Source organism: Carya illinoinensis, chromosome 1 (genome assembly GCF_018687715.1).
Source record: "Carya illinoinensis cultivar Pawnee chromosome 1, C.illinoinensisPawnee_v1, whole genome shotgun sequence".
NCBI classification, from domain to species: Eukaryota; Viridiplantae; Streptophyta; class Magnoliopsida; order Fagales; family Juglandaceae; genus Carya; species Carya illinoinensis.
In genome coordinates this window covers 34,356,894-34,469,777 of record NC_056752.1, presented here as the reverse complement: position 1 = coordinate 34,469,777, position 112,884 = coordinate 34,356,894, and the positions used below count along the sequence as shown (strand labels likewise).

The 112,884-nt window shown below is 36.2% G+C and overlaps 5 protein-coding genes across 16 annotated transcripts; 1 reads left to right on the top strand and 4 right to left on the bottom strand.

Annotated features, from left to right (window-relative positions):
• Positions 1-18,451: 18,451 nt before the first annotated feature.
• Positions 18,452-19,754, bottom strand: LOC122292255 (protein FAR1-RELATED SEQUENCE 5-like). Its single transcript, XM_043100530.1, has 2 exons — positions 19,421-19,754; positions 18,452-19,323 (listed from the first exon to the last, which is right to left on the bottom strand). The coding sequence occupies exons 1-2, from the start codon at positions 19,752-19,754 to the stop codon at positions 18,452-18,454; spliced, it is 1,206 nt and encodes a 401-aa protein (XP_042956464.1).
• A 2,853-nt stretch (positions 19,755-22,607) lies between these two features.
• Positions 22,608-27,331, top strand: LOC122315918. The gene is made up of 5 exons (XM_043132252.1): positions 22,608-23,013; positions 23,898-24,110; positions 25,290-25,438; positions 25,520-25,588; positions 25,679-27,331. The coding sequence occupies exons 1-5, from the start codon at positions 22,825-22,827 to the stop codon at positions 27,054-27,056; spliced, it is 1,998 nt and encodes a 665-aa protein (XP_042988186.1). The 5' UTR covers positions 22,608-22,824; the 3' UTR covers positions 27,057-27,331.
• An 11,382-nt stretch (positions 27,332-38,713) lies between these two features.
• LOC122315909 (DNA gyrase subunit A, chloroplastic/mitochondrial) lies at positions 38,714-89,257 on the bottom strand. Of its 2 annotated transcripts, none has more exons than XM_043132230.1 (27): positions 88,746-89,257; positions 87,421-87,490; positions 87,237-87,302; positions 79,273-79,374; positions 76,476-76,520; positions 76,287-76,385; positions 76,100-76,186; positions 75,865-75,935; positions 75,193-75,301; positions 75,018-75,080; positions 71,832-71,897; positions 71,660-71,748; positions 64,390-64,438; positions 63,508-63,594; positions 62,972-63,065; positions 59,414-59,484; positions 58,872-58,961; positions 55,709-55,834; positions 55,453-55,610; positions 50,183-50,264; positions 49,900-50,064; positions 49,706-49,807; positions 41,016-41,152; positions 40,084-40,204; positions 39,929-39,983; positions 39,728-39,827; positions 38,714-39,081 (listed from the first exon to the last, which is right to left on the bottom strand). In XM_043132230.1, the coding sequence occupies exons 1-27, from the start codon at positions 89,189-89,191 to the stop codon at positions 38,937-38,939; spliced, it is 2,895 nt and encodes a 964-aa protein (XP_042988164.1). In that variant the 5' UTR covers positions 89,192-89,257; the 3' UTR covers positions 38,714-38,936. The 2 variants fall into 2 exon arrangements, with proteins under 2 accessions (XP_042988164.1, XP_042988173.1); XM_043132239.1 differs by having other exon boundaries at positions 40,084-40,201.
• Positions 89,258-94,418: 5,161 nt separating this feature from the next.
• On the bottom strand, positions 94,419-107,801 carry LOC122315867 (zinc finger CCCH domain-containing protein 13-like). 11 transcript variants are annotated; one of them, XM_043132174.1, is made up of 4 exons: positions 105,979-107,801; positions 103,872-104,933; positions 103,702-103,763; positions 94,419-97,512 (listed from the first exon to the last, which is right to left on the bottom strand). In XM_043132174.1, exon 1 carries the CDS (start codon positions 107,418-107,420, stop codon positions 106,107-106,109), a length of 1,314 nt encoding a protein of 437 aa, XP_042988108.1. In that variant the 5' UTR covers positions 107,421-107,801; the 3' UTR covers positions 94,419-97,512; positions 103,702-103,763; positions 103,872-104,933; positions 105,979-106,106. The 11 variants fall into 11 exon arrangements, with proteins under 11 accessions (XP_042988108.1, XP_042988065.1, XP_042988093.1 ...); XM_043132131.1 differs by having other exon boundaries at positions 94,419-96,464; positions 97,282-104,933; XM_043132159.1 differs by having other exon boundaries at positions 97,653-104,933.
• LOC122292174 lies at positions 100,455-101,492 on the bottom strand. The gene has a single exon (XM_043100437.1). It carries the CDS (start codon positions 101,490-101,492, stop codon positions 100,455-100,457), a length of 1,038 nt encoding a protein of 345 aa, XP_042956371.1.
• Positions 107,802-112,884: the final 5,083 nt, after the last annotated feature.

Here is a 112,884-nt window from a genome sequence, read left to right as displayed (position 1 = left end):
GAGACTAATAACATAGTTTATGCGTTGACACAAAATGCATTGCATGTGTTACGATGTAATTGTTGATATGGAGGATTGTCCTTCGTATATTCTTTTCTTGCTCTAAAAGATTTGATGAATAAAATATTTTTCATCTACATAAAAGTTAATTTCCTTATGCTTTAGTTCTCCTCTTTTTTTTTATAATAAAAATGATTTTTAACATCAGAATGAATAGAAAGTAGTCCATGTTAAGGATATACGCTCCAAACCATTATTATAAAAATATTAGATTTATAAGAAAATTTTAAATTAGATTCTCTTGTAAATCAAATCGAGCCATTCAATATTCTTCTCCACACTAAATAAAATTTTTTCATGGATCTTAATGTCAATATGTGAATTAGGGGTGAATTCAATCTGGTCTGGAAGGGGGTTTTGAGACCAAACCGAACCCCTTCGGTTCAAGATTTTTTTACCCTGAATTTGATCAAACACCCATAGGAACCGGACTAGACTGTACTGGTAACTATCAGTTTTGTCCAGCCATTCAGTTTGGCCAAATTATTTTGTTTCATCTTTTTTTTTTTAAATAATTTATTTAAATTAATAAAATTAAAATTAAATGAATTATTAATATGGATTATATAAATAACTCATTACAAAAAAATATTTAACTATAATTATATTTATGATGTTAATAGTCACTACTTACTAACTGTAGAAAAAAAAAAGTTACTACTTATTGACTAAAAATTTACTCTTTAGTATGCATAATTATTAATAATGTCATACATTTTATATATGATTAATATATATAAAAAAATTTTATTGTACGTAGATTAATCATGCTTGCTTGCAACTTAAGTATTTTAAAAAAAAATTACCTAATTACTTTAATTAAGTGTAAATAGTAGAATATGTATGAATATATTATATATCTACATATATTATCATATGATTTATGATATATTATTAATTGATAGCATATATTATTTAACATTTTATATGGTCAATGATGGTAATAAATTAGATGAAAATTAAATAATTAACTCATACAACTACCATATAAAATAATATATTATATATAATATATATTTTAAAAAATACATATACTAATTCGGTCGGTTTCGATTCAGTCCAGTCCAAAAACCACAGACGTTGGGACTAGACCAAACCCCTTCGGTCCCCCAAATGGTGGACCGAAACCAACCAAACACATTTTCGGTTGAGTCCAATTCGTACCGAATGGTTCGATCCATTCGATTTTTCTGGTCCAGACTAAAAATTCTTCTGCCTTAATGTGAAAGGATCAAAAAGGAAAATATAGGATTTAATCAATTGAACTGAGCATATCGAACGTTTGGAAAATCTAAAGAATAAAAATAACATCTAATTCACTAGCTCCTTGTCCTTATATATCTCATCATAATTTCCTATTTTTACACCGAAAAATAGTTTTCATTTATAGTTTACCTAGAAAGTTTTAAGAAAATAAAAAGAAAAAGAAAAATATTGTTTCATTCTAAAACAAAGGATTTCAAGAACAATTCTTCTACATACCCCCGGGTTGTGTCCCCGGTGCGTCCCTGGCTGACGTGGCATATGCCACGTCTACTGACTTATTTTATTAAAAAAAAAAAAGACAGAAAGAGGAGGGAAACGATTTTGAGCGGCATTTTTGAGCATTTTGGACCGGAGGATAAATATAGGCAAAGAGGAGATCTGAGCATTTTGTGGGTTCGGTCACCTTCGTCAGCCGTCTTTGTTCGCCGTCGCTCATTCCGTACACGCCATCCCAGCTTCCAGATCTCTCTGAGTCACGTAAGTAGCTTAGTCGTTCATTTTGTACTCTCGGGCTTCTCTCTTTTGGGTTGTCGGTGGCATCTGTGCTTGTCGTTGGTTTGTTTTGGTGATTTTATTTTGCTTTCATGTCACTTTTGTTATAGTGCTAAGTTGTTTAGCTATGATGACCAGTAGAGTGCTGCAGACTCACTTCATGTCGTCTGTAGAGTGATAGGTTTATTATGAATAGATTGAAAGAATTCGAATTCTAATTTGGGATCTTTTATGGATGGTGGATGGGTCAGTTTGTGGTTTTGGAGGCTGCCTGAGTTTAAGGTGCTTGTGGAATCATGTGGGACACTAATTTATCAGTGCTATTTACTGGGTTGGATTATTGTGTTTATTGGGTTGGATTATTGTGTTTGAGTTAAGTGTGAATATTCTAAAATAAGAGTTTGAGTTCAGGCTCATACAAGAGTTGGGGACTCGAAAACTCAGCTTGAGCTTCAATTGATTTGTTGAGAATTTAACCACGAACTCAGCTCAAAGCTCGACTCAACTTAATTGAATTAATTTTTTTTTAATCTTCTTTTTTTTCTCATTTTAGAAAATAAATAAAAATCTTTATATCATATGTAATGAGATAATAAATATAAATTAAATAAATTATACTAATACAATATACAAATTGTATTTATTTTATATTTATTACTTTTATAAATTACCCATATGTTAATGTCCAAGTTTTTCACATGTACTGATATTTCATATCTAATATCTTGTATGCATATAATATTTACATGTATATAACATATTTTTATTAATATATGTGTATTACAATTTTTAACTTGTATTACAATTTATACAAATTGTATTTTTAATTGTATAATTTATTATTAAGGAATAAATTATACAAGCCATATATAGCAGTGTTGGAGGAATAATTAGAAATGATCTAATGGTGTTTTCTTAATTTGCTCATTTTTCATTACATTAGGTTTGGGATGTAATTAATATGGGGCACAACTTGATCAGGCTATTTGGATGGTTTGAGACATTGTATCAACTTCAATAACTACAAATATGATTCTTAGCTAGGTACTTATTGTCTGGTTGAATGTGATAGAAAGTTGAGTTTAGAGCTAGCTTATTCCGGTATGGTAGGAAATCATGGAGGTGCTAATTAAGTAGCTTAGCTGCTCATTTTGGTCATGTCTTTAGGAAGGTTAATGATTTTGCAAATTTAGCTGATTGTGCATACTTAAGATGTAAATGAGATATTATTTTAGACTTTGAATGTATAGATACTCTTATTCTATCGTAAGAGATATATTGATAATGCATTTGTCTTCTTTTCAGCATGGGAAACGGGAATGAACAACCATCTACGTTAACACTAGGTAGCTCAAACACCTCATTTCCAGCATATATCAATAACATTGGAATTTGTTGAGTTTTTATTTATTTTCAAAATACATCAATAACAAGCTCCTGGGTTCATATGTTAGAGCATACCATCAACTAGTCCAAACATCCCAAATTACATGCCTGGTTATTATGGACCAATGCATGCGTGGTCACTGACTTTTCTACCATATTCAGTTGGCAACCAATACCCATTTCAACATGGCCCTCCGACTCCTCATATCAGTACAAGCTCTACAACAAATAACTATAAAGGTACAGAGGATAATAGACCTGATGGTGGGGAAACTGAAGCGTTATATACATCTCCAAGAGTTGAAGAAAGTACTGAGGATAGATGAAATACACGAGAAACAGAGGATGGTAGTGCCGGGGGACATCTCAGAATGTGGTAATGGATGATGATAATATGGTTGAGAAGCCAACCAAGGGGATGGAGAGTTCATTTGAAGATTTATTGAGTTATTATAAGCAATATGGTAAAAAATGTGGCTTTGAGGTGATGACGAAAAGGACTGAGAGGGGAGAAGATGAGGCTGTTAGAAATGTCACCCTTGCTTGTGCCCAGGGTGGGAAGGCTCGGAATAGGATTTTGAATGTTGCCAACGCACGTCCGACAGGGAAGACGGAATGTACGGCAAAAATTAATGCCTTAAGAATTGATGAAAAACTTCGGTTGACTACAGTTCATAATATCCATAACCATGGCTTCAGTCCAAAGAAATCTCGTTTCTTTCGATGTAATAGAGAAGTGAGTGGCTTGGTAAAAAGAATTCTAGATACAAATGACTTGGCTGGCATCCGAATGAATAAGAGCTTCGGATCTCTTATTGTTGGCGCGGGTGGATTCGAGAACCTTCTATTTTTGGAAAATGATTGTCGTAATTATATCGATAAGGCAAGACATCTACGACTTGGCGCAGGTGGTGCTAGAGCACTTAGAGAATACTTTTTACGGATGTAGTATAGAAATCCTGAGTTCTTTACATTGATGAATTTAGATGATGACGGGAGGTTAAAAAATGTCTTCTGGGCAGACTCTCGTAGTAGAGCAACCTACCAATATTCCTGTGATATGGTCACATTCGACACCACTTACCTAATGAATAGATATAGGATGCCCTTTGCATCATTTGTTGGTGTAAACCACCATGGACAATCAATTTTGTAAGGAGCAGGCTTGATTTCCAGTGAGGATACTGAGACTTTTGTATGGTTATTCCAGATCTGATTGCAGTGTATGGATGGTATAGCTCTGAAAGCTATTATCACTGATCAAGATAGAGCAATGAAAAATGCAATTGCTATTGTTTTTCCAGAAACCAAACATAGATTTTGCCTATGACATATACTAAAGAAAGTTTCAAAGAAACTTGGCTCATATGGTTCGTACAAAACTGGGATAAAAATGAATTAATGAAATGTGTGTATAACACCCAATGTATTGAAGAGTTTGAGAAGTGTTGGGATCAATTAATTACCACTTACAACTTGCAAGAGAATGCGTGGTTGAAAAGCCTATACATTTACTGTAGCATTGGGTACCGGCATTTTTGAAAGAGTCTTTTTGGGCTAGAATGAATACGACGCAGCGGAGTGAGAGCATGAATGCATTTTTTGACAGTTACGTTCATATTAAGACAAACCTCAAAGAGATTGTCGACCAGTTTGATAATGCATTGAAAAAAAATTGAGAATGAAAATGCCGCAGACTTCCACTCTTTAATGTCACAATTCCCTGCATATTTAGATCACCGATTGAGAAGAGGTTCCAAGAGTTGTACACGAATGCTAAATTCAAGGAAATTCAAAAACAAGTTACTGGCATGATCGATTTGAATCCAAAGTTACATAAGAGTGATGGTGCATTAAAGACCTATGTGGTTCAAGATGAAATTCGTTTGGAAGATTTCACTAAGCCGATTACACATTTTGTGGATTTTAGTGAGGTAGATGCAATTGCAATGTGTTCTTGTAGATTATTTGAGATGAGGGCAATATTGTGTTGGCAAATTTTTGCCATTTTCAGATGTGACGAGATTAAAGTTTTGCCAGATAAATACATTTTAGATCGATAAAGGAAGAATATTAAAAGACGATATACATTAATCCATAGTAGCTATGATGCAGGGGAAAAGTGGGCAGATTCTAATAGATATTCAACATTATTGAATATATGTTACTAGATGATTACTCATGCAGCGGGTACTAGAAAGCATACTGAGGATGTAAAAAGTAAGTTATGTGCAATGATTGAGTTGTATGATGCCAACCAAGAACTCCCATCGATGACCCAAACGAGTTTCAATGTCAGTTGTATGGCAAATGACACAACTATGGGAGGTGATTCTGGTCAAGTACGCAGTCCTCATGTTGTGCGAGGGAAAGGCAAACCCTCATATTTGAAGAGAGCATCAAGGATGGAGATAGACATGTGAAAAGCTAAGACGAAGACAAAGAAAGCACCATCAAAAGGGAAACGTAAAGAGGTATAGATATTTAGAATGACATTTTTATTTATATTTTACTCTAAAATATTAATTAATATATTCTTACTTGTTACTTGATTATTAGAGAGATGGAGGAGATACATCAGTTGTAGACACTTGCAGGAATTTATTTGTCAATACTGACATGGATATGCCCAATGTTGAAATTATTATATCCCAACTCCGAGAAACAGTGATTCAGAGTTAAGAAGATGTAAGTGGATGAATTTATTTTTTCCGAGACTTTGAATGTATTTATTGACACAACGTTAATATTTAGATTTTTATTCTTTATAGATGCAGTTTGGGTTGGATGGATTAAAACCGTGGTAGTATGGGATGTATGGAAATTTCATGGATGGATCACAAGGCAGGCAATGATTTTTGGGGATTTTAATATATTTTTTGTGGACTTTAATGTATTATTTGTGGACTTTAATTGAGCTAGTAGATTTTGGTAAATTGAATGTAATTCATGGCATTTTTTTGAAAATTTAGAAGATTTTTGTGGATCTAATGTATTTTGTGGCTTGATGAGAGAATTAGATGCTTATTTTGTGATTTAATAGATTTTGGTAGATTGAATGTAAATTCAGGGCATTATTTTTGTGAATTTAGTTGATATGGTTGTGGATTTAGATAGAGTATTTTGTAGCTTGATGAGAGAATTAGATGCTTATTTTGTGAATTTATTAAATTTTTGTGAATTTAATAGATTTTTATAGATTGAATATAAATTTAGGGCATTATTTTTGTGAATTTAGTTGAAATGGTTGTGTTATTAGAGTATTTTGTGGCTTGATGAGAGATTCAGGGCATTATTTTGTGAATTTATGAAATTTTTGTGAGTTTAATAGATTTTTGTAAATTGAATATAATTCAGGGCATTTTTTTGTGAATTTAGAAGATTCTTGTGGAAAACCATGTATTTTGTCGCTTGAATGTAAATTAGAAAATTATTTTGTAATATGGTTGATATAAAGTTACAGAGAATCTACCTGGAGGGGGAGGAAATATGATGGGGAAAAAAGCCAGTAGAATATGGATACCTTGAAAGTATTCTATCTACAATTCTTCTATGTGCACAACCTGAAGAACATAATTGATTTTTCGGTTGCATAACAAGTCTTGAAAAGTTGCAAGAAATGACTGAATATTGAATGCATTTTTCCTGCCTTTATACAAAATATTTCACACAAGGATTCAACGCCAAAATGTCTACAAAACAGGGTTCAAAACCTTTGCAATAGACATTCAGTACCACTGCAAAGTGTTAATCTCGAGTCTGTAACTTGGCTCATATAGTTGTTTATAATTGCATCCAAAATAGAACATCTAATACAAACAATGAGTTCAATGAATTTGGAGGGCGAATTATACATCATCTAGTCACATAATTGGCATACAGTTTGTAGTCCAATACAAAGAGACTACAAACACTTCATATCACGTGAGTGGCATGTCCAATACAAATGCAAAGTCTAGTAAAAAATAAAAGTCCACTACAAAAGCAAAGAACTACAAACACTAGAATGATGATTACTTGGATACTACAAGGTAAAATGCAACAAAAAATGCAAATGCCCAAAAATGTTAGATGATTCAGTTCATTATTAATCATTGTAAAATATATATATATATATATATTTATATATATATTATGTAGAAATTTACTTGTCATTACCTGTGTATTGTACTTTGGACACCCTAAGAAGGGTCGTCCTCGATTTCTTGCAGTATTTGCATATCTCATAGTGGCTTCAACCTCACAGTAACATTTAGTAGAGGATGAGGAAGAAATTGATGATGATGACATTCTAAAATCCCCCAAAATCACAAAGTAGTTAACTTGGAGAGAGTTTTGAGTAACTTAAATTATTATTATTATTATTATTATTATTATTATTATTTTGCAAATTAAATTGTCTTCTTTTGCAAGCTTCATATAGCTTGTTTTGGCATTTCTAACATTCTTGAATCCCTTTCTGTGCATGTACTTGTCAGTGAGTATATGTTGAGAGAAACGCAAAAAAACATAAGAAATGAATTAGAAGATAAATCTAGAATCCCAAAAAATCGTTTCATAAACCAGAACCAAATATAATTGGATAGAAAAAGAAGCCAAAATTCCAATCTCCCAATCATATGTTGCTCTAATAATATCTACTTCCCAATTCAATAAGTGATGGTTTTATACTGCTATTCAAATATGTTTCACAAATTATCAATCAATTGATCTAAAAACTAAGGCCATAGATCACATGGCATAGATAGAGAAATGTCAAATTCTTTTTGGATATTCCTTTTATTTTTGTGTGCTTAAGCTGCAACACCTCACTTACCATGGCATTGATCTCATTACAAATTGGTTTGACAGTAGTCTAAGCCACTGTTAAATGTTTGAACCATGAACAAAAAAAACATGTATAAAAACCAGAAGTATGCCATACAATTCTAATGCGTTGACAGTTGCACAGTCCAATCAAATTCATAGGACATCCACACATGTTCTCCTGCATCTACATTTCCAATATCTCCTTCTTCAACACTTTTGTTATACCTTGATTCCCTAATTTAATATATTTGTAAATAAAAGCACCATCTAACCCATTTAATGGTCAAACGAAGAAAAATAAACCTAGAAATTCAAAAATATTAGCATGGAGCACACGTAATTCATACATCTCTTCACATACTAGAACCAAATCAAACCCATAGATATACTAGCATCGCAGGTCACATGCAAACTTAGCACAAGTAATAAAACTAATGAAATACTCTGTAATAGTAATGTTACCTTGCACTAACTTGTTCTTAGCCAGTAATGGATTTGTGTTTGTCGCTTGCGCCTACTTTGAGAATACGAAGATGAAGGAGATTTTAGATCTGGGTAAAGAAGACGAAGGGGCTTCATGGATACAAGTGTTTGTCGAAGGGGGTTTCGTCAAGAAGACAAAGGGGCTTCGGGGGTGTTCTAGGGTTCGTGGATGTTATGGGTGGAGAAGACGAAGGGGCTTTGTGGAGAACACAAACGCTGACTGTGGAGAAGACGAAGGGACTTTGTTGGATGTGGCTTTGTGAGACGATGACTTCAATAGAGAAGACGAATACGATGTGAGAAGACAAAGAAGAATGGGGGTTCCGATGGGGAGAAGATCGTGACAATGAGATGGGGGTTTTGCTTGGCTGACCACGACAACCAAGATGAGTGCTCAAAGATGATGGGGTGAAGGGAAGACGATGGCTTCGGTGTCAGGATGGGGTTTTGAAGGGTCGAAAAAGAATAGGGGTTTCGATGGGGAGTAGATCGTGACAATGGGATGGGGGTTTTGCTTGGCTGACTACGACGACGAAGTTGATGGCTCAAAGATGATGGGGCAGAGGGAAGATGATGGCTTCTGTTTCGAGATGGGGTTTCGAAGGGTCAAAGGAAGACAAAGGACAAACTGCATTCTGATTTCATCCCCATCGTATTCCCTCCCTTCATTCGTTTTCTGTGTTTTGAGTTTTTTTTTTTTAAATGATATTGGCTAACGACATGGCATAAAGCCACGTCAGTCGAGGCCGCGGTGGGGCCCCAGGCAGATTGGCCATAGCGTTTTTCTTTCAAGAACCCTAAAAGGAATCGAAAAGATTTCAAAACTATTTTTTATTTGGAAAATGGGTTAAAAAATAGTTTAATTTATTTTTTAGAATGGAAAATAGAGAAAAAAACAGAAAAATATTTTTATTTTTTTATATGTTCACTTGTCAGTTGTCAAAAGCTATATTGTAATTGAAAAAAATAGTATATGAAAATGGAAACATATTAACTGTTTCATAATTTTGGCACTATTTTGTTTTGAAATTGAAAAATGCTTCTTGCAAGCGCATGGTGTAAGCGTCCTGTAATTGGCGCCATTTAATAAAACTTTTCACTCTCTCTCTCTCTCTCTCTCTCTCTCTCTCTCTCTCTCTCTCTCTCTCTCTCTCTCTCTCTCTCTCTCTCTCTCTCTCTCTCTCTCTCTCCATTTCATTCCCTCTTAACCGTTTCATAGGTCTCTCATTTACCTTGTCACCTTCTCCCTCATAGCATCCATCATCTGGTTGGCTTTCTCTTAAACATTGAAGAATCAAAAAATCAACAAAAGATAGTGCCAATAAATTCCTTGTAGGGCCACCATCTTTGAAAAAAATACCAGTCCTAAAGTTGTTGCAACAACCCACATTATTTATGGAGGTTTCGTGAATGGTGCAAACTGCATGGCTTTTTGGTTGAAGAGCTTCTCTTAAGCCATATTTCATTGACATTATCAAGTCTACCCAAATTAAGAAAATTGCCTAAGCTCTGTACAGGGTATGAGTAGGTGAGAATTCAAAGTTTTGAATTTTGTTCCAATGACCGTTTTGGTTGATGTACTGGAACGAAATATTTCGATATTAGTATATTTTGGTGTACCGTTTCAAGATAAATATTATATGAATAAATTATATATAAAAACTATATTCCAAAATAATATCAATAAAATGATAAGCAGTGGAAAACACAATAACAAGAAAAATAGTAACGGTAAACACAACAATGGGTAAAGTAGCAATGCGTCAATATTCTTTGCAAAAGCTTTCCCCTCATGGGTTATAGTATTTTTTTTTTCAATGACTAGATCATGATCTACAAGTAAATAGATAGTAATAAATTTTATATTTTCTACTTTTTTTTACTTTTCAAAAATTTTAGATTTCGACGGTTAAAGCCTTTCAAAAGGGATTTTTACAGCGCGAAAGTCTGGCAGATCCTGCACAGACTATTTAAGTTGAAGATACTATTGGCGTGAGGGAGAGCAAATGATTCTTTTTCTTTCTTAATGAGGTAGAATGATTTATTGGGAATCAAGACGGAAATGGAAAGTGCCAAAGTGAGTGTGCAGTGGTGATTTATTTTCAATATTTCTATTCCCTTTTCACAAAATTACCATTTTGTCTCCAATTTTTAATTTATTTTCAAAACTGCCATTAAGTTTAATTTTGGACTAGAATCCTACCAGAAGTGACCGAAATTAGCTGGAACGGCTGGAATTTGAGTCAAAATGGAATAGGTACCTACTCTATGCCGGTTACTATTCCAGCACGAAAAATTCTGGCCATTCCAACCGGAACGGAATGAATTTAAAAAATTTAGGTGAGATCCTCTAACATTCGAATGGGGAGATGTAAATCCATGTGATGAAATTTTAAAATTACTTTTTTTGAAGAAGTTATGTCTGTATCCAACTCAACATCATCGACTGGATAATATTTATAAATCCAAAATTTGCAAACAAATCGACAATACTCTAGATCACCCTCATATAGTTAGGATTTAGATTCTACCATTGCTGCATTGTCATCTGATCCTGGTTTGAATTGGAAGCCAACAATGGTGGCTACAATAGTAGCCGAGGTGATGCATCGGAGGCCTGATTTCTTCATTTTCTTCTTCCATTTCTTTTCTCTTTATCCGTAGTTTACTTTCTTTATTTTTTTCTTTATGCTTTTGTCTTTTTTTTTTTATTCCCTTTACATACAATCCGATTACACCCTGCTTGCATATCTCGACTATACCTAGCAAAATTGTTTTAAATTTGGATAATAGAATTGAGTCTTTGAACCAAAAACTGAAATTATTAAATAAATTATAACATGCATGTTTAGAAAAAGTACTTTCTTCTATAAATTATTATAATTTTAAAAGGGGCAGTGCTATGGCACTAGAGGTGTCCCGACGGTGCCCACCAATAAGTGCATTTTGTATTTTTTAAAATATTTTTTTAATTCAATTCAATCATTTTTTTAAATGACAAACTCATTAAAAATACTTCCTTAATAATTAAGTAAAAAAAAAAAGAGTCAAAATCGGAAGAATTCATCTAAAAAATCTCTCGATGGCTTTAGCTTTTTTCTTTTAAAAGTAATAGAGAATAACACTACTTAGGTTGCATTTGGATGTTGAGTTGAATTGAGATTAATTGAGTTCTTTATGAATAATAGTTAATTGAGATGATTGAATGAGTTTTATGGGGCTCACATAAAATGAGTTTAGAAGTATTTGAATGTTAATATGAATTTATATGTATTTATAAAAAGTTAAAAAAGATTGTAAATCTTGCATGTAAATAGATGTTGAGTTAAAAAAAAGGTTATAGATTCTACGTTTAAAGAGATTTTGAGTTGAATGATATTTTATAATTTAAGAATTGTGTGTTTAGATATTGGACTAAGCTTAAATTTGATCTCAGCTCAAATAAGCTCATCTACCTCCATGTTACAACTCAAATGTTGGTAGTAGTGTGGATACCAAGTGTTCCGCTTGGTTTCACGGTCCTCTTAAATTGTGGTGTTCATATACAGTTGTGATCATTCTCTTTAGTTATGAACAAGATGATGTAGGAGCTGTTGCCCCTTAATTAATATTTGGAAAAGAGAAATGCCATATGTTATTTTCCATTCTTTTAATCATCTCTTGTTATGTTTTAAATTATTTATTATTTTCATTTTATCTAAAAACTATCTTGAGAAAGAAAAATACTTTAGTCATAAAAAAATTATACTAAAGTAAATCTATAAATTGATGTAGTTTGATGCAGTACGTTAGATTATAAAGTCACTTTTATTATAAAGTAGATCTAAAGAATTCTATGAAACCATATCAATTTATGGGTTTATGTTGTGAAATTTCTGTCTGTAGCAATTCTTTTTGATAAAATGTTGAATGACATTATTTTTTTCTTTATGACATTGTGCAAGTATCGTATTCTCTCTTTAGAAAAAGTGGGGCACACCGTTAGAAAGTTGATTATTTATTTGAAACTCAAACTTATTCATTTTTTTAAAAGAGAATGACATGAGACTTGCATATTTTAAAACTGTATAAATTATATCCCTCGTGTAATAGAGTAATGCTAGATTATAAATAATGGGCAATGCTACACCCAACGAGAATTCTCACCCAACGTGTAAAATTTGTTTTTTGTTTTTTTGCTTGTTTTCAAACATTTTTTTTTAAATCATAAAGTCATTATAAAATAATTTCTTAACTATTAAATAAAAAAATAAAAAAAAATCATTTCGGTAGACAGTACAACTCTAGTTGAGAGTGGCATTTTCCATAAATAATATGCTTATAATATGGATAATTATCTTTAGAAAAATGAAAAAAAAAAATCACTTGTGCAAATTAAGATATTGGAAATGCTAGTATTCTTCTTGAGTTTGTCTCTTTATTTTGACCATTTATATATTTAATTTTTTTTTAATTTTTTTCTTTACGTAATGATTAAAGAAATAAATTTTAATGTATTAGTGCATTTTTTTATTTTTTTAAAATATTTAAATATAATAAAAAATATAAAAAAAGAAGAAGAGAAAAATGATAATGGGCACACATAGTTAAGCTTCTTTCACTTATGTCAGTATGTGTAGCAAAGTCCCCAACGAAATCACACGTGCAACTCACACGCACAACAATGGTGACACAGCCCCTAACGGCTAGTAATTATAAAACGGTAAGTCTTTTCAATTTCTTTCTCTCACCCTCTCTCTCTTGCCTTTCAACATTTCGCATCACTTTCTCTCATCACCAAAAATGCTATTTGCACATGGCGTGGCGTACCTTCGCGTACACGAGTCCACGTGGCTTAGTTAATGAAACGGTGCGTTGCACACCGCATCGAGGATTCCCCCGGGCCTTATCGTTCTGCCTCCCCTCTTCCTTCAGGTACAGAGGCTGGATGAAATTAGGGCTCGACGACGGCTGCCTCCACACTTCTCTCGTCGTCGATTCCAGAAATTTCCAGGTAAACGATTGTTCAGCGAAACCCATTTGGAAACCAAGTCGTGCAAAACCCATTTCAAAACCAGAAATTTCACCATTGAAGCCAGGTCGTGCGAAACCCATTTCAAAACCAGAAATTTCAAAATTTCTACCAGGTCGTGCAAAACCCATTTCAAAACCAGAAATTTCACCATTGAAACCAGGTCGTGCGAAACCCATTTCAAAACCAGAAATTTCCTGCACCTCCACGCTGCAGAAAACACCCATTTGAAACCAGGTCGTGCGAAACTGATTGTTCAGCGAGGGAAGAAATTTCCCTCACCTTCGCACTTCTCTCGTCGTCGATTCCAGAAGCTTTGCGTCCATTGTTGAGGTACACGTTTAGAACTTCCTCTTCCTACTGTTTAGAAGTTCATCTTCTTTTGCATTTCGAGAATCCCAGTAGATTGTTGTAGGTGCAGGGTTCCAAAAATGTTGAACTCAGGAAACGATTTGAGTGTGGTCTGTATTGTCTACATTATTCTGGAAATCACCCGATCTTGTCCCAAGAAAAAGAATTTGGGCCTAGTTGAAGCATTATATTGCTTGGCTGAAGAGGTCACAAAAACAATTTGCTATATGGTTTGCCCGTGATTAGTAGGTTTGGCTTTATTAGAAGAATAATAATCTTGTTGAATGCCTTGTTAGAACTTATCAACTTCAGAATTTTGATGACACAAAGTCAAGTTGTCCTTGAATCCTAGCCTGATGGTTTGGATGATTTTAAGATTTGGGGTAGATTTGGGTACACATTATATTACAAGAGCACAAGAAATGTGTCAGGCTATATGTGAAATTTCAACTTGATTGAGCTTTTCAAAAACTTCTTCTTCTTTTTTTATAAGTACTTTTCAAAAACTTCTTGCACTATCGAGAGTGAGATTAGAATTTTACTTGCAATAAAGGTTATAAAGTTGGGGGACAGAGCCTTCATAGTTAACAATAGAAATAGTTGCTATTTTTTTAGTAAAAGCTTTTGGGCCTAGTTTATGAAGCATTATATTGCTTGGTTGAAGAGGTCAAAAAAATAATTTGCTATATGGTTTGCCCGTGATTAGTAAGTTTGGCTTTATTGGAAGAAGAATAATCTTGTTGAATGCCTTGTTAGAACTTTTCAACTTCAGAATTTTGATGACACAAAGTCAAGTTATCCTTGAATCCTAGTCTGATGGCTTGGATGATTTTAAGATTTGGGGTAGATTTGGGTACACATTATATTACAAGAGCACAAGAAATGTGTCAAGCTATATGTGAAATTTCAACTTGATTGAGCTTTTCAAAAACTTCTTCTTCCTTTTTTATAAGTACTTTTCAAAAACTTCTTGCACTATCGAGAGTGAGATTAGAATTTTACTTGCAATAGAGGTTATAAAGTTGGGGGACGGAGCCTAAATTTTTATTATGTGATTCCTGAATCTGTGATTTGGCTTGGGCGATCATTCCCTGTAACTTTGAACAATTCAAGCATTTCATTTATGGGTTAAAAGGGTCAAAACAAAAAACACATATTTTTTGTGTACTAGATTGGAAGAAATTCATGTGTCCTTTAAACGTGTAAGAAGTATGCATTTCCATCATAAGTTTAACAAAATGATAGACTGACCGAGAGAAATTTTTAAAAAATATTATAGGGAAATGAGTTTATGATGAGCTAATTTTAAACCCATTTCAAAACCGCACCTTCACGCTGCAGAAAACACCCATTTGAAACCAGGTCGTGTGAAACTAATTTATTTCGCCACCATTTTTTAAGCATTCATCAGTCCATACTTGGTTAGAGATTATGTATAAAGAATATTTACTGTGATGCTCTTGAGCTTAGTTTCTCCCACCATGTCCGTCGACCTTCCGAAGGCCTTAGTTTATGAAGCTTTGCCTTTGTCTCCCGTAACCTAATTTTGTATTCTTTTTTCCATGCCTCAAAACTGAGCCCCTGCTTTTCGAAGTTCATAATCAGGATTTACAATAGAAGCTGGCTGCCCTGATTTGATCTCTACTAGAGCTCTGGCATCATTGTTAAAAGTCTGAGAATATTTCATCATCGACGACAACGTCTTCTTCCTCTTTTGCCAAACAAAAGAGGGGTCATCCATTATGCTTCTGTGAGATTGAAGTCCAACTGAGATACTCAAATACTCAAAATAATCCAGGACGACCCTTCTTAAGTTGTCCAAAGTACAACAAAGAGGTAACTAAATTCATATTTAGTTAAATTATTTTTTTGATGTTTATCTAACATTTTTTGCTTCAAATGTGTATAAAATCACAGGGATTACTATATTGTAAGTATTTCAAATGGGTAGATGGCCATGAATACCCATTGTCGGACCCAAGTGAAACTCACACTGAATTTTCCAACAAGGAGAAGGAGCTGAAGAAAAAACTGGTCGATATTGAAAAGATCATTATTGATTTGCGTAAAAGAGTAGACGAATTCGAGTTCATACTATCCAATAGAAATGAGAAGTTACTGAAGGAGTTGGTGGCTGTTGTACGTGAAGCAGAAATAAGACGTTCACGCACATTAGTTCGTGGGTTTTGGGCTTTAGCATTTGTTCTAGCATATTACTTGGTGGTGCATAAGTAATTTCATATTAGTGTTAGAATTTAGTTGCTTCTGTATATATAATGTTCTCTATATATTAGTGAAACTTGTGAACCATGTTTCCCACTGCAGCTGAAACGGAAACTCTTACCACGCGCATGCATTTTTTGTCATCCATTTCTTGTTGGAATGAAAATGATTCATGGGATGGATGTTTTAGTTATGTCAAAACTGAAATTATTTTGTATTACTGAATGACTTTGCATGGAAATGATTCATGCGGCCAGTGGGAATTTAATATCAAAACATGTAATATTTTGCATTTAGTTTTGGTAAATTATATGGCCTCAAAACGCCAACTTGTATTTTATTACAAGTTAATTGCATCCTGCGTATAAGAAGCCTGTAAATAACTTCTATTATGTCTTGCCTTATTGTGCAATATCCTGTAAATAAGAAGCCTGCTAGCACAAGATAGAAATCCAAAGAATTTAAATCATCTAACTGTTAGAATAGGAGGAAACGGGTCAGCAACTGTATTGTCTTTACACCCAAATAATCAGCCCACATTTTATCATTCATTTAGTTAGTGAAAGACCTTCCGAAGGCAGAAGCACAACTTGTGCAGCCTGCATTACAAAATAGCCCACACGATACTCAAAACCTTTGACTGACTCAAATTCATCCCGACCTGGTGATGGAACACTAAATACAACTTCACCATGTGCAATACCCGTACGCACTCAATTGATTCACTGCACGACTTGGGCTAATCACGTACAATCCAACCCGTGCCCCTTCAATATACTTTCTATTAGGAGACATTCGGATTATATGCTGTAGAATGCTTGGATCCAGGGGTCAGCATGCTAAAGTATTCATTAATGAGTACCTACACAACACAATCCGAATTTTGAGTTAGATAAATTACAAAAATAAATTGTTCAAATATTGCTCATATTTACTGGAAATTTCGCGTTGGTGATATAATTCCTGCCTATAGTATGTATAATTTAATTTAAATTAAATCCATTAGTGCATTCATTCATAGGTCCTGTAGCTCTACAACTAATTAGGCCAAGCAACTTCAATGACTATTACTAATAATTCAAATACTCTAATACCAAGACTAGCAAAGTATCAATCCATTCAAATACTCAAAATAACCACATTACCAATAATAAACTTAAAAGTCACTGACCATCTACGGGTTGTGATCCTACAATTGGTTGTGATCCATTCAACCCAAAGAACATCTGCAAGGAGTAATAGCAGTTTCTTAGTGTAATGTCAATATTACAGTTCTCGCTAAAAAAGCAATAGAATATTACTGTTTCTTGACTCGCGATCATTGATTCTTGGCATTGCCTTCGACATTTTTCAACTATTGAGTTGTCTTCAACAAGCTGGTCATAACATAACAAACGCAAAAATATAATACAACCCAAAGATCATTTTTCTCGCAAATAAGCTAGCAACCCAAAAAAAAAAAAAAAAAAAAAAAACACTTTCTAAAGTTAATATACCTGCGACAATCCAACTTCACACATCTTTTTTAGACGGGCCAAATAAATTCCTGCTCGTATCCGGCAATGGTGTATCTCCTCCATCCCTCTAAAATAAAACAAGTAATCCGTGCATGTTATAGATGGAATGCGTTAATAACATATAAAACCAATTATATATGTGTATATTTGGACTGTAAGTATCATAGTGAAGTACCTGTTTCTGTTTTCCCTTTACTGTTGCATTCTTCGCCTTCGCTTTAACTTTCCGCATCTCTTTTTCCATTATCGATGCTCTCTTCAGAGATGGTGGTTTGCCTTTCCCTCTTACTACTAGCGGACTAAGTACTTTCTGTGAACCCGCACATGTAGCTGTCTCCGGTATCGAAGGAATAATATTGGAACCCATGCATGTTCTTGATGGAGGTTCTTGGTTCTCACTATATAACTCAATCATTGAATACAACTTTTGTGTTGCATTCTCGGTATGTTTTTTTGAACCCGCAGCGTAAGTAATCATCTTATAACAGATATTCAACAGAGTAGAATATCTGTTAGCATCTGCTCGTTGAGCCCCTACGTCATAGCTGTTGTCAATTAACGTGTACCTCCTTTTAATGTCATTCCTCCATCTGTCCAAAATATACTGATTTGGCAAATCTTTTATACCATTAGACTTAAATAAAACCAAAATATACCTGCACAATATGCCCCTCATCTGAAATAGCCCACACAAACACTTTGCAACTGTATCCACCTCACTAAAGTCCACTGAATATGTAACTAGCTTAGTGAAGTCTTCCACATGAACTTCATCTTCTACATGATATGTCTTTACACCACCATCTCTCTTAAGTAACTCTGGGGCCAAATCTATAAGACATTGCAGTTCTCGCTAAACTTCCCTGAATTTTGCATTCATGTATAATTCTTGAAATTTCTTCTCGATCGGAGATCTAGATATGCATGGAATTGTGAAGCTAAATGAGTGAAAGTCAGCGTTATTTTCATTCTCAATTTTCTTCTTCAAAGCGTCGACAAACTGGTCGACAAACTCTTTCAAGTTTGTCTTCGTGTGAACATAACCATCAAAAAAAGCATTTGGGCTCTCGCTCCGCTGCGTTGTACTCATCCCTGCCCAGAAAGAATCTTTCAAGAATGTCGGTACCCAATGTTGACGCTCAGTGTATAAACTTTTCAGCCAACTATTCTCCTCCAATTTGTAAGTGGTGATTAACTGCTCCCAAGCGCTTTCAAACTCTTGAACATTTTGGGTGTCATACACGCATTTCATCACAGCATTTTTCATCCCACTTTTGTAGGCAGAATAGGAGGAAAGCTTTTCAGGGACTTTTTTCAAGATATTCCACAAACAAAATCGATGTCGATTTTGTGGAAAGACAAGAGTAATAGCATTCTTCATTGCTCTATCCTGATCAGTAATAATAGCTCTAGGAGCTATACCATCCATACACTGTAACCAGGTCTTGAATAACCACACAAACGTTGCCGTATCCTCACTGGATATCAATCCAACTCCCAAAAGAATTGACTGGCCGTGGTGGTTTACACTTACAAATGGTGCGAATGGCATCCCATATCTATTCGTCAGATATGTGGTGTCAAATGTAACCACATCACTGAAATCTTCATAGGCTGCCCTACTACTGGGGTCTGCCCAGAAGACATTCTTTAACCTCCCGTCGTCATCTAAATCCATGGACGCAAGAATCCAGGATTCTTGTATTGCATCCGCAAAAAATATTCCTGAAGCGCTCCAGCACCACTAGCCCCAAGTCATAAATGTCGGGCCTTATCGATGTAATTCCGACAATCCTTTTCCAAAACGGGCGGTTTTCAAAACCTCCCACGCCAACGACAAGAGATCCGAAGCTCTTATTCATTCGGATACCAGCCAGATCATTTGTATCTAAGACTCTTTTTACAGAGTCAGAAACTTCTCTATTACATTGAAAGAAGCGGGATTTTTTTGGACTGAGGCCGTGGTTATGAATGTTATTAACTGTTGTCAACTCATACTTTCCGTCAACTTTTAAGACATTAATCTTCGCCTTACACTCTATTTTTCCTGTTGGACATGGCCTGACAACATTCAATGTCCTATTACGGGCTTTCCCACCACGGGGACACCCGAGGGTGGCATATCTGACAGTCCCATCATCTCCCTTCTCAGTCATTCTTGTCATCACTCCAAACCCAATATTCTTAGCATACTACTTGTAATAAGTCATTACTTCTTCAAAAGAATTAAACCCCATCTTCGACTTGGGCTCCTCAATCGTGTCACCACCAACTCCATCATCTAATTGAGCTGTCTCGGCAACGACATCCTCAGTTTTCATACCATCTGCTCTATCTTTTCCGCTTTCTTCAACTTCAGCGGAGGTAAATGGGATATCAGTTTCGGGAGACAAGTCTTCTATATCACCTCTTTCGTTTGCGGCAAATCCAGTAGTCATAACAGAAGTTGGGTAACCAGCATCGTACTAAAAGAAAAGGGAGCATTTTTTTAATAACATATAACATTAATATTAAAAGTGAAACTAAAAATTTACAAAAGTTCAAGAATACAATTGTATCACCTCTTGAATATTGCATGGATATTGGTAGCCATCTGGCTGTTGCATTAGACCTGGTGACCACGTAGGAAGTTCTCCATAGTAACCGTGCATGTGCATGTAATTTCTGAATGTTAGAGAAGTTGACGGTATGCCCTAACATGTTATTACACAAGTTATTCATGTACAAAATCCATGGATATCAACCCAACATAGTCCAACAAATTAACTAAAAATATAACACCCCGTGGTTGGGAGATCTGAGCTAGATGGTGTTAGGGGAGATGAGTGCTCTTCCCCTTTTTCCATGATGAGAAGAGATGAACTGTAAAATTCCACAAAAGTAGATAAAATATGCCTTACAAGTAGTACATCTTTAATGAAAAACTTGGAAATAAACACAACTGAACTTGGAGCCGAAATTTAGTGATACTTAACTTAATTGGTCTAAAAAGTGAATGAAAATAATGTCATAAGTTTTCCAAATTAATACCAAATTGACCCTTTGATTTCAATTAACAATATCAAAATCGATTCAGCCATAACATTGTAAGTATTGAAATTTTTGTCTAGATTTCTACCTTCATCAAATTTGAATGAAACTTCAAATTTTTGTTTCTAACATAAATAAACGTCACTACCATGTATATAAATAAGCTCTGATTTTAGCTTTCCATTAAAATGGAGATAGATATGAAGCCAACGACAACACTTGAAATTACCAGTAATTTGAAGTTTTAATTCGAATTTAAAATAGCAAAAACTATTGAATTCAATTAAACTATTTATTTATTTTGGTACATTTTCCATAAACCAGCATGAAGTGAAAATGCAAAGATACTTATCCTTAAAAAAAATGCTGAACAGTTTAGCACCAGGAAATTTCTTACAGACCCGGATTTTCAAGTTGATGACTGATTATCAAGATCATCAACATGCCGCCAAAAGGTTAAGCAAAAGTTGATGAATCATTTAGTTCCATAAAACCCAAGTGAAGACGATGAGTTAGATCTTATTTTATTTTGTTGATTCAACTCATTGTTGTTTTATTATACAGATTCTATGGCATCTTTATGATAAAGATATTATACATGAAGAAGCTGTGCTAAAGTGTGATGATGAGAATCTTTCAAATATGCTGATGATTCAGATAAAGTTTTGGTTAAACAGTCAGAAAAATTCATTCAAGTAAGTATTATTATTAACCTTTTGGCATTTTTTTTTTAAAAACAAAAGGGGAAACATATACTAACTTAACTTAAATTAGTTGTTCAAGATATGTTAACGACTTTGTAATTTCATTTCTTTCACAATGACTCTTCTTACTTAGTCAACAGATGAATATTTCCCATTCATTTTCTCCTCTTACCTCTTAGCCTACAGATGAATTTCCTAGTAATTTTCATTCATCAAACTTAAAATACCATCTCTCCCAGATTGTTCAACCAGAGATAAGGCTAGCACAACCCGAAAATCAATGGCCATCGTTGGAGCCATGCAAATACACAAGCAGTAAGTTTTTAAGTTCGAAATTACGTCAACTAACTACACATTCTATACAGAGGATTTTCAACATGAAATAAAATTTGACCCAAACGTGAGACCCACTAGATTTTGTACAGAGACCCAAACGCAAATATTGTGATTTCTAGAATAATGTGGACAATACAGACCACACCACACTCAAATCATTTCCCGAGTTCAACATTTTCGGAACCCTGCAACGACAACAATCTACTGGGATTCTCGAAATGCATAAAGTATATGAAGTTCTAAACAGTAGGAAGAGGAAGTTCTAAACGCGTACCTCAACAATGGACGCAAAGCCTCTGCAGCGTGAAACAATGGACGCAAAGCTTCTGCAGCGTGAAGGTGCGGCTTTGAAATGGGTCTTCAAATGGGTGTTTTCTGCAGCGTGAAGGTGTGGTTTTGAAATGGGTTTCGCACGAACTGGTTTCAATTTTTTTTTTTTAAATATATTGGCTAATGTGGCATTAGGTTCCGCAACGGGTACCCAGCGGCGGGTACCTGCAGCAGTATTATAATATGCTTATAATATGGATAATTATCTTTAGAAAAATGAAAAAAAAAAATCACTTGTGCAAATTAAGATATTGGAAATGCTAGTATTCTTCTTGAGTTTGTCTCTTTATTTTGACTATTTATATATTTAATTTTTTTTATTTTTTTCTTTACATAATGATTAAAGAAATAAATTTTAATGTATTAGTGCATTTTTTATTTTTTAAAAATATTTAAAAATAATAAAAAATATGAAAAAAGAAGAAGAGAAAAATGAAAATGGGCACACATAGTTAAGCTTTCTTCACTTATGTCAGTATGTGTACCAAAGTCCCCAGCGAAATCGCACGTGCAACTCACACGCACAACAATGGTGACACAGCCCCTAACGGCTAGTAATTATAAAACGGTAAGTCTTTTCAATTTCTTTCTCTCACCCTCTCTCTCTTGCCTTTCAACGTTTCGCATCACTTTCTCTCATCACTCGGTCCTTCTCTCTCAAAATTTTCTCACTCTTTCACGCTTTCCTAGATGACCCAAATAGAAATTTTACCGCAAGAAAGTTAAGTGGTCTCCTTACCACAAGAAAACTATAAGTTGTCTCCTATAATAAACAAACGGGTTCAAAGATTTTCCTGAGAGTCGAGTTGTACTCGGAGAAAAGGCAATGTGGAGCAACGGCAAGAATTTCCCCGCGAGGGGGTTCTCGACTCCGCCACCTGTACGGAAGCCTAGGCCGATGATGCCGCTGTCAGAGAGGAAGAGATCGTCGCCTGTAAATAATGGTGATCTCTTCCATGTTATACATAAAGTGCCTGCTGGTGATTCTCCCTATGTAAGGGCCAAACATGTTCAGGCGAGTGATTCTTGATGCTTTGGCATGGTTTAGGCTAATGGGGTTTAATATGTGTTTTGCTGTGTTTGATTTGAATGCTCGTTCATGTCGCTTTAGTTCTCGTGTATAAAGAAACTTTATCTTGGATTTTGTTATTTCGTCTCTTGTGTTGCAATCCATGATTCTTGAATGTTACTTTTACTGGTTATTCTTGATTTTTATGGACATCTAGTGTTCAAAGTCTGCATAATTTGAATGCCTGCCTTGGTAGCTTTATCGGGGCCCAGGTTTTTCTTGTAACTGGGGTAGAAAATATTTTCCATTGTAGAGGTTTGGATTAGGTTTAATTTGATGCTCATGCTCATTTGGTTATTTTACAAGACCCATTATTTATTTATTTGTTTCTTCTCGGAATTCTTGGTATTTGAAGCTTGTTGATTTGTATGCTTTTAGATGTATAACCTTTTTTTTTTTCAATTTTGCTGAATTTTATTTTTATTTCATATGGTCCCATTTGTTTATGAAGAAATATTATATGGAATTTTAACTGAAAATATTTTTGAGGAAAGAAAAGTGGATGACCCAATGAATAACCTTGGGCATGGGTATGCTACTCCAATCTAAGGTTCAAATCTCCTTTGGTGCAGACAATATCTAGGGGCCATTGGTGGATTTTCTTCTTAAATTACCAAAAGCGCACTTGTGGGAAACTCCTAAGGCCTATGCAACCCCGAGATTAGTTAGGACATAGTTCCCGGACACTCAGTGCCAATAAAAAAAAACCAAGTATTTAGAATGGCAAAATTATGTATATGAAGTGTGCTGATCACTGTTTGTAGAGATCCTGACTAGATTCATTCCCTTTTTGTCTTTGCTTTATTAAATATTGGTTTTTTTAATTACAGTTGATAGACAAGGATCCGAACAGGGCAATTTCCATGTTCTGGGCTGCCATAAATGCCGGGGACAGAGTTGATAGTGCCTTGAAAGACATGTCAATTGTGATGAAACAATTGGATCGATCTGATGAGGCAATCGAAGCTATCAAATCTTTCCGTCATCTCTGCCCATATGATTCTCAGGAATCTCTCGACAATGTGTTAGTCGAGCTCTACAAGGTAAAAGAACCGTTCCCAAGTAAATAGTTACTTCATATATTCACTTGCCCATTGTTTATCATTTTCTGTTTTAGCCAGTTAGTTTTGAAACTATTAGCTAGTTGTAAAAAGTGAGAAGATATCTTCAGGATGCATCTATACTTTGATAAGTGAATTCTTCTTATGAATCTCTCATTTTCATCCCCTTAGAAAGATTAGTAAGTTGTAACGTTTGTAACAATCTATGGAGAGCTAGGTTACCAGTCTACGCCTTACATAATGGTCCTTCTCTTTATCACCTATTGTTTGCTGATGACTTAGTCTTACTTGGAAAATAAAGCCTCTGTAGTTGTTGTGCCATTAGTCATGTTCATTAAAGTATCTGTGCAGCTGCTTGTGAACAGCTTTTCAACCGTAATAAGTCTAAGCTTGTGTTCTCCTAGAATGTTAATCGAGGGCTCTCTGGTATGATCTGAATGTCATACAAATACTTCTTGCAGTAGGAATAGGAATTTTGATGTAAGATCCCACCTTTTACCCTCTTTAGTTTACTCCCCAATAATACCTTGCAGAAGTGATCCAAGAAAAATGTAAAGACCATTACATTCAAATAGTATGAAAAACAAGGAAATACTGAAGTAAATATGTAAGTAAAGTAGGTGATGACAATCAATGAATGCGTTATACATATCAATTGTACCATTTTAGCAAGAAATTAGGAGTGACAGTCTATGCTTGATAATGTGTTCTCCATGGAGACATCTCAGAATTGATGGAAAGAATATCTTAGTACCATGATTTATGTACCATTTGAAAGAAATTTATCACACTTACAAGAGGTTCATTGTGTTCCATATCTGGGGTTCGAGGGTAAAAACTAAAAATTACATTTTATCACACATGCTGTATTTCTGATGGATGCTTCATCTACTATGTTAGTTTCTTATTCCAATTTTGGGGTTGGGATTAAAATTTGGGAATGCAAAATGCAAGCTCTGATGTTTGCCCTAATAAGTGACTTCGCATTTATGTTTATTTAGTTTGACTTCCTATATATGTTAATGGATTTTGGTTACATTACTTTGAAGACAAACTTACTTGCCATTAGCCTCCCAAACTTATGTATTGTTCTCTTGATTTGATGAGCAAGCACGGATGTAATTTGCATAAATTGTTTGTGCACTTATTATATTTTTGCAGAGATCTGGAAGGATTGAAGAAGAGATTCAGATGCTTCAGCTCAAACTGAAGCGCATTGAAGATGGTATAGCTTTTGGTGGAAGAAGGACAAAGACAGCTAGATCTCAAGGAAAGAAGGTTCAGATAACTATTGAACAGGAAGTATCAAGGTGGATGATGCATCTATTATTTTTCTTTTCACATTATATTTTCCGACAAACTTACATGACTTTGATACTCTTTTAATGCAGGATACTAGGCAACTTGGCCTGGGCTTACTTGCAGCAAAGTAATTATAAAGCTGCTGAAGAACATTACAGGTAAGTTTTTCACACTCTAATCATATCTACATGTGTAACATCTCATTTGTTTCAGACAAATGTCATTTCTATTATTTGGAATCTGTTCAGGAAAGCTTTATCTCTGGAACCGGATAAGAATAAGCAGTGCAACTTGGCCATCTGTTTGATGCACATGAACAGGATTGCAGAAGCAGCATCTCTGGTTCATGACGTAAGAGTTTCATCTGGAAATAGACAGATGGATGAGTCTTATGCCAAGTCCTATGAACGTGCTCTTCAAATGTTGACTGACCTGGAGTCACAGCCAGGGCCATCAAATGAAAACTGTAGAGGTTCCTTTGGTCAGAACCAAACTGAGGACAAGGACAATTTCTTTTGGCATGGCAATGAGACTCGACAATGCAAATCATTTGGACAAAGAATTAGTTTACAGTCCTCTCCTCAAACATCTGCTGATAAATGCGTGAAAGGTCCTCACTTCGAATACTCTGGTGACAGGATGTCAGGGTTTTCCAACAGACTGAAGGAAAATGGGGTTGGTTCAACTGGAACAGAAGCAACACCTACTTGCAAAACTGCATATTCTTTCCCTTCTTCCACTGGAAGGAACCTGAATGTTTTATTTACACAACCAAGAAGACCGCCATGGGGGTTTGACAATGATTATCAAAGCAGGAAAATATTGGGAAATTATGCAGTTCGCAGTTCAAGTCGCAAACTTACATTTGAGCCATCTGTAACCACTGAAAATGTGCAAGCTGACTCAATTCAAGATGTTAATGGGGACTGGAGGAGGTCATGCAGAGATCTAGCTAGATTGAAAGATGAATCAGTGATAAAATCTATGTCAATGAATTATGCAAGAACATCAGAATCTTCCGTTGATCGAGGTTGGGATCAGAGTTCTGGAATTACCATTTCAGGTCATGAGAAACCAATTGCAAGTGAAGAATCTTTCAGAAAGGGCAGCCCTGGTGTGCCAGATGGTCTTCATCAACCCTCCACGGAAATTCTGCAGTCATCACACGATAATAATAAGAAAAGTTGGGCAGATATGGTCGAGGAAGAAGAACAAGAATTACTAAGTGGAAGCATGTTAAACAAGTATTATGATGGTTGGAATGTCGAGGAATATAATGATGAAAATATGAATACCAACATAATGTGTCAAAGTCCTTACCCAGAGAGTCAGATTAAAAATATAAGCTACAAGTATGAATCATTTGATGTTAAAGACCTAAACGGTACATCTGGGGCTGGAGTTTTATCAAGGAACCTAGCAGTGCAGCGTTCTATGAATTTCAATCAGCAGCAGAAGCCAGAGTCAACAGATTACTTTTACTCCTCACCAATGCCAAAGATGGACTTGAACTTTGAGGGCCGTGGATCTGAGAAGGCAAATGGAAGGGATTATTCTATGTCTGAGGAGAAGGAAAAACTAATGAGGAGAAACAGATTACAGGTTTTCCGAGACATAACTCCTTAACCAGAAAGTCCAGGCAGAGCTTGTATACGAACCAGTTCTAGATGCCACAGTTGTCCATAGTCCGTACTGCAATTTTAAGTGTTCTTTTATTTTAATTTGATATTTGGGTGTTAAATAGCATTGGTGGGTCTGTGTGATTCATTCTCTTTATTCTTTTTTTCCTGCTCATTGTTTCATTTTACCTTTAGCTTTGTATATCTGCTATTCATCTGTCTACTGTATGAAGTTTTCTTTCTAATTGAAGTATACAGCACTGTTTGATGGATTTGTCCTCATTCTTTGTTCCCTGATTCCATCAAGCTTCATGTATCTGCTTTACCATTCATTGGTTTTTGGATGATTTGAAAAAAATTGTAACCGCCAAGGAATTCAAAGATCATGGTACTCATTCGCCATAAGTGAGGATTCATTAATAAATTACGGGATACAGTCCTCTTTCTTTTTTTTTTTTTTTTTTTTTTTTTTTAAAGAACACTTCATATATCTCCACGTCCATGGCGTTTCTTGTGTAATTCATTAGATATGTATGCCGAGACCTAATTACCTATGAAGATCTATTAGCAGTACTTCATCTTCCTGGTCATCATTCCAGATTTTGATAAATATTGGGTACAACTTCATAAAATCCCTACTATTAAAAATATTGTTCACAATACAACAACATTTTTTATTTTATTTTGTAGGCCAAAGGATTGGATGAACATTTCAACAACACGTAAAGTTTAAAAAATATTACCAATTAGATGAACATTTTGTTGTCCAACCTATTAGATGTCAAATATAAGCGTGAATTTTAACTTTGCATTGTTACATGCACACACAAATATAATAAATGGGTCAAAGTAAGAACTGGGCGATAGGTAACCTAAACCCAATTCATTCCTTTCCACTCGCCCTCTATAAAATGTTTGGATAACCTATCATTTAATGTCACATTATGAGATGATAAATAGAATTTTTATTAAATTTACATATAAAAAGTGATACTAGGTTGCCCTCCAAATATGTTTTTTCAAAAGTGCCTCTTATGTATTTTGATTTTTTTTTTCTTTTTGTTTTTCTAATTTCTTTAAACATTTAAAAAAAATACAAAATAGACACTTTTGGAAGCATATTTAGAGGGCACCCAAGCATTTTTCATATAAAAATCTTAATCACTCATATACAAATAGAGTCTTTCCTTTACTCTTTCCCCTCTCCTTTCTTCTTCTTCTTCTTCTCGCCCTCTAGTGTCCCTCATTGTAGATTTATTATATTTTGGTTTTAGTGAAATAAGTTTACACTTGTTCTCACGACCTTGTTTCATGTAATTCCAAATATCATTAATAATATTCAAGATATATCTACAACTATTTTACAACTCGTTTTAAATCAACCAATGTAATTGTAACACTTCATTAAAAACTAATTTCGATTTTACATAGTGACCCTTCATTTTAAGTAGAGTAATAAAATAGTTGTAGATTTATCATGTGACTTTATTATCATTGTTTGAGTGCCAGCCGATTTTAGTTGAGGTTTTTTGCTAAACTCATTTAACTTTTAGCTCTCAATTGATATGTTTCATTAAGGGGTATGCATTCTTCCCAAGTGAATAATTAGTTTTTCAAAGTACAAGTTTGGTGGAAAAAATCTTGGACAAGTTTTGTGCACAAAAATTTTCTTACAACAGTTGGAAAATTCTACTCATCCGCCTTTACATCGCAAACTCTGACAATGAATCCCACTCATCTTTCTATTTTTATTTCAAGAGCCGTCTATATCTTCACTTTTTGGTTGCTTTGCATCTTCACTTTTTGCTGACAACGTATCCCACTTCCCTTTTAACTTCCTTTAATTTATTTTATTTCTATAGCCAACTACATCATCACTTTTTTGGTTGGTCTACATGGTTAAAAATTAAGAAGTTATGAATAGTAAATTAAGATGAGATAAAAATAAAAAATTTAAAAATTGAATAAAATATTGTTAGAATATAATTTTTTAATATTATTTTTATTTTAAAAATTTGAAAAAATTAAATTCTTTATTATATTTTATTTGAAAACTTGAAAATTTTAATGATTAGATGAGATGAATTGAGATCAACTATGAATCTAAACAGACCCTTAGGTGCAGTTTGAATAGTAAGTTGAAATGAGATAAGTTTGGAAGAAAGTTGAATAAAATATTGTTAGAATCTTATTTTAATATTATTATTATTTTAGAATTTGAAAAAATTTAATTGTTTATTATATTTTGTATAGGAATTTGAGAAAATTGTATGATTAAATGAAATGAATTGAGATGGATTTTGTATCCAAACATGGCCTTAATCTTCTTCACTTTTTGGTTGGTCTTCTTGCGACTGTAGAAATAAAATAAATTGATGGGTACCAAAATTGACTTAGTCTTAAAGATCATTTGTAAGTTCCAGATGAGCTAATTATTAGGTCAAGAGTTAAGAAGATCAATGATGAGTGCAAATCATTTGGGATGAAGCTAGCAAGACTCCACATATAATATGGGTTTCAAGGAAGGAGAACCAGTTTTGATTCATTTGATGCAAGTTATAGAAGAGTGCAACATGACTTAGGATTTAATTTATTATTTGGGCCATATTATCTGCATGTTTATGTGATTGAAGGTCTTTGACTTGTTTATTTAATTAAAATGACTTATTTTATTAGTTATAGAAATTAGTCTAGAATAATTGGGTTTGAGGATGCTTGACCCACATATATTTTATTTTGATGAATTAGGGTTTTTAGGAATTATTATTACATTTAATAAGGGGGCGGCCACTAGGGGTCTTTGGGTAATTATATTTCCAGAATTAGGGTTTATTCTTAGAAGCACTGGAGGGGGGCACCCAAGGGTATTTTGGAAAAGATTCTTAAATTTTTAGCTAAGATTTCTAGTGGGAAGGTCATGTGTTTCGCCCAAATGTATTTTTGGAAAGAATGGCCTTATTTTAGTAGGGTTATTTAAACTTCTTGTAGACTCATTTTAAGAAATTTTATAAAATTTGATAAATTTTAGTCATTGTGAATTGAGTTTATCTCATCTTGTTCTTGAATGAACTTATAAATTTATCAAAGGTAAATCATAACCTTCGTGGCATTACTTTTTTGTAATTTGGGTTCTTGAGACAGGTTCTTCAACGAGTCTAAATTTTTATATAATCAAGGTTCTTGAAACGAGTTCTTCAACGGATCTTGGTTTTTCCATTAACTTGATTTTGGTTTTCTTGGGTAAGTTTTCAAATTGATTGTGGGTTCAAGAGAGTCCATTTCTGCGAGTTCATATTATTTGGTATTTAGAACAAGATTTCCAATCAAGTCTGATTCTATCTTTTAATTATTGCATTACTTATCAAAAAACAAAACAAAGGACTACTGGAATTCACTTAGGGTTTATTTGTGTGGCTGTCAAAATTCTTAGGGTTTCTTTGTGTTGGTTGCTGTGTTTCATCCTAGTGTTGCCAAATGATTTGTCATTAAGGTCTGTTAGGGTGGTTGAATTCCATCTAGTGTCTCTTGCATCTCTAAGTTTGTCAATTGTTTAGAGTATCATTTCATTGATTTTCTTCTAATTCATTGTCAATTCTTGTGTATTTGAGTTCATTGTTATTGTTTGTGATTGAATTGGTGAGAAAAGAGAAGCCGAAAAAAAAAAAAAGAGAGAGAGAAAGAAAAAAGTTGCTACATAGTTACAACAAAAGAGAAAGAAAGAAATTTGTTGATTGGACCCTATCTTCAAATGGGCCGAATTGGTCTTGTTACATCATTCTAATTGTTATCTTATTTTGTAATTACTCTTTTCCTTGTATAAATTCCTTGACTCTCGTATCATTTTATTCCTTCATTGTTTCTTATTCTTATTTCTTGGATTTAATTACTGGTTGGAATAATATAAGGTTAATTGTCTTAATTTAGTTCAACTAGTTTTTTAAAGAACTTGAGCGGGAAAACTATTGAGGTAAAATACAAGAGAGTGTGATATTATTATCGGAAAAAAGTCAATTAAGAGTAAAACACCAGTAGAATGCCACTATTTGAGTATAAACACGTAAAAGAGTGTATGATGTTTTTACTACTAACATTCTTTTATGCAGCACATTACGATATTTCATAATAGTGACTTAACACCGAAAAGAGTAGCAAACAATTCATTCTTTGTGTTATAGTCCATACAACAAAAGTTTAAGTGGTTGAATTTGGTGTGGGGGGAAGTGAGGGATATGATGGATCAATGAGGTGCAATGATTAGAAATCTGCAAGGTGTGAGAGATAAGAGGAGACATAAGCTCAGTATTGAGAATGGATATGAGTATGAAGAGTATGGTAAGTGTCTTGTTGCCAAGCGTACTCTTAATACACAAATTAAGATGGATGACATAGCGCAGCATAGAAAGAACACTTTTCATACTAGATGTCACATCAACTACAAATTATGTAGTATGATTATTGATAGGAGGAGTTGTACTAATTTGACTAGCACTACTTTAGTTGAGAACTTGAATTTAACTACCTTAAAACACCATAAATCATACAAGTTGCAGTGGTTGAATGATTATAGGGGAGGTTAGAGTAAATAAGCAAGTGTTAGTTTCTTTTTCAATTGAAAAGTACAAAGATGAGGTGCTTTGTAATGTAATGTCTATGCATGCTGACCATATTTTGTATGAGAGGTCATGTCAGTGTGATAGGAGAGTGATCCATGATGGATTAAGAAACATGTACAATTTTAAAAATGATGGAAAAACAATCAAACTTGTTCCTTTAACTCCAACATAGGTCCATGAGGACTAACCGAAGATGAAAAGTGAGATTGAGCTAAAAAGTAAGAGTGAAAGTGAGATTGAGAAAAAAAGAAATAGACCAAAAAGGGGGGAGAGAGGGAGAGAGAGGGAGAGATGAGCAAGAAAAAAGATGAGGTTGAGGCTGAGAACCTAAGAAAATGAGAGAATGAGTTGAAAAACAATTATGAGGCCAAGAGTTCGAAAAAAGATGATAAAAAAAAGAGTGAAAGGGAAAGCGAGAGTGAAAAGCAAAAAAAGAGTAAAAGAAAAAAAGAGAGTGAAAAGAAAAAAGAGAGTGAAAAGAAAAGAGAGAGTGAAGAAAATGAGATAAAAACAAAGAGAAAAGTGAGTTTTTATACTAAAGCAAGTTTTAATATTTTAACAAATTTTTGCCTAATGTTGTTGTCTCTTTGTTGCAGGGATATAAGGTCGTGTTTCCTCGCAATGTATTTAGTGGATTGCCAATTATTAGAGAAATAGATCATCAACTTAAATTTGTGCCAGGTGGAGCAATTCCTAACCGACTGACTATAAGGATAATTTGGAAGAGACAGCATTGGAGACTTAGCAACATTACCTTTGACCAAAAGCATTTGTCATAGATACCGAATATGAGTCTTTGAAGCACTTAAAGGAATAAGGTAAGTTGAATAGAATGTATGCCCTGACAATTCCTAATCGACCGACTATACGAATAATTTGGAAGAGACAGCGTTGGAGACTTAGCAACATTACCTTTGACCAACAACATTTGTCATAGATACTGAATATAAGTCCTTAAAGCACTTAAAGGAATAAGGTAAGTTGAATCGAATGTATGCCAAGTGGGTGAGATTCATTGAGACATTTTCTCATATAATCAAATACACACAAGATAAGGAAAATCTTGTGGTTGATGCATTAGCAAGAATATATTTTCTTATCTTTATTTTAAATACAAAATTATTGAGATTTGAATATGATAAGAAATTATATGCTAATAATAAAGATTTTGCTAATGTGTATGGAGCGTATAAGAATGTATCGTTTGGTAAGTTCTATAAATTAAATGGGTACTTGTTTAGAAAAAATAGATTTTGTGTACCTAATAGTTCTATGTGTGAGTTGCATGGGCATGAAGCACATAAAGGTGGTTTGATTGACCATTTTGGTGTAAGGAAGACTTTAAACGTGTTGCATGAACGATTGTAGGAGTATCATTTGTCATTCATTGACGTATTGTTTGAACGTTTGTGGAAATATTATTTGCTATTCATTGAGGTTGCATATAATTAGAGTGTTCATTCTATTACTAATTTTTCACCTTGTGAAATTGTTTATGGCTCTAATCAACTTATGCCTTTAGATTTAATGCATTTACATATTGATGGTAGGAGTAGCTTAGATGGACAGAAGAAAGCGGAGTTAAAAGTGAATTTTTCATGTGAGTATAATATTTTTGTTACTTTCAATGTTTTTTATCGTTCTCCTTGTGACGTAGGTGAAGATTCGAGATCAAATCATTCTGAGGAGAGAGAGAATAATGGGCACTGAGATGGACCTAGTTTTAAAGATCCTTTGCAAGTTCTAGATGATCCAATTATAAGATCAAGAGCTAAAAAGATCAAGAAAACTATGTAAGGATGGGTGCAAGCCACATGAGACGAAACTAGCGAGACGAAACTAGCAAGACTTCAACATATAAGATGGGCTTGAAGGTAGGAGAATCAGTTTGATCCATTTGATGCAAGTTATGGAAAAGTGCAACATGACTTAAGATTTATTATTTGGGCCCTATTATTATGTTTATGTGATTGAAGATGTGATGACCCACTTTTGAGCGTATTTTCGCTGAAATAATTGTTTTTATTTTAATTAATATATAGTTTAATTATTTTAATTTAATTGCGTTTTTTAAAATTAGTTTTTAATTTATTTGATGTTGTGTTTTATTTCTTTAAGTTGTTTTGTGGTTTTTAATCTTTTTGGCGGTTTAGTTTCGTTTCCCGGAATGAGGATTGGACCTCATTTCTTTTTACATATTTTTCCTTTTTCTCTTTTTTCCTTTTTTCTTTTCCCCTTCTTTTCTTTATCCTTTCTTTTTCTTTTTTTCATTTCTTTTTCTTTTTTCTTCTTTTTCTTTTTTTCCTTCCTGCTCCCGCGTCGTCCCCCCCGATCTCTCTCTCTCTCTCTCTTCTCTCTCCTCACCCACGGCCGGAAACTTCAACAGCCCAGACCGCCGCCGTCCGGCCACCGTTTGGCCCACCGCCGGTCTCGTTCGAACCCCCTCCCTCCGGTGCACCTTCCCACCAAATATCTTCCCCTGCCGGCAGGCCGTTTGGCCGGAAAAGCCATTTGAAGCCCCACGGTTTTTCCTCCGTACCGCCGCCGTCGCTCCACCTCCGGTCACCATTTCTTCACCACTTCATCACCGGTCCCTTGCCGTCCTAACCCACCCATTTTCGGCCTCCAACGACCACCGGAACAGCTCCTACGAGCTTAGTTTCCGATTTGCGTTTTCCGGCCATTTCCGGCGATTCCGCCGCCACCCACGGCCGTTCATCACTTCCAATAGCTTCACAACCATCCCTAAACCATTCCCTATCAATTTCATGTCCTAGTTTATCCCCGTTCAAAAGTGGGTTTTTCAAACCCACGGCCGCAGTGAATTTTCACTGTAACGTTGCTTTTCCGCCGTCGTTTGCTACGCCGCTTGTTTTCTAAAATTGCCATATAGCGCTGTAAGTATTTTCCAAACCCTATTTTCAGATTTAAATATATATTGCTCTTTCAATAATTTATTGCTGCTGGTTGGTTGATTCCGGACTGAGTCCGAGGAGTTCGGGGGTCGGATGGATGAAGGACGGAGTTACTTGTTTTATTGATTTATGTTGGTTGGTTATTTTATTATGCATTGATATGGCATTACATGGTGCATGCACGTGTGTTTTTGTGTATGTGTGAAAAGCCTGTGTGTTGGCGTAAGTGGTCTTACGGGTGCGTGTGTATCACGACCCCAAGCCGGGATGGGGTATTATCCCGGTGGAGCTCCTCTGGTCACTCGGGAGCGGAATAAACTGAGTGATGTCCCTTGAGTTGTCGCTAGACGACGGGAGCGGAGGCTAGGGGTTGCTTGGCTACGAACGCGCCGGGCGCGGAACCGAGCATCGCTCTACGCACCGACTCCGTGGCCCTTCGCTGGTGAGGGCTAGAGGATGCTTGGCTACGAACGTGCGGGGCATGGAACTGGGCATCGCTCGTTAGGTGTCACATGCGTGGTGGTACTCTGCGGTGTGGCACTGGAGCCAGGGTGTGCGGATGACCCCTAGGGGAGGTCATGGTGCATACGGATAAAAAATGTGATTTTGGCGTGTGTGGAAAACTGTGTCTTTGGGTTTTGTGCATTGGGCATGGTTCATGCATATTGTTTGAGTTCTATATGTGTTATTATCTGGTAGTGTTTGGGTTTTACTTACCTGCGGTACCATTTTTGGTTCCGCAGCTTTTGGTGCAGGAGATGAGGATGAGGAGGAGGAGGCTGAGCCCGAGGATGCGGCTCCGCCTGGTTGCTGATGTTATGCTTTTCTTTATGGTTTTAAAACTGTATTTGTGTTTTGTAATATTTTATCTATGTACGTTTTAAACAGCTTGTATTACGTTAAGAAAAATTCTGGTACTTAGTTATGACTTTTGTTATCCGCTGCGTGTTCTTTGTACACATATGTTGCCTCGCACACAATCGGCACCCGTCGATAGGATGGTGACCCGGGTTGTCACCATCCGGACGTCTCGATTTCCCCGTGTTCGGGCGTGGGGATTTGGGGACGTCACAGAAGATTTTTGACTTGTTTATTTAATTAAAATGACTTATTTTATTAGTTATAGAAATTAGTTTAGAATCATTAGGCTTGAGGATGTGTGGCCTACATATATTTTATTTTGATGAATTAGGGTTTTTAGGAATTATTATTACATGTAACAAGGGGGCAGCCACTAAGGGGTCTTTGGGTAATTATATTTTAAAAATTCAGGTTTATTCATAGAGGCGCTAGAGGGGGCACCTAATTGTATTTTTGAAAAGATTCTTAAATTTTTAGTTAGGGTTTTTAGTGGGAAGGCCATGTATTTAGCCCAAATGTATCTTTGGAAAGAATGAGCCTTATTTTAGCTAGGTAATTTAAACCTCTTATAGCCTTATTTTAAGAAATTTTATGAAACTTGATTAATTTTATTCATTATGAGTTGAGTTTATCCCTTATTGTTCTTGAATGAACTTATAAACTTATCAAAGGTAAATCGTAATTTTTGTGACATTACTTCTTTGTAATTTAGATTCTGGAGACAGGTTCTTCAACGAGTCTAGATTTTTATATAATTTAAGTTTTTTAAATAAGTTCTTCAATAAGTTGGATAAAGCCATTTTGCCGCCCGGGCGGTACTGCTCAAGTGTACTGCTCGGGAAAAAAATAATATATATATATATATATATTTTACTTACTGATTAAGAAATAGATTTTAAGTGTATTGGTGTATTTTTTTTTTTTACTTAATGATTAAGAAAATGATTAAAAAATTGTGAAAATAAAATTAAAAAAAAAAAATTTGCACTGGGCAGTACGTCCAGCAGTACATTTGGGGCGGCATAATAGCTAGACCCCAATAAGTTTAGATTTTTCTATTGACTTGATTTTAATTTTTTTGGATAAATTTTCAAGTTGATTGTGACTTTTAAGAATCTTATTCCTGCAAATTCATATCATAAATTAAATGAAATTAACAGATGAATGGATCCATTGTCACGGTGTGCGGTGTAAAGGCAGACAACTAGAATTTTCCAACCGTTAGCAGAAAGTGAAGAAGACAAAAAAGTGAAAATGCATGCGGCTGTTGAAATAAAAATGGAAAAATATACACAGCAGCCTCACACTTTTTCACACTATTAAAAAATATGAATTTACTATTTTACCCTCTTTTATTTTACACTTTAAAAATAATAGTATATTGAATGTGAGGCTGCTGTATAGCCATTCTCAATAAAAATAGAAAGATGAGTGGGACCTATTATTAGAGTGTGCGGTGTAAAGGTGGAAGAGTAGCAATATATTTGACGTGACTGACATAAAGTAATGGTCAATTGGGATTTTATGTAGTACTTAAAAAAATAAAAAGAATTTAAACTACAATAGAAATTATGTTCTCACAGTCAATGAAATATTAATTATAGTTTAATTTTATGATTGAATTGGATGGTCTAGAGAAAGATAAACAAGACATTAAATGCTTAGGTATGATTTGAATGATTAAATTCGAAGAAAAATAAACATAACATTATTTGCTGATGTGGAATCCATATTGTCCAATAATTCTATCCCGAAAACATTAAGGGCATGCTTGAATAATAAGATAAGATGAGAATTCTATAAATAATAGTAAAATTATTAAAATAATTTGTGAATAATAATAAAATAATTTAAATTAGTTTTATTGAATTTAAAAAGAAAAATGATAATATACCCCATAAATTTGCCCCTCATTTTGACTACTCATATTTTTTTTTTTTTAAGTTTTTGTTTTTACGTAACAATTAAAGAAGTAACTTTTAGTGTATTTGTATATTTTTTATTTTTTAAAATGGTTAAAAATGTGAAAAAGAAAAGAAGAAAAAATTAAAATATGAAATTTATACTAGTGAGAGGGCCTAGCGGTCAAAGTTGGGTAGCACACTATTAACACCATTTTACGAAATGGGAGAGAAAAAATAAAAATAAAAATATTATAAAATTCAAATATTATTTGATTTTTTTTTTTTTTGAAACTTGAAATAATTGTATTATTTTTTCGTTTTGTTTATAAGTTTAGAAAAATTGTAATCATTAGATGAAAATGTTAAAGATTTAAAATTAAAAATTATTTTATATTTTAATGATATTTGAAAAGAAAATTATGAAAAATTTTAAAACAAGATGATCATCTCATCTCATCTAAGTGTCCAGACATGGCGTAAATGCACTAACATGAGGGTCTCTTACTCTCAAGAATTGAACCATCCAATTCAATCACTATCACTAAAATTTTAAACTAAGAGAGAAACTCAATGGAAAAGAGTTGGTAAATCCTTTGAACTATCACTAAACTTTTACATCCGGTAATCACGATCTTTAGACCCAATTGTTTTTTTTTTTTTTTTTAATGGAGAACTATCTAAGCCAAAGGATAAAATTCTTTCTACAAGTCACCCATGCTCTCTCCTATTAATTATCATCTCACCATTCTCATAGTTGCTGTCAGATTCACTGACTGTTATTTTGTTTCTCAATTCATTCTCACGCTGATAAGTTAAAATTGTTCTTTACATGGGAAGCCTAGCAATTAAACTCTTACTCTGTCCTTAATGGGTATGCGTTTATAGAAAAACGATAGTTGTAGTCGTAAGTGCATAAGCGCCGTCCAATCACTTTGAAACAAGTGAACAAACACGAAATTCACATGAAAAGAAATAAATTTTTTAATAATAAACTCTGCTATTTTTTAAAGCAACTGCACGATGCTTGTGCATTTCACGCCTGTATATAACATTACTCGTGTTTATAAGACTACGCAAAATAAGATGCCTAAGGCATGCAGCCTCAATTCTTTTGTACAAATCTTAGCATTCCATTCCGGCTCAGTTAAAGAAAGCCGAGAGGAAAATGAAACATGGAGTGTCCGAACGTCTAGATGTTTTCTTAAAAACACACTTCCATAAATGCTAAGCAATCCTATTAAAATTTTGCGAAGAAACTTAAAAAGGTAAACAAAAAGGTCAGGCAAGAATGTGAACTAATTATCACAAGCAGGGGAGTAATTTAACGGCAAAACTTTTGTCAGTAAAAGAAAGAGCTTCTCCAACTTGACGTATTGAAAAACATCTTTTTCATCAATGGAAATGGTTCGAAAAATTACAAACTGTACAGAGCAGTCCTACTTTAACTAATGCTACAGCTACATGAACAAAAGATTTCACTATCATGATCAGTCACTTACATGAGATGGAATAGGATGAAGATCCTCCTCGGCTGGCACAGTACCTGTTGATACATATTTAAATTATATTGAAAGCTTTGTAGCAGCCCTTGGAACTATGCAGATGCTCCCAGTGAAACTTGGCCATGTACTGCAGCAGCTTCAGAAGCTGTTTCTTCCTCAGGGTCAGTATCTGTTGCTGAGATTAGAGATGCAGACTGAATCTTTCCAGTGTGATCTAGCCGCATCAAGATAACTCCCCTGCAGTAATATTTATTGGAGACGACTACATCAGAATAATATAAATGAACTACTAAAAGTTACAATAAGGATGTTGACAATACATCCTGAGGGGTCGCATCATAGTATTTACATTATAATACATAAATAATAAACAAGAGAGATAAAGCTTCTCAACCATTATCACACTTGTTTTAAACAAATCTCAGAACTTGGATATGCTGCAAGCAGTTGAAAACTGGAAAATTCCAAATCTCAAGTAAACAGGCAGACAGAGAGGAGCCTGATAAGGCCATGTGCTACCCCTGATCTGGACCATTTTGGTGTTTGAAGATGTTTTTCTTGTTAACAATGAATGTTTTCTACTAATCAAAAAACGAGGAATGTTCTGTAAATCCTAACTTGCCACACGGAATGTTGGTGCACCATTACAAATATATTGGGTTGAGCTTAAAAGTTGAAAATCCTTGACCAGGAATATAGGGAAAACGAAAACTATTAGTTTCTGCATAAAGCGGAGCTGCTATGTTCACGCCTTCAAGCTATATCTTTATTTTTGATAAGTTCATGCCTTCAAGCTATATCATTGGCTAAAACCACAAAACAAGTAAATACAGGCAATTCTAATTACATTTCAGTAAACAAATAAACCATAGAAAATATGTACCTTGCATAGCGAGACTGTATTGAAACATCCCGAACCTTAATTCTGTTAGCCGTACCACTTTGGCTAACAAGAACCACTTGTTCATCACTTTCACCATCTTCTGTAAATTCATATTAAGGAATATATAAATTATAAATCTGCACGAGAACAAATAACTATAGGTATCAGACCATCAGCTTCAAGTAATACCCATAATATTACCCGCTAATGAAAACCCAACCACAAACACTGCAGCCAAGCGATCCTCTGCTGAAAACTGAAAATAGGGCAGCAGAAAAGAATAAGAAAAGCTACTATGTCATACAAATCACAAGTCGTGGATCTGGATGGGGAAGTTTACATGATATTCAAGATACCTTGTATCCAATCAAACCAACTCTGTTCAAAGGTGAAGCACGGAAGCTGCTCAACGGCACCCGCTTTCCAAAACCACTTTCGGACAGAAACAACAGCCATGGGCCACTGAGGCGTTTACTGCTGTGGATATAAGTATAAGATAAAATGTTCAATTGTCATGGACAAAATTGCCAAATTAAAATAAACAGCTAATTAACATAATGCTCATCATAGATAAAAGGACTAGTAAATATTATATTAAAAAAAGGAATGCCAAAAGGCAACCTCTCTCTCACAAACATAAACCGCTGATAGCTGATATGACCGCAACAAGGAGAGGGGAGAAGAATCGAAGTAATTTACTCTGTTCATCCAATAAAAGGTTCAATCCAGAACAGATAACTGTATTGCAATGGGCTCTGAATTTATTTATTTATTTTATTTTTTTTTAATTCCTCTGGTGAATTATCCAAGTATTTCAATACCACTGCCAGACAAACATTACTAATCTCAAAACCAGAGAGGAAACACATACTTTACTTCCAAACAACAATACTTGGCAGAACCTAGAGATCGAAAACTGAAGAAAAAAGTTCAGATTCTCTAGCGTTAAAGCATGTCTATAGATTTTCCAAGAATGTCCTCACTATGGCTGGTAATTAATCATACTCTGGATGCCCAAAATTGTCACACCAAAACCAGACTTATACCAAGTCACCAAGCCAACAACCATACCAAATACATTAAAATATCAAATTCTAAGTTGACGAAGTGCCAGATGCCAAGAGTAACAACCCCCAAACAATTTAAACACGCTGATTCCGATAAGGTTAATGGGTCAGGGTAACAAATTGCAATTATTACTAACCAACCAAACCATAATCTTATATGATGCCCAGCCCAATCAAGTAATAACAAAACTTGAACATCAAGAATGATGGAAAATAATTGCCTGCTTGGGTTAGCTTCTGTCACCATTTCCAAGTCTTTCCGTATAGCTGCTGGTATAATGTCCATGCTTGCTATCTTATCCTCTCCTTTTAGTCTCATGGCCACTGCACCCCTAGTATTTCGGCCTTGTGCTCGAATCTGAGCAACAAAAACAACAGCGAGAACGATATCAGATACTGAATTAGCTCAAGAATCATGATCTGCATTATAGGACGATTTAAAGAGATTTTAAATGAAAAATGGTGAAGATTCTTTTTCTATTATTATGATTATTATTATGTAGTGGAGTTTCTGTGGGTTGTCCATAAATTTTATTAAAAAATAACATTATGAAAACATAACACAGCAAGTTCTCCACCATAATGAGAAGAAGCAGGAGAATCCCAAAGCAATTCAAGATCCAGAAGGCTTGGTAATCCAAAAAGAAGGGACAAAGTCATTTCTATAAGCGATGGGAATGTTCCAATCTTTAAAAAATCATGCCACTTTTAATGAGCTTGCACAACACAGCAAGTTCTCTCCCAAAATGAGAAGCAGCTGAAGCACACCAAAATAAATCCCAGAAGGCTCACTAGTCCAGAAATAAGCGAGAAATTTCTTTCTGTAAGCTACGGGAAAGATCCAAGTCTTTTAAAAATCATCACATTTATTGAGCTTACATGGTTAGACTCTTTTATTTTATCACCGGGTGTCCGAGAATAGTGTCCCGACTAATCCTGGGGTGCACAATTACGTGGTTAGATTAAAATGAATTTCTATGTTTTAGATTAAAATGGATTTCTATGTTTTTTTAATCAGGATTCATGTGTTTTAAAGAAAAATGTAATCCAATAACATTGGAGCACATCTCCATGGACTGAAAAAGAAGAAAGCTCAATCACAAAGGACTTTGATTTGCTTTACACAGATAAAATCCTGGAAACCATTTCCTCGGGAAAAATGGATTTATATGTGATCAATGGACATGATTGCAGTGTTGCTATTGGCTATTACAGGAGGCTTTTAAGAATCATTATGTGCTGTTTATTCCTACTTATCTTTGGATAAGTTAAGCTTTAGTGAAAATAAAAAGGATGTTTCCAGGAACACACGGAGTATACAAATATACACCTAATTAAAAAAAGAAAATAGTAAAAAATCATCAAAACTACAAATAAATAATCAAGATTGGACAGCCATCGAAGAGAAAAGGGTAAAACATTCTTCACTTCTGCCACCATCTTCTTGCATTTATCAAAACTCAGGTCACTCCTTTCCTTCCATATGCACCACATAACCCAAGACAGAATCAGCTTCCATAAAGTAGCACTCTTGAAAACCTACCTCTCCAACACGCCAATAGAAATACTTCTTCTTTTTTTCTGATCAGTAAATAGGAATTTTATTAAAATTAGGCAAAACTAAGTACCCGAGACATATTGATCGAGATGCAAGACAAGCTATTCGTAATGCCACTAGGAAGGCTAGGCGTGCCGAGGTTAGAAGAGTTGCATTGGGTTGCATGCATGGCTCGGGTGGTGAGGCAATGGGCGTCCAAGACAAGTGCAACTAGAGGAGATTCATGACGAGATGACAAGTTCCTAAAAAATAGGGGTGGAGGCGCCATTCATGGTGGTGGCCGGCCATGATCATTTTATTAAGGAATTTATTTATTTTTAATATGTTTTGTTATTTCCTAGTTTATTTTCTAGTTAATTTCCTTTATTTTAGGCATTAGATGTTGTTTCTTTAAACTTAAGATTCCTAAAACTTAGGAGTGGATCAAGAGTGAGATCCAGACGAAGATCGAAGTTAAGGAAAGAGAGGGGAAGGCATGTGGCGCCAACCCTAGGGGGGATTTTCTATTTATATTGCTTTGCATTGTTATTTCAATCAATTATTGTAATGTTATTCAATGAATGAGAATTCTCTTCAATACTTTTGAGAGTTAAGTGCTAGCCCGAGCTAGTATTGATTTTCGCCAACAAATCAATTTGTTTGTGTTGCCTTGAAGTAACCCTAGATCTAGCCAACCAACAAGCAAAAAACCCTAGATCTAATCACCCAACACGCCAATTACAAGTGAGTGAGAGTGAGGCTTCCATCACATATATAAGAACCACACCTATGCATGACTGTCTAAAGATACAAGAAAATCATGTACGTTCATACCATTAAAGTCTATTACAATCAACCAATTGAATAATATATAAAGAAAAAAAGTTATAATCTCATTCATTGTCTATCCATGATCCTCAAATTGCGACCATTCCTCTCCATCCATATGCACCACCATAGGCAGATTGGTATCATCTTCCACATCGCTGCAATTTGAGAATCACCAAAAATGCCTTGCCAGCTGGCCAAAAAGTCAACAACCCTTCTTGGCATTATTACCCAAACGAGTCCCACTCAGCAACGATATCATTCCATAAGCTCATGGCTACATCACAATGCAATATTAGGTGATCCACATACTCCCCACTTTTCTTACACATATAGCACCAATCTAATACAATCAATCGACGTTTTCTTAGATTATTTAAGACAAGAATCTTCCCTAGTGAAGTCATCCATACAAGAAAAGAAGCTTTTAGGGGGTCCTTAGTCTTCCATATGTTCTTCCATGGGAATGTTCTTGTAGAGTTTGTCACGAGGGACTTGTAGCATGACTATACAATAAATTCCCCTTCTTGGATTGTGGCCACTTAATCTTCTCCAGTCGCTCTACATGTATACACAAGGTTGAAGAAATTTGTAAATGTATCAATTTTCCAATCTTGGACAGCTCTAAGGAATGTGTTATTCCACTGAGGAGAGCCACTAGAGAGATCCATGAGCTCTGCTACGGAAGCCTCCTTTCTTTAGGCGATGCCATATGGTGTTGGGTAGGCTTCTTTGAGGAATCTATCTCCACACCATAGGTCATTCCAAAATTTAATTCTGGAACCATCGTCAACTGCAAAACGTGCGTATCGATGAAGATTGGTCCAGCCTCTTATTTGTTTCCAAAACCCCACCCCATGTGATCCGCTCACCTCATTCAAGCATCATCCGCCCCACAGTCCACCACATTTTAATTCTATAATTACCCTCCATAACAAGCTCCCTCTCTTCGTGATATCTCCACAACCATTTACCCAATAAAGCCTTGTTGAAAACCAACAAGTTCTGAATACCCAGCCCGCCTTCTCATATAGGGTTACAAATCAACGTAATAAAGCCTTGTTAAAAACCAACAAGTTCTGAATTCCCAGCCCGCCTTCTCATATAGGGGTACAAATCAACGTAATAAAGCCTTGTTAAAAACCAACAAGTTCTGAATTCCCAGCCCGCCTTCTCATATAGGGGTACAAATCATAGCCCAATTCACCAAATGAAATAAGAATTCTTCGTTTATTCCCCCCATAGGAAATCTATTTGCAATTTCTCTATCCGGTGAGCCACTTTGCATAGTATTGGAAATAAAGATAAGTAAGTCGGCAAGTTGGATAGAGTACTTTTTATCAATGCAATTCTACCACATTTGGACAAATAAATCCTCTTCCAACTCACCAGTTTACACCCCATTTTTTCCAACACTCTATCCCAAATAGATTGCCAGTTAAAGGAGGCACCTAGTGGAAGACCCTTCATTGGCAAGGTGGAGACTTTGCATCCCAGAATGTTAGCCAAGCTCAAAACACTTGGAACATTTCCAGTTGGAACTAATTCTGACTTAGCAAGATTCACTTTCAAACTTGAAGCCACTTCAAAGCAACGTAAAAGAGCCCGCAAAGCTTGAATATGATTATGCTAGCCCCATGAAAGACAAGAGTATCATCTACAAATAAGAGGTGAGTCCTCTCGAGTGTGCCGATTCTTGCATCCCCTACAACAAACCAAATTCAGATAGAAATCCACCTTCCACAAGACCTACGATCATTTTCCTAAAAGCTTCCATTATGAAAACAAAGAGTAATGGAGATAGAGGATCACCTTGCCTCAAACCCCTCCTTGAACTTCCGAAGAAACCCAATGGGCTACCATTCACCAATATCGAGAAACGTAAAGTAGAGATGCAAAATTTGATCCAAGAGCACCATCTCACTCCAAGTCCACACCTCTCAAGCGTAACAAAAAATTTCAGTTTACACGATCATATGTCTTCTCCAGGTCAAGTTTGCATAATAACCCGAGTTCACCCGACTTGATACGACTCTCCAAGAATTCATTGGAAATGAAAACCGAGTCAAGGATTTGCCAACCTCGTATGAATGCATTTTGGGGCTTGGATATGATCTTCTCCAATACTGTACTCAATTTAAGAGCCAAAACCTTCGAAAGGACTTTGCACATTCCACTCACCAAGCTAATAGGACGAAAGTCCTTAATCTCCACCACCCCAAGCTTCTTTGGGATAAGAGTAATGAAAGTGGCATTTAGGCATTTTTTAAAAATACCTCGTTCATGAAACTCATGGAAGAAGCTCATGATGTCATCTTTAACTATCTCCCAACATGCCACATGCCTTAAAGAAGGCCATAGTGAACCCATCAGGACCCAAAGCTTTGTCACATGCCATACTTCTCACCACCTTGCGAATCTCCACCTCCTCGAAAGGTGCCTCTAGCCAAATTGCTTCTTGCTGATCAATCAACCCAAAAACAAGCCCATCCAAACAAGGTCCTCCAAGAAAATTGTTCCAAGAGTAGTTGTGCATAGTAGTTGGTAATGTGATCCAATGATCTCAGGCAGATTCGATGTAATCCTCCCATCTACCAACAAGGACTCAATGACATTGTGTCTTCTATGCAAACTAGCCATGCGATTGAGAACTTGGTGCATTTATCCACTTCTTTTAGCCATAAAGCCCTTGATTTTTGTCTCTATGAGATCTCTTCCATTAATGCCATTCCACTTGGTGCCCATGCATGAGGAATTTTGGCTAGTATCGACAAGAGGCAATGATGAAGAAGAGAGAGATAGGGAAACTCGGCCAAGGCAAGAGGATGCCACTTGGCATCCATGCGTGAGATGGCTTGTGGACCTTTTGAACTTCTGAAACAGAATAATGAAGGGAGAGAAAATGTGGGAAATCAAGATGGGTATTTAAACCTTAGCCATCAATAGTCAGTGGGTTACGATTACACCCTAGAGGAGAAAACAAAGAGTCATTTTCAACACTCCTCCATTCCTTCCAGCCCCTCCCTTTCATGCACATCTCCAAAAGAGATTCAACCATTTTCCTTCAATTCAAACACCATTCACGCACCACCAAGTGAAGGAATTGGATAGCACTCAAAGAGACTTCAGCTTGCTCACTCATTTGACACTCTAAACAAAAAGTTTGCAAGTTAACCTCTAACCCAATCTTGGATAATGTGTTCAAGTTTTCATGTAAACGCTGCATACGTACCATTTGTGTTTATCTAAAAATGCTAAAGTTCTTGTTATGCTTTATCACATGCTCGGATTCTTGCCATGTTGAATCATGTGTGCTCGGTTCGTCATGCTATGTCCGAACCTTGTGAATATTTGGAATCATGCCTACATGACATGTTTGATTGGCAAATCATGCTTAAGTGTTATGTTGGATCATTATAAGTTGTGCTCATATGGTATGTCCAAATGAAAGGCCATGATCACATGATATGTTCTCATTGTCATGTTGCCATGTTACATGCATTTCACATGCCACGCTATGATTATGTGTTACTATTTCATGTCATGCAATGTTTTATGGGTTGTGCATTAAAGTAAGTTTTGACACGATTCCAATGCTAGGTTGAGGGAATATCCTAGTGGAACTCTCCTGTCCACTATGGAGTAACTAAAGATAGAATGGTAACCCCTGTGTTGACAAAGTACAATCAATAGGCTTCGAATGGGATCACAAGGTTTCCAGAGCAAAGTCGTGGCACCTAACACTAGTTGATGCGAAAATATGGTAAGTACCGTGAAGGTGTTACGAACTGCCGTATTGATTGTGAACTTTTGGTGAAGGCGTGTCAATCTGCAAAGAGTTTAAGAGAACTCATGGTAAAGGCATGTCAATCTGCCTGAGTGTCTCTCCTACAACGTATTCACAGTTGGTCAAAAGGCCTATGATGTTGTGCGGTAACTAGCAGGTGCACGCACTTCTTAGGGGAAACTGTGAGGTATCCGTAATTGTTTATATTGAATAAGAGTATATGTGATTGACTAATAAATGGTAAGTTTGTGCAAAGAGTTACATCGTTACAAGTTCAAATGTTTTTTAAAAAGAAGTCTAAATGAAAAATACAATTTATGAAATTGCATGTTCATGCTTATGCATCCATTTTCATGTTTACCTTATGCACATTTGTGTTATCTTTGTGTATGTTTTTTGCATAACTTGCTGAGATTTCTCAAAATATCACTATGGTAGTTGTGACAGGCTTAGAAGATAGCTAGCGTAATAGATCTCTTGCCTGATATGATAGACGATGAGTATACCCTCCAAGCTTGTTTTGAAGAAATCAAGTTCTATATGGAAATCATGATGCAATTATTAGAGGACCTTAAGGGGATCCTGGAGGGAAATCGTAAGCCCTGTTGTTCATTAGTAGTTGAAGAAAGTCTTGCATTCGAGAATCGCCTCAAGGCAATTGATAAATTTATAGAGACCATTTTGAAACTAATAACCAAGATCTAGGAGATCTTAGGAAACAAAGGATAATATTTCTAACTATGTATCTCAAGACAATATTTGGTGGACATGAAGGGGGAATGTTTTGGGACAAACTTTATATATATATATATAGCAAGGACCCTACTTTTGTAAGGATGTTAAAACATGATATTTTCAGATTAATAGATTATGTTAAGATACCGTGATGTATTGCTCAAGCCCTTGTTATATTTTATTTCCTGCTGCGATTTTTACATACTAATATAAACATGTTAGGTGCATTGCATGTTAATTGTCATGAATGAGAAGTATGTAACTCAATGTTGATGTCCCGACAATTCAATCACTACCAAATTGGGGGCGTCACAATCAACATCAATAGCCTAATGTTTCTTTAGGATAAGAACATAAAACGTTGCATTCGTACTTATGAAAAACTTGCCTTTAGCATGGAAATAAAGAAACACCTCCACAACACTTCTTTTATAACCCACCAACAGGTTTGGAGAAATGTCAAAGGAAAAACTATTGGAGCCTGTGCACCCATTGTTCCCATCCTCATCAAGAGAATCAAATGAAGTGCACCCAGCTTGGCTCTCCTGTTGTACTGTTCTGTATACATGCTCTTGACAAAACACACAATATGATCACTTATCTCAGAATGATTAGAGGAGATTGTGCTACTCACATCTGAATAAAACATTTAAGTTAATCTCAATTTGAATTGGCCATAAGGTGAAAAAACTTGCAGCACTTGTCACCCACTCTTAACACCAACGCCCTTGATTTTTGTCTCCAAAAGTGTGATCCACCCCCACTCCTTACTAGCAATAATCTCTCAATTTATCCTCTGCACTTAATGCTCACCCTTCTAGATTACCATGATCCGTCACGTCATTTGGAATAAGTATATCTCTAAATTTACAAACACCTCCTCATTTCAAATTCCAAGATCAGCTTTCAATGCCTTAAGCATGCACTCAAACAAGAAACTTGGTGAACCTTAAAAGTATTAGAAGTCTGTGAACCCATTGGCTATTAGCAACATATTCACAAACCAGAATTATTTTTTACCGCCAAAGCTCTAACCACAATCCAACATGATAGGGATGTGATCCGAACATATCCTAGGCAATCTCCATTGGGTAACTTCAAGAAACCATCCTTACCAATCAAGGGTAAAAATGAAAACCAATCAATCTTGGACCAGGAAGGAATATCTATTGTTAGACCAAGTAAAATTATCAGCAGCCAATGGAGGAATAATGAGATTTTACTAGAATACAGATTCCAAAAAAGCTGTCATTTTTGGACAAACCTCACTCAATCTTCATTGGGAAAATGAGTTACATTAAAATCTCCACCAATACATCGGGGCAAATTCCAGTCGCTCATGAACCCAATCCTCTTCTGAAAACTAGCCACAATCAATTTCTGAAACATTTCCTAACCCCACTACATTGGTACCATCTGAATTAGAACCATCAATAATACCGTGTGAATGAACTTCCAGATAGCAAATTCGGAGTAAAATGATAATTGGCAGTAGACTTCTCAGATTCTACAACCCATTCAATCCAGTCTCTCTCCATTGAGAGACTCAGAAAGGGTTCTTAGATAGCAGCACCAGAAACTAACAACTCAGGTTGAAATGCCCCCCGATCAAGGAAGTCCTGATATGGCAACACCACCATCAATCCCAATTTTTCAATATTGTCTTGGCTGACCAAGCTATCATAATGTGATGAAAATTATGACAGAGCTCCGACAAGTTACAGACCCCATGAGCACCATTCTCAAATCTGCTACCGATCGAGAAGCAGCCCTGACCTGAGCTTTTGCTACCCACTTAAAACTTGGGCATTATGTTGGGCTAGGTTTTTACAAGGGATGTCAATGGGCCCTTTCTTTAAAGTAAAATGAATAGACCAAATTCTATAAACAAAAATAAATGATACACAATGGCACAATGCTATGCCCATGCCACATCTGCTATTAAAGGCCTTTCCCATCTATACGCTCACAAATGTGATAAAGATTGGAATAGCATTAAGATAGCAATATGATATATAACATACAGTCTCACAGGAGGTTAGAGTGACCATTCCATTCTGTGAAGCCATGGCCACAAGGTCATCATTCGTACAACAACGGACCCACTTTAACTCATCCCCGGGAACCTGTCAAGTTAATGTATGAGGCCTGGAAATAAAATTACATAAGCAGTTGTTGATCAAAATGCAAGAATAAAGCATAAAAGAAGAGAACAGACCAGCTGAATTGCAATGATTCCAGTCGACCTGATGGATGAGAAAGAACTCAAAGATACTTTCTTGACATAGCCATTCATGGTGAGCATCAATAAAAACTGATCTCCAGCAAAATCACTCACAGGAATAACAGATGTTATTCTCTCACCATCAGTTAAAGATAAGATCTGCACCCAGAATGGGGAAAAAAATTGAAATTAGATTAAGCAACTAAAAAATAGACAACTTCAGCTATTACCAGAAAGAATCACTAGAAAATGTAGATTAAAGTCGGAAACACAACACCTGAATGAGTGGTGTGCCAGCAGCAGTCCGAGTGCATTCTGGAATTTTATATGCACGAGCAGAGTACACTATTCCCTTATCGCTACAATGAAAAGGAATTCATGTACACTTTTGACATTTAAAAATAACCAAATGAAATACAAAACAAAGATTCACAGTCCCAATGGAGCATGTAACAACATTGTGGGGCAAAGATCAGGATCAGAAATCTGGAATAAGATGAGAACTCTAAAACTAGAAATATGATGAATAGCAAGTTGTCAAACTGGACGTTGGAAATCCCGTCAATCAGGATCGATGTGAATGTGAAGAGGTAATAACTATAAGGTAGGAATCAAGTGAGTACTATTAAGCTTTTTTGATAAGGTAAATTCTATTCAAAGCGTAGAGGAGCGTGACCCAAGTACACAAGATGTATAATTTCATCAAGGGGCTTCATTGCAATTGGCCGTCAAGAAGCAATGAAACATTTTTTGATAGGTAATCACCAATTTTTATTCATAAGAAAAGGAGGCATAGCCCAAGTACATATGATGCATACATGAGAAGTACCTAATTCGGGTTTACAACCGAAAGTAGAAAATCATGGACATTAGTCCATTAAAAGCAATGATCCTCGCCCATAAGAACAAGGCTTTAAAGATGAAAACTTTAAGCTCATCCATTGTCCTCTCACGATCCTTGAAGCTTCTATCATTTCTCTCCCACCAAATGCATGAACACATGCATATAAGGGTCATCTTCCATATTGCCGCCACTTGTGGATTGCCTTGGAGTCCTCTCCAGCTTGCTAGAAGATCCACCAGCTAGCAAGGTATGGCCCATGACAATCTTATTCCTGCAAAAAAATATCCCACATGGTCCTAGCCATCTCACAATGTAAAAGCAAATGGTCTGCTTATTCCCCAGTCTTCTTACACAAGCAACACCAATCCAACACCATTACATGATATTTCTTCGGATTGTCTGTAGTAAGAATCTTGTCTAGGTAAACTGTCCAAACAAAAAAAAGCTGCTTTTGGAGGAGCTTTCATCTTCCATATATTCCTCAACAGAAAAGTGGTCATGCCCTGTCTACTTAGAACTTGGTAGAACAATCTAATTGTGAATCTACCTTTCTTGGAGGGGTTCCAACTGATCTTATCTATGGTGCCCTCAGTCACCTTGACGGAATAAAGTAAGGCAAAGAACTTGATAACAACCTCCAACTCCCAATCTTGTGCTAACCTAACGAAATCTACATTCCATTGAGGGGAACCACAAGAGAAGATTAAGAGATCAGTTACTGAAGTATTCTTCGCCTATACAAGCTAAAAAATGTCAGGGAATGTTTCTTTGAGCCTTTGTTTGCCGCTCCATTTTTCATGCCAAAATTTGACTCCATAACGATCACCTACCTCAATACATGCATTGCTTAGGAAAGTCTACCAATTTCTTATGTGTTTCCACAAACCCATCCCATATGGTCCACATACCTCATTTGAGCATTATCCTCCCCAAGACTCCCCAAACTTCAAATCTATAACTGACTTCCATAGGCCCTCCTCTCTTGTTGGTCTCACGACAACCATTTACCCAAAATAGTCTGATTGGTGTGCAAACAATTGACTAGTTCACCATATGGAATTTGAAGTCGTCCCCCATCCCACTCAACAAGAAATCCCGTTGTAGCTTCTCAATACAATTGGCTACCTTTGTCGGGAGCAGGAACAAGGATAGAAAATAGGTTAGTAGATTAGAAAGGGTACTTTTGATTAGACTAAGCCCCACCCCCCCCCCCCCCCCCCCCCCCCCCCCCCCCCCCCTTTTTTAGACAAGTATAACATATTCCAAGAAGGCAATCTACGTTCCACCATTTCAATCACAGCATTCCAAATCCCCTATGATTTGAAGGAAACACCCAACGGTAGGCCAACATACTTCATAGGTATAGAAGATACCTTACCTCCCAGGAGGTTAGCTAGATTCACTGCATTTTGTACAATCCCCACAAGCACCAATTCAGACTTTGAAAGATTCACTCTCAAATTGGAGATAGCTTCAAAACAAATGAGAGATCTCAAAAATTGATTGTGCCCATGATTTGCTCCACAAAAGATGAGAGTATCATGGGAAAAAAGCAAATGAGAAATATCATTAGAGCCATAATAACCGTTCCCCACCGAGAAGCCATAGAGAAAGCCACCTTCCACCAGGCCCAAAATCATCTTATGAAAAGATTCCACGACAGTAATGAAAATTAATGGAGATAGCGGATCCCTATGTCTCAAACCATGGGAGGAGTCAAAAAAACTCATTGGCGAACCATTCACCAAGATAGAAAAGTGAACAGTAAGTAGATAAAGCACACCATTTCACCCCAAAACCACTAAATGCAAAATGCTACCCAAGCACAACATTTCACCCCAAAACCACTTCTTGCAAGTAGATAAAGCATGAAGTTCTAGTTAACATGATTGCAAGCTTTCTCCATGTCTAGTTTGCATAGTAATCCAAGTTCTTTAGATTTGAGTCGTCTGTCCAAGACTTCACTTGCAATTAATGTTGAGTCGAGAATTTTTCTACGACAAATGCATTTTGAGGCTTTGATATTAGCTTCTCTATCAGCATACTCAATCTATTTGCTAAAACTTTAGAAAGGATCTTGTACACCCATTCACAAGGCAAATAGGGCGGTAGTCTCTAACATCATTCATTAGCATGAAACCCTTGAAACACCCTAATGAGATCATCCTTGATCACTTCCGAACAAACTTGGAAGAAACCCATGCTTAAACCATTAAGGCATAGAGCCTTGTCACTAGCCATGCTATAGATCACTTTGCACACTTCATCTTATTCGAATGGCCTCTCAAGCCACTCTGAACCCTGTTCGTCTAATGATTCAAAAGTTAATCCATCCACTTTCAATCTCCATGCGTATTGTTATTAGAGAAGTGCTCGTAGTACCATATGATGTCGTTCTTGATGACTAATTGGTCTAAGCACTGCTCTCCCTCCTCTAGCCATAGTGCCCTTGATTTTTGTCTCCAAGAGATCTCTTCCATCAATGTTGCTCTTTTAAGTCTTGTGACTACCTAACCCTTGCAAATTCTCTCGGCTTCAAAGAGAGTTCTTGCCTCCTCCTCTCCCTCTAGACCTTATAGGTCCTCCAAGAGAGAGCATATCTGGTGGGCCACATTTTCAAAAACTTGTTCATTCCATTGCTTCAAACCATTCTTCAGCACTTCTAGCTTTCTTGCCATTAAGAAACTTGGGAAACCTTGGAAGCAGTAAAACGACCAACATTGTCTAATCCTGTCTACAAAACCTTCAGTTTTAAGCCACATATTCTCAAATTTAAAATACCTTCTGCCCTCTTGGATGCTTCACCATCTAAAATGATAGGAAAATAATATGAGCATAACCTAGGCAGTCTCTTTTGAATTACATCATGAAAATGTATCTCCCAATTAGAAGTTATAAAAAAACCTACCAATCCTCGACCATGATTGGTGTTCACGGCTGTTGGACCATGTGAACGTGCCTCCAACTAAAGAAATATCCATAAGCTATGTTTGAAAATGAAGTCAGAATAATCCCTCGTGGCAGGGTTGATGTGAGATGCACCCAATCTTTCACTTGGAAAGCAAGTGACATTAAAGCCCCCCACTATACAGTTTGGTATCTCCCACCAACTAGGAATCCCTGCCAATTCTTCCCATAATAGCTTTCTTTCCGAATCAAGATTAGGGCCATATACTCGAGTAAATGCCTACAAGAATCTGTCTTCTATATTCTTAAAGGAGCAAGCCACAATACACCCTCCTACACATTCATCTGTTCTCTCCACCACCCTTTTATCATACAGAACTAAAACACCCCCAGATGCCCCTTTAGATGGCAAGTACGACAAGCCAACATGTTGACATCTCCATAGACTTCGAACTAATTCTCTAAATATAAATTCCAGCTTGGTCACCCGTAAACAAATTATATCACCCTTAAATTGACAGAGTAAGTTTCTAATTAGGAGTCGCTTGTTACTCTCATTCAGCCCTTTTACATTGAATGAATAATTTTTGGTTTCAAAAAGAGACCATCTTTGCCCTTCCCTTGAGACGCCCCCAGTTAGAGCTCCCTCCCTCCTACGTTATCATTCATTGCCCATGTAAGCCTCTTGAGTTCTCTCGCTCTTTTTTTGGCTGAAATGTGAGATGGGTCAGAGCTAGGAATACTTCTGCCTTCAATTTAGTTTCTTGAAAACATAGGAAGAATTTAATCATAAAGTAATTACAATTGGGATAGTCTGGTCAATCTCCTAGCATTTTGACAAGGGTAGTTTGGTAGCCGTCAGTGTATGCTTTTGAGGAAAATGATTGTCTTGTTTATTTTTTTTTATAAGTTGATTATGTCTTGTTTATTCTGGTGTATTTGAGCACCTTCCATTTTTTTTTTCTTTTTTTATGACAAGGAATCCTGGAGACTATGCAAACGCAACATGTCTTTTACCCAGAAACTCCTGACCCGTCTAACACGTCCCGATCACATGGATTAGGTAAACCATTGGCTTTTCACCAATGGGACGTGGCCCCTAGAAATTATTTGCACCTAAGCATTTAAACCTTAGACCTAGAGGAAGCATACCACTAAGACCAAGGCGCTTACCACATGAGCCAACCCCTAGGGTTTGTTGCCTATTTGAATAAAATAAATGAGCATAGTTGCAAGGATTGTGAAAATTTGGTGATGGAGATCAAGTTGTACATTCTCAATACCATTTATCATTGGTTAGTGGGCCACAATTGTTCAACTTTTGATATTTCTATTTTTAGGAAATTTTTAAACCATTTTCCCTTTTATACTTAGGTGGGTCTTTGGAATCCTTCCTATGTATTGGGGAACAATCTTCTTTGTCTTAATAAAATGTCTCATCTATCAAAAAACAATCATACATGACAACTCTCAAGCTACACATAGCATACGGAAAATGTTCATAATGATAAAATATCAGTAACAACACAAACATTTGGAATAATTTTTTTTTTAAATAAATCTAAAAAAATCTACAAATAAAAAATATTTTCTCTGGTCCAGTGTGTGTATATATATATATATAATAAGGTAAGTACAGTAAATATCCCTTCAGGTTCTCTTAAGTGACAATTTAGACTCAGAATATCGGCATCATTTCAACAATAATATAAGTGACATGTTCTGGTAAAACCATTTCGCTCATTTCCAGTCACCAGATCAAGTCATTTAAGCAGGACAAGAAAAGTTATAATTACCTGAAATACAGGATATGGTCATGTGCTCGACAAACAATAAAGTCTGACATGGCATCATTTACTCTCAGCTTTCCAATGGATTTACCAATTGTTCCACGATTTTGAAGATTAAAGGTGTTAGGCTTCATCCGCTTAACATAACCTTTTTCACTAAGCACCTTAAAATTATTAAAAAAACGATATGTGAATTTGATGTTCTAAAAAAAGTAAAGGCCAAAAAAGGAATTCCATTCATGAAACTAGTGGCCTCATGTACCAATAGCATTTCTTCATTTGGAATAACATCAATGTCCTCGAGTTGTCCACTATCAGAGTCCTCCAACATTGAACGCCTAGGACTGGAAAACTTGTTTTTAAGCTCAATTGCTTCTTGCTCTATTACCTATAATCAAGGAAGAAGGTCAGCAGTCAGCAAGTATTTCAAAATGGGTCAACTTTATGGTAATAAGATTATTAGTTGTGCCATGAATAGGAAGTACATTTGCAACATGTGATTTGACAATAACCAAAAAACAATTATACATAAGAAAAACATCACTAAGCTATCTATTCATTCTATTCATTCAATACCTAATAAACTGGACCACCATGATCCTGGTGTAATTCACGATTTCAACCAATATCTATCCATTCAATATAACTTGCAGTTGAAGCTAATAATTCAATAAAACTTGCATTGATTTAAGGAAGAGCATTGCTGCTGGTCAAAACATGCATAGTGAAATTTTAATTAAAATACTAACCAAATTTCATAAATTCAAGCATAAAAGCAAAGAGCTTGCACAGAAGCAAGGAGAAAGGAGGGAAGAGAGAGAAATTTGATACATTAAAAATTTATTGGCGATCAAGAAGAGGTTCCCCGAGTATATAGGGTTTCAAAGAATAAACCCTTAAACCCAACCCATCTTCTCTCTATCCTCAAAGCTTTGGTCATTTCTCTCTCTCCATATACACTAAAAAAACCCGAGATCATCTCCATGAGTAAACCTCCCTTTCCAACATGCCAAAAGATCCACCACACTGCAAGGCACAATCTAATCTTAACCAGAATGCCATTCCAAAGAGTACTGTCCACCTCACAGTGCAATTATATATGCTCTATCAACTGCTACACATGCAAAACCAACCCATCAGTATAATACTCCCCTCCCTTAAATTGCCCAAGGTAAAGATCTTCCCCAAGGCATCTTTACATCCAAAAAGGTCACTCTTAAAGGTACCTCTTTTTGACAAATAGTCTTTCAAGGGAATGGATTAATGCCATGTGGATATCGTGTAGATTTTACATCAAACACCCTGTGGTTCAAGGGGTTCAAGATATCTCATCCATACCACCCATTCTAAGGCACAATGAATACAGACAATCTAAGAACGAAGTACCTCCCTCTCCCAATCTTGTGCTACTCCGATAAAATCCACACCTCATTTAAAACCAGCGTGTTTTTTTAATAGCAAATTCCACTTCCCAATCTTTGGGAAACTGCACTTTCCAATCTGAAGATATAAGAAGTCTGTCAATACGGGACCATGAAAGAGTATCTTGATTATTAGACAAAGTGAACCTGCCTCCAGCTAAAGGAAGATGGACGAGGTTCTGCTCAAAGATAAAATATGAAAATTCCGACATGGATGGATTGAAATTAGCTTCACTATATCTTTCATTGAGAAATAGAATTTCATTAAAATCACCACCAATACACCAAGGCAAATTTCACCAGTTTACCAAACCTGCCAGTTCCCATAAAAACCTCCTAACATGATCAGAATTAGGACCACATACGCTGCAAACGCTCAATCATAATGATCTTCTACATGCTGAAAGAGCAAGCAACAATACATTCTTCCACACAAAAAGATTCCATTCACACCCCCTTCTATCCCACATAAGCAAGATCCCTCAGAAGCTCTAGAAGCCAAACAATACCAATCAACATGTTGAAAACTCCATAAACCACGTACAATAACAATGTGATATTTATACTATATCTATGTTCCATTCCTTGAGCAAGATCTTTACCCTCTCAATGGTCTTTCCATTTCATTCAGGCCCTTAACTCCCAAGAAACTATCTTTGGCTTCATTATAAGCAATTGAAATCCCTCCCCTTAGTTCTGCCCGCCTAGAACCTCCACATTTGCAATCATAATTAATGGAGCAGGATAAAGGCTTCAGTTCTCCACTGCACTTAATACCAGATGTGTAAGACAAGCCCAAATCATTTGCAAAGCAACCAGGTTCAACGGCCATGAAAAAAAGCTATCAGCTCGTGTTCTAACCCATCACAAGAGAACCCAACAAAATGACAAACTCCTCACTTTCTTCAAAACCCAGTCAGATGCTGTAATCCCAACAGCTCCAAACTTAATTGGTGGACACGCTTGAGAGGGGCTTTAATATTACCACAGGGGATTCAGCCCTTGATTGTAACAGACCAGCCAGAGCCACCACATACAACCACCAGCCTCCCTTATTGACTCACTTATCTTGATCATCTCCGATGCATGACACCCCCATCCCCCCAAAAAAGTAGCATGTGGTGAGAGAATCAACAAGGTTCCGCTCTGTTCTCCATAACAATAAAAAAGTGAAAAGGGGTCATCACCATGCATAATTCTCAGGAAAACCCATTCCATCCTTTCATCCCCCACAAACCAAGGCTTCCATTATAACCAACATCCACCAAGAATGATTCTTCCCATAAAAAGATTTCGGCTAACCCTCTACCACCCTCAGAAATACAAACTACAGAATACCATCGTCACCAAGAAAACACAGGATTTTAGGCTTTTGTAAAACAATGTTTTGATTTCTTTGTTTTTTTACTTTTCACAAAAAATCTAGGCAAATGATTGGATGAAATTTATTTTGAAGAAATAGAAAATGTTTTCAGATTTAAAAAAAAAAAAAAATTGTGGAAAAACATGCAGTTAATACTGTAAGGAGCCATTGCAGTGGGAGAAGTTAATGAAAAGAATATGCTTGTGCGAGTTTTCCAAACAAAAAATTATAGACAACAGATTCTTAACATCCAAACGCTCATAAAAAGGTGCTGTTGTTCCCAGTTCAAAGAAAGGAAACATAAAATTTAAGGACATATAAATAGGAAGAGTCAATTTCTACATTAAAGAACTGGCCATAAAAAATTTACACGGTATTTAATCATTGCAAATAGAGTTAAAATGATTTTAAAACTTGTGAATAGTAATGTTAGAGCTTACAGACAGTTAAGTTTGAAGCTTGTTAACAAGAAATCCACAAAGTAGCACAGAGGAAACTGACCAGTGTCAGACCCAAAAAAGAATGAGATGAAATTGAAAACCAATAATTTGATGAGATTGATAACCAATAATATGAGAGATCATTTCTCAATAACCTAGTGCCCACATTTTATACACTCTATACTCCTTTACAATATCTACCTGTAATATGTGCTTCTTGCTTGATAAAAGTTCCTCTAACTTAGATATTTGTTCCATCAACGATTTACTTTCGTCAACAAACTTTTTTCTCTGCACAATAAAGAGAATAAAATCTGTAATGATTCCAAGTAATAATAAGAACAACAATAGGACAAGGAGTTTTAACAATTATGATACTAATAAACTACATAAACCCTTTGAGAAAAAATGGTAATTTCATACATTTTATGGGGAAAAAAAGCACAAAAAGATGCAGACCCCTAATATACGGGTGGTACACAGGAGGTACACACAAAGCAATAGGTAAAACCTTAGACTTCTAAAATGTAGAAGTCTAAACAATTTGAGCATATTAAATGAGAGAGAATAGGCAGCAAACAATCAGCCATGAATAAATATGATGAAACTCTAAAATGCCAATAGATTAGGATGTATCAAAACCACCATGCATTCTCTTGTATACATCCTGTATACCTGGGCTATGCCTTTTGTTTTTTTCAAAAACATTTTTGATTACTTATGAAGAAAAAACCACAATGCACCTCAAGAAGGGTGAGTCTTCTAAGGTTCATGTCCAGTATAGCTTCAGCTTGTTTTTCTGAAAGATTATACTCTGCACCAAGACCATAAAGGAGACAATATGAATAATTAGCAGAAACCAAGAACAAAGAAAATAGCATGGAGGATAAACTGAGGGATAGTGTTCAATACAGAATACAATTGACAGTAGTTACAAAGGTTTATTAAAATGCTATTGATATTTGTCCACTCAAACTGTCATGCTTGGTATCTATCACCAATTTCCATAAAGCCTCCCTCTCTGCCCTAAAACGCCATAACCATTAACCCAATAATGCTTGATTAAATTTAATCAAAACTTTCACCCTAAACCACCAGATTTTATCGGAATAAAAATACTAGCCCAGTAATGAACCTAAAATTCATCACCGATTCCCTTCATAAGAAGTCTCTGAAATTTTTCAAGTCTATTAGCCACTCCTACAGGAATGGGAAACAAAACAATATGTTGGCAACTTAGAAACAGGGCTTTTTTTTTTTTTTTTTTTCAAAGTCAATCACATGCCCTTAGACAAATAAAGCCTTCTCAAACTAGCCAATAGTTGCACATTTTATTAAGAATGCCATTCAATAATATATATATGTATAGCCTTATAAGACACATCCAAAGGAAAAACCAAATACTCCATTGGTAAAAAAGAAACTTCACAGCCAAGAATACGGGCCAAGCTTTCCATTTCACCAATAGCAGCAATCGTGATTTTGCCAAATTGATCTTCAACCCCAAAATCAACTCAAAATAGAAGAAAAGTCAACACAAGTATCAGAGTTGTTTAGCGTTTGCTTCACAGAAAATCAGTGTCATTGGCAAGTAACAGATGGGACACTAACATCTCTTCATGATCACTCAACCCCAACAAAAAAATACAACATACTCCTATCAGCTGTAGAATTCATCATCTTACTTAATGCCTCCACAACAACCACTAACAACAATGGCAAATTGTTCAAATCCTATTGGGTGCAAACAATTTCTAGGGGCCATCAGACTCTGGGAATTTCCCCTTAAATTACCCAAGGTGCAATTGTAGAAGACTCCTTGCCAAGGACCTATGCACTCCCAAGATTAGTCGGGATTTTGTACTCATATACCCAGTGCCAATAAAAGAAAAAATTAATAAGAATGGAAAACTGCACAGTATAAATACAATTTAAAATCCAATTCCTGCATATCTCCCTGAAGTCGCATATCTTTTTTCTACATGTACCGAATCCTAAAGCCACATTTTCAACAAATATGGCCAAAAAACCCCAATTTAGATGATCATATGCTTTCTCCAAGTCCAATCAACACAACAAACCAGGTATAAAATCTCTAATCTGACTATCTAAGCATTCATTGGCAATCAAAAAATATAAGAACTATACAAGAGAGAGACAAGCAGAGAAAGGAAAGAGAAGAAGAAAATCCAGAAAATTAGATACAGAGAAAAAAAAAAAAAAATCTTTAAGCTCTTTCACATATTTCTCACAATCATTTTACACCACATTAAAGAAGACACTGCCAACTCAGAAATTCACGATGATTACTTCCAAATTGCCATTTTCAACACAGCAGGAGATCCACCACTCTCCAAGGCAAGACAGTCCAAAATAGAGTAGAGATAAAATTTTGCAAAACACTGGCAAACACACAATGAAGCAACAGATGGTTAACAGATTGATTTCCAAATTGCCATTTCCAACACACCAGGAGATCCACCACTCTCCAAGGCAAGACAGTCCAAATAGAGTAGAGAGAATTTCGCAAAACACTAGCAAACACAAAATGAAGCAACAGATGGTTAACAGTTGACTGTTTAAGAACTATTAAAATGATATACAAGCAAATGGAAATAGAAGAAGAAAATCCTGGAATTTAGATAGAAGCAAAAATATAAACAGCCACCAATCGTTAAAAGGTTTTGTGTAAAAAATCCTAGGGGTGGGCAGCGGGGGCCCGCCCCCCGCTACCCCAACCCCGTCCACCCCGCCTCCGCATGGGCGGACAAGGTACCCCGCACCGCACATGCCGGGGCGGGGTCCCCCGCCCCGCATGCAATACACTAAGCGGGGGCGGGGGGCAGGCAGGGCTCAACCCCACCCCGCACTTTATTTTATATTTATAAATATATATTTATATTTTACAAATTGTATATATATAAATATATATTACAATTTGTTAGACTTGTTCACAAGAGTCACAAGTTCACAAGAGTCACAAGAGAGTGAGACCTGTTCACAAGATTGCAAATGGTATGGACACCCTAGGCCACCTTATATAGAACTTCAATGCCATACAAAAGTCTCACTTGATTGCAGATGGGGTGTTCGCCCCGGCCCCCCGGCATTGGGGCCGGGGGCGGGGTGCGGGATGGAATTTCCATCCCCCCCGCATATGCGGGGAAGGGGTGCCCCCGCCCCCGCATATGCAGGTAGCACCCCTAAAAAATCCTTAAGCTCCCACATATTTCTCACAATCTTAATATTCCCGATAATTTCTCAACCTCCAAATACACCACATTAAAGAAGACAGTGCCAATTTCCACAAAACAAATTCACAATGATGGCTACCAAAATGTAATTTCCAACATGCCAAGAGATCCACCATTCTCTTGAGGCAAGACAGTCCAAATAAAGTAGAGATAGAATTTTGCAAAACACCAGCAAATTGACAATGAAGCAATATATACGATACAAATCAATCACCGAAATATCTCTCTTACTTAGAACATCCAAAGTGATAATTTTGTTTAGAGCAGCAGTCCAAACAAAAAGCACACCGTGAGGGGCCTTAGTCTGCCAAATACTCTTCTAAAGAGAAGAAATGGTAGCATAGGGATGTATAGCATCACAGAAGTATCTGACTCCAAAAACATCTTAGCTAAAAGGGGTCCACAAATCTTATCATCATCAGCCCCTCACAACAAGAAGGAATATAATCAATCATAAAGAAAAATGAAAAGATCCAATACGAATCAAGCACTGCCCTCGTGAACGTGACATTCCATAGGTGAGAGTCACTAAAGAATTGTAAGCTATTGGCTACAGACGCATCCTCAGAACAGAATGTGAAATAACATTGAGAAAGGTTCGGCAAGAGATAGATATTCACACCATACTAATGACAACACACTAAAGAAATAATGACATGGGCTTCATGAACAAGGTGCTAGTTGAAGAAAACATCTCAAGGTCAGTAGAAACTAGAAACCATTAAGCTGATAGATAAAGTGGCAGCAAGAAAGTTTATGGAAATATTTTTAGATTTTTCAACTAAAAACGTCAAGAAATTTAAGTATAGTGGCCCTTTTTTCTTTTGTTCTTGTCAGTGATACAATAAGAGCAGATCAACTCTGGAGAATGCATCAATATTAATAAAAAAAAAAAAAGCATAAACTGAAACATCAAGATTAATAAATGAAGCATACTGTTTTTCATTATACATCATATTGTGATCACAAACAGGGGAGAAAAATAAAGCTAAAATCAGCAGGCAACATAAAGAGAGGAAAAAGAAGAAAAATTAAAGCCAAGCTCACCATTCCTTAAACCAGCTGATGCAGCTGCATTGCTTGAAGCTTCCCTTACTATACGAATTACTCCATCAATATTATCAAGCCCGACAACAATACCCTGAGTATGGACAGAACAAATATTAATAACTTACAAGGTTAAGGACAGGCACAGGCATTAATAAAAGTAACTTAATGTTCTAAGCATAAATAATTGACCCCAATCAATTTTGGATAACTTGAGTTTGAAGAACCATATGATCGTATGAAGCAGTTCCAAGACAAAATGCAAATGGAAAAAAGAACTTTTGTGCAGTAAAAATACTGAATGAGCTTGTCTCAAGTTCTCAACTGTTTTTAAGGCACACTCAAATACATACACAAATTAATTGGTAAATAGAACCATTGAATAGAACAAAGGATTCACTCAGATTCACAATATATAAATAATGAGGAAGTTCATTTCAAAACCAGTGTGAAAAAACCAAGTCATACCGTCAGCTCCTCCCTATAATTTGAGAGCAAGTAATAAGTTGCCATGTGTTAACGTAAGTCCAACATACCTCAACTATATGCCTTCTTTCCTGTGCTTGAGAAAGCTTAAACCTAGCACGTCTCTCAATGACGGAGCATCTAAAATCTAAGAATGCCTGCACACAGTTGAAACATAAAAACAATAACTCTTGGAGTTCTCGAGTTACTCCAAGACATTTTATACCTCTGCTTTGTGTGGAACAGAATGTATGGTGTCCTTGTGGCGTGTCCCAAGAGATTAGAAAATTATATACAGTCAAAGATTATTTTCAAAAAATAAAGTTTGAAAAAAAAAAACATTTGTTTTGATTGTTATGCCGTACATGCAATCAGTGGGTCTTTGAACCCATGGCTCTAACCTCCACCCGTTTTAATAAAGGGAGAAGTGACATTTGCACCTCCATCTTCATATAACAAGAAGGCATCTATGGTCTTTTTTATGCCCATGTACATAAATACAAAACACCCTAAAACCATTCCAGAACTATAAGATTACATTAGGTCCGTTTGGCAGGAAGAAAAGGAATGGATGCAATGGGGAAGAAAAATGGGGAGGAAACGAGACTGGGAAGGTTCTTATATGGGAAGGAAAAGAGTAGTGAGGATGAGGAAAGACATGTTTTTACATATTTAGTTCACATTCCCTTGATAGAGAATTATCACTTTATTCATGAAGGGTACTATGGTAAAATAAAAGGTAAAAAAACTCTTTCATCCTTCCTGCCAAATGGACCTAAGAAAATCCAAATAAGAGCAAACCTCCAATGCCAAACCAATACCTAAAACCGGGGGACGAAGAGCAAAGACTTGCATTCCGAGAAGTGAAAAAATGCTACTAACCAGGAGAGAGAGAGAGAGAGAGAGAGAGAGAGAGAGAGAGAGAGAGAGAGAGAGAGAGAGAGAGAGAGAACCTGTAGTAGTTCCCTCAGACCCATCAGCTTAGGTTGTCCATCAAGAATTCTGTGAAAATTTTAAGCATACAACGAATCCAAAAAACATACCATTATTGTGCATCATTTGAGCAAAAAGGCACAATAAACAGAAAAAAGTACAAATAAATGAAAAAATATTAGTAAGCAGCAATCTAATAATCATTTATACAGAGACAAATTTAACCAATTATGTAGTTTAACATAACAATTAGGATCCTTGTTTTTTTAACTTTATACCAGACCTGACTCTTTCCACAGGCCTTTCATTGGCACCACTTAGTTTGTATTGCATTAGCTCATTTTAGATCACCTTCTTTCAAAAAAAAATATCCAACAGAAGATCCGCCGTAAACTTTTTTTTTTTATAAGTAAAAGAAGTTTTATTCAGTGAATGTAATGGGCAAAGCCCATGTACACATGAAGTATACAAAAGAAGCACCTAAATACATTCTAAGAGAGGGAAAGAGAAGATAGAAAAGTATGAGTATAAGCTCCATCAAGTCCTAAAGTAGAAGACCATTGCAATTAAAAAAATACAAAAAATTTCCAGATTTCCTCCAAAGAGCGCTCCTTATTATTAAAGCATTGCTCATTCCTTTCCCACCAAATACACCACATGAGACACAACGGAACCATCACCGTAAACTTATTCCCCCTTTTATAAGAAATTGCCACCTGACAAAACGGTTTCTTTAAAAAATGGTTTCTTTCATATATAAAAAGAAACCATGTCAATTGACATGCCCTGGCTCATAACCATCTTAAAGAGGACAAGATATCCACATCTCTCTGTCATAGCTCACGCTACAATCCATACTACAAGTTTATTTACTTTTTCATCGTATGACACCAATTCACCACAATGATGTTCCACTTCCTGAAGTTATCTAACATCAATATCTTTCCTAGTGCCACCATCCACACAAAAAGAGTCACTCTCATAGAAGCCTTCACTCTTCAAATGCTCTTCCAAGGAAACAAAGAACCCCAAGGGCAATGCTAATCCTTATACTGACTTCACTTCAACCATGTCTCCCGGGTGGAAAGCAGTAGATACAATCAGCACCTCATTGTCTAACTCAATATTTTTTTTTTTTTTTTATAAGTAATAGGTTATTTTACTGATGGATGGGCATAGCCCAGGTACATTGGAAGTATACATGTGCATACACCCATTTAAGAGCTCGAGAGAGTTACAAGGAAATCATGGAAGCCGAGGCCATTAAAATCTAAGGCACTGGCCCACAAGAACAAAGACTTACAAAAAAAACCGAAACTCTTCCAAGAAACGTTCATGATCCTCAAACAATCTCTCATTACCTTCACTCCAAATACACCAAAAAATACATATTGGAGCCATCTTCCACACCGCTGCAATCTCTGGTGTCCCATTGATCCCTCTCCGGCTTGCTAGAAGATCAACCACCCTACCCGGCATCACCCATGCTATTCCCATTCTGCTAAAGAAGTAATTCCATATCTCACTAGCAAACTCGCAATGTAGGAGTAAATGGTCCATTGTGTCACCATTGTTTCTGCACAAACAGCACTAGTCTATAATTATTAAACCACGTCTTCTAAGATTATCAATAGTCAGAATCTTCCCTAGAGCTGTTGTCCATACAAAGAATGCGGCCTTGGTGGGTGCTTTTCTTCTCTAAATATTCTTCCAAGGAAAATTATGCCTTTGTTGCATGGTAATAACTTCATAAAAAGAGCGTACCGAGAATTTCCCTTTTCTAGAAGGACTCCATACCATCACATCTTTAGTTGTGGCAACAATAGGAATATTATACAGCAAGTTAAAAAAATTCACCAAAGCATTCACTCCCCAATCATGTGCATCCCTAATAAGGCTAAGATTCCACTCTTGTGAGCCTTGATTGATTTCCCTTAAATCAGCCACAGTAGCTTCTTTTTCCCGTGCAGTACTAAAAATTGTAGGATAAGCATCTTTTAAAGTCATGTCACCCACCCACCTATCCATCCAACCAGGTCTAACTCAATATTATACATATCCAAAAGAAGAAAAACCAAAAACAATCTTGAACAGGTTTAGTAAAAAGAATATCCCATTGAATACTTCCATTTCGCATTTGCATATTCTCTGCCACTTGTGCATCCTTACAACGAGCAATATTATACCATCATCCACAACAAATTTAATAAATTTAGACGAGGAATCCCACCCCTTCTTACCTATAAAAAAACTCAAAAAAAAAGAATCCCACCTGTAACACCCCATCCCCCTAGGGTTAAGAACAACTTAAATTTTGGAAAATAGAGAGACCAATGGTTAGTACTTTAGAATTTTCTTCTTAATATGAAGCAGCATGTATAAGAGATTCCATAACATAAAACAATGTCATTGCTTATCAAAATACTTCAAATATATAAAAGAGTCTATGGAAGCACTTATTGTAAATCATCTCATTCTTAATTGTTATTACATCCTTATTTAAATGAGTTGCGGTTAAATAAATAAATGGACCAAACTTTACATATATATTCAAATATATAAAGAGTTTTGGGTTTAAGCCTAATTTTGGTCAGGACCAAACTTTACATATAAGCACATATATATACATTTATAAATAAATATATATATGCATGTATATATACATCTTGAAATATATGTAAAATGCATCTAATAAAAAAAAATTCGAAGCCACAAAATGCATTCATCAAAGCTAGACAAATTCTTGACTCAGTATCAATTGCAAATGAAGTCTTGGACGGACGGACAACTCAAATCTAAAGAACCTAGATTACTTTGCAAACTAGACATGGAGAAAGCTTACAATCATGTCAACTGGAACTTCTTGCTTTATCTACTTGCAAGAAGTGGTTTTGGGGTGAATTGCTTGGGTAGCATATTGCATTTCTACAGTTCTCTTTTCAATCTTGGTGAATGGTTCACCAGTGGGTTTTTGTTACTCCTCCTGTGGTTAGAGACAGGGGGATCCACTCTCTCCATTACTTTTCATTATCGTCATGGAAGCTCTTAATAAGATGATTTTGGGCCTTGTGGAAGGTGGCTTTCTCTATGGCTTCTCTCGGTGGGCAATGGTGATTATGGCTCTATTGATATTTCTCATTTGCTCTTTGCCAATGATACTCTCATCTTGTGTGGAACAAATCATGGGCACATTCAATCTTTGAGGTCTCTCCTCCTTTGTTTTGGAGTTGTCTCCGATTTGAGAGTGAATATTTCAAAGTCTATATTGGTGCCGACGGGATTGGTCCCCAATGTGGTGAATCTAGCTCACCTCCTAGGATGTAAGGTATCTTCTTTGTACCTTTGAAGTATCTTGTTCTATCATTGGGTGCTTCCTTCAAATCAAGGCTGATTCAAAACGCTGTGATTGAAAAGGTGGAACGCGGTTGGCTTCTTGGAAGAGGCTATGCTTATCTAAAGGGGGTAGGCTCACTCTAAACAAAAGTACCCTTTCTATTCTACCAACCTATTTTCTGTCCTTGTTACCCCTCCCTACAAAGGTAGTCAATCGTATTGAGGTTGGTGATGGTTCATTGCCTTACTTTATTCCATCAGGGTGATAGAGAGCACCATAGATAAGATCAGTTGGAACCCGTCCAAGAAAGGTAGATTCACAATTAGACTGTTCTACCAAGTTCAAGTAGCCAGAGAATGACCACTTTTTTGTGGAGGAATATATGGAAGGCGAAAGCTCCAGCTTTTTTTTTTTTTTTTTTTGGGGACAACTTCCCTGGACAAGATTCTTGCTACAGACAATCTGAGGAAACATCATTTAATGGTGTTGGACTGGTGTAGCATGTGTAAGAAGAATGGAGAATTAGTAGATCACCTATCTTTACATTGTGAGGTGGCTAGGACCATGCGGGATGATTTTTTTGCAGGAATAGGATTATCATGGGCCATGCCTTGTACGCTAGTGGATTTTCTAGCAAGCTGGAGAGGACTCCAAGGCAATCTACAAGTGGCAGCGATATGGAAGATGGCTCCTATATGTATGTGTTCATGCATCTGGCGGCAGAGAAATGATAGAAGCTTCGAGCATCCCGAGGACAATGGATGAGCTTAAAGTTTTCATCTTCAAAACCTTGTTCTTATGGGAGGGGGTCATTGATTTTAATGGACTAAATGTCCATGATTTTCTACTTTTGGCTGTAAACCCCAGTTAGGTACTTCTCATGAATACATCCTATATATTTAGGCTATCCATCCTTTTCTTATGAATAAAAATTCTTGATTACCTATTAAAAAGTATTATAAAATGCATATTAAAATATATTTTTTTTATAAGCATATTAAAATATATATTATAAAATATATGTATACTATTTTCTCTAAAAAATAAATGGGAGGGCGAAAGAGGGGGGGGGGGGGGGGGGGGGCATTGCCCAGCCTGGCCCTCTAATTCCATCTCTACACAAGGCTAAGCAACTTGTCCCAGAGAGGTCTTCCTTCAATATGCACTTGTGCAAATGACTAATCAGTGGGAAATTCTATGGCAGTTAGGGATAAAGGGTTCAATAAGATGTTTTCCCTTTTTCAGAAAAAGGGAAATTCTTTGTCTGCTCATTCATGGAGGCTAATACTAGTCCGCACCATAATCTTTTTTCTTAGAGGAGTATTCGGAGGAGTAAGGCACCTTTTAAGGCTGCTTTCTTCATTTGGACAGCTTCCTTAGGGAAGATTTGGACCATGAACAACCTAAAGAATCGACAGATCATAGTAATTGACTGGTCATGCAAGTGTAGGAGAAGTGGGGAGACAGTAGATCACTTGCTTCTTCACCTTAAGGTGGCTAGGGACCTGTGCAATCACATCTTTCGTATAGTCAGTCTAGCATGGGTTATTCTGCCTAGGGGGTAGTCTACTATGCCCCCTCAATTTGCTCACTTGGTGTGCCCCGTAGTGCAAATTGCACTTGTTTTTTATTATTATTATTTCAAACATTTTTTTAAAAAAAATACCAATACACTAATAGTCAATTCCTTAATCAGTAAGCAAAAAAAATTAAAAATTAAAAATGCATGAGCAGTCAAAATGAGGGGCAAAATGAAGGGACATACTAGCATTATTCTTATGCCTAGGAGGGCAGTCAAACCTCTTTGCCAATTGGAGAGGTATACATGGCAACCAGCAAATTGCAGCAATATGGATGATCGTACCAATATGTCTTCTGTGGTGCATATCGAAGGAAAGGAATGACCAAAAGTTTCAAGACAATAAACATTCACTAGATGAACTAAACACTTTTTCAAAACCTTGTTATCATGGGAAGTTACCATAGATTTCAAAAGACAACGTCCAAGATTTTCTTGTGCCTATTTCTAGTTCTTGACTATGTGTACCATAGATTTCAAAAGACAACTTCCAAGATTTTCTTGTGTCTATTTCTAGTTCTTTACTATGTGTCTTCTCTTTTATATGTCCTGTGTACCTGGGTTACTCCTATTTCCAATCTTATTAATAAATTTTCTTCTACAATTAAAAAAACGCCTATTCAAAATTATCAATATCATTTCCAAAGGAACATGCTACTAAATAGTTTCCTATTGTAACGCCCCAATGAAAGACCCAAACCACATGGCCTATACTCCAAAAAGACTAGTCAATGATATAATTGGAGCCCCATTAGAAGCTTATAAAGAGTAAGACTTTCTCATTCCCAAGCAATGTAGGATGGCATACACCACCTACCCTTATCCTTATTATATGGGGTATCACAATCTACTCCTCTTAAATTCCTAACGTCCTCATTAGCTTGTCCGTTGTAGGTGGCACAGCTTAAGTCCTATATTTTCGGTTGAAATAGGCTCTGATACCATTTGTAACGCCTTAATGAAAAGCCCAAACCACATTACCTATAGTCCAAAAGGACTAGTCAATGATACAATTGGAGCCTCATTGGAAGCTTATAAAGAACAAGAACTTTTCCTTCCCAAGCAATGTAGGATCTCATACACCACCTACTCTTATTCTTATCATATGGGGTATCACACCTACACAATCCTCGATATTCCCCACTCTCCTATTTCACATTAACAAAATCCCTCATGACGCTCCTTTCGACTCCAAATAAATCCAATTCAAGTAATGGAACTACATAAACTACAAATCGATTCACAAGAATTATAATATCTTCATCTCGTGCAAGCAAACAATATCTATCTCTAAGAAGACACGTTATTCACAATCTTTTAACTTTCTCATTCAGTCCTCTTACATTCCAAACCACTATTTTTGGTTTCATAAAGAAATATTAGATCCCCTTCCCTCTCATTTTGCCATGTTAAAATATGCTTCCCCAAGTCAAAATTAACTAAACATTTCAATATATTGAGCCTATGAATTCCTCAATAGGGCAAGTTTGGGGCCTCATTTGAGACACAAAATTCTCATCTAATATCATCTCATCTTATTCACAAACATAATTTAAATAAAAATTTTCAAACTAATCATTACAACTTTCAAACTTTCAAATAAAAAAAAAAAAAAAACAATTTCAACTATTTCAAATCCCCAAACTTTTTCAAATAAAAAATAAAAAACGAAAATAATATTATTAAACTATATTCTTACAATATTTTAACTTTATAATATTTTTTATTCAAACTTTTTCTCTCTCATTTCCCAAAACTCAAAACCCAAAAAAGACTCAACTCAAACTATCTCACTACCTTTCACAAACTATCTTACTACTATTTACAAAATTCTCATCTTATCTCACTCCCAAACAACCTCCCCTCAATGTCCTAAATCGATGATCTGGAACAGAAACCAAGCTATTCTTCTACCCACTTCAATTGTGGAAAATAGGGCAATTGTTTACTCATCCATATACATTCATAAAAGAACAGGCAAAATTGCTCTTAAGCAATTTTTTTTATTATACATCTTGTCCGTGCAATTCTATGATCAATTGCAAAACAAATACTTGCACTTTTCAGTATAAACATAGATACCAAAACAAACTCTAATATATGCTGTTTGGGGTTATGAAGTCATAATACCCATATTCCCAGCCAATCTAGTGAATCTTTGAAAGCTCACACTACATCAATTACCCATTCCAACTCAGAAATAAGTTACTTGTGCAGTAGAGGAAAAAAATTGATGAAATTAAAAACAATACATATTAAAGTAAACAAATATCAAGTTTAAAAGAAAATACCAGCAAACTCTAACTTATGTTTTTAGATGAAATGCAACATCTTTAATTTATGTCAAAAAATTGTAGTGAAGGGTGAAAATACTCACCCAACCATGTTGCAGCTGAAACCAGACTGAAGAGATGTGAGGCGGTAAAGATTATTCAGGACAATCAATGGGTCTGATCCCCGCTTTAGCTGAAAAAGAACACTGCTAAGTCAATGAGTTGGTAGAAAAAATGGTCCTTAACAACTTATACCAGACAGTATAATTCAACCACCTCAATGACAATACGCATTCCAGATCGATCACTTTCATCCCGAATATCACTTATTCCATCTAAGCTCTGTTAAAACAAGAAAATCAACAACAACCAAAAACATATTAAACTTATTGCTGCAGTAAACCATATGACTCAACCAGAACCTTCTTTTTGACAAGTATTTCAAGCAGGAACTAATTTAATTTCTTATGAGATAACTGCAGGCAGGTGAGATACCCAATTAAGAAATGCAAGAAATCAGCAGACACTAAGAGGTTATTTGGACAGTGAGATGAGATGAGATGGTTTTAAATGAGTTGAAAGTTCAATAAAAGAGTAGTGCTACATATACTTACAATTTTACTTACACTTTTACTTACACTTTTACTTACAAGACTCATTTTTTTAGTTTTCTTTTGAAATTCAACTTTTGAATTTCAAATTTCATGATTTTCAACATATCAATTATTGACATGTGGAAAAGTAAATTTTTGTAAGTATTTCTTAAGTACATTTAGCATTTTCCTCAATAAAATATTATTACAATATTATTTTTTAATATTATTATTGTTTTAGGATTTGAAAAAATTGAATTGTTTATTATATTTTGTGTGAGAATTTAGGAAAGTTGTAATAATGAAATGAGATTGGTTGAGAGTGTTTCTCAATCCAAACGGCCCCTAACACTTTCATATGTGGAATACTAAAGGCAATTGGAGATGAATTATGATCAATAATGCATTTAGTCAAAAATTTGGACTAGCTAAGCACAAAATTCCAATGGCAGCGTTACATTTCTTTCTAGTAGATGCTGCTAACTCTCCCTGCATGATTGAGCCCACAAATTCACTCTCCATAGAAAATTTAAGATGCGTGGGGATACCCTAAGACCGTTCAAAAATGATTTTCTTTATAAAGATTTTTTGATATGAAAAAAAAAAAGTGACAACTAGTACACAGGAAGTATACAAAATAGACACCTGGGCCCTAACTGCTAAAAGAAAAGATATTAAGAAAATTTAGGAAACTAAAGCTAGAAGAGAGACAAGAATGTAAAGTCATCCAGTGATACTAAGTTTTGAGAAAGAAAGTCCTACGAAACACCATAGTTTTGTCACAATCTTCGAAACAACAATCATTTCCTTCTCATCAAATGCACCATAGTAAGCATATAGTATCATTTTCCACTTTGATGGATACCAAATGGTCCCTTCCAACATCCCAAGAATTCTACAACATTTGAGGCATGACCCAATCTAGTTCAAAACCACCAAGGATAGAATTCCATAGGGCACTAACAACTTTACAATGAAGGAAAAGATGTTTCACCGAGTCCTCATTCCTCTTGCACAAGCAACATCAATCAAATGAAATTACTCATGACTTTCTAATTATCAAAGGAGAGGATCTTCCCCAAAGCGGCAGTCCACACAAAGGATGCCTCTGAGAAAAAGTCTTTACTTCACCACGTATTTTTTCATGGAAAGGAGGAGCTATTGTTTGGGGCTAAAGCATTGTAGAACAATCCAACTTCTAATACACCTCTTGTGGAAGGGAACCATTGTAACTTGTTTTCACCACTCTGTCTCAATCGGTAGCTAGTCGAAAATGGAAGCAAAAAGTTCGCCTCCCAATCATGTGCCGATAGAGAGTCAAACAACATACTGAAGGTGATCTATCCTTGGCACGTGCAATATTATAAAACTTCAAGAAGGTTACCTTAAGAGACTAACCTCCACACCATACATTGCACTAGAACCTTATTGTGAAACCATCTCCCACTTCATATAATGAACTGGAAGACCTCCTCCACCCTCCTCATTAGAGATTCTTCACTGATCAACCTCAAACATCTGATTAATCTTATCAGAACATCAACCGTCCCAAGAATTTCCATATTTTACATATTTATCAAAAAAAAAAAAAAATCCATATTTTACATCCACCACCAACCTCTAAAGGCTACTCTCATTGAAATAAACATCTCCCAAAAAATCTCAATTTGCATACGATTAGCTTTCATTAAGTCTAACCGTGCTCCCTCCAAAAAAGTACAACCACTACCAGCCAGTTAAACGATACTTTATTTTGTCCAAAAATTCTACCCTATCAATTTAACCTTTAAAGGAGCTCCCAAAAGAAGACCAAGATATGCCTTAGATAGTGTCAATTTAACCTTGAGTACTTGTGAAATATAGGCCCAAATGTGCCTTGGACCTTCCTTGAGTCATCACATGGGACAAATATGTTTGGGAAGTGTAATGCTCTATAAGTGTTTGGTTGCTAAGAAGTTCTGGGAAAGGAGGAATTATTTATTTATTTCCTGTTCGGTTTTCAGACTCGCAAATTATCTATTTTTTCTTTATTTCCTGTTTGGTTCTCAAACTCAAGAATTTTCTGTTTGTTCTCCAGGAAAACAAAAGAAATTGATAGAAACATTAGGAAACACCAATATACATGTCAACAATCCCACAAACTACGAACTACACCCAAAAACATAAACTCCAATCTAGTTTCCTAAAGACAAATGATGTCTGCCTTCACTCTTTTGCAAGTTTTGAACCTTGACGTGTTTATCTTCCTCTTTCAACCCTCTTACATCAAAAGCTCTTATAGGGAAATAAAAATGCCTCTCCCCTTTTACTCTTCCACGACTAGAACTACTGCCTTTCCTTTGGTACCTAGTCTATGTGTCCTTGGGTCTAGTTCGGAATTGAGAACCAAGTATCTTAGGTGACGGGTAGTTTCAATAGCTATAAACAGCGCCATGGGATCGTCTTGGGATCCCTCTCAAGATAACCTCACACAATGGCTCAAATGATAAACTCTAGATATCATGCAAAACATAAGTTTATCAACACTAAACAAAACCCAATGACTATTAAAGAATTATTCTTATCCAAAAAGGCATCAACTGGAACATGTAAAGATGTGGTCAGGTAAATTATTCAAACAGAGTTGAAATAATATTTAAAGTGGAACAGGAAACGTCAAACAAGTGCAGAACTTTCCGTATCCAACTAGGGCATGAAAGTTACCAAAGACCAAGAAAAGCCAAGTGGAGTCTAGAATAATCGAAAACTAGACAATAATTGCCAATCATCTTAAAAGTAAAGAATGAAAATTCCCCAATCACAACCTGTGTTTAAAAAAATCATTGACATTTTCCTAACAACATTTTCAATTTTCAACAGCAACCAATACCTTATTTTCCACAAGTTCAGCTATCTTCTCCACGAGGGCAGATTTGTTGGTCTGATAAGGAATCTGTTTCATTCAAAATGGGCAATGAAAGACCAATTTAACTTTTTTAATGACAATATGACCTTGAATGTGCATATTCACTGTAAAATCCTAGAAAGTGGACCAAGATCGTGACCTCTTTTATGATAATAGCAGCTCGTTTTGTTCTAGAATCAAGCACTTCAACATCAGTTTTCCCTCTGACTGTAACACGTCCACGCCCAGTTCGATAAGCCTCTAAGATGCTGGACAAAAATGAACAGATCAGATCATTCACTGCAAATAACCGCTACATACAATTGAAAAGCCAAACAAAGGTTTGCCACTGCCTCAAACAAGGTATAATCTATATTTTATATACATATTATTGTTTACACAAAAAGCAGGCAATGTGTTTCATACGTCATAAGGCATAAATGTGTATCAGTGTAATGTACTTTCATGTGCTCATTCACTTACACATGCAAACATAGGGAAAGTGGAGATACCATCATAACAGTAGTAGGTAATCATATCCAAAATATTCCTTAGACTTGCTATAAAACTCCCTTCATGTACACTATAAATTAATACATAAATCACACACCAGGTAACAGCACCCAAAATATGCAGCACCCCAATGCACCGTCAATTGTAATTCATCCTCAAATTACAAAAGTCGGCAGAAAATATGAACATTAGGGAAAAAAAGAGAAGGGTGAACAATACCCAGTAAAGTTTGTAGGGCAGAAAACCAGAGGTAAATATTATCTTAACTTCTCAGAATGATGCTTGTGTTTGAACAGAGGAACAATAGAATCATGCATACCCAATGTTTCCCATAATCAGTCCCCCAGTTGGAAAATCAGGCCCAGGCATGTATTCCAGCAATTCTTGCAGCTAACACACATAAAAAAATTATAGAACTCAAGTTAATGAACCGATCCTACCTTTAATATCAATTCTAACTTAACCAAAGCAATGATGACAACTCAAGACTTTTGAAAATTAGTCATGTATTCTAACATATTACAAAGAAGGGGAACGAAAGTTTGTGTACTTACTGTAGCTTCAGGATTATGAATCAATGCACAGAGAACATCTACCAACTCCCCAAGATTATGAGGGGGAATGTTGGTTGCCATGCCAACCTGAAAATGATTATCACAGTTGAGCAGAAAAAATATACTAACAAATCCGAAGCATAAATAGACATTTAAATAATAATAAAAAATGAACAGAAGAAGTCACCGCAATCCCAGAAGAACCATTCAACAACAAAGTTGGAAGCCGAGCAGGTAGAAGTGATGGTTCCTTCTGTGAATTATCAAAGTTTGGCACAAAATCAACCTGCAAACAATGAAGCAAATTACACAAAATCATATTGATGAAAGAAACTGAAGTATGATGATGAAAAAATATATAAAGAAAGGCACTAACTGTATCTTGTTCTAAATCTGCCAATAACATTGCTTCTGTGAGTGCCTGAAACAAAATGAGGTAAATAGTTACCCTCTAAGATAGCTGCTTTCTGTACAACACAATAAATCATGAAAAGGGACATGATCATGCACCATAGAACACTTTCGTACACCTGCCCCAGACCAACACCATTAATGCTAATTTTGCACTTAAGTAATCAAGGAATTTGGTGACTTACGTCAGGTATCCAAAACACAAGCAATGGAATGCCTTTTTTTGTAGGTAAAATAAGATTTTATTGATCAAGTAAACAGGCAAAGCCCAAGTACATGGGAAGTATACATGGATAACAACTAGTTACAAGTTAGGAACTAGAAATGGATACAAGAAAAATCATGGGAACTAGTCCCACTGAGGACAATCACAGAAGCCCACAAAAGTAAAGTATGAAACAAGAAACATCTGAGATCATCCAACAAGCAAACTTGTGCAAAGATCAAAGAGCAAACTTTGTACTCACCAAATGAATCCAAATCATCTTATCCGCCTACCAATACTGCATACAACAAGGAAAAGCACATAAATAGCCCCAATTTTCCAATCCTGAGCTGCTCTAGTAAAACGAACATTCCACTATAAAGAGTCACCAAAGCTATCCAAAAGATTGGCCAATGAGGCCTCTTGATCATACGCAATCCAGAAGAGGCCAGGAAACACAATCCTGAGAGTTCTATCACCACACCAAATGTCATGCAAATGGATTAGGATACTTCAATATGACATCCAATGCAATTGCATTAGGATGCTAGTAAGAAGACATTCGGCATCAAGACTATAAACTTGCCAAAGCCAATACTGCAGGGGGGTAGGTCATGGTACCATAACAAAGGGCTTTAAATCTTAGGCCCATGGTACTATAACAAAGGACTTTAAAAGAGGCCTAGTTTGGTTGCACAAATGAGATTAGATGAGAAATCTGTGAATAGTAGTGACATAATTTGTGAATAGTAGTGAAATGGTTTGAATTAAGATTTTTATGGGGTTTTGGTAAAGGAGAAAAGGTTGAATAAAAAGATTATAAAGTTAAAAGAGTGTTAGAATATAATTTTTTAATATTATTTTTGTTTTAGAATTTGAAAAAGTTGATTTTTTATTTTTTTATTTAGAAATTTGGAAAAGTTGTAATAATTAGGAATAATTAGATAATGATTAGATAAAAAAGTGGAAAATTTTCAAATTTGAAATTGAAAAATGTTTGTATTTGAATGGTGTTTGGATGTTGAGATAAGATTGGATGGGATGAGATGAGAAGGTTTGAAATGTTTGTGAAACCAAACCAGGCCTTATAAACCGGAAAACTAAAAATCCCATTGAAGGCTCAGAAACTTAAATAACAGGGTTGTCTGCATCAAACACTTTAAAGGACACCAACACTTTAACACTCTTTGTAGACACATCCTGCACACAAATGTGCGTACTAATCCAAGTAATAGACAGAGTAAATACTCTGGATTGTTCTACTTCAGAATGATTGAAGCAGTTTATAGAAAAAATACACATACACACACACACACACATATATATATTAGCTGAACTTATCAAAAAATATATATATATATATATTAGCTGCATTTAATTGAATGAGAGTGAAAGAGAAAAGGAAAAACCATGTCCAAATCATGTTTGTTAAGAACTTGTCCAATCAACCATAGTCTAGCGGTTTTCTTGAAGCAAAATAGATGGTCAAATGAAGGCAAATTTAATTTCATCCATGAATCTCTCAAGCCAAGGGTTAGCAGTTGAATCCTTCACCGATTCTTGTTCTTTTTTTATTTTTAATCTTTTCTGACCTTATCAAATGGCAGTAGAGGGAGGCTAGAGAAGAAGTTTAGCTGTAATATACTTCCCCAAGTCTAATGCAGCAGTTTTGGTCAAGGACCATTTTCCACTACTTCAGTGGGCAGTGTTCAAACACTCTTATCTGAAGTCTGTAGAATATTCTTGGACAGTTGGGAAATGAATAGGACACATAAGATACTGCCAGAACTACATAGACAAAAGAGAGAAAAAATAAAACCATATTCATTCAAATTGACTTTAAATAAGGCCAATGATCACTGATGAAATAGTTGGATGTGGGATTGCCACTCTTTCTTTCCTTCTTATTTGGATCTGTTGTTAACTTCTTTGGGACTTCCTTAAGATAGACATAGAGGGGTCCTTTCTCTACGTGCTACACTCTTTTACTAGTGACAGGTGTTGAGCAGAATACAGCTACCAGCAATGTTTACATTCTAGTTTGTGATCAAGTTAAGCAATTACAGAAGACAATATGATTGTCCTCAGAATATCTTTATGGACATTAATAGTTTAGTTCGTGTAAATTTGTAAAATCTATTAAAAAGGCCCCAACATTTTACACAAATTGAATTTTATTGTGTCAAACTGAACTTCAATTGACGTCTGAAATTAGTTGGGTTGATTTATTAAGAGCCAATTGTTTTCCACTTCATCACACATCCTATTTATACTTTCTTCAGGAATCAGTTGCTGAAATGATTAGGTTAGCAAATATTTCCATCTATTAGTTATACAAATATTGCTAAACAATATCCATCATCGATAAACCACAGAGGCTGTACTAACAGTTTTTTTTTTTTTTTTTTTTTTTTTTTTTTTTGAGTAAAGAAACCAAGAGGTTAATTATCTGCTCTTTCCAAAAACCAAATTTCAGGAAGCATTACCCATACCCCTGTATGGAGACCTTAAAAAGACAAGACAGCTAAATCAAGAGTAACCAAGTACTTGAACATACCTCCAACCTACACTCTGTATAACGCATGGCAGCAGCAGGATCAGCATCTATTGAACCAAAATTCCCATGCCCATTGATTAGTGGACATCGTAAGGAGAAATCCTGCAAGAAACAGCATTAAAGAAAGTGCAAATAAATATCAAAGAATAATTAAATATAATTTCAAAATAGGTATAAATAGGAAGTGAAAATGCAGAAAAGAATGAGCATCTGAACAGCATGAGTAATTTGAATCTGAAAATATAGCAATAATCCAAAATCTCACACATATTTTTCTATCTAATGTACATATTTTGAAAGTCATACACAAGCAAGGGGGTGGTGGAGACCCTCAGTAAGCATCATTTACCAAAAAGTTCGCATAAAAGCCTACTTTCTAACGTGCTTCATCACTTCAACTTCTAAAAAACCAATAAAGGCTCCATTTTCTGTATAAAATATCATCATCGGTAAACATTTTCCAGTAAAAATATTTATTTACATTTAACGTTCAAATATTTAACTTCCTAGGACCAACCTGCTTGTTAAAAGAAATATCTGCAAACAGACATCAACCATAAATAATTTTTTTGATAAGTTTTTTGACCCCACCAGCCATAAATATTAAGAGTGAAAGTTGACAATGAGCTGGCAATGCCTATAATTGGGTAGGGAATGGTCAAAAACCAGAACAGTCAACTAATGTTGGAAAACAAAGACTGGAAATTCTTCCAGAAATGCACTTACAAGCTGGTTCAGTAGTTTAGAGGGGTAACTTACATGCAAAGTTGCTTACCGTAGATCTGAACCCTCCAAAAACCCCACCTAGATGTGACCAATACTAAGTAATGACCCTCTGATCAATTGCCTAGAAAAGCTTCTCTACATTTGATTGATTTTTCTATGTTGCAGCAATCACGCTGTAACATCACTCAGTTGCTGGTTTATGACAGTAGTAGGAAACTTCTTTCGGACGAGATTGCTGGTTTATGCAGTTGGTGGGATGTTCCATGGTGTATCGGGGGCAACTTTAACATCACTCAGTTTTCGAGTGAGCGATCGGGGGTTTCTAGTATGGGTTCAGCCATGGCTGATTTCTCAGCTCTTCTATTTGACTTAGACTTGGGGAGATTTCACTTGGTCAAACGGTAGGGCTTGGTCGAGGTTGGATAGGTTCATTGTTTCTCCTTCTTGGGTGGCCTAGTTCCCCAACTTATGCCAAAAACAGCTCCCTCGACTTTGTTCTGACCATTTTCCCCTTTTACTAGATAGTGGGGGTCTTCATAAGGGTCGGAGATACTTTAAGTTCGAGAACATGTGGTTGAAGGCAGATGGGTTCTTAAAGAAAGTCAGAATGTGGTGGGTCTCTTATCAGCTCACAAGCACGACTAGTTTTGTATTAGCCGGGAAGCTTAAAGCTTTGAAGATTGATCTAAAACAATGGAATTTGGAAGTTTTTGGACACATTAATGACCAGCGGTACAAACTCTTTTCGGAGCTGCAGCAACTTGAGGAAAAAGAGGTGGAAAGGGCCCTATCAGCTGATGATAGGGTAAGGAAAATCACTGTAGTTGTTGAGCTGGAAAAAATCACTCTTATGGAGGAGATCTCGTGGAGACAAAAATCTTGGGCCCTTTGGTTGAAGGAAGGTGATAAGAGTACTAAGTTCTCTCATAGAGTTGCAAACTCTCATCGAAGGAACAACGCCATAGAGGTCCTTCATACGGAGGGCAAGGTTTAATTGGGAAGAGATGCTATTAAGGACCACATTATCCACTTTTATAACAAGCTATTGACAAAACAGTACCTTTGGAGACCCAAGGTAGACGGTCTAGTTTTCGATTCTATTGACCATACGAGTGCGATTTGGTTGGCGAGGCCTTTCGAAAAAGATGAGGTGCTTGACATGCTAAAAGGTATGGTCAAAGACAAAACACCGGGTCTAAATAGATTTCCAATGGCCTTTTTCAAGCTTGTTGGGATATTGTCAATAAGGATCTAATGAAGATTTTTATTGAATTTCACTCTTTTATGAAATTTGAGAAAAGCCTTAACGTTTCTTTCATCGCTCTTATCCCCAAGAGGGCATGGTCAATGGAAGTGCATGACTTCCATCCCATAAGCTTGGTGAATGGGGTTTATAAGATCATCTCAAAAGTCCTAACAAAGAGATTGAGTGAAGTCATGGGGAAGATCATCTTGAAATCCCAAAATGCCTTTGTGGAAAGTAAACAAATACTAGACTCGGTCCTCATCGCCAACGAATATCTGAAGAGCAAAGTCAGAACCAGCATCTCAGGTATCTTGTGTAAATTGGATATGTAAAAGGCATTTGATCATGTTAATTGGGATTTCTTGTTGTATATACTTGGTAGGTATGGCTTTGGGGACAAATGGTGTCAGTGGATAAAGCACATTACAACCGTCAGATTCTCTGTCTTGGTCAATGGCACTCCCGAAGGTTTTTTCAACAGTTCTCGGGGTTTGAGACAAAGGGATCCACTATCTCCACTTTTATTCATTCTAGTCATGGATGTGCTGAGTAGAATGGTTTCATGCCGGGCTTCTCGGTGGGCAGTCCCTCGCATGGAAGCTTGACTGTCTCCCATCTTTTCGCTGATGATACACTGATTTTCTGTGAGCCCGACCTGGATCAAATTCGCTCCCTAAGAGCACTTCTACTTTGTTTTAAAGTTGTATCTAGCCTTAAGGTGAATTTATCAAAGTCGGAAGTAGTCCCCGTTGGTTCGATTACTAACTTAAGTGAAGTGGCTGTCATCTTGGGCTGCAAGGTTTCATCCTTGCCTATGAAGTACCTTGGACTCCCTTTGGGGGCCCCTCACAAATCCCAGGCAATGTGGGAAGGGATTGTTGAGAAAATTGAAGGAAAGCTGGCGGATTGGAAGAGAATTTACTTGTCCAGGGGCGAGGGAATTACACTTATCAAAAGTACGTTATCTAATCTCCCAACATACTTCCTCTCTTTATTTTATGTGCCTCTAGGGGTGGCATATAGACTGGAGAAGATCTTCCGTGATTTCTTGTGGGGAGGGCTAGAGGATGTAAAAAAATTCCATCTAATTAAATGGAATAAAGTATGCACCCCTTTGTCTTGCGGTGGGTTGGGCATGAGAAATCTGAGAACCTTCAACAAGGCACTTCTTGGCATATGGTTATGGTGCTATCATCAGGAGGAGACGCTCTTTGGAGGAATATTTTAGATGTTAGATATGGGAGCGTTTGGGGAGGTTGGTGCTCTAAGGAAGTAAGAGGGGCTTATGGCGTGGGAGTTTGGAAACTTATCTGGAATGGTTGGGATAATTTTCTCAACAACTGCAGGCTTGAGGTGGGAAGGGGCACGCGAATCAGGTTTTGGCATGATTTTTGGTGTGGAGATATTGCTTTGAAAAACGCTTTTCCCTCTTTTTTAAGGATTGCGTTCAATCAAGGTTCCTCAGTGGCTGATAATATGTGCAATACTGCTGACTCAATTCAGTGGTCCGTGAGATTTACCAGAGCTGTTCAGGATTGAGAAGTGGAAGACATCGCTGATTTCTACAGCGTTTTATATGCGCTGAAACCAAGGGCTAGCAGGGAGGACAAATTACTCTAGACATGTACATGTAACAAGAAATTTTCAGTTCGATTTTACTACAAGGCCTTGATGATTCACACCTTCAATGCCTTCCCTTGGAAGAGCATTTGGCAAAGCAATGTCCCCCTCAAGGTTGCTTTCTTTGGCTGGCTAGCATCTCATGATAAAATACTAACTATAGACAAGCTAAAACAGCGCGGAATCTACATAATGGATTGGTGTTTCATTTCATATGCAAACATAATAGCGAATCAGCAGATCACCTTCTTCTTCATTGTGAAGTAGCTAAGGTATTATGGGATGAAATCTTCACTAGGCTTGACATCGCATGGGCTATGCCTAGGAGGGTGATAGATTTATTGTCTTGTTGGCGAGGGATTCAGGGCAATCGTCAGATCGCAGCTGTATGGATGATGGTGCCTTTATGTTTAATGTAGTGCACATGGAATGAAAGAAATAGCTGTTGTTTTGACAATAGGGAATGTTCTCCGGATGGTTTTAGGGCTTTTTTCTTTCACACATTGTTGCTTTGGGTCTTCTATTGTATTGTATGGAAAAAGTCTTAATGACTTTTACGCTACTTTCCGTAGCGCCTAGTTTGTAATTAGGCTCTTTCCTGTATACCGCCTGTGTACTAGGGTTTTGCCTATTTACATGGATTAATACAACCTTTTTTTACCTATAAAAAAAATAAAAATAAATAAAAATAAAAATAAAAAAAACATATGAATTTCTAGATGTGGCCAATACTAAGTAATGATAATGCATGTTAGTCTTCTTGAGATTACCAAAAAAACCTAAAAATGATAGTGCAGTACATTGGAAGCCAATATTTTTAATTACTGAATAAATTTTGGGTCTAATGAAAACATTTCTGCCTACTGACTTTTGACAAATGAAACAAGACACTTAAAAGCACTAATGCTACAACATCAGAATGAAACTACTTAGATCAACAGTCTAATTAGCACTTTGATGCATTGCGCTTAAAGAAACTAAAGTGACCAGACTTTCAACAAAAGAGAAGTAAAACACATTTCATACAAGTTTGATCATTTCAGGTTATTCACTCCCAATTGCGTGCCAATTTATCCTGACATTCTCAAAAAACAAGACATTTTAACCTTCCCCCTCAAAAGCACCGCAACATGAAAAGAAAACTTATTTTATCATGCCAAGACAGCATCTTCATGTGACAGCCTACAATTTGAAATAAAAAGTACTATAAACCAGCATAAAGCCAGCTAAGATTCTAAAAAATTTCAGATAATTTAAAGAGCAGCCTCGCCTAGGATGATAAAAAAAAAAAAGCATCATAAATATACATCTACACTGTGGGAAGATGAGCAGAAGTCCAGAGCATGGATTAACAGCAGAGTAGGTAAAGGAAATAATTGAAAATCACTTCTTTTACATGAGAATTGTCATCTTCTTTTTCCTAGTTAGGAAACCCCAATGAGTTAAAAGAACAAAGCATTTACAAATTCCTAAAGTGAACAGCTTCAAACACAAAAATATACAACACATACTATCGGTCCAAGATAGTGTAAATTGGATATGGAAAAGGCTTTTGATCATGTGAACTGGGATTTTTTGTTGTATATTCTTAGTAGGTATGGCTTTGGGACAAGATGGCGTCAGTGGATCAAGCACTATATTACAACTGCCAGATTTTCTGTTTTGATCAATGGCACTCCCGAAGGCTTCTTCAACAGCTCTCAGGGTTTGAGACAAGGGGACCCTTTATCCCCACTCTTATTCATCATTGTCATGGACGTACTGAGTAGAATGTTGGACAGGGCAGTGGCTACAGCCTTCATCTTGGGTTATTCGGTGGGTGGTTCTACACATGGAAGCATGATGGTCTCTCATCTCCTTTTCGCCGATGATACGCTGATTTTTTGTGATCCGGATCTGGATCAGATCCGCTCCCTCAGAGCACTTCTTCTTTGCTTCGAAGCTATATCGGGTCTCAAGGTGAACTTATCTAAGTCGGAAGTAGTTCCCGTTGGCTCGGTTAACAACTTAGGGGAGGTGGCCGCCATCTTGGAATGCAAGGTCGCATCCTTGCCAATGAAGTATCTTGGACTCCCTTTGGGGCTGGGCCCCCCATAATTCCAAGGTAATGTGGGAAGGGATCGTGGAGAAAGTTGAAGGCAAACTAGCGGGATGGAAGAGAATCTACTTGTCAAAGGGCAGGAGAATTATACTTATTAAGAGTACACTATCCAATCTTCCAACGTATTTCCTCTCACTTTTTCCAGTGCCTGCAGGGGTTTCGAATAGACTGGAAAAGATCTTTCGTGATTTTCTATGGGGAGGGCTAGAGAATACAAAGAAGTTCCATTTGATCAAATGGGAAAAAGTATGCACCCCAATATCTTGTGGCGGTTTGGGCCTAAGAAATTTGAGAACCTTCAACAAGGCACTCCTTGGGAAATGGTTATGACGCTTTCATCTTGAGGGAGACACTCTTTGGAAAAACATTTTAGAAATCAAATATGGGAATGCATGGGGAGGTTGGTGCTCAAATGAAGTCAGAGGGGCCTATGGTGTGGGAGGGTGAAAATATATCCTGAAGGGTTGAAATGATTTTCTTGGCAACTGCAGGTTAGAAGTGGGAAGAGGCACGCAGACAAAATTTTGGCATGACCGTTGGTGTGGAGACGTGATCTTGAAAAATGTTTTTCCCTCTCTTTATAGGATTGCATTGGATCAAGGTTCTTCAGTGGCTGATAATATGTGCATTAATTCTGACTCCATGACTTGGTCTGTGAGTTTCACTAGAGCTGTACAAGATTGGGAGATGGGGGACATCACTGAGTTCTATAGAGTGCCATATTCGCTGAAGTTAAGGGCAGGAAGGGAGGACAAACTACTTTGGACTGGCACAGGAAACAAGAAATTCTCGGTCCGCTCATACCATAAAGCCTTGTCGACACACTCCTCCAATGCTTTCCCCTGGAAGAGCATTTGGAGGAGCAATGTTCCCCCCAAAGTCGCTTTTTTTGGTTGGGTGGCCTCCCATTAGGGGTGGCAATATGTCACACGACCCGTTAACCCAACACAAACACGACACGATAATAGTGGGTTAGGGTTTAGCATTAATGGGTTCGGGTCAAAACAGGTTGACCCGTTAAGACACGAATGGTAACGGATTGATAACGGGTTAACCCGTTTTGACCCGTTATGACAAAGTTAAAGTTACAATTATACCCTTATATCTAAAAATAAAATTGTTAGAATTTCAATTTCGATATTTTTATTATTTGGATTGTAGTTTTGGACTTATAATTAGTTTTATAATTTTTATAGATATTGTAATTTTAACATTTATATAAAATTATGCTAAATGTAATCAGGTTAAAAAAGTTAATTTCGGGCCTATTCAACCCATTTACATAAATAGTTTAAAATGAGTTGTATTGTGTCGTATTAACCTATTTCGTAATATTTTCTTAATTTATTTGTTTACTTATAAAAAAATATATTTCGTAATATTTATTAATGGGTCAAAACGGGTTGACACGACACGACCCGTTATGTTAATGGGTCATGTTAGGGTTTGAGATTTTAACACAATAAGCTTAACGGGTCGGGTTAGGGTTGACTTATATGACCCGTTAACACGATTTGACACGACACGAACACGACCTGTTAATACGATTTGACACCCCTACCTCCCATGGTAAAATCTTAACAATCAACAAACTAAGAAAGCGTGGCTTTTACATAATGGACTAGTGCTACATGTGCAAACGCAACAGCGAATCAGCGGACCATCTACTCCTTCATTGCGAAGTAGTTAAGGCTTTGTGGGATGCAATCTTCTCCAGGCTTGACATTGCATGGGTCATGCCCAAGAGGGTGATAGACTTATTGTCTTGTTGGCAAAAGATTAGGGGCAATCGCCAAATCGTTGCTGTATGGAAGATGATGCCTTTATGCCTAATGTGGTGCACATGGAACGAAAGAAATGGCCATTGTTTTGAGGATAGGGAACGCTCCCCGGACAGCTTTAGGGACTTTTTATTTCATACTCTGTTACTTTGGGCCCACTCTATTGCATGGAATGGAACGGAACGGGACTTAGTGATTTGTATGCTACTATCCGTAGGACGTAGTTTCTGTAACTAGGCTTTTCTTGTATACTCCTTGTGTACTCAGGTTTTGCCTATTTACGAGATCAATAAAATTTCTTTTACCTATCAAAAAATAAAAAATAAAAAAGCTATCGGTCCAAGTTGGGCAAGCTTTTTATGATTCAGCAAACGGGGTCACTAAAAGACACTCCATGAATACTTTTTCGCCATGGGAACTCAACTGTTCCCTGGCCACTTCCCCAAATCCTCTGCACCTATCCATTAACATATTATATTCCCACTATTACCTGTGCCATTCGCACTAAGGAATCATAGACAGCGGTGTCTCCATGTGGGTGAAATTTTCCTAGAACCTGCAATAAATAACCACAAAGTAAGATACTAAGCTGCACAGACAAGGATAGCCAAAAGACAAAAGCAACAATACGATCCTTTTAGGACAGATAAAATTAAACAGAGTCAAATTTTAACCTCTCCAACAACTCTAGCACATTTCTTGAATGGCTTTCGTGATGAAAGGCCCAATTCATGCATTGCAAATCTGTAGCCCAAAAAAACAGAAAATTTGAGGGAGAACTTGTCAGCTACACTGTTTAGAGAAAATTGACTTATGATATCTATTTGTTATAAATACAAATGCAATATCTACAGACACATGCATAAATAGTCATTTCTTTGTAAGTGCAATATGCATAGTAAAAATAAAAGAGATGTAACCACATGCCCAGAAACACCCAAGTAATGTATAGGATAACCACACACATGTGGCATCCAAATCAGGTAAATAAGTACATAACCAAAACCTTAGAAATGAAATTATTTATTTGATAACGAATTTTTTTTTTGATAGGTAAATAAATTTTATTGATCCACGTAAATAGGCCAAGCCCGAGTACACAGGGAGTATACAAGAAAAAAGCCTAGTTACAAACTAAGTGCTACGGATAGTAGCGGAAAAGTCACTAAGACTCGTTCCATTTAAAACTATAGTAGATGCCCAAAGGAGTAGAGTGTGAAAGAAAAAAGCTCGAAAAGCATCCAGAGAGCGCTCCTTGTTCTCAAAACAGCGGCTATTTCTTTCGGTCCATGTGCACCACATTAAGCACAAAGGTACCATCTTCCATACAGCTGCAATCTGGCGATTCCCTCTTAGCCCTTGCCAGCAAGACAGTAAATCGATCACCCTCCGTGGCATGGCCCAATCAATCCCTCTTATTTCACAGAATGATGCTTTCCATCCATATTTGCTCATAAAGCATTTCATAAATTAATTTATCGCCCATGAATTCAACATAAACCAATGGAAGTAACTAAATTATAAACAACAACAATAACAACGACAACAGCACCCCCAAACTGCAGCAAATTGAAAGAATTTGCCATTAGAAATTACAGAAACCTTCCTTTCCTTATTCTATCATCTTCTTTCAAAGGAAACTTCATGTATAACAAAGTAAAGTCTTCCATTTTCACTACTCAAGACCCACAAAAGAGAAAGCAAACTCATTTTATTTTTTTCTTAAATTTCTCAAACAAAAAGGGCATTAAAGCAAAATTCTTAATAAACTTTATTTCCGTTTACAAAGACTGCCAAATATTTAAAAACTAAAATTGTTTTTGAAAAAGAAAATCTAATCTGCCCCTTTGATAATGCAGTATCCTCGTTACTTGTAACAAAAATTGTATTATCCTCATTAACAAAGTTGGAAAGACTCTTCCCCTACTTTCAGGAAATTTAACGCCAATAAAACAGCGCAATAAACGAAAAATTCCCAACGAAGAAAGCAAAAGCTCACAGGATTCGACGGTGAACAGGCTTGAGACCATCGCGAACGTCGGGCAAAGCGCGGCCGAGGAGGACTGACATGGCGTAGGCCATGTAGGCCTCCGTGGCCTCCTTGTGGAGCTCGGATGGCACGACTCTACCACCATCACCACCGGCGTTTCCAACTCCGCCCTTGACTAGCACGCTACCGTTGCCATCCTGCCCCTCATCTCCCTCCGCATTGTCGCTGCGCCTCGATTTAATGGCAGCCGACCGAAGGGTACGAGACGGAGGGGAGGAAGAGGAGGGGGAGCTGGAGAGAAAACGGAGCTCGGAGCGTCTGTGGGGGAGACTGTTGGAGAAGAGGGTCGAGGCAAGGGGGAGCGAAGGGCGGTAGCGGAGTAGGATTGAGGAGAAGCGGAGTCCAGAAGAGAGAGCCATGGAAGAAGGGTCCCAGAGGGAGTAGGAAAGGTTCATGGAGGTGGCATTCGCCGTCAGCTTTGGACCGAGAAAAACCCTAAGGTGGGGGTTCCTGCGCGCCAAAGTCTGGGGTTTTAGGTGAATAGAGTGCACGTGAATGGCACGTGCCTTTACACCGTATGGGAGTTTGGGAATGACAGAAAAATTAAATAAATAAATGAAAATTCCCTTAAATAAAATAAAGGAAAAATATAATGTCATCAAAATAATAATTTGCAGTTAGTATCTTTTAAGGAAAAATATAGTTGCAAGCATAGTTGTGTATTAATCTGTGCACTAATATGATGTGATTGGTTAAAAAGTAAATTTGATTAAAAACAGTGTTAATTTAAATTTTAAGTATGAATAAATCAGTATTGGTACACAGATTAGTGTGCAACTATGTTTGTATGTAGCAAAACTCATCTTTTAAACCAATCAAATTTACTTAATTCAATTTTAATTGTTAAGATATACAAAATAAAAAATGAGTGATGTGCCATAATTTTAACAATCAGATTATAATGGAGGGTGCAAAATATTAGTTTTGATAATTTAAGATATAGAATTCAAAACTCGCTGGTTTAGTTGTATTTTTCCAAAAATAAAAATAAATTACAGTCACATCTTGCAAGCAATCATGGGATAGAGGAAAATGTCTAAATCTTAAGGTTATGTTTGGTTACGCAGCCTAAATGAAATGAGATAAGATATTTTAAATAATTTTAAGATTAAGATGTGATGAAATCTATTATATTATATAAGTGTGTATTTAATGGATGAACAATAATTTTCTTATTTTCTGTTAATTTTATTTTAGTTTGCCGTTAAAGTCCATTACCCCCCTTTGCTTTCTAGCATCTCTTCGCTATTCTGCCTGTCTTCAATAATATAGGTATGGAAAATGCATTTGTATGCAGCTGACGTAAGAACCACTTAGCCATGTCTAACATTTATTCTTTGAGTGCTTTAGAAAGAGAGAGAGTAATAACTATGTTATAATTTAAAACATAGAAATTGTACTAACCCAAAATGGGAATCCTGAAAGTTGGCGTCAAATCCAGAGGTAGAGGTGTCTTCCAAGTTTGTCTTTCCAAAATTCATCTATGAGGAATTGCGCTTGTTGTTGGAACCAAAAGTCTCACAATAAGACCTGTAAGATGAGGACGAACTAGAACAAGTAGTGGTCTGTGAGCACAACCAAATGAGCCAATATCGCCTTGAAATAACTCCTCACCATGAGCCACAAAGCCACCGCAAGCTTAACTATCTCAACAGATTTTTCCGACGACATTTCCTTCTATCGCATTTCACCATTTCCTCCTATCCAATCTCCTCATAGCATCTACCCTTCTTTGTGAATGTTCGGCAACACCACCTTCAAATAACCACAAGCCAACCACTGTGTAAAGCCATGGCAGTCCTAGCGTAGCACCTTTGTCCCACTCCTCATGACCATCGTCCTCACAGGAAGGCCTGCCCAAACCTCATTGCCATAGCCAGTCACAAACCCACGCCGAAAAATACCACCCTCAACCTCACTAAAAGGACCTTTGTTTATGCATCTCAAAATAGAGCACTTCATCTTGTGCAGTGCCACCAGCCACGACAAGGGAAGCCCAGTGACGCAGACACCAATGCCGATGCATTGCTGCCTTCTCAACGAGTATCCCATGCGGTCTCTCTCTCTCTCTCATGGCTTACTGATCATTTTCACTCTCCGTGTTTACTCTCTCTCTCTCTCTCACTTAGTGTTTTTCCCACATCATCGACCACGCAAGACCACCGCCTAGCTTGGTCCCTCCCTCCCTCTCTCTCTCTCTCTCTCTCTCTCTCTCTCTCTCTCTCTCTCTCTCTCTCTCTCTCTCATCAGGGGGCTTACTCTTTGTAAACTAAAATAAACTTTCATTTTCTTTACGTAAGCTTCGTGCGAAGGAGGGGTTGAAGTTTTGTTTTATGATTTTACAATTTTGCCCTTTAATTAATATTACAAATATTTTTGTCCTCAAAGTTATAAGTGTGATGGGTTTAAACTATATATTTGAGATTACTCAAGAAAGAAACCCTGCGTGTTATAGTTAATTTAAAAAAAAAAATTAAAAGAAGGATGTTATGATTAGAGCGTACCCAATTTACACACATGAGACTTTTTTATCTTTGCATGATATATGATATCTCTCTCCTCTACCTCTACAATTAATTCATCTCAATTAATCTGATCATCTTATTTGTTCTTTCATGACAATAGTACTCATGGATCAATGGGTTGTGGTATTTCTATGTTTGACCCCGAAGTTGGCCTGTCAGGCCCAACTTGCGAGTCAACCCCCTCCACCAAAACAATGTTCACCCCATTGATCATGAGGGTATAGATTAGGCTAAATTATTCTTGATTTGTTATATATTGACGTTGTTTTGAATGAAGTATGATTTGGAGACATGTTTGTTTGGATGTAGAGAAACAATCGTGCCTAGGTATAAAGTTATTCATTACTTGGCCTTTTAGAAAGTGGAGGAAAAGTGGAATTTCATATTTGTATTATTTTCCCGTTCTTCTGGTTAGGATTCCAAAATGAGAGCAAGATGATTGTAATTTGAGCCTAGGGAGTTGAGTTAAAAGAAAGTAATTTTGTTTTACTTTCCTGTATTTTTTAACAACTAAAATGTACCTTTAGTGGGAATGTTTCTTTGATAATTTGTATTATTTATGAAAATGTGACATGGACTTTTAGGTTGTTGCAGTTTACATTGTTAAATATGAATTCTGTCAACTAATTGATATGGAATGCACTTGATATTGTTAGGGTTAGATAAATTGCATGATTGAATGTCAACACACCCTAAGAATGTTTTACATATTATTTTTTAAAAAATAATCATTTCACTTAACTAGATAAATATATTTTGTACGTTGATTCTATCCCAGTAGTTTATAAAAAGTGTGTGTTTGGATAGTGATATAAGATAAAATAGTTTTTACATTTTATAATTTGATAAAAGGATGAATCCCGCCAATGATTGAAAAGTATTTTTGGTGGTGCTAGGTGTGCCCAGTAGTACAAATTTCACTTTTTATTTTTTTCTTCATTTATGTTTTACATTTTTTAATATATTTAAATATTTTAAAAAAATAAAAAAATACATCATTATACTAAAAGTCACTTTTTTAACCATTAAGTAAAAAAAAAATTTTTAAAAAAATTAAATATATGAGCAATCAAAATAAGAGGACAAATCATGGGACATAATAGCATTTTCTTTTAATTATTGGATAATAGTTATAAATATATTAAAAAGTAAGTAATATCTATTATTAATTTAAACAACCGTAAACATATTTAAATCTCAAAATTTATTTTTTCTACGCCATGGTTATTATATTGTTATAGTATTATATTGTTGTATTGTTATGCATAATTTTATGATGGCATATTATTTTGCTCATAGTGTTGGTTTTTGTGATTTTATGATTTAAAATGTATAGATTATAATACAAGGCTTGAATTAAGTATAGTGATGGATAGAATAGAGGATCTTAATTAAAAAAAATAACAATTAATAAAACAAGATAAGGATGCTAATTAAACCTAGAATCTATTTTATTGGACTAAAACTTCAGGAGCCTTAGTAATTTCTTTAAACATTTTTAAGACGTGATAATTATATTTTTCCTACCATTTGATAGACTTGTCTAGTTAGGAGCATAATGGTTTCCAATGACGTATCCTAGGTAATATATAATTAATTTATAATATAATAATAGGCAATATAACAAGTCATATGCACGACAATAATATATACAGGCAATATAATCGATCATATGCATCAATACACATAAAGGGTAGAAATCATAATTGACAAATTTAATTTTGTTAAAAACATAATACTTACAAAAAGATTAATTCTTCGAATGGTCAAAGCAAAAGACATAAATGAAGTTTTATATAAGGAGAGTAGTTCGAAAGTGAGGATGGATGAGATAGGTGCTGGATTTCAGACTCAATAAGAAATAATGGATGCTAGTGATTTTTAATTATAATAGAGGACGTAGAAAGTTGACATAAGATTGAAGGACTAATAATTTGATAATGAATAGAAGAAGAATGAGAAACAGTTTTTGAATTTGTTGGTAATTTTGGAGAGGTTAATAGTGAGAATGAGTTGTAGGATGACCTAATACTTTTTGGTAATGTTCCCAATACCGTATATAGTTTTAGAGTTGCAGAATAACAAGATGAAAGATAGGGAAGAGATGGTGGTTTAGTATAAGAATATTTAGATTTTATTATCGATTTTGAGAATGACATAATTTTCCTTGTAAGAGTTCTCGGAATAGAAAGTCAATGAGAGAATTAGATTCTCCTTTAATATGCTCAATATGAAAATAAAAAATACTTAATATATTTTGCCATCTAGCAAATATTTGTTTAACAGTCAGGTTTTTTAATCAAAAATTCATTAACTGATTTGCAATCTGTTCTGAGTAAAATATTTTGATTTAGTAAATCATCTTGAAATTTAGAAATACATAATATAATAGCTAAAATATCAATTTGTTTGTTAAATTATATCATTCTAATTATTAATTATATATTATTCTACATATTAGAAAGTTCAAATTATTTTATTGTAAATATATATTAGAAAAAATTTAACTAAGAAATATATAAAATGTTATATTAGAAAATTACGAACGTAATATTATCACAATTTATGAGTTTCAAAATATCTAATAAAACTTGTGCCTGTTGCAAACCAATTGGTCCTATAAAATTTACATTGTATACACAAAATCTGGGTGTTGGTTTTGGGATTCCAGGACAGACTTCATTGTATAATCAGTGAATGTACCGTCAATAAATAGTATTGAGATGAAGTTAAAAGGAGATGGAGTGAGATGAAATACAAGGGAGTGTGCGTTTGAATTGCCGAGATGGTTTCACCATACAGATGGTTTCATCTCATCTGTGTTTTATTTGTGTATGCAAACTGGGCCTAAGTTGTTTTTGCTAAATTGTTTTTCAGTCATTTATGTCATATTTAAATTTGGTTGAAACCTTTTAAAGTCTATTTGTTTATGGTTCTTTTGATAAAATATTCCATTTATTTCTGTGAAATAATACAATATAATATACTCAAGAAGAAATGACATTTTGATTTCACAAAACAGGTAGTTCATTATAAAATGGTAATTATAGTAATTTTACACTTTGGAGCATATCGATTAAATTTTCTCTAGTTATCATAATCTGTAAGATAAATTATCTGATTCTTTAAATTTTGATAAAATCAGAAATAGTTGATTTCATACTCATCCTACTTCATTTGTGTTTGTTCACATGGTCCACCAAGCTATGGAGACCTACATTGACATATTTTGGCTTAATGACCTGTGCTTTCAACAATTTATATGCAGTAAATTGCGAATCCGATTATACACCCAATTATTACTTGCGCCGTCAGCGGATAACTTCCGCTCACAGTAGCCATTGGAACCATGCAGATGTTCCCAGTGACAGTTGGCCATGAACTTCAACAGCTTCAACTTCCTCCTCAGGCTCAATATCTGTTGCTGATATTAGTGATGCCAGATGAATCAGCCGCATCAAGATAACGCACCCTGCACTGTATTTACTTATTTTTGTATGAGTAATAATTCCCTACTAGTAAGTGGAAACGTGTGCACAACTCAAGTATATAGGAAGTATCAAAAGAGACGCCTATCTAAGAAGAAAAGGATACAAGAAAGTCATGTAGATTTAGTGCATTTAAAGTTTTATGGAGGCTGTCCAACATAAATGAGTACCGATAACAAATTTCTGAGCTACAGCAGCATATTTATTGAAGACGACTAGATCAAAATAATATGCTAATAGCAATGATTATTTATTGAGAATACATCCAAACGGGATCCCATCATAATATATATATATTATCGGTAAACAAATTTTATTGATTAAGAAAAGCCAACTGATCAAGCATACGGAACATATACAAGAACAACGCCTAGGTGTGCTAGTTTAAAGATATAAGGTGTTCATGAAAAGACATGCCATGAAAATCAATTACAATGGACCAATGAAGTAGAGTATAGAAAAACAAATTTCTAAGCTTTTCCATCGATCGCTCTTAATCTTCAAACCTTCTTGCATTCCGCTCTATCCAAACTCACCACCATAGATATATAGGTAGCATCTTTCATATGGATGCAATTTGAAAGTTGACCCGATCGAATACCTCTTCAAGAAGCTAGAAAGTCACATCATAATGTTAACAGCATATAAATATCAGCAACAGAGGTAAAGCCTTATTAATTATCATCATAATTGTTTCAACAAATCTCAGAACATGGATCAGCTACAGGCAGTTGAAAACAGGAAAATTCCAAATTCAACGGGCACTCGTAGAGAGGTAAATGATAGGGATGTGATGTTTTCTGGTCAACAAGGAATGTTTTCAGTAAAACCAGACTTGCCAAACTGACAAATTTGGTATACCATTATAAAGAAATTGAGCCGAGCCTAAAGTCGAAATCCATTACAGAGAATATAGGAAAACCAAAATTATTAATTTCTGCATAAAGCATTGCCACACAAAGGAATATTCTGCAATAAATTTTCTGGTTTTTTTTTTTTTTAAAAGCATTCTTCTGATGAATTATCTAATATTTTCAAGTGTCCGACAAACACTACCAATGTCAAAACAAGGGATGAAATACATACATAAGCATGTCTAAAAACTCTCCAAGAATTCCTGACCATGGGTGGCAATTAATCAATTTGGATTGAAAAATACTCCTAACCTATCTCATCTCATCATTACAACTTTTACAAATTTCCACATAAAATACAATAAACAATTCAACTTTTTCAAATCTTAAAATAATAATAATATTAAAAAATAATATTTTTTTTAACTTTCAACTTTCATTTTAACTAATCTCATCTCAACTTACTATCCAAACCTAACCTACCAGATAAAGTGCAGGTTAATCCCCAAATCCAATTCAAACCGACTGATTCTGATCAGTATTATGGGTCACGGTAACAAATTGCCACTATTATCAATCAACCCACCCATAAGTCTTCTATGATGCCCAACCCAATTTAAATAATGAACATCCGGAATGACGAAAAATAATTGCCTGCTTGGGTAAGCTTCTTCTGTCACCATTTCCAAGACTTTCCACTTAGCTGCTGGTGTAATGTCCATGCTGGCCATCTTTATCTACTCCTTTGAATTTCGTTGGCACTGCAGTGACTGCACCCTTAATATTTCTACCTTGTCGAATCTGAGGAATAAAAGCAATGGTGAGAGGACAACTAGAAGAACAGTATCAGATACTGAATTAGCTCTAAGAATCATGATCTTGTTGTAGTCTAGTTCAGAGAGAATGCACAACAAAAAATGTAGTGAAGTTTCCGTGGGTCATTGACATAACGAAATTCTATTAAAAAAAGGATGAGAACAGAACAGCGAGTTCTCTTCAATAATTCTAAGACCCAGAAGGCTCACTGTTCCTAAAAGAAGTGAGAAGCAAGTTCTCTACCAAAATGAGAGGCAGAATCAGAAGACTCAATAGTTCAAAATGAAGCGAGAAACTTATTTCTATAAGCGATGGGTGTCAAGATTGTATGAAATAGCCATGTTAACTAGCCTTGAGTGTTCTGTATATTATATATAGACTTTACAAGAATGCTATACATGGAAAGAAGTAAGTTTCCAAATAATTCTAGCCCTATATATGGAAACTATATTTTGTGAAAGTTGTATGCTAACTGTACAAGCATAAGTAAAATATGTGGCTCCATCGAACCAAGAAGCCAAGACATGATCCAAGCATCAAGCACAGCCCATGAAGGAGAATAGCCAAAATCCTCGGATTTGTCAATGATGGATGTTTGTGCAACATCTGTGCCATCAATATGACCCCCAAGGTCTTTTCCCTTGAGGAAAAGTTCAAGCAGAAATGTCCAGGTAGAGTAATTTTTGCCCGTAAAATTGACACATGCAGGTGCGGAGTCCATTGCAAAAAAATGGAACCCAAGACAAAGCAAAATAGCAGAAAATAAAGGAGACCAAAACAAAAAAGGTTATGGACCTAGTACCAAAAATATAACAAAAGCTGAAAAATTCCACGAGTTGCTGCGACTGCCACAAAGATATAGACGTGCCAAAAATTTCCAAACAAAAAACAGAGGTGCCGAAACACCCAAACCAGAAAAGAGAAGTGCCGAAAAGTCTGAGAAGAAGTTGACAATGCCCAGACCAAACACAGAACTGCCGAAAATCACCAATGATCTGAGAGGTGCCAAAAATACCCAGTACTGAAACCGATCCTGCCAAAAAGCACCAAACCAGAGAACAGAACACTAAGAAAAAGAAACTGTGATGTCAGGACCTCAGGTGCACCAAGAGAGATTCCGAAACACAAGAGAGAAACTGAAACTGAGAAAAACAATTCAAGAGAGACAATAACCTTAGCAGTCGGCTCTTGATACCATGTCAATATTGTATAAAATAGCCGTGTTAACTGGCCTTGAGTGTTCTGTATATCATATATAGACTTTACAAGAATGCTTTTTTTTTTTTTTTAATAAGTAATAAGAGAATTTTATTCATACGAATTAAGTAGGCATAGCTCGTGTACACATGAAGTATACAAAAAAAACACCTAATTACATTCTAGCTAAAGAAAGAAAATCATGGACATTGTTTCTATCAAGTACAATGGCTGAAAACCACAGCATTAAAGTGCGCATAAATAAATTCTGAAGCTCCTCCATTGTGCGTTCCCTATCTTCAAAGCATCTCTCATTCCTCTCCGACCATGTACACAACATGATACACAACGGGATCATCTTCCACACTGCCGCCACTTGAGGATAGCCTTGAAACTCCTTCCAACAGGCCAATAAATCCACCACCCGTGAAGGCATTACCCAAGCAATATCCATTCTTCTAAAGATCTCATTCCATAGCCCCCTTGTGACCTCACAATGCAATAGTAAGTGATCTACAAATTCTCCATTTTTTTACACAGGTAGCACCAATGCATCACTATGATTCCCCTCTTCCTCAAATTGTCCGTAGTCAAGATCTTCCCAAAAGCAGTAGTCCATACGAAAAAGGCAACCTTAGTAGACACCCGTGATCTCCAAATCCTCTTACATGGAAATGAAACATGGCCATGGATTGACAAAATCTTGTAGTAGGTCCTGACTGTACATTTTTTACTACCATTAGCCTTCCATTGCAACCTATCTTCTTGAGCCGTATTATTTCCCTTGGAATAGAGCAACCTGAGGAAATTAGACAGCCTACAATTCCCAATCGTGAATATTTCTATTAAAAAGAACGTTCCACTGATAAGATCCATGGGAGAATACCCGCATATCTGCAACAAAGGCCTCTCTGTTAGCTGCAATACTATAGAGTGCTGAAAATGCCCTGTACAACACACACTCTTCATACCAAACATCATGCCAAAACTTGATTCTGGAACCATCTCCCACCACAAATCGTAAGTGGCTTTCAAACGCCTGCCAACCCCTCTTAATAAATTTCCATAGGCCCACACCATGTCTCCCCCTTACTTCATTGGAGCAACAGCCTCCCCACTTGCTCCCATGTCTAGAATCAATAATTTCCTTCCATAGTGTGTTCCCCTCTAGGTGGTACCTCCATAACCATTTACCTAATAAAGCTTTATTGAACATTCGCAAATTACATATCCCCAAGCCTCCATTTGGAATAGGAGAACAAGCCTTGTTCCAGTTAACTAGGTGGAATTTTGTTTTCTCCCCCATTCCCCCCCCCCACAAAAAAAACAGAGAAGCCCATAATAGTCTCTCAATTCTAGTCGCCACCCTTGCAGGCAAAGAAAAGAGTGAAAGGAAAAAAGTGGAAAGATTGGTTAAGGAACTCTTAATTAAAGTATGTCACCCCCCTTTCGATAGATACATCCGTTTCCACCTAGCAAGCTTCCTCTCAACTTTCTCCACCACCCCATCCCAACTGGCTTGAGCCTTAAAGTTAGCCCCCAACGGGAGACCCAAATATTGCATAGGCAAAGAAGACATCTTGCAATCCAACAGCTGCGCCAAGCTGTTAATATTAGGCACCACACCCACCGCAACCATCTTGGATTTGCTAAGATTAACCTTGAGGCCCGACACTGTTTCAAAGCATAACAAGAGAGCTCATAGATATAGAATCTGACCAGAATCCGCATCACAAAATAAGAGGGTATCATCTGCAAATAAGAGATGAGAGAGTGAAGTAGGCCCATTTGTGCCATTACCGACCGAGAAACTAGATAAGTAACCTCTGCCAACAGCAGCCTTCATCAACTGACCAAGTGCCTCCATAACAATAACAAACAGGAGAGGTGATAAGGAATCCCCCTGCCTCAGACCACGTGTGCTATTAAAGAACCCAGCAGGAGTGCCATTAACTAACACTGAAAACTGGAAGGTAGAAATACAATAGCGGATCCATAAGATCCACCTATCACCAAAACCACACCTACTGAGCAAGTAAAGGAGGAAATCCCAATTCACATGGTCATAGGCCTTTTCCATATCAAGCTTGCAAAGAATACCTGGAACGCCTTCCTACAACCTATGATCCAAGCACTCATTGGCAATAAGCACCGAATCCAGAATCTGTCTCCCCCTAATGAAGGCATTTTGGGACTTAGAGATAATATGCTCCATCATCGAGCTAAGCCTATTTACCAGAACCTTGGAGATTATTTTGTAGACTCCACTCACGATGCTTATAGGGCGAAAATCTTCAATTACCTTAGCCCTATGTTTTTTTGGAATAAGAGCAATGAATGTCGCATTGAGGCTTTTCTCAAATTTATGGAAAGAGTGGAATTCTACAAAGATTTGCATGATATCACCTTTCACTACATCCCAACAAATTTGGAAGAATCCCATCGAGAATCCATCTGGGCCCGGTGCCTTGTCCTTTGCCATGCTATGAATAACCTTGAACACCTCATCTTCCTAAACTCCCTTTCCAAACCATTTGCACTTTGTGAATCAATAGACTTGAAAAGAAAGCCATCAAGTTTTGGCCTCAAGTGTACCGGTTCCGAAAGGAGGGTTTCAAAATGCTGCACAATGTGATTTTCCAACTCATCAGAGGATGAAAGCACTCGAGTAGCTGAGTGGAGTGTCTCAATAGTGTTACTGTGTCAATGTGAATTCGCCACTTTATGGTAGAACTTTATACATTTATCACCCTCTTTTAGCCAAAGGGTTCTGGATTTTTATCGCCACGAAATCTCTTCCATTAATAACACCTTCTCCAGCTCACTTACAACCACCCTTTTCCTAGCAAGGGCCTCCTCCGAGAGGTCTCCTGTTAGTTTCCTAGCCTCAAAATCTTGTAATTCCTCCATAAGGGTATTCTTTTGATTATCAATGCTACCAAACACTTCCAAATTCCACTTCTTGAGATCTTGTTTCAAAGCTTTGAGCTTGCAGGCTAGGATGAAACTGGGATTGCCTGTAAACATATAAGAGGACTGCCATGAACATACCTTATCTACAAAACCCTCCACCGCTAACCACATATTTTCAAACTTGAAAGGTCTGCGTCTACCAATAATACATCCACAATCTAACACAATAGGGAAATGGTCGGAACACACATGGGGCAACATTTTCTGAGAAAGTTCACGAAAATACACCTCCCATGACGGGGAGACAAGGAACCGATCTAATCTTGACCATCCCCGACCATTAGACCATGTGAACTCACCCCCGAGGAGAGGGAGGTCCATAAGATCTAAATCAAATACAAACTCCGAGAACTCCTCCATGGCTGTTGAGTGGTGATGAGTCCCCGATGGCTCGCTGGGGAAGCGAATATTAAAATCTTCCCCTATGCACCACGACACCTCCCATAAATAAATAAAATCTGCCAACTCCTCCCCTAGTCGCCTCCTCTCACTATCCAAATTTGGACCATAAGTATCCGCAAAGGCCCATTCCCATCCATCAATTGTATTTTTAAAGCAACAAGCAATCGAAAAATTTCCAACACATTCCTCAACCGACTTCACCACTCTTTTGTCCCACATTAAAAGAACCTCCCCAGAAGCACCTAGCGATGCCAAGTAGGACCACCCGACGTATGAAAACCCCCACAAGCTACGAATTATTCTTCTATCCATTACCCTCAACTTAGTTTCTTGAAAACACACAACATCCATTTTCCATGACTGCAATAAAGATCTTATACGAAGTCGTTTATTGCAATCATTCAGCCACCTCACATTCCACGATAATATCTTAGGCTTCATAGTTACAAATAGCGCCCCTCCCTTTCAATCTATCTATACCACCACCCCCTTCTTTAGCTTCATAGTTGATGGAGCAAGAAAGCCTTTTAAGTTCCCTTGCTTTCTTCTTGGTCAACTTCGAACTATTATTTTCAATAACAATAAGAAGGGCTCTAAATTGATCCTCATAGCCCACACAAGAAATACCGAGAGAAGAATACATCTCCTCAACCTTCTTAAATACCCACTCCGATGTAGACAAGTCTAGGTTAGGGGAAACTGTGCAAAGAGGAGTTGGTTCCTCAACAGAAGGCCCATTTTCTACCAAGGACACTACCAAAGCAGAGCCGTGTATTACCTCCCACGGCTGAGTCTAAACAGGCTCTTTACTTCCCATCGGCACCCCCTCAGAAGGCAAGACAACCACCTGCAGAGGAGATGGAGCAACAACTGCCGTCGAGGGCTCTCCTAACTCCAATGGCCTGTTCTGTAAGTGTTCCCCACTCAAGTTTTGAGGAAAAACTTAAGAAAACTGCTTCGTACGGCGTCTCTGGAGGTAGTAGAATAGTCGCCGGCGTTGGGATGGGAGCCACGACTACCGTTGAAGACCCTGCATCCTCAAGTGACCCACTCTGTGCCAATCCCAACGTGTCGCAACTGGAGACAGGTAGTGAAACAACTATGGCAGCTCCAACTGGAATTGGAAAGGGCTAAAAAACCACCGGCTTCGCCGGCATCTGAGGTTCACCCCCACCTCCCTCGCTGCGATCCACAACTGCGGGGGGAAGAGAAACCCCACGTCAATGCCACACTAAGCCGGCAGAAGGCCTGAAAGGCCTAGCGGGCTTTTGCCCGTGAGTTGGGCCCTTCCCCTTGGAAGGCCCAGCTCCTTCCCGTGGCCCAATTGAGGCTCCAAGGAGTAATTCAAATAAAGGGCCCTTGCCCTTGGATTGAGACTTGGGCCTAGCTCCCTCAACTTGACCCATCCCCCCTGCTTGGGTCCAGTCCCCACCCATTAACTTCAACACACCGTTTAATCCAAGTCAAGTTTAAATGCAACTCACCCATTTGTTTTTCCATATCAGTTAATAACCGAAGAGCTCTTTCCTTTTGCAGGCCAACACTACTCCTGTCATCCTCCTCACGCCTCTGGTTCTTTGCAGAAACGACGCCATTGACAGGCCTTTTGTCCCAGTGATGGGATGAGACAAAGGAACCCTATTGTTGGAGGGCTTCCTTGTACGACTGAGGAGCCGATGTCGCTGATAGATCCTGACCAACGGACCGAGCATCCCGTGGTGCCTGGCCACCAGACCGAGCCACGTCCCTTACTACCTCTGCCAGTTTCCTCCATTCCCTTCCATCTCTATCCTCAGGAACCATAATGTTGTTACAACGACCACCACCTCGATGCTCTTCTAACGCCATGAAAGCACCTTGAATATTTGTGCACCTCTGCACAATAAATCCCTTGTCACCTTCCTGATGGCTAGCATAAAAACTCTTCCTCCTTCCCTTTATGCCATCCTCCAAAGCCTTGCTAAACCACCTTGTAGTGGCTAGCTCCATTCTTAGGCTTCTCACAAGCCTCTACCCACTTTCTGTAATGATCAACCACCTTCCCTCCCTAAAAACTTCAAAAGTTTTAAGCTCAATAACAACAACTTTCGCAGAAGCCATTTCTCCTCCCCACCAAAATAATCAAGTTCATCCAATCATGGATACCATCTAAGCTTGAAGAGAAAAGGAAAAAACAAACTGGAAAGAAAAAAAGTGTACGGAGAGGATTTTCTCTCCCTTAAAAATGTTCTCTCTCCCAGGTATTACACTCTTACAAGAATGCTATACATGGAAAGAAGTAAGTAAGTAAGTTTCCAAATGATTCTAGCCCTATACATGGAAAATATATTCTGTCTATCAAAGTTGTATGCAACTGTACAAACATAAGTAAAATAAGGAAAGCTGAAATAAGGAAACAAGGATTATGGACATCAAAGCAAATAAGGAAACACGAATCATGGACAGCAAAGCTGTCCGTTGTCAATGGGAATGTTCCAAACATTTCAAATCATATCACTGTTAAGGAGCTTGCATGGTTCATATTAAAGGGATTTATACGTGATCAATGAATAAAATTTCAGGGTTTCTATTGGGTATTACAGACGGCCTTCATGAATGAAAACTTTTGGCCTTGCACATCTTGAAATGAAACTTACAACAGATTGCTTACCCTAACAGAATGCAATGGCTGAAAATGCCCTCTCAAATAAAATTATTGATGACCCTGAATGCCTAGTGGCAAAATAAAAGTATATATTAATTGAAATTATAGAAATTACATGGAGGAGAAAGTACATATTGAGGACACCATCCTGCCTTCACCAGAAGTGAGAATGCTACCTCTCATACATTTCTTCATCAGTCTGTCAGGTAGGTCCCCAAAAGTGAAATTCTTATACAGCAGTAGTTACACCCCCAACTCCACATTGTAATGAGTTCAAAGTCAATATTTGTATTGCAACTGCATTCAGCATGCTACAACCCTCCCCAACCATTTTTTCTTTTAAAAAAAGAGAAGAATTAGGAAAACAACAAGAAAAAAAAGACCTTAACAGTTGTACACAAGTAGGAGATCTGTTTACTAATTTGGGCCAGAGTTCAAATTTTCACAAGAAGCTAAACAGGGGCTAGAGTTCAAATTTGCCCGGGTGATTGAAGTAGCTCACTTAACAAGCCACAGTCATTCAGTGAGGCAGGCCAAATACCACAAATTACTAAATACAAATATTTCACTGGCATAACTAAACATTTTCATACATCATTGCATATTTGAGTAGATACAAGGATGGAATTTAATGTAGGTTCAATAGTATGTGATTTCAGAGTTTCAAATGCATCAAGTCTTCAACCTGTGCACAAGTGTCTGTTTGTATGTTCAATTAAGACTTTTCAGTTTGAATTGTTCAATGCTCATCAAAGATGATATTCTTCTAAGGTACTTCTACCCTCCAAATAATAACTATTGTTTGTCTCGGTCTAGTAGCGATTTAATGAAGTGGACACTGTGGATGCAAATTCTAGTTAATTTACACAATAAAAGTTTAGCAGCACAAAGAGTTTAACATAAACAATTGTATGCACAAGCTAGCCCAACAAAGCATTCTCCAACCACCCCAACCCCCAGAAAAGGTGAAAGAATCAAAAGAGAAATAAATAAATAGAAGGAATGCATAACCAATGTACAAAAGCATGGATGTCATACCTGATGAAGTACACCCACTACTTTTCATCTCATGAAACAAGTTAGAGATGCCACCACATTAATCTAAACTCTAGCTACTCACTGAAAAGAGTCACTTTCACAAATGATGAAAGTGGTCTGCAGCATCCTCATTCCAAGTGGTTGTCATTTCCGCCTGGCCTGGTAGGGATGAGACTCACAAAGAGACTATTGCAACCCATCTCAGTGATACAAAGAGCAATAAGGTTAATCAGTCCCTTTGCCTTTTTTGGGGGGAAGATAAGTAAACGAGAATTTTATTGATTAAAATCAATGAACCCATATCCCATGTACACGGGACGTATAAAAAAGACTCAATTAGGATGAGCAACAGATACAAGAAAATCGTGGATACTTAATCCATTAAAATTCATCGGTAAACAGTCCCTTTGCTCACTGACAAGAACACTCATATAATGTGGGTGGAAACAGATAATTACTTTTTCAAACTTATTCTCCTATAATGCATTTACATATTAAATAAGCAGTATCCTCCATTGAAGTAATCGAACAACATCACTTGGATATATATAGTAGCACATAAACTTACATATTTAAACAGCAGTGCTCGCTTTGACTTGGTTTTTTTTTAACATTTTTTTTTACAGTAAACGGTTAAAATAATATTAATAAGAATAGGCATAGCCCAAGTACACAGGGCATGTTAAACACAATAGAATAACTTAAGGCTTTAGTTTTTTACTACTCTTAACCACTGGGTGACAACCCACTTTTGTGTTCCCAATTTTAGAACCCAGGAGTTTTTTTTTCCTATTCCCCCTCTCACTGGGCATATTTGTAGTATACCCCGTCTAACATAATAATGGCTATGCCTTTTATTGGTTATTTAAGAAAATTTGTCTTATAATCTTTTTTATCGGTAATCTTATAAAAAAATGTTACATACACCCAGCAAAAATTGGAATAATAAATGTTAAGGTCAGTCAGAAGTTGCTCCTCCCATGAGAATGGGATTGAGAATGGACTCATTGGTTGAAGATCCACTAGGCGCGACGAACATACCAGTCAATGAAATGTAACAGCTAAAATTTACCAACAATGCAATGCATCAACAATCATCCAAACCTACACCCCATTTTGCCATGGGATTCAATCAGAAACATTTCTTTATTTATACAAGAGATAGTTACATAAAAAATTTAACAGATAAATTTTATATTCTTATTGATTAGAATCCCAGGTACACAGATAAGTATACAACAATACCTAGTTGAAGAAAGTCCACATTAGAATGTACTCAACAATTCTCTGACCTTTACACTTCTTCACGTGACCATAATCATCCTCTAATAGCTTCAGCTGGACATGCAGAAAATGTTCGTTCAAAAAACACCTCACCCATCAACAATGAATTGATCATCTTGATTATCTCCCTCAACCCTTGTATCTCCATGAACCATACCATTTACATGATGTAGATTCTGCATCATCTGTGAAAGATAATGGTTGCTAGCACTAGTATGATCAGAAAGCCCAGCTGGATGAGCGGTCCATTGAGAGACAATCCCAAGCAACTGGTTGGTGAGGTTTTGCTGCTCATGAAGAATTCGGGTCTGAATCTGGCTCATGTCTGCCCGATGCTGATTCAGCAAATCATCAATCCTCTTCTTCCATTCTGACCTTCTATTCATCCTCTCCTGCCATTCTCTCTCATGATTCAACTCTTCCTCTCTTCTTCTTCTTTCCCTCTCGTCACTCTCCTTCTCCAGAGCTTCCCATTCTCGAATTCTCTGCTTCCTCAACTTCTCCTTAGCCTTCTCTCGCTCTTCCATCTCCTTTTCACTCTCTTCCCATTTTCGTTCCCATTCTTTCTCCACCTCCAAACGGACACTCTCTCTCCTTTGCCTCTCACGCTCTCTCTCCAGCTCACGCTGCTCAAACCGAGCCTCCAATTCCCTCAACTGCCCCAACTGGTTTGCAAGAAACCCCCATGCTTTCCTTTCCAAACCTTTCAACACCTTCCTCTTCTTCTTTGAATTGGACCCATTCATATTTACTTCTTCATACACAAAACCAGCGTCCCTGCCCTCCCTAACCTGATCATTCCCATTATAATTCTCCTCCATTTCCTCTCCATCGTACTCAAAACCAAAACCCATCACCCCATTCTCAATGCCATTGATCCCTGCCACTGGAAAATCCCCGTTCCCATCATTATCCATTGTTCCAAACCCCACCATATCCATCCCCCTCTCCATGAAACCCCCACCATTCTCACCATTCATCACCGTCGCCAAATCGGCATTACTCCCATTCCCTATTGGCACGTCCCCGAAAACCTCTTTGTACCTCAAAAAATTCGACCAATGAGTATGTCCCTCCACCCAATCAAATTCCTCCCTATTATTACAGTCCCCCGCGCCGGAATTCTCAGAATCAGGCTTCTTGATCTTTTGCTTGACAAGCAAGTACTGGTGCCTCATGTTCTGGACCTTGGTGGACACGTCCTTCCAAGTCCATTGCCAAGGGTACGCGATAGAATCGCGAGCATGGTGCACCGAATTGACATAACAAGCAATGGGTTGGAATTTCTTCTCACGGGTTTTCATCTTGGCGAGGGTTCCATCAGATACCATCTCTCCATACTTTGAGATTAGGGTTCTCTCTTCTGCTTCAGTCCATTTCTTTCTTCTTGGAGGAGACATCATCTGGACACACCAATCACCCAACAGTAATAATTTTATCTGAAAGTAGATTATTGCTAGTACTAGAATAGCACAGCGAATTGAGTGGCATTTAAGAAGGGCACCCAGATGTAACACGCTGACCCAGATGATGAAAATAAGAGAACCGACTAGGAAAGCGAAGAAAGGGGCTTACCTTCAGGTGGAGATAGCAAAGGCTTAGTGATGGATGGGATTGAATTTGGGACTGATGAAAGCACCAGACTAGGATTTTCTCGGGAAAATCTCGGTACAGAAAGTGGAAAACTGGGCTTGTATTAAAAAAGAGGGAAAATAAAAAGATTAAAAAAAAAATAAGGGAAGCGATTATCTGAATGTTGCGTTCAGAAGACTACTGGGTCTGGGTTTGTTTGAATAGTCGTCTATCTCATCTCGTCTCAATTTATTTTATTATTATAATCTTTTTAAAAATAAAATTATATACTTATTTTAATTTATTTTATTATTATAAATTTTTTAAAAATAATATTACATACAATTCAAAGATATTTAAACTTTATGCACTTAAAGAAAAATAAAATTTATTATTAAAAAAATAAATTTTTATATAAATTTTATATTTATTTATATTTTCTAAAAAAAATACGTGAAATTTACACACTCGAAAATTATAAATATCATTTTTTTCAAATTTTCATATAAAATAAAATAAATAATTTAACTTTTTAAATATCAAAATAAAAATAATATTAAAAAAATATATTTTAACAATATTTTATTTAACTTTTAACTTTAATATAAATTCAACTCATTTAATCTAATTTGGAAGATGAGATAGTTCATCTCATCTCATTTTATTTCCTTCTCAAATCTCATTAAAAAACAAACACTTTTCAATTTCAAATTTTTAATTTTTTATCTAATCATTACAAATTTTCTAAACTTTTAAACAAAATACAAAAAATAATTTAATTTTTTTCAAATTCTAAAAGCTAAATAATATTAAAAAAATAAATTCTAATAATATTTTAACTTTATATTATTTTTATTTAATTTTTTCTCTCTCATTTCTTAAAATCTTATAAAATATCATAAGTCAAATATTTTTATTACTATTCATTATTTATTTTAATATTATTCACATATTTTTCAATTCATCTCATTCTCGAAGCATCCTAACTCATCCTAGAATTACTCGTTTCACATTTCCTCTTTTGATATCTTATTGATCCATCACCTGGCTTAGCCAGTTTGTTGTCGATTCTTTGTTTAAATGCACATATATGGAAGCCTTTTGTTTTCTATCTAGAATCAAATTCTATACCTTAGCTCGTCAAGAATGATTTTACTTTATTGTGTCAATAAATAACCTCAATAAAAAACCTTTCGGACAATTTCCAACAGAGCACGGAAGATTATAAATAATATATCTACTATATATAAAAATGCAAATGTTGGATGTACAGTAGTTTCATCTAACTTTTTCATTTTCAATTTTGCCCATGCTTGTATTCCAAAATTCTGTTCTGTTTCATTTTATTCTTCTTTTGCCGCTATTTTTTTGGTCTTTTTAGGTTTCTAAACATCCGTCTTTTTTACTCATTTGTTTCTAATTTTATTCTTTATTTTATAACCAAATTCATCCGCTTTTGTTTCTCATTTTCTTTCACCGCCTAACTATTATTATCTTCTTACATTTATGATCTTATTGCTTCCTCTGACAAATTAAAACCACCTCAAATCTGGGACCTTAGTATTTTCCTTCATTTTGCTATTGTCACTTTCTTTGCAAAAAAATTTCCGTGTGTTTTGAATTGCTCCTCCTCCTAAATCTTGGCATTCCTGGGCATGCTTCTTATTCTTCTTCTCCAAGTAGAATGTGTGTGAGTTTCTTACACTATGATCACAAAGATCATACACATATCGTTGACAAAAAAAAAATCCAAACAGAATAAAAATCATATTCGCATATGATCATTAGTACTTCACAGTCACAAAAAATAACCCCAACAAAATCAAACGAATACAATGGATATACATGACACCAAAACAGAACCAAAACACGATGAACAAAATCCTATGATTTTCATAACTTCAGTACAAAAATCTTGGTAATATACATAAATTATGTGTACAACAGTAAGGAAATCTTCCGATTTGCTCGCACTTTAGGAGAGAGGGAGACAAGCAACGGACCAATGTATGATAGCAAAAAAGACAAAAAAAAAAAGCCAAATAGAGTGAACAAAACCTCCAAATATACTGAAAATTTTGAAAAAAAAATCTCACATTTGAGAAGATCCATCAGTGGTGTTGTTCATGGTGGCTCGAGAGGAGCACGGCGGTGCTGGGGTGGTTGAGGCCGTAGGTGAGGAATAATGCAAGTGAGAGAGAGAGAGAGAGAGAGAGAGAGAGAGAGAGAGAGAGGGCTTCGGTTGAGTAGGTGATGGCTAGGAGAGGCTACAGTGGAGTTGGAAATGCCGTCGAGGTGGCGGTACGATAGTGCAGCTATGGCCGTGAGGTGGAGAACCCGTTGAGGGAGAGGGCATGGGAGGGAAAGAGGAAGGTTAGCGTGGGCTGGGTAAGGAGGGTATGGCCGAGAGGTGGAGGTCCGGCATGCTCGTGGACAGTGACACGCAGTTATAGGTGGCGGATCTGAGCTGCGACTTGGGTAAATTGTGTAGAGAGAGAGGGCGTCCATGCGAGAGAAGAAGAATGAGCTACGAGCCTTAGGCTAGTGGAAGAGGAAGGGCTCGGTGGTGGTGTTCAGTGGCTGCGGTGGTAGGCCCAGTCCACAGCGGAGGTGGAGACGACGATGAATCTGAGCTACAATGGTAAGGAGCTGTAAGAAGAGAGAAACGGGAAGGAGAGGGAGAGGGGTTGCGACAAGGGGGAGGGCATGCTGATTGGGACACAAGATGGGAAAAAAATAAATAAGTACATCCGAATTAAGATGTGCTTGATAAACGGAGACTGATTAGTAGAAACACTATAATGAAAATAAATAAATAAATAAAAGAGGGATAATATTAGATCCCCCGCTGGGAGCTAACGCTCCCAGTGTTTTATTTTTTTATTTTTTTTCTTTTACTTAATGATTAAGAAATATTTGTTTAATATTATTATGAATTTTTTTACTTTTTTAAAAATGTTTAAAAATATTAAAAAATGGTATAAAAAAAACTAAAAAAAAAGAATTTTAAGCCAAGCAGAGCCCCAGCGGTGTCTGTAGAGGGATCTATAAAAGAGAGTAGCAATCAACGTTTTTCATTTTTGTGGTTCTTTTACAACATTTTATTTGCTTTTATTTTCTTTTTCTTATATGTTTTATTGAAAATAGTATTGTTAATAAATTTCATTTAATGTATTATTTTTTTCCTTCTAAATTTTTCTCTATAAATACTTAATTTATTTCATTTGCATTTATTGTTAGAATATTTTTTTCTTATGTATTTTTTTTTTTTTTACATATTTGCTACTTTTGTTCTTGCTTTATTGTATGTCAATCCGGTTGTTGTCTATTTCCTTTATTTCCAGTGTTCTTTTACTTGTCTTTTACTTTCTAGTATGTTCTCTTCTATCTTATCGGAAAAAATGTTATTTAAATTTCTTTTATATTTATATAAATGCACCTATAGTCAAGATAAATTGTTGACATTATATGTTTGTTGTATGAATATTTCATTTCCTCATGATATTGATTTCTTTTAATAGATTTGTTCTATTATAAGATCTACAATATTTTACTGTAAATGTGTAATTATTGACAGTTGCATTGCGGTCTACATTGATCTCCCATACGCAATATCTGGTATTGTTTTGTGATAGTGAAACTTTTAATCGAAGGGTAAAAATAATATATAAAGAAATAAGAGAGGAAGAAAGAGAGAAGAAAAAAGTTTCACTAAATTTAAAAATTAAACTTTTTTATTTTAATCTAAAAATAATATTTTTCACTATAAAATAAAATGACGAGTTTTAATGAATATTTCTTAGAAAAATAGACTCATCTACGTAAGGAGAGTTTCCTTATATAAAATAAATAAATTAATATTAAATAATCTTTCTAAAAGAATAAAATCATTTAAATAAAATGATTTTTTAAAAATATATTGTTTTCACATAAAAAAATTAATGTTTTACAATATTTTATTTGCTTCTGTGTTGGTTACTTATATATTATTATTATTATTTTCATTTATTAATGATTTTTATTTAATTATTTGTTTAGATATATCATTTGGAAATGTAAATATTCTTTTAGACAAATTTACTCCTTTAATAAGAAATCTGATATTAATAACAAGTTTTATATTTCAGATGTGATATTGATTGTTTAATAATAAATTTTATATTAATAAGAAGTATGATATTCATAATGATGTTACTCAAAACATTGGTAATAAGATATTTTATTTCCTACAATATTTTATTGTATAAATATTGAATTTATTTATTCAATTGGTTACTATTCTTAATATGTTAATATTGTTTTATTTAATAAATATGACTATAAAATTATTGTGTTTTCTTCTTTGACAGTATTTTTTGAACAACTATGTCAAAACAAGCTAAACGTGTTTTCAACCTTCACTGCTATAATCAATCGGGCATTACTCAATCATATACTAGGCGAGAAGGATAATCTTCTGAGTCATGTCCGAAAACATTGCTGTAAGGATCAGAGTCTGCTAATGAAGCCTCTGATTCTTTAGCTGAACATTCACTGTTGGAGTTGTCCTCAATGGATTTCTTCAACAGTTGGAGTAAATCTTTCTTCTTCAATTGGTCAAAAAGAGACTTTTTCTTTGAAGAAGAGGCTGAATCTTGTGAATTTGCAGAATTCTTCTCTTTTGTTGAAGATAATTTTTTCTTCTGCTTGGATGAAGAACTCTTTGATTATAAAATTGAACATTGATCACTTAATCCTAAGATGATTGAATATGTAATCAAAGCTTGCTTTGAGACTTGGGAAGGGGAAGGAAATTCCTCTTTATTTTCCAGATTAGGAACTGCAAGAGGAAAATCTGTTAAAACACGATAAATAATGTCATCTATGTGAGAAGATTTATCCCACCATTTGAGGAAATAATAGCGAACCAAGATATATTCATTTTTGTGTATTGCCATCTACAGATCCAAGGGGTCTTGTATTTGGCACAAAAATGGAGTAAGGGCGGAAGTTTGGTATCTCGTCCTTTCATCTTAGGTTTGCTGGAAATAGCATAGTGTTTGATAGCCTTCTGAAGACTATCAGGAAATAAATCAGTAATGGGGCCAAAGTAATGCCACCATTTCTGAAACCACAAGGGAAAAGTACGTTTGCACTTCTTGTCGAAGTTGAAGAATCAAGAGTGCTGCATACTAGGAGTTTGAAATAAAGGAAACTTTAACCAGGCCTCAATATAATCATAATAATTATACTGAGTATCAGCATCCTTGAGTGTTTTGAAAGTAGAAGGGTGGGTTTCCCATTCTTCTTCCATCA

Coding starts and splice junctions, on each gene's coding strand:
- LOC122292255 (XM_043100530.1), bottom strand. CDS start 19,754: ATGACTGAGAAGGGAGATGATGGGACTGTCAGATATGCCACCCTCGGG. Junction 19,324..19,420: donor TCTTGTCGTTGGCGTGGGAG/GTTTTGAAAACC, acceptor GGAGCGCTTCAG/GAATATTTTTTGCGGATGCA.
- LOC122315918 (XM_043132252.1), top strand. CDS start 22,825: ATGTGGAGCAACGGCAAGAATTTCCCCGCGAGGGGGTTCTCGACTCCG. Junction 24,111..25,289: donor TGTTAGTCGAGCTCTACAAG/GTAAAAGAACCG, acceptor ATATTTTTGCAG/AGATCTGGAAGGATTGAAGA. Junction 25,589..25,678: donor GCTGCTGAAGAACATTACAG/GTAAGTTTTTCA, acceptor GAATCTGTTCAG/GAAAGCTTTATCTCTGGAAC.
- LOC122315909 (XM_043132230.1), bottom strand. CDS start 89,191: ATGAACCTTTCCTACTCCCTCTGGGACCCTTCTTCCATGGCTCTCTCT. Junction 76,187..76,286: donor ATGGTTCTTCTGGGATTGCG/GTGACTTCTTCT, acceptor AATCATTTTCAG/GTTGGCATGGCAACCAACAT. Junction 71,749..71,831: donor GAATGCGTATTGTCATTGAG/GTGGTTGAATTA, acceptor GTTCTTTTTCAG/CTAAAGCGGGGATCAGACCC.
- LOC122292174 (XM_043100437.1), bottom strand. CDS start 101,492: ATGAAGCCTAAGATATTATCGTGGAATGTGAGGTGGCTGAATGATTGC.
- LOC122315867 (XM_043132131.1), bottom strand. CDS start 107,420: ATGATGTCTCCTCCAAGAAGAAAGAAATGGACTGAAGCAGAAGAGAGA.